Here is a 144,179-nt window from a genome sequence, read left to right as displayed (position 1 = left end):
TGTGCTATGTTTAACTTCTGTGCTAGAACTTGTATCCCTAAAATAGTCTACAGGTGACATCAAGAGTCACCATTCCATCTATTAGGTTACATTCCAATATGCTTTTGGGTGAATAGGTTCTAGAATGGGGAGTCATGCAGGTGAAAATTAAACTAAACTATTAGGAATGAAGCTGGAGGTTGACCTGAGACACAGAGCATTCAGGATGGCTTTCTGCTCAGAAAGCAAGCTCTGAAAAAAAGAGATTTAGCAGTAAGCATCACTGCTTGAAGACTGACTGATGCTTCATCAGTGTGACAAAAAATGACTCCACAGATCCATTTTCACCAACACTGGTTTCTAAAAAACCAGTTACAGCAGGAAGATTTTTACACTCAAAGAATAGTGTATGGGAAGAGGAAAGCAGGTGGTGGGGAGAATACCTTCTTGTTCTCAATCACAGCTGATGTGTTTACTTAATTCATTTCTAAGAATCCTGTCCATGATTGCTTTTTACAGACCAATCCAGTACTTACAGGAGAGGAAAAAAACCTGTCTGTGGCACTGCTAAAGATGGCATATTTGAAATGTATACTATGCTGCTACCATTCGCCTTAGGGCACTTCAGAGACTGTTAGGGAGCAAGATGTCTGTGATATTAAGAGGACTGAGCTAACAGAGAAGGGCTCATTAACTCTTCCAAACAAGCCTTCAGAATTGTGAAGCACAAGCATTTTGGTTTAAAACTGACACATTGTTCTGAAGGCATACGTAGTCAGAGTACTTATCAGGAAAGGCGGCACCAAGCTTCTACAATGTCCACTAAATTTATGAACATGAAGTCAGAAAAACCTTCATTTAGAAAGTATCAAAGCAACCCTAACATCACATCAATGACAGAGCTCTTAAATTTTTTAAGCTAGCTTAGTTGTTTTGAGTTAAACATTTATTTTATTAATAGAAGAAAACACAGACCACCATGAACAGAAATGGGAGAGTCATGAAAAGTTGATATGAATGTGATGAGAGAAGGCACTAGCAAACCCTGAAAAAAGGGCCATGTTGACCTACACATGGTCCTCTTCCCCATAATATCGGATCGCCTGATGAAAACCAAAGATATTTAAAGAGAGAAACAGATATGCAGAGCTAAGAAGGTGACCACAGATCATTAGCTAACCACACCATCCAGATGTGTTCTTATGTAAGGAAAGAGTCAGTAGTTCTAGTCTGAACCAGACCTTGTGCAAATATGTGTTGTACTAACATTCTCCACTGGCCACTGAATTGCAATCCTAATCTGCTATTGGATTCCTGAACTTGAGCTGTCAAGTATGATGAGAAGTTCCATGGTTGATTTGTGATGTGGTCAAAGGATCACTTGAAGATAAATATGAGACCACCAAATTCAGTCCAATTTGAGTCATACATAGCATGAGCTTCATCGTTATCAACTGGAGTTCAGGGGATATTTGCACACAAACTACTACAAAAAAAAAATCTTGATGGGTAATCTGCTCACATGACAATCAAGACAGGCATTTGTCAGAGCTGTGTGGGAAAGTGCATAATGCTGGCCACATTATGATGGCTCTAATTCACCCAAAAATGAAGTTTCAAAGAGATTTGCATGTAATATCAAGCAATTACAGATACTTCCAGAGAGCAGTTTTATGTCAGTGATAACTTTTAAAAACTTGGTATAAATTAATAGATGTGCCTCAACCATATAAACTTCATGCCTAATTTGCAGGGGTGATGTATTCAATCACATTAAATGAACCAAAGCAATAATGTCATAATGCCAATGTAAATCGTGTTTTAAATAGAAAAGTTTTTAAACTTGTTCTTCCAGGGAAAAAATTGCATTACAGAATAGAATAGAAGCAAAGCTATATTATTGATCTAACAGTTACCAGGGGAAATCTAAAGCTGAATTATATTTGGCTTAGAATTCTAGTTAAAAAAAAAAATGAAAAAAAAAATATTTGCGAACCAGCCAGAAGCTAAGGACAACAGAAGCATACACAGAATTCTAAAGAGTCAGTCACATTCCCTGGCATCACATTGGATCATAACCTCACCCTAGTGGACAAACAATTAATTTTGACAGTGACTGGTGGTTAACATTTTTTCATCACAATCTAGTTTTCCCCACTAAAGACTTAATAGTGTTAGTGCCTAATACAGTTCTTGCTGAAAACAATTTTCTAAGCATTTCTTATTCACTGTAAAGCCTCCAAGTGACATGAGATGGTTTCTCGTCACCACTAGATTACTCATGATCTATCATTATACTGCCTGTTCTCACAGAAAACAAAACAAACAAACAAACAAAAAAGTCACTTAGAACACTCTGCTGCAGTTTTCCTCTTTGTACTATTTTTTCCCTTTCCCTTGCTAAAATCAATCAACTTATTTTTTTGGACAGGTTATAAAAATCCTTACTAAGGCTAATTTTATAATTCCTGATTTACAGATCTTTGGTATCAACAATGTCATGAAGTTTCTTGAAGAAGAAAAGAAAAAAAAAACCCACAAATGAATTCTTTGTTGTAGGAATGACTCCACTACTTCTCAGAGAGAAAAGCTAGAAGAATACAGTTAGGAACCTGCTCTTCTGTAGAAAATGCACTAATCACTAATAAAGTCATTTTAATTATCAAGAAAAAAATATAACTTTTGCTTCTAAATTTCTTACTGCACCTAAGAGAAAAACTACAGACTGTTTAAACCCCAATCCTGCAAATACTTACACCTATGCTCAACTTTATGCAAAGTGAATAATCCCACTGAACTAAGCTATGAGTTCAGTGAGACTATTCACTTACAGAAGTATCTGCAGGATCAGGGGCAGACTTCTCACTCTCCAACATTTAATCTTTAACATTGCCTTTTTTGGCAAAAAGGGAAATGACAATAGAAACTGAAAGAGATCAGGAACAGACTAAGAGTTGCACAGGTGTATTGACAATGCAAGTGGTGTCATTTCCAAAATGACTTGCTTACCTCCAACAATTTTTTAGTACTATGAATCCCCAAAGATATTTCATAATGTTCTGTAAGAGAATTTCACCAGCTATCAGCTCTTCCCTACTTAAATCAACATGGGTATGAGCAAGGTAGTATTATATGGGCAATTATAAACTAGAAAGACAAACTTAATCATTGGACAAAATTCTAATCTCACTTGCACCAGTGTAAATCCAGCATAATACCATTACAATCATCGGAATTACTCAAATTATACCCATATAAAACAGAACAGAATTTGGCCCTTTGTGTTAGGATTCAGAAGATAAATGAAGAGCTTAAAAATAATATTACATAAGCTTTTCTGTCACAGAAAGATATATCTTTAATTTACTAAATCAAGTTAACCATTAAGGTATGATAAAGTAGTAAAATTTTGTCAGACAGCACTCAAAAATTAGCTTTAAATTTTTATTTTCAGGAAAAACTATAAATAGCTGACATCACAGCACTGGTTGTGGGTTTTTTGTTTGTTTGTTTGTTTGTTTTAATTGCCTCTAGAAGATCTTGTTACTCACTGAACATAAAAATAAACATTTTTCTTTAACATTTACCCCAAATCACCCAAAGAGCAGTCAGCCTCTGGTTCAAAACAACATGAAGAATTTGTGTGACACTTATTTCATGCTGGATGTCTAAGTCACAAATCTCACCTCAGAATGTTATATTTTCTTAGCCTATGAAAAGCAATAGTTTATGCCAAAGTTCTTCACACATGGTTAGTCATACAAAATAAACTTAAAAACATGTCAGGGGTTTGTTACTTATTTGAAAAGGTGACTTTTTAGATGTTTTGTATTAGGAACACTGAATTTTGAAATTAACAGGTTTAAATTCAAAGACAGATAAATTCATATATGCAACACTACCTTACAGTTCTGATGTGCTGCTGCTAACTCACCAATGATTTTATACATACAGTTTGTGGATAGTGTCAGGTAATTTTCCTAGAATGAATTTTTGTATTTTACTCAGATTTGTATTATGTAACAATAAAAGCTGTCACATCAACCATGAACTCATTAACACCTCCATAGCACCCAATAACAGACAAACGTTTTTCCTCACATATGCAGTCAACAGTGCCCTGCTCCTGTTCAGTTACCAATGCTGCATTACAGTGCCATTACCACACCCTCTGTGCCAAGAAAAAAAAAGCAAAAAAAGAAGCCTCCTTTTGTCCTTGAGCTCAAGAAGCACTTGCACTAAACAACCTGTTAAAGCATCACCTGTCCCCCTCAATGCTCTCAATTGTCATATTTTCCCCAGAAACAGCAGTTTTTAATATTTTTGAGCAAATGAAACTGTCCTTGCTGCCACTTCTACAAAAAAGGAACAAGGAAATAACTGCTAGTATTTTATTTTAAATGTTGTAGGAGCATCACTTTACTCACAGTGAAGCCTACAGCATTGTGGAAAGGAAGCAAATCTGGCCTTATAATCACTGTAGATAAGCAGGGGGAGGGAGAGGAGAAAAAAAAAATACATTTGTGCTCTAAATCCCTATTGGAGTTTCCTCTCCTGCTCTCTTTAACTCCATGAGAAAGAGCCAAGCTGTGCAGGCACTAATTCTGTTAATGTTCTGATTAGCTTGGAGGGAGGAGGGGAGAGAAAGCCCTAGATTTTTTTGCTTACTAATATCCAATTGCAGGGTTTATAGCCTATTTTTAAAAAAGTGTGTGGAGGCGGGGGGGGCATGGCACTGTGTGTAGGATCAGAGACTCGGCTTCCCTTCCCCAAAACCTTTGGTCCATGCCATTGAGAAACCTGACCTGCCACTGACAACAGCACTGGCTATGCAATAGCACCAAACATGTGCCAAGTTTTTTTAGCCTTCTGCTCCCACTTGCTTCACACTGCGAGAACTATTGCACAGTGAGCCTTCATTTCTGCCCTGCGTGTGGGAATTCCCCCTCCTCCTGCTTTGGCTTTGAAGGAAGAGACGTGACAACAGAATGGAGAGCAGAGGACTTTCCCAGGGATGAAAATGGAGCTGCAGGCTCTGGTGCATTACACCGTAGCCCAGTGGGGTCCACACAGGTATGGCTGTCTGTTTCCCACATACACACCCGCACTATAGATCACACTAGTCTTCCAGATGGGGATGCCAGCCCTGCGCCCCCAGCCCTGCGCCCCTCTTCGCTGGCAGAAGGCTGGGCGAGCCTGCATCCCTGCTTTACTGCTGCAGCGGAGTTTGGGGAGGGGGGGTGATGGTGGAAGGCGGGGAGGGGGGGTCGCTCTGCTCTCTAGGGAGGAGAACAGGCCACTCCCAGTGCACATGAAGCCGGAGGCTTTCGAAGGAGGGGGTTACATAGAAATGGGGGAGAAGCACGAAAATTAGGCCCCTTCTGCCCCATAAACCCCCCAGTCACTCACCTCCCGCTACAGCAGCGCCTGCTCCTTTGTCTGGCTTCCCCTCGCCTCCCCTCGGCACCTCCGTCTCCCGCCGGGTGCCCGCAGCGCTGGGGAGGATGGAGATGAGATCAGTGCGGGAGGCTGCTGAGCCCGGGCGATCACATGGAGCGGGCGGGGGCCGCGCCCACTCCCCTCCCCGGCTGCCCCGGCTCTCGGGCGGCGGCGGGCGCTGGGTGCTGGCGGCGAGGGATGCGGCACGAGCAGCGCCTGGCTAGAGGGATTTTCCGTCGCCCTGCCTGGGAGCCGGGGCGGAGAGGCGAAGATGGCGACCTCGGTGCTGCTGCGGGAAGGGAAAGATCCCCCCAGGCCGGCCCGCTCAGCTCCCGGCTGCTGCACCCGCTGCCGGCTCGGCGAGTAGGGGAGGGGACAAAGGAGGCCGGGCTGCCGCTGCCCGCCAGCCCCGTGCGCAGCCCCGCTCCTCCTCCGCACTTTCAAACAGCCGCCAGAGCCGCCCGGGTGCGCCCGGGAGACCGCAGGCAGCCGGCGGGGGGCGCCCCCTGGCGCCTGGTCTGCAGCGCCCGGCGGGGAGAGCTCCCCGGGCGCCCGCGGCCAGGGCGTCCCCGGCGGGAGGTCGCAGGCGCCCAGAAAGCGGAGCTGGGCTCACCAGCCAGTCCCACAGACCTGACGGCGCAGCCTTGTCCCCGGAGTCTGTTCTCCAGGCCCGGGTCCGCGGGGGATGACTGCACAGCCTCAGGCACCCTGCCACCCCCACCCAGCCTCTCTGGCAGCCTTGGCACAGCGGCCAGAGCACTGTAGGGATCAGTAACGGGGGCAGGTCCCCATCCTCAGGGATTAGCAGTCTTGGAACCCTGTTCTGATCCCATTGACTTCAGTGGGACAACTCAGGAGAGTAGGGGTATCAGGATTGGGCACTCTGTTATAGTCCTAAAGAGGAGCTCTGTGTAAGCTGGAAAGCTTCTCTCTGTCACCAACAGAAGTTGGTCTAGTAAGATATTACCTCACCCACCTTGTCTCTCTAATATCCTGGGACCAACACAGTTTACAGCTACACTGCAATCCTATATTCATTTATGTTCATCCTACATTTTCCTTTGAATTTCCACCTGTCTGAAAAACAACAGGACACTCCTGTGGTTTCCTGATATACAACCAGTCTTCTTTCTGTGAAAATGTTTTCATAAAAAATATTTAACAGGGCACCTGAAAATCAAGGAAATAGCTCTGAGTGCATCTTTTAGAGTATGTGAAATGCTATTTACTTTCTGCCACAGCCCTGGGGGTCTCCTGTTCCCTTCTCCTGTGAGAGGAAAATTTGACACATGGTGTTTGTTGCAGAATACTGGAGCTCCCATGAAACATAGTCTAAAAGGACTTAATTGTCATCCTGCATTTGTCAGTCCTGTTTCCTTCCTTGCTTTACAAGACCTTGATTCTGAGAGGTACTGCACAACCTCAACTCCCATTAAAGTCAATGGGAACTGAGAGCACTCGGTGCCTTTCAACAGATGATCAGAATCTCACAGGGTCAGGGCTGCAACAAAATTCCCAGATGCCCTGGATTCTTAAATTAGGTCCAGGTTCTGAGCACCTTTAACTGCTGACTGCCTCACAGGATGGGGCCCTTAATCAGCGATGGCAATAGCAGCCTGATCTTACAAGCGGGCTGACTGCCTCTTGTACATCCTCAGTTCCCATGGATTCAAAGGGATGTGAGCTGCTTAGCACTATGCATGGGGCACTCCCCTCCTTGTAGATTTGGCCCTATCTGAACAAGGAGAAAAGGCTGAGCTTTCACTCCACTGAGCTGAAAACTACAAGTATGGAGTAGAACATGAAACGTGACTGATGTACAGGGTTAGATCTTCCTCGTCAGTTGGCAAGGGTGGTGACAGCCTTCAGTGGAAACTGTCCATTAGTTTCCAGCTCTCCACATTAAGAAAAGCGGTAATCCTTCTTGTACCAGGTCACATATACCCAATTTTATGGATCATATATAGTTCATTTTATGAACAAAAATGGACAATGTCACAATACAAAAGAATTTTCAATACACTGCACTTGAACAGTATCATACAGCTGAATGGTGGGAGTCTTTTCTACAGTGGAAAGTTTCTTTACCTATACCACCTAGAACAGAAGGTTATAAAGCAGTCTAGGTAAGGGAGCATACAAAAGATATCCAAACATTTAAAAAATGGTCTTTATTTTGAATGCACATGAATAATTCCGAATTTTATACACAGTAGTAATACAGGTTTAAAGTTCTTCATATATCCTAAATCACTCTGAAAAGCAACTGTTAATGAAACACAATAGTCTATCCTAACAGTGTTTTCCACTGATTTTTCTTGTCTTTTTGCCTGTTTTTCTCTCTCTTGCTGTTGAACATTTTTCTGAGTTCTTTCTATTTACACTTTATTTGTATCTGCAATAAAAATATTAAAAATGTGTTGAATCCAGAACAACTGAGTCCCAGTCCAGTAGTCTAACCATAAGATCATTTTATTTCTTAGATTTTAAAATGGGATTTTAGAATTTTACCCCTCAAGATCTGTCTGAAGGAGGCAACAAAGTAATATTGAAGAAAAATATAGCAATAGAATAACTGTATGAACACCAGTTCATGCTGGAGATTAAATGGTTAAATGGAGATGTTGGGGTTTGGTAGATTTGCATAGAAAACTTTCTGAAGTGTCATCATCCTGTGCTGTCAAGTCCATAAGCCAAGACTGGCGACCTTCATATCATGATCTATAATTTCTATGTGCAAGATATACATGACGTCCAGCTGAGACAGTTGCACAGCTCCTACTGCCTAAATTTTCCATTTGGCCTACTTCCAGACCACAGGAGTTCCAAGCCAAGTCTTGGCTGTGGTTTGCACAGGATGCAAATTTGTGGTATGTCTACACTACAGAGACTATACCAGCATAGCTATGTTGGCACACAGTGTACTGACAGAATGTTTTTAATGTCAGTGTAGGAACACCGAATGGAGTTAGCTATGTCAACAGAAGCATTCTTCCATCAAAATAGCTGCATCTACACCAGGCGTTATATCAGCATAGCTATGGTAGTCAGGGGAGTGGTTTTTTTAGACCAGACCTTGATGACTCCAGTAAAGACCTGTCCACATTACAGTTATCACTGTATTTTTAACCAATTTGTGACACTTTCTTTGCAACCTGTTACAACAAATACAGTTGGAGTTGTGTCCACACCAACAGCTTCCTTCACAACACAACAATTCATGAGTCAACTGTGTTTATGCATCCCCATCACTTACATGTTTTTTGTTTGTTTGTTTGTTTTGGATCACTCTACGAATTTTTGGGCAGCTATCCCATCCTGCTTCAGCAAGGGTTAGCGTATCACAAAAGAGTCACAGACGCACAGGGGCACAGTTAGGGGGCCCATCTACACTGCAAAAGAGTGTGCCAAATGGTGTCATAAGACAATCATGTGCCAGCCTGTGCTCCTGGCAAGGACAGTACATATTTAACTGCCATGGTTACTGCTAGAGCATTAATCATGTTGTGTGTGAGACCAAACTGTATTTGGAGCCAGCCATGCTGCTAACTGGATACAAACTTGGTTAAAAGTTGCAGTGTAGACAGAACCTAATTGGATAACTGTAATCTGACCACCATTTGGGAGACACAGCAAATATACTCTGTTTTATTACCATGCTAGTTCTTAATAGTGTTCAACCATCTTTCCTTTACTTCCCCTCCAACCATTTCTCTAATCCCCTCTTCAATAAAAATTGGACATTTTCCTACTAAGAATTCCATCCCAATGACAAACAATCCTTAACCAAATGCTGATTATTTTCCACTCACTGGTTACTCTCTTTCCATTTTTATGTTAAGCAATAACCGCACCTTTCAAGAGTTTCATTCTTTTTCCATTCTGTTGCCTACAGGGTCTAACTTGAAGATCTGAAAAAAGCCACGTTGAGCCCAATCCATGTTCACATAATCCAGGCTTCTGTGATAAATAATATTCCTCCTTCCTGTGTGCCAAATGCTTACTGGCAGGCATGTCAAATAGGTCAATATTAGTGTTTTGGGTGTCGCCTAAAGAGTCTCATCTTCATACACTGTGACACCCAGGGAGCAAAAATCCTCCATTTGCTGAGTTTGGTTGTATAAGTGTTGATTTTTAAAAGGGAAAAAATGTTTTTTAAATCTGTTTTTCCCTGACTTATTGATTAAGTTAGGTTACAGGACTATGCTATGTGTATTGTGGAGTCCAGACATTGGAATCAACCATTCAAAAAAAGAGTCTACAACGACCATCCCATTTAATTTCTGATTAATAATATTGTGTTATTTAAAACAATGCAAAACTAAATCCTAATTTAACCATATTGCCACTAGTTCTCCATCACACCTGCTGCACTGCCTTTGTCTATTAACTTTCCATAGAAATTAAAGAACTATGTGGACATACCTGATCTATTCATCAGTAAGCTAGGTTCATTCCACCTGCAATGTTTGGTAGCAGCCAAGCAGTAGCAAGTTATAAAAAAAATAAAAAGAAAAGAAAAAGTTGCATAGGGGACAGTGGGCCAGGAAAGATCAAAATATCGAGAGAAAAAATATGCAGTATAGGATGCAACAGCAATAAACACACCACGGTAAAGAAGATATTCCATAACAGTACATTTTTATGAGCTAGTAGTTCCTTAGAATCTCTGTTGTCCCAAGGGAGAATAGATTTTAGTGCCCATATGAAGTCCCGTACTGCCCATAAGATTTTGCTCGTGGAAGTATACCAACTGCCCCTTCTATCTTGGGCCTGGTCTACACTACAATTTTAGGTCGAATTTAGCAGTGTTACCTCGATTTAACCCTGCACCTGTCCACACGACAAAGCCCTTTTTTCCAACTTAAAGGGCTCTTAAAATCGATTTCTTTACTTCACCTCCGACGAGGGGATTAGCGCTGAAATTGGCCTTGCTGGGTCAAATTTGGGGTAGTGTGGACGCAATTCGACGGTATTGGCCTCCGGGAGCTATCCCAGAGTGCTCCATTGTGACCGCTCTGGACAGCACTCTCAACTCAGATGCACTGGCCAGGTAGACAGGAAAAGTCCCGCGAACTTTTGAATTTCCTTTCCTGTTTGGCCAGCATGGCGAGCTGATCAGCACAGGTGACTATGCAGAGCTCATCAGCAGAGGTGACCATGGAGTCCCAGAATCACAAAAGAGCTCCAGCATGGACCGAATGGGAGGTAAGGGATCTGATCGCTGTATGGGGAGATGAATCCGTGCTAGCTGAACTTAGGGTGACCAGATGTCCCGATTTTATAGGGACAGTCCCGATTTTTGGGTCTTTTCCTTATATAGGCTCCTATTACCCCCTACCCCATGTCCCGATTTTTCACACTTGCTGTCTGGTCACCCTAGCTGAACTCCGTTCCAGTAACGAAATGCCAAAACATTTGAAAAAATCTCCAAGGGCATGAAGGACAGAGGCTATAACAGGGACTCGCAGCAGTGTAGCGTCAAAATTAAGGAGCTCAGGCAAGCCTACCAAAAAAACAGAGAGGCAAACGGCCGCTCCAGGTCACAGCCCCAAACATGCCACTTCTATGATGAGCTGCATGCCATTCTAGGGGATGCAGCAACCACTACCCCAACCCTGTGCTTTGACTCCGTCAATGGAGTAGAACGCAACACGGAAGCGGGTTTTGGGGACGAGGAAGATGAGGAGGAGGAGGTTAAAGATAGCTCACAGCAAGGAAGCGGAGAAACCAGTTTCCCCAACAGCCAGGATCTGTTTCTCACCCTGGATCTGGAGTCAGTATCCCCCGAACCCACCCAAGGCAGGCTCCTGGACTCTGAAGGCGGAGAAGGGACCTCTGGTGAGTGTACCTTTGTAAATATTATACATGGTTTAAAAGCAAGTGTGTTTAATGATTAATTTGCCCTGGCATTCGCAGCCAGTACAGCTACTGGAAAAGTCTGTTAACGTGTCTGGGGATGGAGCAGAAATCTTCCAGGGACATCTTTATAAAGCTCTCCTGGATGTACTCCCAAAGCCTTTGCAAAAGGTTTCTGGGGAGGGCAGCCTTATTCCATCCTCCATAGTAGGGTTAGTTGGGTTTGTGCTCCATGTTAACCCGGAAACCGCAGCCCCTCCTTTTAAATTGCCAACCCATTTTAAATGGCCAACCCAACGGCCACTTGGTATGGGAAATGAGGGCGCTGCTGTTTGAAACTATTCCCACATGTTATGAAGGTTAAAGAAGCCAAAAGACTGTGGCTTACTATGGCTGCCTGCAAGCCGAATTCTGTTGCCCAGCCCTGCGTGAGTGATCTCTCACACCAAACCGGCAGGCCCTCAATAAGAGGCATAATGCGATCTTGTAACGAAAGCACATGTGCTATGTAATGTTAACAGCAAGGTTTACCGTGAAAGAGTATAAACATTGTACTATAAAATGTGTCTTTTTAACTACCACTCTCCCTTTTTTCCCCCTCCACCAGCTGCATATGTTTCTCCTTCCCAGAGGCTAGCGAAGATTAGAAGGCGAAAAAAACGCACTCGGGATGAAATGTTCTCTGGGTTCATGCTGTCCTCCCACACTGACAGAGCACAGCAGAATGCGTGGAGGCAGACAAGTCAGAGTGCAGGAAAGCACAATATGAACGCGAGGAGAGGTGGCGGGCTAAAGAGAGTAAGTGGCGGGCTGAAGATGACAGGTGGCATCAGCTTGCTGACAGAAGGCAGGAGTCAATGCTCAGGCTGCTGGAGGATCAAACTCATATGCTCCAGTGTATGGTTGAGCTGCAGGAAAGGCAGCAGGAGCACAGACCGCCGCTACAGCCCCTGTGTAACCAACCGCCCTCCTCCCCAAGTTTCATAGCCTCCTCACCCAGATGCCCAAGAACGCGGTGGGGGGGCCTCTGGCCACCCAGCCACTCCACCTCAGAGGATTGCCCAAGCAACAGCAGGCTGGCATTCAATAAGTTTTAAAGTTTTTAAGTTTTAAAGTGCAGTGTGGCCACCCCACCCGGTGCTTCCCTCCTCCCCCACCCCTCCCGGGCTACCTTGGCATCCCCCTATTTGTGTGATGAATTAATAAAGAATGCATGAATGTGAAGCAACAATGACTTTATTGCCTCTGCAAGTGGTGATCGAAGGGGGGAGGGGAGAGTGGTTAGCTTACAGGGAAGTAGAGTGAACCAAGGTGGGGGGGGGGGGAGCTTCATCAAGGAGAAACAAACAGAAGTTTCACACCGTAGCCTGGCCAGTCATGAAACTGGTTTTCAAAGCTTCTCTGATGCGCACCACGCCCTCCTGTACTCTTCTAACCGCCCTGGTGTCTGGCTGCGCATAATCAGCGGCCAGGCGATTTGCCTCAACCTCCCACCCCACCATAAACGTCTCCCCCTTACTCTCACAGATATTGTGGAGCGCACAGCAAGCAGTAATAACAATGGGAATATTGGTTTCGCTGAGGTCTATCCGAGTCAGTAAACTGCGCCAGCGTGCTTTTAAATGTCCAAATGCACATTCTACCACCATTCTGCACTTGCTCAGCCTATAGTTGAACAGCTCTTGACTACTGTCCAGGCTGCCTGTGTATGGCTTCATGAGCCATGGCATTAAGGGGTAGGCTGGGTCCCCAAGGATAACTATAGGCATTTGAACATCCCCAACGGTTATTTTCTGGTCTGGGAAGAAAGTCCCTTCCTGCAGCTTTTGAAACAGACCAGAGTTCCTGAAGATGTGAGCGTCATGTACCTTTCCCGGCCATCCCACGTTGATGTTGGTGAAACGTCCCTTGTGATCCACCAGTGCTTGCAGCACCATTGAAATGTACCCCTTTCGGTTTATGTACTGGCTGCCTTGGTGCTCTGGTGCCAAGATAGGGATATGGGTTCCATCTATCGCCCCACCACAGTTAGGGAATCCCATTGCAGCAAAGCCATTCATTATGGCCTGCACATTTCCCAGAGTCACTACCCTTGATATCAGCAGCTCTTTGATTGCGTTGGCTACTTGGATCACAGCAGCCCCCACAGTAGATTTGCCCACTCCAAATTGATGCCCAACTGACCGGTAGCTGTCTGGCGTTGCAAGCTTCCACAGGGCTATCGCCACTCGCTTCTCAACTGTGAGGGCTGCTCTCATCTTGGTATTCTGGTGCTTCAGGGCAGGGGAAAGCAAGTCACAAAGTTCCATGAAAGTGCCCTTATGCATGCGAAAGTTTCACAGCCACTGGGAATCGTCCCAGACCTGCAACACTATGCGGTCCCACCAGTCTCTGCTTGTTTCCCGGGCCCAGAATTGGTGTTCCTGCCCCATTAACACCATGATGTGCACATTGCTGGGGCCCGTACTTTGTGAGAAGTCTATGTCCATGTCCTCATCACTCTTGTCACCGCGCTGCCGTTGCCTCCTCACCTGGTTTTGCTTTTGCAGGTTCTGGTTCTGCATATAGTGCAGGATAATGCACGTGGTGTTTACAGTGCTCATAATTGCCATGGTGATCTGAGCAGGCTCCATGTTCCCAGTGCTATGGCATCTGTGCTGAAAAAAGGCACGAAACGATTGTCTGCCGTTGCTCTGACGGAGGGAGGGGCGACTGACGACATGGCTTACAGGGAATTAAAATCAACAAAGGGGGTGGCTTTGCATCAAGGAGAAACACAAACAACTGTCACACAGCATGGCCCCCTCAAGGATTGTACTCAAAACCCTGGGTTTAGCAGGCCGTTGATTTCACGGAGGGAGGGCGGGAGGGAGGGAGCGGGGAACAAATGAATACAAATGAATAGAAAACAAATCTGGTCTATTTCTTGTTTTGATCCACTCCATCTATCTTATACATCTTAGCTGGCAGCAGATGGTGCAGTACAACTGCTAGCCGTCGTCATCTCCTGGCTGCTTGACAGAAGACGGTGCAGTACGACTGCTAGCCATCGTCATCTCCTGGCTGCTCACCAGAAGACGGTGCAGTACAACTGCCAGCAGGACTGAGTCTCCAGGAGATGAAACATAAAAAGGGAATGACCTGGCTGAGTCACTCCCATGTCTGCCCAGGCGCCCCTGACCGACCTCACTGAGGTCGGCTAAAAGAGCACCCAGGAGTATGACAACAATGGCTACCAGTCGTAATGCACCGTCTGCTGCCAAAAGGCAATGAGCTGCTGCGGTGTAGCAATGCAGTCTCACGTCTGCCAGCACCCAGGAGACGTACGGTGACGGTGAGCTGAGTGGGCTCCATGCTTGCCATGGTATGGTGTCTGCACACGTAACCGAGGAAAAAAGGCATGAAACGATTGGCTGCCATTGCTTTCACGGAGGGAGGGAGGGCTTGACGACATGTACCCAGAACCACCAGCAACACTGTTTTTGTCCCATTAGGCATTGGGATCTCAACCCAGAATTCCAATGGGCGGTGGAGACTGCGGGAACTGTGGGATAGCTACCCACAGTGCAACGCTCCGGAAGTCGATGCTAGCCTCGGTACTGTGGACACAGTCCGCCGACTTAATGCATTTAGAGCATTTTGTTTGGGGACACACATAATCGACTGTATAAAAATGATTTCTAAAAAACCGACTTCTATAAATTCGACCTAATTTCATAGTGTAGACATACCCTCTTGGTGTCCAGTATGGATGTTTGGTTCAAGTAACTTTTAAAGACTGCTTAGTCTAATACCCTTCCAAACCACTAGATTTCCACTTTACATTTCTCTAAGTGGGAACACTAACTATGACTGTGTGGTTTTAGGAATATGGTCTCTACCATGGGATGCTCTGAAGAATTTTTAGTGGCTAAGAGACAGAGCATCTTTTATTGTCAAGTAGCCACGTTAACTTCTTCCTTCATTGAAATAACATGGCTTGGAAAAGAAGAGTGTTTGGATTGCCTCCATGCCCACCCATGAAATAAGCTCCAACAGTGGCTGGCTTCACAGAATTTCAGAGGAGGATGCCGTGAATGAGGTAATGATAGGGGCATGGCCATTGGCTCTGTGAACTGAACAGATTCCAAATCTTACTTATATATGAATTATAGTAGCAACCAGAGCTGTGTGTAGCAGTGCCTAGTGCCCTACCTTCAGAGAGAGGGGAGGATTCCATCCTCCTCCAACAATCACGTAGTTCCCCATGCATAGCTCATTTACTTGGGCCTTGTGTGGAGGACATGAATTCCTCCTGCACAGCAGCACAATGATTCTGAATTTTTCAGTGGGCACCCAACTGGGACCTATGTTCTGCAGCTGGAAGTCTGGGTTTGGGAGGTCTGCGTGATCCCTTCCTCATACACAAAGGAGTGACATGTAATGACATGATCACTTGTACACAAGAGTATCAGAGGGGTAGCTGTGTTAGTCTGGATCTGTAAAAAGCGACAAAGAGTCCTGTGGCACCTTATAGACTAACAGACGTATTGGAGCATAAGCTTTCGTGGGTGAATACCCACTTCGTCATATGCATGTCTATAAGGTGCCACAGGACTCTTTGTCGCTTTGTACACAAGAGGTTAACTTAGTTTCCCTTTCCTTTGCCCTTGGAAGAGGATAATGTCTGTGGGAAGGCAGGACTCCATAACCAAGCTCTGCATTAGTCCCAGGCTGGGGTAGTTTGTATTTGTTATTCTTTTTTTTTTTTTTTTGCTTATGTTACTTTGTTTGGTTTGGTGTTTGTAGATTAGTCCTCATTGCCGCTTTCTTCAATATTTGTAAACTGAGCTTCATATTGAGGGATGCCACTCATTCTAGACCCCCTTACTCATGTTCCACACAAATCTGGTGTCCCCTCACTTGTACTGTTGAAAGTTATTTACATCAGAAGTAACGAATCAGGAAACAGATTATAGAAAGAATTTATTGCACTAATGTGTGATTCCACATCACGTTAAATCCAGAATTAATTTTATTTTGCATCTCTTGTTTTAGATCCTGGTCACATATTGTCTCCTACATTTGGGCCTTGGCAGGGTTGAAAAGCATGATTGCTGTGTTTTGTTTCTACTCAGTCATCCCTCCAACTTGCAAAAGATTTTAAAACTGTTTCCAGTCTTATATTTGGAAAACTAATATTAATTTAAATAGACATACTCATATGGATGTAACAGATAATAATAAAGCAAGACTATTCAAAATTAAATTGCAAGATATTGGTATAATCTCAGGTTTGCAGTTATTAATCAATCAATCAAGATGAGGTCATTCACTTTATTTAATGTCAGCCGCAATAGTCAATTAAATTAAAGCCCTCTTCTTAAATGTTGAAGCTTCTATTTCTTATTTTAAGAAGGTGGGGGAGAGACAAATCTGGAATTAAGTAGCCTTATTTTGCAACAATTGGTCTGCTTTATTTAAAAACAGAGCAAAAAACGGATTCATCTGATATTTACCTTTAAAAAACTGGTAATAAAGTATAGCACCAACATATTAACATTTTGATTGATTGTAGTTACACTGAAAAATAAATTATCTCATCGGAGTAATAAGCTGTCATTGAATCTGCTGACAGGTAGATTAGGACTGCATCAAAATAAAAGGATGAGGCATATTATGACATGTCTTTAATACAGATTCACTGGAGGTTTCCTTTGAACAAACAGTAAGAATTATTTTTCACTCCTATATGTTCACTGAGGCAAAGCAGTAGAGTGGGGGCATAACACTAAAAAACACCATGGGATACATTTATTTCCAGTGTAACTCTATTAAGTGAGTAGCAACAGGGCTTAATATTAGGGTCCTGTTTTTGAAAAATTTGGCCTACAAGCCAACAATTATAGCCTCCCCCCCCCATGTTAGGCGTTGATAAGCTATTAGCCGTGCTACAGTATACTTACCATTTAAATAGACAAGATGGAAAGAGTGGGAGAAAGGAACTGGAATATCCTTTCCATGATGAACATAGCTAATTGTTCTAACCTTTATTGTTCATGGACAGTAATATTCATAGAAATGGATGGCATTTATCGATACATCCTATTAAAGGAAATAGCATTTTTTGTAGGCAGTGGCCACTAAATTACAGTACTTTCTCCGTGAGGTCCCTATTCAACACTCCTTATTCACTCTGGCAAAACTTCACTGAAGTCAACAGGAATTTTGCCCAAGTAAGGAATACCCAGTAAGACTCCCATTCATTTGTGATTATTCTTCCCTACATCCACCTAACTAGGGTGACCAGATGTCCCGATTTTATAGGGACAGTCCCAATTTTTGGGTCTTTTTCTTATATAGACTCCTATTACCCCCCCACCCCCTGTCCCAATTTTTCACACTTGCTGTCTGGTCACTCTACACCTAACATTTCTCTGCTTACACACATTCAGAAAGTTGACTTTGTTCTTTTTGTTTTTATTCTTCAGTTCATCTTATTTTATCCTCTTTTTCATTTGGAGTTTGCATGCTCTCCTCTTTCTTTTGAGTAGGGCTGCCGTATTAACTAGCTAACTTGCAAGCCAGGCTGACAGCTACAGTCTCATTTTAGCTGAGCTAGCTCAATTTAGCTGAGTTTTAACTAGGGGGCAACTCTGTAACTGGTAACCTGCATAAATCGCTTCAGCTGTTGTTTCTTCAAGCCATTTGAACTCTTTCTTTTGTCCACAAGGGACATAAAAAATAAACCAACCAACCCTGTTTCTACTGGTGCCTTCAGGACTGCTCCATTGTTGGCTTGTGAAAAGTACAACAGTACATCTTATCCAGTGTCCCTTTCTCATAAGGAGAAGTCAATCAGCTGCAAGACATGTCCCTGGACCCAGAAAGGTGCCACTATCAGATGCTGAACCCAGATTTCTAGGGTGAGGTTAATGGGAGCTTTGTCACTGACATCAATGGGGCCAGGATTTCACCCATTATATTTGTTGATCCTGTGTCTACAAGCTGCCTCATTGAATGATTGGCCTATTTTCTTTACTTTCCATTAGAAAGGATTTTATATTAGATTTCATAATGTAAATTGCAATGTACCCTTTCCTCCTATCTGCACTGCTTAATATACCTCATTTAACTGGCTATTTAATTTCTGAAATTGCAAACAAAATCTAGGTTAGTTGATGTATAGAAGTGTATTGAAAGTCTGCTTGCAGCAATAGTCTGGCTTTGGTACAAGCATCCCTTCTATTATGTTGCCTTCTTCATTTATCTGACTGCTAGTTGCTTTAACACATTTGGTTACTCAGATATTGTTGGTATTTTTGATTCCCAGCCAAAACTGCTAGTCTAATTTTGAACAACTTTCAATCCCTAGCCACCCAAGATTGACACTGTTTGTTCTCAACAGAAAATTCGTATACAGACTAGAAAACTCACATGCTGTGTGAACACTCACTGTATAATCCAATGGTTATGCTCTTTGAGCTTGCAGTTTGAGTTTCATATAATAATAAAACTAATTGTTGAGGTCTTTTTCTTGTCCATAGGACTGGGCAGAAGAGATGTGGCTTATATCAGCACAGGTAAAAACACCAGTGCTCTGTCTACACCAGTGCTCTAACTGCTGCTAGAGTTGCACTGGTGCTAGAGAAATAGTGGGGGAATTTTAGAAAATCCTCAGTGTAGATAAGTCCAAAGACTGCCCTGCATCAGTGATTGCCTCTAAAATTACACTCAAATGCCATCAAATCCATAACAAATGAGAACTTGCTTAACAAAGCTTTTAACCACCAGCCTCGTGGGATTGGTCTTGGAGGAAATTCTGTTCTCAATGGTCTGCTGCATTGCAATGTTAAACAAGTGTTTGTCACAATTAACTTAATCAAAACAAAAAAGCATAAACCAGGACCTGATGCAGATACAAGTGAATGGCCTAAATGTAAATGCTTGCTAGCACCAAGAGGTTATTCTCTGGCTTTAAGGGGGACCAAGACCAAAACATTTGTGGACAAATTCACAGTGAGCCCTCAACATCAACAGCCAGCAGATCCACTGGAGGATTAGACTATTCCTACACTAGATGATCACATCTAGATTTCAAATCACATGGACATCATCCATAATACTGACCGATTACAATGTTTGCTTGTATTTGAAATAAAGAATAATAGTGTCTATTCAGACTCCCAGTGTCAGAGTAGGGCAGGGGTCGGCAACCTGCGGCACGCGTGCCAAAGGCGGCACGAGAGCAGATTTTTACTGGCACGCTGCTGCCAGCTGGGGTCCCGGCCGCCCGCCCCGCTCAACCCGCTGCCGGCCTGGGGTTCTGTCCGCCGGCCCTGCTCAACCCGCTGCCGGTCTGGGGTTCCAGCCACTGGCCCCTTGCCAGCCAGGGTCCCGGCCATCGGCCCCGCTCAGACTACTGCCAGCCTGGGATACCAGCCGCCGGCCCTGCTCACCTCGCTGCTGGTCTGGGGTTCCAGCCGCCCGGCTCCCTGCCAGCCGGGGTCCGGGCCTCAAGCCCTGCTCAGCCCTCCTGCCGGCCTGGGGTACCGGCAGCCAGCCCAGGGCTCTGCTCCTGGGCTGGTCCCAGCGCTCTGCAGCCCTTATAAAAATTATACTACAATTAGCTTAATATCTTGAAAACTTAAAAACTTTGTATATTACAGTAATCGTTAAAACATGTTATAATGTTATAAATACATTATAACATGTTATAATAACATGTTGTAATGTTAATAAATACATAGGTTTGATTAAACAAAGTAGTTGTACTTATATGCCTGTACTTAATTTGTGTTTTCGATGATTTACCTTCTAAAAAAATCTCACATGTCTCGCACCCCCATAAAGGGCATCTCACACCCCCAGGGGGTGCGTGCACCCCAGGTTAAGAACTACTGCACTAAACTGATAAGATCTGCATTTTAATTTAATTTTAAATGAAGCTTCTTAAACATTTTAAAAACCTTGTTTACTTTACATACAACAATAGTTTAGTTATATAATATAGACTTATAGAGAGAGACCTTCTAAAAACGTTCAAATGTATTACCAGCACACGAAACTTTAAATTAGAGTGAATAAATGAAGACTCAGCACACCACTTCTGAAAGGTTGCCGACCCCTGGAGTAGGGTATGGCAGTTACATTTTAATTCCTTCCAAAAGGAGGACAAAACTAAACATATAAGATGACACCGGAGTCAAACACACTAAAAGCAGAAGAACAAAAATGAGAGAGCCTCAGTAAAAGAGTCCAAAAGAAAGCAAATGGAATACTGAGAAATGCCTTTAGACAATTACAAAAGCAACAATATTCCATTTTTATTTATTTGTGACAATGAGACCATAGCCTGGGAAATGGAACAACTCCGAATCCCATACTTGAAGTCTTAGCTGCCAATAGACAAGAGGCCAGAATTTCCTCCTTACCTTTAATTGCCTCAATAACACATTATGGCAGTAAGCTCCATGGGCTAATTACATTATAAATCTAATTGTCTATTTTAAATCTGTTGCCTCTGAATTTTGAGTGACCTCTTTTTGTTGTATTATGGGACAAGATTGAAAAAGGAGCATCAGATTGGCCTCTTCCTTTCCAGTTCCTATTTGATATTTAGGCCTGGTCTACACTACAGAGTTAGGTCAAAGGAAGCCGCCTAAAGTTGACCTGGTAATGTATATGTCTACACTACCGGGTTCTTTATGTCGACCTAAGTCGCCTCTGATGTCGACTTCTGTAATCCACCTCTGCGAGAGGCGTAGCTCTTAGTTAAATTTTCATGGGCTGACTGCGAGGTAGTGCATACGCAGCATTGTGTAATTTGACTTAATTGGCTTCCAGGTCATGTCCCACAATGCTCATCTGTGACCGCTCTGGAGATCATTCTCAACTCCGCTGCATTGCAGCCAGGTACACAGGAAACAGCCCCTCCCCTGCTAAAGCCCTGGGAACTTTTGATTTCCCATTTCCTGTTTGATCAGCATTGGGAGTGTGCCAGCTTGAGCACAGCTGATCATGGAGACTACATGCCCCAAACGCGCTCCAGCTTGGTCTGTACAGGAGGTGATGGAACTCATAGCTGTGTGGGGAGCATAGGTGCTTACTCCATGGGTGCTCCGGGGCTGGAGCACCCACGGAAAAAAATTGGTGGGTGCTGAGCACCCACCGGCAGCTTCCCCTGGCCCGACCCCGCCCACCTGCTCCAACTCACCTCCATCTCCGCCGTGAGCACACCACCACGTCCTGCTTCTCCTCCCTCCCAGCCCTTGCACTGCAACACAGCTGATTTGTGGGACAGGGAGGGAGGGGGGAGGAGGGGGAATGCCACGCGCTGGCGGAAGAGGCGGGGCCGGGGGCGGGGATTTGGGGAAGGGATCCAATAGGGGTAGAGAGGGGGCGGAGTTAGGGCGGGGACTTTGGGGATGGGGTTGGAATGGGGGCGGGCCAGGGGAGGGGATGGGGTGGAGTCGGGGTGGGGCCAGGGGCGGGGAAAGGGGAGGGGGGTGCTGGAGAAAGTTGGCGCTGCTGGTGGGGAGAAGAGTCTGTGCAGGCAGAGCTCCGATTCAGCAGAAGAAACACTGACATCTATGCAAAGATCGCTCATGTAATGAGGGAGAAGGGCTACACGAGGGACACGAAGCAGTGCCGTGTGAAAATAAAAGAACTTCGCCAAGTGTACCAGAAGAACATAAGGCAAGAACAAAGAAGGCAAGGTGGCAAGGGAGGCAAACAGTAGTTCTGGTGCTGAACCCCATGCCAGTTTTACAACAAGCTGCATGTGATTCTCGGGGGTGACCCTACCAGCACCCCCACAAGCAACGTGGACAGCTCACAGGTGTGTGAGTGTAGGGACAACAAGGAGGATGATATGGTGAATGAGGAAGAGGAGGAGGAAGAGAATGGGAGACAGGCGAGCGGTGGATCCATTCTCCCCAAGAGCCAGGAAATATTTTTAACCCTGGAGTCCTGTGTGTCGCAGGACATCACGGTGGCTGACCATGATGCCGGGGAAGGCACCTCTGGTGAGTATACAGTTACTATGAAAATCCAGTTAAACTTTAGCAGGCACACACATTCAGTGGTATTGCATGTTTACTGTGAAGAAAAAGCGAGGTACTGTGGTTCTCTGCTTACAAGAGGCCGCTCCAGCTACACAGAGGGTTGGCCCCAGAAAAGACTCTTTATGTGGACTGGGATAGCCCGGGAAACCTCCATGGATATCTCTAGGAAACTTTCATGGAGATACTCTGCAATCCTTTGCAGAAGGTTTCTGGGCAGGCCAATCTTATTTCTTCCACCATGGTAGGACACTTTCCCACGCAACTCCTGAATTAATTCTGCTGGCATCATTGCGGTACACAGCATAGCAGCATAAGGACCGGGTCTATACCCAGACGCTTGTAGCATCTACTTCCTTTCCACCTCAGTTACCCTCAGGAGACTGATATCACATCGGGTCACATAGGGGAAATGGGGGAAGTTCTCACTAAAAATGCCCTTACACAGAAAAAAAGGGCATGTAGACCCACCCCAACCACCCACATTCTGGATCGCCAAATCACACAGCCACTAACGTGCCTTTACTGTGCTCGGCATGGGTCGGCAAGTAGTTTAAAGTGGCTGATAGGAGACTGGGGCCCCACATGAGAGATTCCACAATTTGGAAGTGAAAACTCCCTCCTTCCCCCGTTTGTAAACAGTTTCCCATGGTACTATGGGGAAGGGCCATTGTTCAACTAGCTACCTGTGCTCCTGACATGAGCCTGCTATAAACTTCATTAAAAGTGCAGTCACCATGACCTGGGGGGGTCTACTCACCATTGAAAAGTATCCCTTTTAGTTTATGTACTCTTTGGCAAGGTGGTCTGGTGCCAAGCTGGGGATATGCGTGCCATCTATCGTCCCACCGCAATTAGGGAACCCCATCGTGGCAAAACCATCCACTATGTCCCGCACATTTCCCAGACTCACTACCCTTTGTAGCAGAAGTCGATTAATGGCCCTGCACACTTGGAGCACAGCAGGTCCCACAGTTGATTTACCTACTCCAAATTGACTCCCCACTGACCGGTAACTGTCTAGCATTGCAAGCTTCCAAATAGCAATCGCCACTCACTTCTCCACTATCAGAGCAGATCTCATTTTTGTGTTGCTGAACTGTAGGGCAGGGGAAAGCTCTGCACAGTTCCTGGAAGGTGGCCTTCCGCATTCGAAAGTTCTGCAGCCACTGCTCGTCATCCCATACCTGCAAAACGATGTGGTCCCACCAGTCACTTCTTGTTTCACGGGACCAGAAACGGTGCTCAACAGAGTGCAGCTGCTCTGTGACTGCCAGAAGCAAGTGTGAATTGTTTTTTTCAATGGCTTGCAGCAGGCTGATTGCAGGACATCACTATGTTCCACGCGGTGGACTCTTCGGCTCTGGAAATACTGCAGGAGAAGGCACAAGGTGTTTGAGATGCTCACAGCAAGAGTGCACAATTGAGCAGGCTCCATGCTTCTGGGGTTATGGCGTACACACAGTGGTTTTAAGGTGCGAAAACCACTGAGTTGTTTGCTGTTGATGTGAGGAAGGGAGCACAGTGCATCATGGGATGCTGACGCAATGTTCTCATTCTCCCCTGCAACAATGTTTTGGTCCCATGAGGCATTGCACAAACTTCCCAAAACACACTGCAGCAAGTTGCACTTTGGGGAAGCTACCCACGATGCACTGCTTTGTGCATTGATGCAGGCACTGCTAGTTAGGACGCACTCCATCGAAACAATGAGCATGGTGTGGCCACGCTTAATTAATTCGGGGGCTCGAGGTTGAATTAGATAAAGTCAACCTAATTTTGTAGTGTAGACAAGCCCTGAGTCTTAACTTTTCTCCTTTCCAAACTAACCAGTGCTAGGAAGTTAAAGCTCTCCTTACATTTACAAATCATTGCGTAAATAACAACATTGCTACTTGACCTAACACATCATCATCTAGGTACCATTAATTAATTAAATGCAATTATGTTATTAAACAAAATGTAGGTCCCTTAAAACAACGGGCCTCTACTAAAACCCTTCACAATACCTGCTGCAGGAATGGTTTAACAGTCCATTCAAAGTATGATTTAGCAGGTAAATTTCATGCTGAAGCTTGTCAAACTTGGCCTGCTGAGGACTGCTGGAAGGAGAGATTTCCAAAGGCATTAAACCTCCACTGAGAATATCTTGCTGCTGGGCCTGGAGAGTTCTACCCAAGAACTAACAGCAAGAGCAACGAGATGGATTGTAACTCTTGTAATAGGACACAGTCTGAAAGAGTCCCATTACTTCCAGGAACCAGGGGTGTGCACAGGAATTGAAATTTGTCTATGGGGCACGTTGTGGAGGGTCATGTTCTGTGCCTTGCTGCAGGCCCAGGGCTGGAGGAGCTCTGTGACCCCGCCGACGCCCTGGGGGCTGAAGGAGCTGTCAGCTTCCGCTGTGGACTTGGGGGCTGGAGGAGCTCTGTGACTCTGCCATGGCCCCAGGGGCCAAAGGAGCTCACTCTCCCTGCTGTAGCCCCAGCGCTGGAGGAGTTCTGTGTCCCCGCTGATTATTGGGGGGCCTGGGCCCCTGATTTGCCCCCCTTTGTGCCCGCCCCTGCCAGGAATTATGATATATCAGATATCTGGGACCCAGACTATGTAGGGCTTTATAGATTATAATCAGCACCTTGAACTGCACTTGGAACAAAAAGCTCCTCAGTTCACTACTTTTTATTGTCCTTCTTTGAACTTTTCCTATTTCTGTCATGTCTTTTCTTTTACATGAGGTAGCTAAAATTGAACTTAGCCTAGAAGGACATCCCTAGAATGTGGAGAAGTGGCTTGCCCAGGCAGTCAGTAAAATCAGGAATGTTTCAAAACATTGCACTTTTACCCAACCTCTACCTACAGACTGCAATATGAATGTTTAAAGAGAATGTTTTTAAAGGAGGGTAATAAAACATCCACACTGGCTCATACAAAACAAGTTCTGTGAGAAATCACAGGAATGTGAGCTTGATTTTTCCCATAAATAGAGGCATTTAGCTTCTGCTGATTGGATAACCCAAATATTGGAATTTCTAGTAGAGTTCAGTGGAGCTGGGAATAATTGCAGAAAAAGGCATGCACAGCATGGTAGAAGTGGTCAGACACTAACTTAAAAACAGTCTGAGCTTTAAATGGACATTAAATGTCATTTCGGCTCCAAATTATGTGCCAGTCTAGGAGCTGTTCCAGGGATGGAGCTCCCTTGAAGTCAATGGCAGTTCTGCATGCAGAGCAGCTCCAGGACTGAATCCTAGTCTTACTACCATTTATTAGAAAGCAGTATATTACAATAGGTCCTTTATCATCCCAGAGTATATTTTGATTGTTTATTTCAGAACTAGCAACAAATATAAACCAAGCACATTAAGCATAAGTCTGACACATAAACAAAACTATATATACGCACTAGCAGACAGATATTAACAAAGGTTCAAGACTGATACTAGGTAATGCATTTTGTTTCTTTTCTAAAATTCTAAAAAGAACCCTGATTCCATAATCCCTCCTCGATGAATCTTGTTTTCTTGACTTAAAAATTCCCAAGGTCACAGAATGCTTACAGTGTGTATAAATCAAAGAATTATAGCAACTGAATGGAGAATTGCAGTGTGGACCAACAGTGCAAAAAAAGTCCAGCTCATGTTATATTTGAGGAGATATTCTAGGAAATGTAAAGGGGCTTGTATGCAAACATTCAGTAGCTGAGCTTTAATTTGTAGTGATCCACAAATAGGACTCTATATTGTGACTATAAGGATATATAATTTTGAAAAAAGTCAGTATGTACTTTAGTGCTCTGTGTCCATCAAGTGATTTTTCCATTTTGGTTTCAATATTTTTTGTCTTGTTGGCCCAAATACACTTGTGGAAGCAAGTTATGCATCACTTGTTTCATTGGGATCAGAATCAGGTTACTTATGTAACACAACCATGGCCATCGAGGACGTCATGGTTGTTAGAGTGCTGGTGCACCAAGTAGCAACAGCAGGGAGTAGTACACACACAAGCCAATATATGACATCTTCTTGTATTATTAGGTAGAAGGGAAGGATTTGAAATGCATGGGATTTGGATCAGACTGTGAGGGATTGCGATGGCATTCTGCTCTACAGATGTCCGGCTCTTAAGGTTATTTTTACATGCCCCTATTTTTTTTATTATCTGGCTGTATTCTGTACTTCTACCTTTAGGTCCTATCACAGAGTGGCTGGTCCTTTTAAGGGGAAATGGCGCCTCAGCCCACCTGTGAAAAGATCAGCTCACCTCCCCTAAGGTGCCTAAGAATGAGCGCATATGATTAACTCAGGTAGGCCTGGGGAGGTAACAAAGGAATGAACAGATGCTTGGGAGAGTCCCTAGGGAAGAGAACTCAAGGGGGAACTGAATGCTGTCTGGGATTCTCTGCTCAGTGTCCCCCTCTGGCTCCCTTGTTTTGGCCCTGTAACCTCCACTCTCATCCCTGTTTTTCTCATTTTTGGCCTCCAAACTCAGTTGTGGCCTGGGTTTGGGGGTTCCTCACTCCTTGGTTGAAGGGATGGGCCTAGGCCTGCCCATCTCTGTACCGACAATGGGTCGAGTGGGAGTTGCCTGGAAGGAAGGATAGTGTTTTTATGGTATTAGGCTGGTACTCTTGTGATCTGAGTTCAACTCTGAGATCTGCCATAAACTTCCTTCTTGACCTTAGGCAAATCAAAGGGAACCTGGTAACACTCCAACTAGGAAGCCCAGATAGGACAGAAGACTAGGAAGCTATAGCTGGTTTGAGGAAGCATCTGCAGGTGAATGCCCTAAGGGAACTGAACTCAGCTTTGAGAAAGAGAGCTGGGGCCTTCTGACTCAAGGGGAGAGAGACCCTGAACTGGGATTGGGGTCTAAAAGGCCAAACTCCTGACTCAAGGAGAGACACAGAACCCAGCTCTGGAAAGGAGGGCTGCGGACTCCTAATTCAAGGAGAAAAACACAGAACTGGGCTTGGGGCCCAGAGGGCCACTGTGTAAGAACTAAATAAACTGGACCCCAGGAGGGGAGTGTTTTAATTACTGTTGGACTGTGACAGTAAATTACTGAGGAGCCCTGTGAGAAGGGAAACTGAGGCTGGGTGGTGCTTGGGAAGCTGCTGCTCTGTTACAGGCCCTGCTTACATGGCATTTCAAACTTTTAGCCACCACTGTGCTTAAACCAGGCTGTTCCTAAAAAAGATACTACACAATTTAGATGTCCAGTGCAGTCAGTTTATAAACTGTTTTAATCCACTAATCCCCTAGCCTTTGTCTACATGTAGGGGTATTTTTTGGTTAAAAAATGCCCATGTTACTAATACTAGTGTAGGTTCATATAACAAATGGAAACACTAACATAGATAAGTCTCCTTCAGCTACTGGAATTCTTAATGCTGTGTTGTCTAGACCTACTCTGGGTGGCTATTGGAGCTTTGTCTTCATTTGGGCTTCCACCAGGAGAGTTACACTGCTGTAAAGAATGGTGTGAAATTTTTGACAAAAAAAAAATCTCATTGTAGATACTGCCCAAATCTATAGCTTGATTTGGTAAAATGATTTATATCATGCTTAGGCCTCATTTACATTGCCCAGATAAACTGTCAGCAACTGGACATATGTCCACAGGGCTTTAACCAAACTGTGTTATAATCCACTATGGCTAATGCTGAGATTTTGACTTGATCTTTCAGGTTTCCTCACTAATCCATTGTACATCTGAAATGAACCTAGAATCTTTCTAGAAAGAGAAGCTCCCTAAACATCTACTCTCCTGCAGTGCAGGTTGTATTTATGACAACACATTCTAACAAAAACACAATGATACATCCCATGTGCCTGTTTCTGTGCCCACTGAAATCAGTTAAAAAACTCCCAATGACTTCAATGGTAGCAGGATCAAGCCCCAAGAGCTCTGTTAGCTTCAGAAGATATATAATGGGAGATTATAGATCTGCGAATAAGGAACGTTCAAAGCATCAGTAAAAAGACATGGGGCTTAAGGTCTCTTTATTATACCCAGACAATTGATGGTTGGACAGGTCAGTCAAATATTCTTCTGTTCTCCTATACAAATTACTTCTACTTCCTTCAAATGAGAGATTTTTTTTAAAAAAACAGCAACAACCAAAGCCCTAAAAGTTGTAAGAAACCCCCAAAAACCCCAGACAAACAACCTCTCTGAATCAGACAGTTGTGTTGTAGAATAAAACAATCAAGCTTTTAAATATTTCTGAACCAAGAAGTGCCTCTGCTTTGTTTCAGATATAATATTTCTCTATCAGCATCAATCACGGTTTGCATTTCTTCATGTATTATTGATGGGGTCACTGTGTGCTGCATCCTAATGTTGGAAAAATCCCAACCAATGCAAATTTGTTGCAGGTTTTATGCTAACTGTTAAGTATTTTCCTGGGTCAGAGGCTGGCTAGCCCAGCTGTACTGTTGTTAAAAATTCACCCATCTAATAAAAAACGACTCCACTCCTGAATACACAACTTTTTACAAGTACAAAGAATGGAATCTACAGTAGCAGTACATAGACTTCTATATGTTCTGGTAGATATAATAAGTATACATTGTTCTCCTGGGGTATTCAGAGATTTTTTTTAATAAAGTTTATATTAAACTTGAGTGCTGCTTTGTTATGGGGATAAATTGATATTTGGGTGTAATGCTATTGTAGCCAATTAACTTAACAAGAAATGCATTTGGCCAATGGTTTTGTATACTCAGTACAACAAAATTTCAATTTTTTCATGTTCTCTGAACTTATGAGAAGACAGAGGAATAAATGTACATGAAATGCATCTTGACTCTAATCAGCAATAACTTTCCTTTTCCATTGCTTAGCACATGTACAGTGATGTCCATTTTCAGAGTGATGAGGTATTGAGGGGTATTGAGAACACGATCTTACAAGCCCCTGAGCATCTTTAACTCCATTGACCTGAACAGGAGTTGATTATATTCAGCTCCTGTGAAAATCAGGAGCAAGACCAGGTATAAAATGAAAGAGAAAGTTTACTGGACTCTCAGGTTTATTATTTAATATTTGCATTGTGCTAACACCAACACTGCCCCACCCCAAAGGATCAGAGCCAGTGGTGAGCTGGAGCCGGTTCACGCGAACCGGTTGTTAAATTTAGAAGCCGGTTTAGAACCGGTTGTTAAAGGAGTGGGCAATTGGGAGAGGGAGGTTTTTCTGTTGTTACACCGGCCCACGGGCCACATCCAGCCCGCCTGAGCTCCTGGCTGAGGAGGCTCCCACGGCCCCTCCCCCGCCTTCCCCCCTCTCGCAGAGCCTCAGAGTGCCGTGCCGCCGGTCTCGGGAGGGGGTGGTCAGGGGACAAGGAGCGGGGGAGGTTGATGAATTGCAGGTTCTGAGGGGGGCAGTCGGGGGCAGGACGTGGGTGGAGGTCGGATGGGGGGGCAGGCTGTTTTGGGAAGCACAGCCTTCCCTACCCAGCCCCCGATACAATTTTGCAACCCCAATGTGCAGGGCCGGCTTTAGGAAGTGCAGGGCCCGATTCGAACAGTTTCGACGGGGCCCCGGCAGGGATGACTAAAAAAAAACACGTAAAAAAACGTGTGGGGCTTGTACTCACCGGGCGGCGCTCCGAGTCTTCAGCGGCACTTCGGTGGCGGGTCCTTCACTCGCTCCGGGTCTTCGGCGGCACTGAAGGACCCGCCGCCGAAGTGCAGTCGAAGACCCGGAGCGAATGAAGGACACGCCGCCAAAGTGCCGCCGAAGACCCGGTAGGGAACTGGTTGTTAAGATTTTGGCAGCTCATCACTGATTCAGAGCCAATTGTGCTGTGTTTGACCTAAACAAAACACTCTACACACCTTCATCCAGAGTCCCTGCCCTCAGGAACTTACAGTCAAATTTGAACCCAAGATGCAACAAGCAAGTGTAAGAAACAATACTGAGGGAGGATGAAGGTTCAGTGATGAGATCACAAAGGTCCATCAATTATCTGTGTGTACTTCCTGATGGTTCCTGTCCCATCCAACCCCCCCCATTCCCTGTCCCCTGATGGCCCCCACGGGACCCCTGCCCCATCCATTCCTCCCTGTCCCCTGACCACCCCCCGACACCCCATCCAACCCCTCCTCTCATTCCTGACTGCGCCCCCGGGACCCCTGCCCCATCCAACCACCCCTTCTTCCTGACCGCCCCCAGAACTTCTGTCCCTGACTGCCCCTCGCTGCCCTATCCAACCCCCCCTTTCCTTCCTGACTGCTCCCCCTGGGACCCCTGCCCCCATTCAACCCCCCTGTTCCCCGCCCTCTGACCACCCTGACCCCTATCCACACCCCTGACCCCTGATCACCACCCCGAACTCCCCTGCCCTCTATCCAACCCCCTCCCCCACTCCCTGCCCCCTTACCGTGCTGCCTGGAGCACCGGTGGTTGGTGGCGCTACGGCCACGCCGCCCAGAGCACCAGGACAGGCAGCCGCGCCACCCAGTTGAAGCCAGCCACACCACCGCGCAGCACAGAGCACTGGGTCACGCCACGGCTCTGCAGCTGTGCTGCCCAGCAAGAGCTTGCAATCCCGCCACCCAAAGCATTGTGCCGGCGGCACAGTGAGCTCAGGTGCGGGGGAGGGGAGACAGCAGGAGAGGGGCTGGGGGCTAGCCTCCCGGGCCAGGAGCTCAGGGGCAAGGCAGGAGGGTCCCGCGGACCGGATGTGGCCTGTAGTTTGCCCACCTCTGGGCTAGATGTCCTAAATATGTACCCGTCTGAGACATTACACATGTACTCAGGGCAGCTAGCCCCCTCTATTTTAGCATGCTAGCTCTATCATAGCTAGCGCAGGTATGTCTCTGAGCTGGAAGTGTTAAATTCCAGCTCCAACTGTAGACATACCAACTGTAGACTTCAAGGCTATTCAGCTAATCAGTTGCAGAAGCAGGATTAGAAGTCAGGATTCTTAAGTTCCAGCCTCTTGCTCAGTCCATTTGATCATACTATCTCCCACATATAACATTTATTCATTTTATGTTTCACTCTTGAAAAAGGTAACTGATCTCTTGCTTGTTTCATAAGATGTAAAGTACATTTAGAGCATTTGTTTACCCCTTTAAAAGATTTGGATAAACCTGTTGTGACAGGCTATACCTATAAAATATAAAAGACCTAAAATGTATAAAAAGTCCTAAAAATCATTTCAATATGAGTAATTCTTAAAAAGAACCATTGTCTTTACTGACATGCAACAGAAACATGTAAAATGAATAGCCAGGCATGGAAGGAGGGTTTCCCATTTCCAGATTGTTTGAAACTATGCAATTAAATAGCTTTTCATTCTCCAGATTTACTCAGTCACGTATTGTTTTATTACTGTACATGTGTTCATAGGCCCAATGATGGACATATTATAATCAGTGTACATAAGCCACCACATCTGGCCTAATCCTGTGAGGTGCTGAGACCCCTGAGCTCCTACTGAAGTCAATGGTAGGAGAGCACATCACAGGATTGACCCTATTAGGCATACCAGTCAGAGCAGACTTTAAAATAACAGCATACAAATATCAAATAAATTATCATAAAATAACTCAGAAAATTGTCTATAACTTGCAAGATTCATTTAAAACATTCCCTTTTGTTTCTCTTTTATGCCCTTTATTATTTCAGTGGTTCTGCTGCAAATCATTTTGTATACTTGAGTTACTGCCAATGCAGCTATCGAGAGAGAAACAACTGAAGTAACTTTAGAGAGACTGCAGTTTTTATAAAAACAACGAGGAGTCCGGTGGCACCTTAAAGACTAACAGATTTATTTGGGCATAAGCTTTCGTGGGTAAAAAACCCACTTCTTCAGATGCATGGAGTGAAAATTACAGATACAGGCATAAATATACTGGCACATGAAGAGAAGGGAGTTACAAGTGGAGAACCAGTGTTGACAAGGCCAATTCAGTCAGGGTGGATGTGGTCCACTCCCAATAATTGATGAGCAAGTGTCAATACCAAGAGAGGGAAAATTGCTTTTGTAGTGAGCCAGCCACTCCCAGTCCCTATTCAAGTCAAAATTAATGGTGTTAAGTTTGCAAATGAATTGTAGTGCTACAGTTTCTCTTTGAAGTCTTTTTTTGAAGTTTTTTTGTTGAAGGATGGCTACTTTTAAATCTGTTATTGAATGTCCAGGGAGATTGAAGTGTTCTCCTATTGGCTTTTGCATGTTACCATTCCTGATGTCTGATTTGTGTCCATTTATTCTTTTACATAGAGACTGTCCAGTTTGGCCAATGTACATGGCAGAGGGACATTGCTGGCACATGATGGCATATATCACATTAGTAGATGTGCAGGTGAATGAGCCCCTGATGGTGTGGCTGATGTGGTTGGGTCCTATAATGGTGTTGCTAGAGTAGATATGGCGACAGAGTAGGCAACATGGTTTGTTACAGGGATTGGTTCCTGGGTTAGTGTTGGTGTGGTGTGGTGTGTAGTTGCTGGTGAGTATTTGCTTCAGGTTGGGAGGCTGTCTGTAAGTGAGGGCTAGCCTTCTTCCCAAGGTCTGTGAGAGTGAGGAATCTGGAGAGGTTTTAGCTGGGGGCTGTACATGATGACCAGTGGTGTTCTGTTATTTTCCTTGTTGGGCCTGTTCTGTAGTAGGTGACTTCTGGGTACCTGTCTTGCTCTGTCAATCTGTTTTCTCACTTCCCCAGGTGAATATTGTAGTTTTAAGAATGCTTGATAAAGATCTTGTAGGTGTTTGTTTCTGTATGAGGGATTGGAGCAAATTCGGTTGTATCTTAGGGCTTGGCTGTAGACAATGTATCATGTGATGTGTCCTGGATGGAAGCTGGAGGCAGGTAGGTAAGTATAGAGGTCAGTAGGTTTCTGGTATAGGGTGGTGTTTATGTGACCATCACTTATTTACACTGTAGTGTCCAGGAAGTGGATCTCTTGTGTGGACTGGTCCAGGCTGAGGTTGATGGTGGGGTGGCAATTGTTGAAATCCAAGTGGAATTCTTCAAGGGCCTCCTTCTCATGGGTTCATATGATGAAGATGTCATCAATGTAGCGCAAGTAGAGGAGGGGTGCTAATGGATGAGAGCTGAGGAAGCATTGTTCTAATTCAGCCATAAAAATGTTGGCATACTGTGGGGCCATGTGGGTACCCATAGAAGTGCCACTGACTTGAAGGTATAAGTCGTCCCCAAATCTGAAATGGTCGTGGGTGAGGACAAAGTCACAAAGCTCAGCCACCAGGTGTGCCGGGGCCTCATCAGGGATACTGTTCCTGACAGCTTGTAGTCCAGCCTTGTGTGGAATATTGATGTAAAGAGCTTCTACATCCATGGTGGCCAGGATGGTGTTTTCAGGAAGATCAACAATGCATTGTAGTTTCCTCAGGAAGTCGGTGGTGTCTCGAAGATAGCTAGGAGTGCTGGTAGCATAGGGTCTGAGGAGAGAGTCCAAATAGCCAGATAATCCTGCTGTAAGAGTGCCAATGCCTGAGATGATGGGGTGTCCAGGATTTCCAGGTTTATGGATCTTGGGTAGCAGATAGAATTCCCCTGGTCAGGGCTCTAGGGGTGTGTCTGTGTAGATTTGTTCCCGTGCTATAGCAGAGAGTTTCTTGAGCAGATGGTGCAGTTTCTTTTGGTACTCCTCAGTGGGATCGGAGGATAGTGGCTTGTAGAATGTGGTGTTGGAGAGTTGCCTGGCAGCCTCCTGTTCATAATCCGACCTGTTCATGATGACTACAGCACATCCTTTGTCAGCCCCTTTAATTATAATGTCAGAGTTGTTTCTGAGGCTTTGGACGGCATTGCGTTCTGTACGGCTGAGATTATGGGACAAGTGATGCTGTTTGTACACAATTTCAGCCTGTGCACGTCTGCGGAAGCACTCTATGTAGAAGTCCAATCTGCCATTTTGACCGTCAGGAGGAATCCACGCAGAATTCTTCTTCTTGTAGTGTTGGTAGAAGGGTTCCTGTAGGTCAGTGCTCTGTTCAGTGGTGTGTTGAAAATATTCCTTGAGTCGGAGATGGTGAAAGTAGGCTTCTAGATTACCGCAGAACTGTATCATGTGCGTGGGGGTGGTGGGGCAGAAAGAGAGTCCCCGAGATAGGACAGATTCTTCTCCCGAGATAAGTGTGTGGTTGGATAAATTAACAATATTGTTGGGCGAGTTAAGGGTACCACTGTTGTAGTCCCCTGTGGCATGTAGGAGTTTTTCCTCTGTAGAGAAGTAAAGTGTGCGTTGTAAATGGCTTGTCTGTTTTTGTCTCATTTTTGTAAAGTCCAGCCATGTGGAAGTTTGTGTGGAAGGTTGGTTTTGTATGAGAGTCTCCAGTTTTGAGAGCTCATTCTTGAGCTTCTCCTGTTTGCTGTACAGGATGCTGTACAGTGTTGACAAGGCCAATTCAGTCAGGGTGGATCCAGTCCACTCCCAATAATTGAGGAGGAAGTGTCAATACCAAGAGAGGGAAAATTGCTTTTGTAGTGAGCCAGCCACTCCCAGTCCCTATGAGAAACTGCAGAGCTACAATTCAGTTGCAAATGTAACACCCTTAATTTGGGCTTGAATAGGGACTGGGAGAGGCTGGCTCATTTGTAAGGTAACTCCCTTCTCTTCATGTGTCAGTATAGTTATGCCTGTATCTGTAATTTTCACTCCATGCATCTGAAGAAGTGGGTTTTTTACCCACGAAAGCTTATGCCCAAATAAATCTGTTAGTCTTTAAGGTGCCACTGGACTCCTCATTGTTTTCGTGAATAAAGACTAACACAGCTACCCCTCTGATACTTTGCAGTCTCTATATGGCCACAAGCTGCTAATACTTCAAGGCAGTTAATTCCAAAATCTGACTTGCTTTCATTTCGTGCTTCTATTACCAAAGGAAAAATAAATACTGCAGAATATGATGTGTGACCTTACGATTTTTGCTTCTCAGCCTGGCAGCAGCTAGAAGTGCTATGGAAGAGGTTCTCCAGCATGGAGCACCCTTTGCTACATGCTGTCACTACCACCTCCTCACTGTCCTCCGCTCCCAGCCACCAACTGTGTAATGATTTTGCAACCACAAAGGGTTCTATTTCTCTCCAAACTGCAGTGCTACCTTTGCATGGAGTTAGGCTACCCGTAATATTGCAGGAGAGGTGGGAGAAAAGGAGACTGTGGGGGAGGGGGGATGGGAAAGGCAGCCAACAGTAAGTAAGGGAATCCTTCTTCAACACATTGCTCCAGCGAGGAAAGGGTCCCCTCTTGATTGGGCTGAACAGAATGAATGCCCACTCTTTGAACATGTAAAGGGAATGAAAACCACATTCTCTAACTGGCTTGAAACACAGCTAGTACTGGACCGACCAAATGCACTCCAAACATTTTCCATGAACCAGCCAATATTTTTCACCTACAGTAACCCTGTGTGACAACTCAATACATTGGTATATCAGGCTGCTTATCTAAGCTCTTTAGGACAGTGGCTCTTTCCATTTTGTCTTTTTTCATCTTCCCTTTTTCCTGAAAAACCACCGATTAAAATTAAGTTCTATAGAGACATCAATGCAACATGAATCCCACAAACACCCATGCACTTAACTATACACATGAGAGTAGCCCTATTGAGTATACGTGTAACTAGTCCCATTGAAAAGTTACTCATGTGCATACTGCATAAATGTTTGCAGCACCAGGTACTAAATTAAGTCCTGATCCAGAGAGGTGCCAAGCACATGAAAACATTATGTACTATGTTTCAGAGGCCACAATCAATATTGAAATAGAGGGGATTTCACCCCCTTTTCCTTTTATTTCAGAGTTTTAAAAGCAACTGACAAAAATTTGAAGAGGACCAAGGCAGAAGGAAAACAGAAATTAAAACAAAGCACCACAATAAAGGACACTTTTCTGCACTACTTTCTATGTTTCCTAGATCCAACTTAAAGTTTGCTGAAGGCCAGCATGAAACAGGCACTCGGGCCCAGAACATTAGGCCTGGTCTACACTAGGAGGTTATGTCGAATTTAGCAGCGTTAACTCGAATTAACCCTGCACCCGTCCACACAACGAAGCTATTTATTTCGACATAGAGGTCTCTTTAAATCGATTTCTGTACTCCTCCCTGACGAGGGGAGTAGCGCTAAATTCGACATGGCCATGTCGAATTAGGGTAGGTATGGATGTAATTCGACGGTAATAGCTCCGGGAGCTATCCCACAGTGCACCACTCTGTTGACGCTCTGGACAGCAGTCCGAGCTCGGATGCTCTGACCAGCCACACAGGAAAAGCCCCGGGAAAATTTGAATTTCTTTTCCTGTCTGGCCAGTTTGAAACTCATTTCCCGTTTGGACATCGTGGCGAGCTCAGCAGCACTGGCAACGATGGAGAGCTCTCCAGCAGAGGTGACCATGCCTAATAGGGTCAATGCAACATGAATCCCACAAACACCCATGCACTTAACTATACACATGAGAGTAGCCCTATTGAGTATACGTGTAACTAGTCCCATTGAAAAGTTACTCGTGTGCATACTGCATAAATGTTTGCAGCACCAGGTACTAAATTAAGTCCTGATCCAGAGAGGTGCCAAGCACATGAAAATCTAACCTTTGACTGCACTCTTTTTTGCTATCAGCCTCTTCTGATGCCTCTGGGTCTTTCCTGCTCCTTTTTACTATTTTTTTCATCCCTTTGTGCCCTGCAGTGCAACACACAGGACCCAATTTGTTAAGAAACAAATTGTCCACTTGGAATAAGCACAGGCTGCCTACAGCCATCATGTGCAAATAATCATCCCTTTGATTAGCTTTATTTTTCTTCATTGTGATTGAAATGTATAAACTGACTATTACCAGAACACAGAGCCCTTGGAAGAATTGTTTTCTTTTTTCTGGATGAGTTTTGCCACAGTCGGAGTGACCAAACCTTTAGGCCCCAACCCTGCAATGACTTACACACTTGCTTAACTTTATGTACTGTGAGCAGTTCTGTTGACTTCACTAGGACTACTCAGTGACCCTAAAGTTAAGCGTGTGCAAATGTCTGCAGGACTGGGGCCTTAGTGAGCATACCAAAACAAAAACAACCACCCCAACCATCCCGAAATTCTGATGTTGCCTTAAAATATTTTAACTTATCTGGGTGATAAAAGTAATATCTCAAATAGAGATGTGTACGTTTTCATTGTATTATAACTGAAAAGTTTGGGCTTCATTTTCCTCTCATTTCCACCAGTGTAAACTTGTATTAACTCAATCATCATCAAGAGAGTTTCACTGGGGATAGTGAGAGGAGAATCAAGCCCTCTGTGTATGTTTTAAGTCTTTAAAATATCTTGTTGCTAACCAGAAACTTTTATGTAAAAGCACATATTTTTCCCACCACATGTAATCTGAAATAGTTTAATGAAAGTCTAAGTTTAACAAAGCTATTTTTATTTTCAGGAAGTTATAGTTTACATGGTTTAAAAGCATGAATGCATGAAAGACAGCCTAGGGGTAACTAAACCCATATCTGGGAACGCAGTGGCTGGTGGGTCATGCCAATTGCTGACTTAGCAAAGTTGGCTTGGAGAAGTCAGAGCTAATCCTGTACATACTAAAACTTTCCAAATGTTTTGTTTCCCTTAGTGATATATACACTGCTGTATTTTCCTAATTATTTTGCTTTATTCTCATCAGTGGAATTACTAAATAAAATTTGCCATTGTAACAAAGGACAAATATGAATAATAAAAGTCCTTACAGGGGGACAGTATTACCTGATAGAGCAAGGATTTGAGAGTTAGGACTCCTGGGGTTTATTCCCAACTCTGCCATTGACTTGGTGTATGATTTTGGGCAAGCCACTAAACTTCTGTGTCTGTTTCCCCATCTGTTAAATGAGGATCATGGGTCTTCATAAAACATTACTGAGGAAGGGAAAAGATTTGAGATTCATGGAGGAAAAGTGCTATGTAAATGCCAGGTGTCAGTAATATGTAAGAACCAGGGGTAATAGAAAGGACTGCTGCTGCTTCATTTTATGGTTCTTGTGTTTACAGAAGGCCAGGCACAAGGCATTGCTCAGCTGCAGGTAATTTAGTCACTAAATGTCAGATATCACAGGTATGGGTGGCAGTAGAAAACCCTGAAATAGATGCTCATCACAAACTTTACCAGGGATTTAATCTGGATTTTTCTGCTCAATGTCATTTTAGTTTGTGTCACCACTTAGTCCTGTTCCTGTAGGTAGAGCTTGAAAGTGAGTTTAATGCAGGTCTAAGGAAGGTCACTGTGGAAGCTTTTTGGGGGTAGGGGAAAGCACAATAGAGTTATGGAAATTGGTGTGTGTTTTGGGGGGTAGGGAATAAAGCTGAGAAGAGAATGCAGGCACTTGTCACTCTCTGGGTTTTCCATACAACCTTCTGTCCTTCCAGACTCTCCACCTGCATCTCTCTTCTCCTGACCTTCCAGCCCCTATATCTATTTCTGTAGAAACAGAACCAGCCTTACTACACTAATGAGGAATTAAAGGTTCATCTACTTCTGTGGTTGATCAGCTTATTTTGCAATTGAGCTCAGTGGAGTCTTTTGTAGTCATCAGTAAAGCTGGCTGAAATTTTTCTAGTTTTAATTTTTTGACAATTGTTTATCAAAAATTCTAGTTTGGGTAAAAAGAAAATTGCCCAAAATGTAACTTTGTTTTTGTTAGCTCTGATAGAGCTGATGATTATTTCCCCCTTTCCCTCCCCCCGCCCCCAAGTTTTGAAATTTCCAAATACTTATACATGCATAAATTTATGCTATGGGAACATTATTCCCATTAAACCCAATGGGACTACTTGTGTGTGTACAGGAAAATGGGTGCAAAACAGGAAAAAATGAGGGGATGTTGCAAAACTGTAAGGGTTGTGTTCAGGGCTAGTGCAATTGGGAAATGAAAGACATTTTGAAAAGTTTAAAATGAAATGAATAGGCGGCTTATTTAAAATAACTCTCATTCCAATGTTACTTTTAACTCTATTTTTAGCATAGCTGAACCCATTCCGCTCCACGCTCAGCAATCTGGATAAGGACTGGTAAGCACTGGTTTTGCTGTGTGTTCACTTCTTTCATATTGATCTCATTAGTCAGTCGTTCTTCTGTGTATCTGTTAGGGGTAGGGAAGCTCCAATATTGCCACAGAGATTGTTTTGCAAGAGGCAGGCAGCTTGCATGATGGAGCTCTGCCAGAACTAAGATCTCAGGAAACCACCGTGCATGTCACCTTTGTCTCTTGCATGTACGTCACTTAGTTTTCTAGCCAAGGTTGTTCTGAATTTGGAAACATTTCAGCAAACAAGCTGGGATTTTTTTCTGTTTCTTGTGGGGGGGGGGGGGCATGCAAGGAAAGGAGAGGGGCATAGGTGCTGGAACTGGGGTGCTGCCGCCCCCTCTGGCTTGAAGTGGTTTCCATCATATACAGGTTTACAGTTTGGTTCAATGGGTCTCAGCACTTCCACTATACAAACTGTTCCAGCATGCCTGAGAGGGAGCATTGGTTATGGTCACACTAATAAGGAAAATATCAATCAGCCATAACCAGACACATTTTAACTTTATTTATTCAAATTCCATTTTATTAATATACCTAATTTTGGAAGCATCTCTCTTCAGATTTAGGTCTTGACAAGTTTATTTCACTCCTTTGCCCACACACTTCCTTGCATCAAGCCTGCCTTCCTGATAATATTGATTATGACTCATTTTACTTCTGACAGATCCTCAGACTACAGGTTTTATATGCTCATGAAAACCCCTTCTTTCCAAGACCTTTAAGCACATAGAACAGCTAAAAATATTCAGAATTTATTTTTTTTACAAACTTAGTTTTTAGGAGACTGGTTTATACTGTAACAGAGGCAAAAACAGGACCATCTTTGTTGGCTAAAACTCACCTCATTGTGTATGACCTGCACCACAGATGCCCCCATAGCAGGACATGCAGGCAGAAAGGTCAAGCAGGGGGACTTCTGCACCACAGAGGTAGGCTCCATGCTAGTTTCGAATAGGCTGGCACTGACTGTGGGGAATATTAGGATGGAATAGGATGGTCAGTGGATCCATGCTCATACTGATCTAGGGGCTAGGAAGTCCTTATAGGAGGAAAAGCGTTTTTATTTAAATTTTTGCTTATTTTACTTGAGCCCTTGAGATTTAGCTACCACTGTAGCTGCACCAATGCAGCTGCAAACTTCTAGGGTGCACCAGTGAGCAGATTATCTCAATTCCAAAGATTACCATTGACATCAGTGTTCTCTGGATGATCATGCTGCCAATGCCTGAGGCTCTGGCTAAGTGCAAGAATAAGAGGAGATTCAGTTAAATGAATAAGAACCTGACTATATTCACTCAAGATGGAGCAGAAATAAGTGTACATTACGTCTCCCTGCAGCAGTCTAGACCTCTGCATCCCAAAGTAGGGATTCATGCTGAATGAGGACAGGTGTTTTTGCCAGCTGCTCTGTTGTTCCACCAGAGGAGGAGGAGGAAGCAGCTCTACATTTCATTGAGGCTCTGCGGGAGCCTGGCCAGTAGAAGCTGCTGAATCAGCCTGTGCCCTGGTCACACCCTTTGCCCAGCCAGCACCACTCACTTCTATGCCTGCACTAGACACCAGTGGAATTTCTATTGATCTTGGGTTTGTAAGAACTTATTTTTGACACATTTGACCTGTTACTGTCTCTTTGGACTAAATCACAACTCCTGGTATTCACCTCGCAATTGGGGATGTGTGGTGTCCCCGGGGGCGTGCAGTGGGGGGCATGTTAGGGGTGTTGCCCTTCCAAACTGTATACATTGATTTTTTTCAGTAGTTTACAATTCAGATTTAAAAAAATCTTTTCTACATGTAACCCACACACCTCCTGGATGTGGTGTTCTGTCCCCTCTACTGGCACCGAGACCACTTGGAGATTAATGAGTCTGCTATACAGCCTTAGCTACGAACCATAGGGCTTTTCGCTCATGCAGTAGAGGCTCATGCATTTAGCTACAAAGGTCCCAGGTTTGATCCCTACTACTGGGGTCTGTCAGTGTTATATATGCATCCATGATTCCTAATGTGAGGTACAGCCCTGCAGCGTGACTGGGATCCTAACGGGTCCTGCAGGACCTGCTGCCATAATAGCAGGAGCAGGATAAAAATTAAAGAAACAAAGTGGGAGCAGGTATTGCTGGCAGGACGGGAGCAGGATTAAAAAAAATAGTCCTCCTGCACCACAAACAACATGAACGCCCAGGCCAGGAGAGCAGCAGCTGCTTGCTGGGGGCCCTGCCCCCCCCAAATATAGAAGTGAAACTATGCCTATGGGTGCTCCCTTATTCCCTTCACTCATTACCAGCCCTGTGATTATACAGGGGGGGGAGGAGTCATCTCTGCTCCCTCCCCCCCACCATAAGTGAGGGTACGTCTACACTTACCTCCGGGTCCGACGGCAGGCAATCGATGTTCTGGGATCGATTTATTGCGTCTTGTCTAGACGCGATAAATCGATCCCGGATCGATCCCGGAAGTGCTCGCCGTCGACGCCGGTACTCCAGCTCGGCGAGAGGAGTACGCGGCATCGACGGGGGAGCCTGCCTGCAGCGTCTGGACCCGCGGTAAGTTCGGACTAAGGTACTTCGAATTCAGCTACGTTATTAACATAGCTGAATTTGCGTACCTTAGTCCGAAGTGGGGGGGTAGTGTGGACCAGGCCTGAGTGGGAAGAACTTTGAAGCAGCTCTTATCCGCACCTTGTCCCCCCACCCCCACCCAAATGCACTGGCCAGAGAAGCTGAAGTAAAGGCTAGCACTGATTACCTCTGCCTTGGAACAAGAGACTGAAATGTGACACTCTGGACGGCAATTGAGTCGCTGATCTGCTTCTGGGGTAGTGCAGTTAGGCAATGCCTCTTAGGCCTGGTCCACACTACCCCGAGTCCACACCACCCTGGTCCACACTACCAAGACGCGATAAATCGATCCCAGAACATCGATTGCCTGCCGTCGGACCCGGAGGTAAGTGTAGACGTACCCTTAATCAGGGTTTATGGTAACTCCATGATCTAGCTAGCCCTTATGATCAGAATTTCTAGGCTCTGTCAGACAAGTCAAAAGAGACTCAAAGATAAAATATACGCTAAATATACCACATAATTTAGGCATATTATTCATAGTATCACTGCAAGTTTCAGGGTGTCTTATAATAGAACAATTTAAATGCAAACATGTCATAGTGGCTTTTTATTTTTAAGTTTTAGACAAACACAACATCAAACAACACATCCTCTGGCATGAAAGCATTTTTCTTTAATAAGCTCACAACACTGAAATTGTTCACATAATTGCTACCCTGTGCTGCCCTACTCTGGTGCAGTTAGAGTATTTTCTTTCTTTGTTGTAGTGTGTGTGTGTGTGAAGGATGATATTGCTACAATATTTTCTGTGTAAAATAAAGTATGTATTTTAAAGCACACATATGCTGCATGTGTATATGGTAATACACTGGGGTATTGCAGTCCCTGCAATGCATAAAATCGCACCAGCTTCAGTGAGTGATTTCGATTACAATTTCTGCTGTGGGTTACAGAAAGATTAAAGCAGTGTGCTGTCCCTCAATGCACATTCTTCACTACCCCCATTTGCCACTCCAAATATTAAGCCTAGAAATGCGACTGTTTCACTGTAATATACAGTGTAGAATGACTGATTGTGGAAGCCCTAGCTAATGTGACAAGATGAACATAGTTCCATAACCAAGAAAATACAAAAATGTGAGTTTTTTTTATTTATATGAGTGCCTCCAGAAAATGGAGGAGGCCACTGGCCCTATGGGATTATAAAAACGATCATACAGTAACATTCTTGGAATAAAGTGAAAAAATAGAGATAACAACAGGGCTTTTTATATGATGATAATGGGAGAGATGAGGAGGAAATCATATCTTAACCTTCCCCCCACTATCGTTATGCTGAGGGGTCAATCAGTTCCATAGCACCAGACCCATACCCAAAGGGACTCAGGCTCCCCCTAGGGGTGAAGAAGGTACTGGCAGGTACAGGAGAACAGATCTAATGTCCTTACCAACCCCATGGGAAAAAAGTAACACTGACAGAGGCCATAGGCGTTGTCTTGTGGAGCCCCCTCCTCACGGGGGAACTCCCTTAAAGGTGAAACCCAGGGGCAGCCCTTAAGTGAGGTACCCCTGCCAGTGTGGCTCCAAGCCAGCTGGGCTATCAGGGAGCAAGAGCAAGGCCACGGGGGCCAGAAGCCAGTGCAGAGGCACAGGGTCACCAAGCAGATGATTTTGTCCCTCTGGCAGATCTCCTGTGGAGATTTCAGGGCTAAGCCCCTGATTTTTCCATGTGGAAGGAAACCCCTCCTTCCAAGGAGACACTTTGAAGAAACTCCATGAAGAAAACTTGAGTTTTCCTTCCTCTAGCTCCCTTTGACATGTTTTCTTGTGGCCAGGCATGCGTAGGCACTGACCACTCATACCTACATCATTCTGGATGCCAACTGTCACGGCCTGACTTTGATTTTGGAGTCTATTCTGGTGAATTACAGCTATGTGCAGTGTTGTTCACCATATCACCTCTGGGTGAACACTGTTCAAAAAGCGATCATTCCAATCTGACTGGTCAGTCCTCATCCTAAAAGGAAACTGGCACAACGCTTTCAAAAGACGAGCCTGGGAGCTTAAATTAGTAACTTTGCTAGACAATAAAAACCATGGTCTTAATAAGCCATAAATCCAGTGTCTTTATTACAAATCTGTAGCCCACTAACCCCCCTTCTTGTCCTATGGCTATAGGGGTGTTAATGGGCCATTTCACTTTGAATATGTGCTAACTACTTATGCTAAATAATCTTGTATTTACTCATGACAAGCAAAACTTATGTCGCTCAGGGGGTGTGACTATTCCACACGGTGAGCAACATAAGTTACACTGACGTAAGTGTTCATGTGCACAGCACTGTATCGGTGGGAGAGCTTCTCCTGCTGACATAGCTTATGCCACTCGTGGAGGTGGGTTTTTTTATGCTGACTTGAGATCTCTCTCCCGTCAGCATAGAGCATCTTCACTACACGCGTTGCAGCGGTGCAGCTGTATCGGTACAGCTGCAGCATTGTATGTATAGACGTATCCTAATTAGCAGTGACACTCTTAGTACCTTTCCAAGACCTGAAGAAGAGCTCTGTTAGTTCAAAAGCTTGTTTCTTTCGCCCACCAAAGTTGGTCCAATAAAAGATATTACTTCACCCACCTAGGGTTGCCAATTTTGGTTGGACATATTCCTGGAGGTTTTATCATGACATAATCTTTAATTAAAGATTGATCTTTAATTCCTGGAGACTCCAAGGCAGTCCTGGAGGGACTTATCTACCTATGTCCAATGTAAGTTGTTGTTATACAGTACAACTCCTGAATTTCTAGTATGCTCTTCATCATGGTATCTGTGTACCATGGCGTGTGTGGTTGCAGTGTTGTTGGTGATGAGTTTTTTAATGCTGAACATGTTCCTAGCTCTAACAGCAAAACATAAAGGGTTTGGCTGTAACCCTACAGACAGCACAAGTAAGGGGCAATGTGTAGCTGTGTTACCTCAGGAGCAGGGCAGGAACCAGACTGGTACTCTCAGAGCCACAGTCTGGTTCCTGCCCTCCCCACTTTTGCTCTGGCAGAAGGAACCTGTGCCAGCCCTTGTGCTGGCAGAGATTACTTCCTTCTCTGTGCTATTTTGGATGTGTAGGCCAGCATATTAAGGGAGAGCAAGCAGTGCTTAATGTGTAATGAAAGAGGTGCCAGGACTCAAGTAATTAGGTGCTGGGGCTCAAGCAATTTTTTACTTTCATAAAACTGCAAGCCTAGAAGTGGTGGGGTTATGAACTGCCAAGCCTAGAGGTGCCAAGGCTCAGCCCTGGAAAACCCTGGCCCAAATTAAGCACTGAGAGCAAGGTTCCAGCCACCTCTCTTCAATCCCATCACTCACTTGAATGGATAGAAAATTGGCAGCCTTGTGATAGTTGATCTATCCCCGCTGCAGGGATTGGAGATACAGGCAGCCTGGGCAGGGACATATTGGCTTTCCTTACACCCCAGCCACAGGCATGGAGGAAGGCTCACAATGGAGCCCAAAGTGATAGCATAGCATAGCTCCTGTTTGGGCCTGGTACATTTTAAAAAGGTGTGTGCGCAAGAATTTTTCCTCCCCCGCCAAGAGAGGGGTAGTATTATGACTATGAGAATAATTTTGTGCTTCCAGCAAAACCAAAATGTTGTGAATATAAGAACTTCAAAGTAAGGTCGGAGTGATAAGAAGCAGATCACAATCAAGGATTAATTTCCTGTTTTCTATTCAACACAGGCCTATGTCACAAACAGTGAAATATATATGAACTAATGTGACCGGTGAGTTTTCATTCTGAATGCTTGCCCACAGCTAAAATCAGAGCATGAAGAAACAATAACACCACAAATCTCATTTGATTGGTATTTGTCTATTCTATTACATCTTCCTATATAACAATTTAAGGCTCAACTTTTTTTTCTAACCACATAAACTGCTTATCCAGGCCCTCATTATCTACCATCTTGGTTACTGAAATCTCCTCCGCACTGGCTTCCCTGATACTCCTGTTGCCTAAATTTAATCCATACTAATCCATCAATCTGATTGTGTCAATCCATACACTGGCTCCTCCTACTTCACTGTATTAAGTCCAAGCTTGCTTCAGGGCCGTGCATTTACTCTGCCGATGCATCCCACCTAGTCTCTTAGGTTGCCTGACCTCTCCCTCCACACTCTAGTGATGCTAGCCTCATCATCCTGTCAGTCTGTTTCTCCTACAGCCATCCCCACACTTTCTTCCACATCACCTTCAATGCATGGAATGCTCTTCCTGAGCTGCTTTGCAAGACCACTTCCTACTCTCCTTTCTGCCGTGACACCTGAAATAGCTATTTATCTGTTTATTAATAAACACACACACACACTCTGCCACCTCCTGAAGCCCCTAACTAAACAAAAGCCCCTCTTTACTCCATTACACTGTACATTAACTGAGTAACCATATAACAATGTTGTTGTACCACCTCAATTCTTCACTTTGTTGAGTCACATTCAAAATTAATTTATTAGCTTTTCAGGACAGGGATCATATCTTGTTTATACTGTTTGGCACCTCACACACCTAAATCATAATTTAAAGTGATGAATGTATGCAGCAGATCTTGGCTTTGCAAGTTTTGTACTGAACTGCTCTAAGTTCTAAATTAATCAGTTCTGTATATGTACACGAACAATGCCATATCACTGGATAATTACATTCAAAAGACTGAAATTAAGCCTTCTAAGCACAGAGTTTCTTTGCACCAACAGATTCAATCCATACAGCTGGAATTGTATAAAATCCTTCAATCATTTAGCCATGTAACTGGTTTTTCAACTGTGACATGCACCTATACTTAAAATAAACACACACGGATTGTTTTCGCTTCTGAAAAACACTGGCATTTGAAGTAGAACACTGACTCCTTTGACTATTTGGCATCAGTGCAAAACCCAGAAATGGGTGGTGGTGGTGGTGGTGGTGGTGGGGGGGGGGGGGTTTGAAAAGAAACAAAAACAAAAAGACACCCCCCCCCCAATCTATATATTGCAATGCTGCTGGTATTGAAATGAAATAGCATAGAACTCAAACATCTTCACTGAAGTGACCACACACACACTGTGTGTTGGCTTAAAAAAACAACCCCCCTAAATATCTATCTATGCAGTAATCACCATTTAAAAGCAACATTTGCCAACACATACTACACAACTAACATGAGTCTAGATCATGATGTTATGACCATAGTAAGATGCAGTATATTGTTGTACTGTCTCTGGAATAGCTTGGGACGGAAATTGACTTGAAATCACAATCTTTCTTCCAATTTGCCTGATGATCTGAGACAGGAGTAAACTGAAACAAATATATTTACCTGTCAGTGTATGCTCCCCACCATACCAATGTAGCTATGCAAACAGGTGTGTTGTGGATGGAATCAAGCCTTGCTATGGGGGAGAGGGGTGGACATAGCAGCTCGGTGGAACCTGCTACACGCTGCATTCAGGAAGTAAAAGTACAATGCACCAATTGAAGTCAGTGTCTTACATCACCTTACTCCCTTGGGATAGCCCCTAGTTATTTCCTTTTGCAACTATAGAGAAACACTGCACTGCATAATCAGCTAGTACTCTGTGATGATTGACTTTTTTAATGGCAACCACTGTACTAAGAAACATGGATAAAACTCTTGTTTTGTCTTTAAAACGTACTTGAGTGATCTGAAACCTGCACTAGTTCCTTGTTCACTGCTGATTCCATTTAGATGATCTGGAACTGATCTACAAAATCCTTAGCAGGACAGGCCTAGGCTACTTTAAGGTCCATCTTTCCATCTGTGCTCCTCTACAGCTGCTATGTTCAAGTAGCATAGCTGTTGAACAGAATCCCAGGGTGAAATCCTGATGCATTGCAGTCAGTGATTGATTTTGATTGGGCCAGGAGTTCACCGAGGAAGGGCAGATCCTCTGAGAAGTGGTCAAGAGATCTATCCTTACCATCTTCAGAGCCAGCTGCAAAATTCACTTATTCAATCAAGCAGGAAAAAATACATAATTATACTCCATATTAGAAGACATCAAATAAATTAAAGAGCAGATGGAGAATTGATTTTTCCTTTCAGGAAAGATATATTTTAATATGTAACAAATGTTTAGCAACTAAATACCACAGTATAACTAAGACACCTATGGTATCACATTGTTATTTAAGGACATGTACAAACACATAGATGGATGGATGTTTTATTACTCAAACTTCTTGTGCAAACAAATCTTCATAAATATTAATCTTCTCTCATGTTAATTTTGCATCTGCTAGATGAACTGTATATGCAAAAGTACAATACATTTTATATATTGTAAAGGTTATGACAAGCCAACAAAAGCCACAAAATTCAAAGGGGCGCATGACTTTGCTTTTGGAACATACACTGATGTACATAGAAAAAGTACAGGCTTAGCAGTGAGAGCCAGTGCATGCACCTTTATTTTGAATTTCCTTTATATTTTTGTTGATTTGCCTCCATAATACCACGTACTAACACAGGTTAGATGGTCTGAAGGAAACTCAAGGCTTTCTTGATGCTGTTCACTGCTGAACTTACTAATTGCATTGCGTAGGAGTTAATACTGCTGCCAGTCAATATATCCATTAATTTCTGAGTTAACTGTATCACGTATGCCTCTGTAAGAACTACACGGTAAGTCAGTAGAGATAAAATACAAGAAATGAATTATGAAGCTGCTTTCTTTAAAAAAATCAATTATTGTGAGGAAAACATAAATTTCCTCTAGGGTGATAATTTAAAATGGCTCCATAAATTAAATGAGTTCTTACAAATCCCAGCTATTGATTTCAGTATTCTAGCCTACTACTTACCCTGAGTATTACAGTGCAAGTACTGTTTGGCAAACTCAAACGACTATGGATCTGTAACTCAGGGCCACATGCTGCTTGCCTCACTCACACATGTGAGTTCAATGGGACTACTGTGCATAAGGCATGCAGCATTTGCCTGTAAGTCTTTCATTTCACTGGCAAAACATGCTCTAGTTACAAAACAAGCCCCCAATCCTGCAAGGATTTTACTAAAGTATATAGTCGTATTGATTTAAGTTACACATGAGCTTATGTGTTGGCTGGATCAGGACCCAAAACAGGAAGGGAAATTCACACATGAATTACAGACAAACAAAAATAAACCAACATAAAAGATTATGTGGGGCACAGCTGTAGATGCATGCATATTATAATGGTTTGGCTGGAATAAATTGCAAGTTAAATAAATGAAGACTTTTCAAAAAAATTTCCATGTATATTTCACAGCTAGAACTTTCATGAAGAGTCATAATGAGTTACTATAGTAGGTGAGATTTTCCTCCTTAAAATAATATCTTCTAACTGTTCTGCCAGAGAGGGGAAGAGGTGGTATGGGAGAGGACTATATCCGGGGGGTTACAAACATGTATTTCTATGCAGCTCTCCACTTCTTCCTCATTGTAAAATTCAGGGCAATGAAAGGGCAGGGAGCAGTTTTAGCCTTTCTGGTTTTAGTGATCACAGAAAATAAAATTATGATTTGCATGTTGCAAATAAAAAGAATGCACTCTATGCACAGTTAAGGCTGTTTTGCATAGAGCACACTACAATGTACTCTTCCTCCAGGTCTGTGGAAAAAGTGCCATACAGCATCAACCTTTTCTTCTCCTTTTTCAGATATGGAAATGAAGGACAGAGTTAGGGCTTCATTTTCAAAGAGAACTGCCTGAGATATAAGCCTAAATTGGCATTTGTCTGCCAAACAGGGCAGGCAATCGCTGGCTGAATTTCACATCATTAAGCAGCAGAAAGAGCAGTTCCAATCTGAATAATTATTTTAAAAGGATGTCATGCCCAGGGCGCAGGGCCCGATTCCGGGGAATCGGGGGAATCGGCCTAAAGCCGGCCCTCGACATAGCTCAAAACAATATTGCCTACTGCTCTTGTGTTGTAACATTATGTACTATGTTTCAGAGGCCACAATCAATATTGAAATAGAGGGGATTTCACCCCCTTTTCCTTTTATTTCAGAGTTTTAAAAGCAACTGACAAAAATTTGAAGAGGACCAAGGCAGAAGGAAAACAGAAATTAAAACAAAGCACCACAATAAAGGACACTTTTCTGCACTACTTTCTATGTTTCCTAGATCCAACTTAAAGTTTGCTGAAGGCCAGCATGAAACAGGCACTCGGACCCAGAACATTAGGCCTGGTCTACACTAGGAGGTTATGTCGAATTTAGCAGCGTTAACTCGAATTAACCCTGCACCCGTCCACACAACGAAGCTATTTATTTCGACATAGAGGTCTCTTTAAATCGATTTCTGTACTCCTCCCTGACGAGGGGAGTAGCGCTAAATTCGACATGGCCATGTCGAATTAGGGTAGGTATGGATGTAATTCGACGGTAATAGCTCCGGGAGCTATCCCACAGTGCACCACTCTGTTGACGCTCTGGACAGCAGTCTGAGCTCGGATGCTCTGACCAGCCACACAGGAAAAGCCCTGGGAAAATTTGAATTTCTTTTCCTGTCTGGCCAGTTTGAATCTCATTTCCCGTTTGGACATCGTGGCGAGCTCAGCAGCACTGGCAACGATGGAGAGCTCTCCAGCATAGGTGACCATGCAATCGCAGAATAGAAAGAGGGCCCCAGCATGGACTGATCGGGAAGTCTTGGATCTGATCGCTGTGTGGGGCGATGAGTCCGTGCTTTCGGAGCTGCGATCGAAAAAACGGAATGCGAAGATCTACGACAGGGGTCGGCAACGTTCGGCACGCGGCTCACCAGGGTAAGCACCCTGGCGGGCCGGGCCAGTTTTATTTACCTGCTGACGCGGCAGGTTCGGCCGATCGCGGCCCCCACTGTCCGCGGTTCGCCGTCCCGGGCCAATGGGGGCAGCGAGAAGCCGCGGCCAGCACATCACTCGCCCGCGCCACTTCTCGCCGCCCCCATTGGCCCGGGACGGCGAACCGCGGCCAGTGGGGGCCGCGATCGGCCGAACCTGCCGCGTCAGCAGGTAAATAAAACTGGCCCGGCCCGCCAGGGTGCTTACCCTGGTGAGCCGCGTGCCGAACATTGCCGACCCCTGATCTACGAGAAGATCTCCAAAGCCATGACGGAGAGAGGATACAGCCGGGATGCAACGCAGTGCTGCGTGAAAATCAAGGAGCTGAGACAAGGGTACCAGAAGACCAAAGAGTCAAACGGACGCTCCGGATCCCAGCCCCAGACATGCCATTTCTAGGAGGCACTGCATTCCATTCTAGGTGCGGCCGCCACCACTACCCCACCACTGTCCGTGGACTCTGACGATGGGGTATTGTCGACGGCCGCTTCCTCGGAGATGTTCGCGGACGGGGAAGATGAGGAAGGAGATGAGGAGGACGAGGCAGTCGACAGCGCTTTCAACGCTGATTTCCCCGAAAGCCAGGATCTCTTCATCACCCTCACGGAGATCCCCAACCCTCCCAAGGCGGTAACCCAGGCCGTGAATCAGGGGAAACATCAGTAGGTGAGTGTTTTAAACATTTATTGTGAACAGAATAGGAATGGTATCTTAACAATGGGTTTTTCATGATTAGTTTGCCCTAGGCGCTTTAGTTTCTAGTCCTTGCCAGTGCAGCTACTGGAAAAGTTTGTCAACATGTCCGGTTTTTCATGATTAGTTTGCCCTAGGCACTTTAGTTTTTAGTCCTTGCCAGTGCAGCTACTGGAAAATTCTGTCAATATGTCCGGGGATAGAGCAGAAATCCTCCTGGGACATCTCCACGAAGGTCTCCTGGAGGTATTGTGAAAGCCTTTGCATCAGGTTCCTGGGGAGAGCGGCCTTATTGCGTCCTCCATGGTAGGAAACTTTTCCGCGCCAGGCTAGCAGCAAGTACTCCGGGATCATTGCCTCGCAAAGCATGGCGGCATACGGCCCTGGTGCTTGCTAGCATTCACGTAGCATGCGGTCTTTCTCTGTCTCCAAAATCCTCATCAGAGTGATATCACTCATGGTGACCTGCTTTGAATTAGGGGAATGTTAGTAGTGGGACTGATTGCCTGTTCCTTTACATAACTGTAACCGGCCGTTTACAGCCACACGGTGGAGGCGTGACAGGGGCAGCATGCAGGGAACTTTCCCAGGGACAGCCGCGAGGGGGGTGGGACAGGGGCAGAGTTCATGCTGGCCGGATTGCCGGCAGCAGGAACTGGCCAACGCTAGGAGCATTGCTTGGAACGTGAAAGGAGGGCACTGCTATAAATTAAGCTTTAAGCAGCCAAAAGTCTATGGCTTACCATGTCCGCCTGCTAGCCGAATTCCGTTGTCCGGCCCCGCTTGTGTGATCTGTACAGCAAGACCCCAGGCACTCAATGGGAAGGCCGAAAATTCGACCTTGTACTGAGTGCGCATGTGATAGGTGCTGTGCATGGTCTTGTTCACAGAGAAAGACTATATTTATTGTTCGCAAAACTGTATCTTTCTGAGGAATTCACTCCCTTTTTCCCATCCCACAGCTGCGAGTGTCTCCCGAGCTACCCCAGCATCCCCCTCCCAGTGGCTGGCGCAGATCAGGCGACGAAAGAGAAGGGCATGGGACGAGATGTTCTCAGAACTTATGGGCTGCTCCTGAGCCGAGGCGGCACAGCAGACCCAGTGGAGGGAGAACTTGTCGCAATACCAGCGATCACACAGCGAATGGGAGGACAGGTGGCGGCAGGAAGACCAGCAGGCGACTCAAACGCTGCTTGGACTAATGAGGGAGCAAACGGACACACTCCGGCGCCTTGTAGATGTTCTGCAGGACCGGAGGCAGGAGGACAGAGCCCCGCTGCATTCTATCTCTAACCGCCCTCCCCCGCCACAAAGTCCCATCCCCCCCTCACCCAAAGTCCCAAGAAGGAGGGGCGGCAGGGGCCGTGAAAACAGTCACTCCACCCCTGCAGACTGCTCAAGTAACAGAAGGCTCTCATTCCCAAAGATTTGATAAGTCCTTTCCTTCACTCCAAAAGCACCTCACCCAAGCCCCCGTTAATTACTGTTTCCGTCATGTTCTTTTAGAGGGCAGTGTGTTTGAAGGGGGGGAAGGGGGTTGGTAATTGGAGAGGACAGTCACCTTTACCAGGGTACAGACACGGGGGCAGGTTCAGCAGAAGGTCACACACACATTGCAGTCACTAGGCACCCTGGTCAGTCTGGGAGGTGGTTTTCATGTTCTGTGTGGGGGGGCTATGTGAGTTTGTGGCGGGGGAGGGCGGTTACAGATCTTATGCAGCGGTCCTTAGCCTGGATGACAGAGCCACGCAGCAGGGGATCTGTAACGGCCCTCCCCCACCACAAAGTCACATAGCCCCCACACACAGAGTCCCGAAAAGGAGGGGTGGCAGGCTCTGTTGAAACAACCAGTCCACCACTGCGCACCGCTCTAGGAGCAGGAGCCTGTCATTCCTCGAGTTTAGAAGCGTCCTTTCCATCACTACACCCGCTCCCCACCACAGTCTGCGTCCCAGTTTCAACACTTTACCATGAAATCCTTAATAAAGAAAACGGTGTTAATGAACAAAGTTTCATTTATTTTATTTTTAAAGGTGTGTTGGAAGGAGGGGAGGGGGTTGGTAACTGGAGAGGATAGTCAACATTAACTGGGTAAAGAGACGGGGGCAGGTTCAGCTTCTCTTTAAACAAACTTAATAGTCACAGGTTACCCTGCTCACTGTGGAACCTAGCTTTCAAAGCTTCCCGGATGCACAGCGCGTCCCGCTGGGCTCTTCTGATCGCCCGGCTGTCTGGCTGGGCGTAATCAGCAGCCAGGCGAATTGCCTCAACCTCCCACCCCGCCATAAAGGTCTCCCCCTTGCTCTCACAGAGATTGTGGAGCACACAGCAAGCTGCAATAACAATGGGGATATTGGTTTCGCTGAGATCAGAGCGAGTCAGTAAGCTTCTCCATCTCCCCTTCAGACATCCAAAAGCACACTCCACCACCATTCTGCACTTGCTCAGCCGGTAGTTGAAGAGTTCTTTTTCAGTGTCCAGGGCGCCTGTATAGGGCTTCATGAGCCAGGGCATTAGCGGGTAGGCTGGGTCCCCGAGGATGACTATAGGCATCTCCACATCCCCAACAGTTATTTTGTGGTCCGGGAAGTAAATACCTTCCTGCAGCCGTCTAAACAGACCAGAGTTCCTGAAAATGCGAGCATCATGAACCTTGCCTGGCCATCCAACGTTGATGTTGGTAAAATGTCCCCTATGGTCCACCAGTGCTTGCAGCACCACTGAAAAGTAGCCCTTTCGGTTAATGTACTGGCTGGCCTGGTGGTCCGGTCCCAGGATAGGGATGTGAGTTCCATCTATAGCCCCACCGCAGTCTGGGAATCCCATCGCGGCGAAGCCATCTATGATCACCTGCACATTTCCCAGGGTCACTACCTTTGACAGCAGTAGCTCAACGATTGCGTTGGCTACTTGCATCACAGCAACCCCCACGGTAGATTTGCCCACTCCAAAGTGATTCGTGACTGACCGGTAGCTGTCTGGCGTTGCAAGCTTCCAGAGGGCTACGGCCACTCGCTTCTGGACACTCAGGGCTGCTCGCATCCGGGTGTCCTTGCGCTTCAGGGCAGGGGACAGCAACTCACAAAGTTCCAGGAAAGTTCCCTTATGCATCCGAAAGTTTCGCAGCCACTGTGATTCATCCCAGACCTGCAGCACTATGCGGTCCCACCAGTCCGTGCTTGTTTCCCAGGCCCAGAATCGCCGTTCCACAGCATCAACATGACCCATTGCCACCATGATGTCCACGGCGCGGGGTCCCGTGCTTTGTGAGAGGTCTGTGCCCCTCTCAGACTTAATGTCCTCACCGCGCTGCCGTAGCCTCCTCGCCCGATTTCTCAGCATCTGCCTCTGAAAAAGGTGGATGATAAGATGCGAGGTGTTGACAATGGCCATAACTGCAGCGATGATCGCAGCAGGCTCCATGCTCGCAGTGCTGTGGCGTCCACGCTGTCAATCATCAGAAAAGTGCGCGAACTGATTGCCCGCCGGCGCTTTCACGGAGGGAGGGCGGGAGTGACAGTTGAATGATGACAGTTACCCAAAACCACCCTCGACACATTTTTTGCCCCAGCAGGCATTGGGGGCTCGACCCAGAATTCCAATGGGCAGAGGGGACTCCGGGAACTGTGGGATAGCTGCCCACAGTGCACCGCTTCCAATGTCGACGCTTGCCCCGTTAGTGTGGACTCACAAAGTCGAATTACTCTCCTTAGTGTGGATAAACACGTTCGACTTTGTAATATCGGTTCCACAAATTCGCTTTAAGTAAAATCGAACTACTCTCGTAGTGTAGACATACCCTTAGAGACCCTCTAGAAGAAATCCAACTCTAACTGGGTGTGGGACTGAGCTACCACAACTTTGAGTTACATTGTAGATATACGTGCTCAGTGTAGGATGTACATTGTTATGAATACTTTCCATAAAAATATTTACATTGTAAAGTATTCAACTATCATTAAGAGGCAGGAGAAACTGAAATAGGACAATTTAATTGGGGACTAACACCACTATCCTAAGCCCAAGTAAAACCCCTGGGAGGAGGGAAGGGCACTTAAGAGACTTCACAAGGTTTGCATTGCAGAGTTGCCACTGCATGTCCAGAGGGGACAGCTACAGGAAGCATTGCTCCCTCGCCTAGGAAGAGTAGAGGTTGCTGCTGTGCTCCGCCCACATCTCCTGCACAGAGAAGACAAATTCTGATCTATATTCAAAAACATTTATAGGAGGATCTGTTCCCAGTTCTTTTCCACAGGTAGTTAGGAGTCATTCTGCAACGGGTCCCCCCCGCCCCACTTACACCCCTAATCCCAATAAATTTGGCTTGGAGTGAAAAAACCTTGGATTCCCCAGGAAGTATGCTACAGGGAGCAACTGATCCCCAATCCTATACCACTCAGACCTATAGAGCTCTGACTGCATAGCTCTGTGTAGAGGCTGCTGCAGGATCCAAACTTCTACAAGGTGCTTCTGCCCCTTTTAACTCTGATTTGCTTTGCTCTTTATCTGACCTGATTCACTTTCTAGAAACAAAGTCAAGTATGTTGAGTACATCTGTGTAGCATCTGCTTCCTTCTTGTTCTTAAATAAGCTCACTTCTTAAATAAGTTCACCTTCCGTGAGCCCAGTCCTTGTGAGTTATCCCATTTAACTCAGTCCACTTCATAGTGTGTAAAGTTAAGCACATGTGTAAGTCTTTGTAGGATCAGGGATTTACTGATTACAAGTGTAATAAACCTGGGCTGGGGTTCAAAAGGATATTGTGCTATTTTTTTCAGAGGGATCACATCCGCAGAATGTACATCAGAAGCTGAATCACACAGCACAGACCACAGCAGTTTGCCACTCTTCCACCTCCACTAGAATAGCATTGTAGCTTCAGAGTCTACCCAAGGATGTGCAGTGGTGCTCCCTTCATTATCATTTCTAATTATTTCTTTACCATTTTGAAACTGCAAACATTTCAAGTAGAGAAAAATTACAAATATATATGTAATATCATTAGTTGGTAATAAACAAACATATGAGACTAGGGCGTAAAAAAAAAAAAGACAAGGGAACGCACAGGGCATTAGTTTTATAATATAAGCATCCAATAAAGATCAGTTCAGATGCAGCATCTGGTTTTCAGAGAGTTCAATTTTTTAAATCCATTTTTCTACTTGGGTTGATTGAGACATCTGTCCAAGGTCATACAGTGAGTCAATGGTTCAAATATACAATAAACCAGAGCTGCGAATATACAGTAAATCAGAGTGTGTCTCAATACTTTGTTCTAACAACACAACCTCCTTTATTACATGTCAAGGAAGAAAGGATTGCAGAAAAATAAATTGCCACTGGAAAAAAACAGGAAAAAAATCCCATCTAAATCACTAGTAACATTTGGTCCATTTCAGAAAAATAAAAAAGATTTCTGGTGATTCATAAAAAGCCAAACTTTGTGAGAGCATTTTGACTCTGTGGTGAAAATTTTATCAGTAATAAATCTTCAGGAAAACCTCTTTGTTATTTTACCAATCACTTAGAGAACTAGTTTATGATGGGACTTTCCTAATAGCTAAAAAACAGAGGTGCAAGCAACCAACTGAAATCTTAAAATAAATAACATAACATATTTTTTTTAAAATGATACTGGTTGAAATGTGAAGTGAGGAATAAACTAAGCTTAGCCGAGTGGCTAAGCCATCCAAATATCCAATTGCCACCCTAAGCAAAGAAAGCTGGCATAAACTAACACTGCTCCATGAAATGGCTCAATATATCTATCAACATTCAGAGGGTGTAAACCCAAAGGATGAAAGGGAATATTAGGATGGTTCAAGAGGATCTAACTGGGACTGATAGGATGAATTTTAAACCAGGAATATATAGGCTGAATGTCAAGAAAAACACCTGGGGCCTGATTCACGTCCAACTGAAATGAATGGGAGCCTGCTCAGAGAGTTCTTTTAGACTGTGGAATATTCCCCTATCCCCCCGAAAAATGGAGGCAGCCACTTGCTTGCGATGTTTAAAGCTAGACCTCATAAAGCACCAGAAAATGGACTGCAGTGAATATTCCTTCACCAGCAGAAAGGAGGATTAGATAAAGCCTTTTACACTTCTAATTTCTTTGAGTCCATGAGACTAGTACTACAGCAAAAGAGAGAATAAGACTTTTCACACTCTTTTTGGAATGATTCTCTGCCCTCCTCCTAATTTTGTGGTGCATTTCCTGTTTATAGCTGAGAGCACACCTGAAAAATCTGTTCTTCCTAGGAAGACGGGAACCTTATTCAATTTTAGCTGATGTGCAGACCTTCAGGCTAATTGTGCTTGGGAAAGGCACATGCCTTGAGGAGCTGATGCTTTTAATGCCATTTGTTTCCCCAGGGCTTCTCTTTTGCAGACTACAGTTGCAGCAGTTTCACTCCAATAATAAGGGCAGATTATCTGAAGATTCTTTGGGACCTCCAGACTGAGAAACAAAAGGCAAGCAAATTTCCTCTGTTGAGGGAGTGACTATAACTGTTGCCACGTCCTCCGGTTGTTTTCCCCTGACAAGCCAACATCACCTCCTCAGTCTCAGCCTGTTAGCCCCGATCCAATCTCCAACCTCAGCCAATCCCTGGGAAAAGATCAACTACACTAGCCAGGTTGGATGCAACAGCATTTCAGAGGAGTATCACCTACATATTGAAGGCAGCAGATTAGAAATAGGGAAGGAAGATTGTTGCAGCCTGTATTGGAGAAGCAGACTCATGCTCCTGGAGGAGGTGCTGGGAGAAAATGTTGTGCCACCAGTTAGAAGGCAGAGGAAGAGAGCCAGCACAAACACAATAGAGAAGTAAGATGCACTTGTTCCTGTGGAAAAAACTGCCCTTAGTCATAATAACCTTGCATACAGAAGGTTTGCCTACCAGCTGAATGAGATTAGAACCTTGTGAGCCAGTAGGCCCTGTGTGACTGTCATCTTAGGTGAAAATACTGTTTATGTATTTGACTTCCTCTTCTTTCAGGAGACCTGTGTGCTGGAACCAATTCTGTATTTCCAGTTGTTGTCAGCCAACAGGTGGGTAGGCAGACACTCAGGTAGCCTGAGTTACTTAGCAATCACTCATCCAGCAAATGGACTCTGCATATTCTGCACTTTACAGTTCTGCAGGGATTGAAACCTGATTCTCTCACTTCCTGGGAGGGTGTCTAACCACTGGGCTATAGAGCCAATCTGACCCTCTTTGGACTATTTAATTATTTTATACACAGTGGAACATTTTCAACAGAAGAGACTGAGAAAGTCTGCCCCAAAATACTCCATAGCCCAGTGGTTAGGGCACTCATGGGAGATAGGAAACCTGGATTCAACTACCATCTCTTCCTCTCCCATTCTACATGAGAAAGGGCTGACCTGCCTTAGGTACCTAACTTCAGGAGAGGGCTCTTGGCTGAGAATCTCGCCTTCCATGCAACACCTAATTCCCTCCTTGGTAGCTAGCTTAGGCAACTCCTGGCTCAGCATGCTGGCTTTTGTGAATCCCCTTCTTAGGCACCTAACTCTCCCTATGCATCATATAGGGAGCCCAAAGGCTGTGGACTCCAATGGGCAGCAAGGTGCCAAAAAGTTAGGTGTTGCAATGATAAGTTTAAGTCCTTTTTGTGGATTTAGCCCTAAGTGACTAGCTCAAGGTCACAGAGAGTTCCTGGGGCAGAACAGGGAATTGAACCCAGTTCTCCAAAATTCTATGCTAATACCCTGACTATCCTTTCTCTTCTTAATGCTGAATATATTCAGTGCAACAGAATTGCGGCCAAATGCAGGCCATAGCCATAACTACCTGCTCTCTTCACTTTTATCTTTTGTATCTCCTTGCTCCACAGATACTCAGTACACCTTAAACTTTTAGCTACATTATAGATTGTAGCCCTTAGTTTAAGCAACTTTTATATTATTAATAGTTAAAATAGTGTTTAAAGAACCATTTGGAACACAGTAATTTTTTTTCTCTCTTTCACTAGTGAGATCTCTCCTTAATCTCTCTCCAGCTTGCTTTCTGTACTCTTCCTTCTGTGAATTTTGATGTCCTCATCCTCATTCATGTTCTCATGTGTTTTGCATTTTGTTTTCGTTTCATGGCTCTGTTTTCTTTGGTCAAAAGCCATTTCTGTTTTTCAGAGCACTGACATGACTGGTTCATATGCATTATTTGTTTGACAGGAGCCTCCCACAGGCTTATACTGTACTGATTTTGGTAAGAAACCACTTGTCTGTTTGCATTTCCAAGATCAAGATCTACATTCAGGGAATATTTCTTAAGGAGGAACCCACTTGCATAATCAAATAGTAGTGACCAAAATGCAGGTACATTCTTGCCCATACAGGGAAACTCCTTCAGGGACCACTTCCAGCTGGGTAAATATTCTCTCTTTTTCATCTCTGACTACTATGCTCTCATACAAGGTATCTTCCCTGATGTTTTAGTGTGACATTTTGGCCAAACTGCTGGAGGACGCCTAATGTACACACAGCCTTTGAAGTCACGTCAAATGGAAGTTACTGTCTAAAGGCCATATTGTGTAGTGACAGATAGGCATGTAGACAAAGCAAGTTCCTCCCTTCTTCTCCCTAATGCACCCTACTTCATAGACCATGGTTCAGCTAGCTGCCATACAGCTTGCATGGCTTTTGGCTTAAGACCCTTCACCAAGAATTGATTTCAGGCTGTATCTGTCTTTGTCAGTGATAATTTTGAGGCACAGGGCAACAGTCTTTCAGAATAGAAAATGTGTGACTAGATGGCTAAAGATCTACACACTCACAACAGAGCTGTTTTATCAGCAGGTGCGTTCCAAATAGAACAAAACTTATCTTAAATATATGCTGAGAATAGGAAGGAAATTGCGCAATGACCTTTTGATGATTGTCCCTTCTTAAGCCACAATCTGTAAAGAAGTACTACATGGGTCAGAGCCCGCTCTTCTCCACCAGTGCAATTCTGCTGCATGGAAAGCATGAAGGCAATGTCCTGAAGCCCAGGAAAGGAGGCCACACCCCAAGTTTCTCATAATCTAAATGGTGTCCTGTGGCAGGCAGATCAATATCCACCCTCCTCCACTGACCCCTCCCCTCAGAAGAGGTGGGGAGGGGGCATCAGCTATGGGACTATTAAGTCCGCAGTAGCAGTGCCACATAGCAGCTCTGCCATCACACTGCAGCCTATGAGGAAGGATTCTCTCTCTCCCGGATGTCTACAGAGCTCTCCATTGCACAGGCTGTTTACTTGGGCTGTGGCCTTAGTCCAGGATTGGACCCTCAGTGAAGTGAGAGACAAAGGAGAGGTATATACTTTATGAGAAAAAGGAATGCAGTGTTGAAAACTGGATACTGTTTTTACTTCTTTCTCAGCTACGCACTGGAACATGAACAGTGCTGACTAAACGGAAAATCTGCAGACAGAAGAAGCAACCCATTTAGACAAAACTATTTCTTCCCCCTTTTTTCCTAAAAACAAAAAACAAAACAAAAATCCAGGAAAACTCTGTGTATACGTATGTATGTGAATAGTCTTACATATGAAATCTGAAAAATTCAGGAGTTACAACGGTCTCCCCAGCACATTGTACACAGAGAATTTAGCATTAAAGCTGACACACCACACAGGGCTAAGTTTGACTGCTAGAGTAACCAGAACCGTGAATTTCCTGACCTTCATGTCTGCAAATACCAACCTTATCATTGCATTCATGTTGTACTTTGAGTTTAATTACATTTGTGACCAGTTATTTAACAGTAATGATCAAGGTATTTCACAGCAAACTGAACTGAAGGTTTTAGGATAAATTGTATTTTCTACTGCAAATATTTTGGAAAGTTTTATCTCAGACAGGGAAGTACTAGGACTCAGCTCTTCCTGTAATAGTTGGTCAGTCTTTATTTTTAGTTTTCAATTGTCAGTATTTTTTCCCCTTTTGTAAAGGAAGTGTAAGGAACTGCCAGTACTAGAAGCTGAATTGCCTTATTCACAGTTCCACTCTGATACACACAATTGCAGTGAAGGTTTGTAGCATTGAGCCCAGTCCAATGCTTTGAGGGCATAACAGATGATAAGGCTCAAGCCTATAACATGATTGAAGTCAATGGAGCTATGAAAATTTACACCGGCTGGCGATCACTGCCCCCTGGCACTCAGCACCTTGGAGGAGGTTCAGAGCATCTCACAGTTTCAGACCCGTAATGCTTCTCCTACGTGGACTGTCTGTGGTGTCACATTTTGGTGTGCAATAACCAGTCTTTGTAAATATAGTAGGCCAAATTCATCCCTCACGGAACTGTATTAAAATAAATGGAGTTATACAAAGGATTAACTTGGCCCAGCTAAATTAGAAAGGCCACTTTGAAGCCTGTTTCTGGTCCTCTAGTGAAACAAACTCCAATCTTACATATGATAAAAAAAACCCAAAACTAAACAATTCATTCACAGACTAAACCCTCCAAGTGGATGTTCCATGACAACAGGATGTAGTAAACACATAGGAACATTAAAAATAGCATTTAGTATCAATGAAGCATTGTTTCTAGAGGGGATGAAGGAACAGGGCTCATATGGGCCCAGTCCTTGTGCACTTCATTGATGTCACTGGGGACTCGGGATGTACAAGGAATATTGGTGTTATTTATATTACTGTACCATCTAGAGGCCCTAAGGTATGATCAAGGCCTTTCTGTGCTAGGTGTTGGAGAGACATATAATAAAAAACAACCCCTTTCCCCAACAGCTTACTAGCATGCAAGACTGGGGCCACCAATGTCTTCCAACTGCAGATTCCACAAATTGTCCAGCAGCGGTGCATGAAAAGTGCTTTCTTCTGTGAAGGTTTATGCAAAGTTAGGAAGGCACAGTGTGATGGAAGATCAGGAAATTGGGTCTTGAGTCAAAGCGCTGAAGCAGATGAGTAATTCCATGGGGACTCATGCTTTGCTGAATTGGTACCTCACAGATATAGGCAGAGACCAAGCAGAGCACCACCACAAGGACAGCAGGGAACAAATTCCACGGCTCCTCACCGGACAAAACACTTTATGCAGGTTTTAAAAAGCAGCCAGAATAAACGTGGCTCACCATGGTAGCCCTCGCAGACAAAACAGTAGAAAACCCTCCCCTTAAAATTCAGTTAGATGAAGGGGAGTGGGAAGAAGTGTGGTTTATAATAGAAAAATAATTACAGCCTAAGAATTTTTTCTGTTTAAATATGAATGCTTTTATTAACCCCCTAATACACATACAGCCAAGATCTCCTGAAGCAATGCTGGCAATGGATACAGCTGTGATGGCAGGTGTCAAAAAGTGAACTGCCTGGGTTTTATTAAGTGTACACACTGAGATGACATTCACGGTAGCAAGCATTTCACAAGCATGACTTGCACATCTGAAGAAGCTGATCATCAATAATCATCTCCAGTTAACAGCAGATTTCCATCTGTTTGGCTACCGCACACTCCTTTGATTTTTTTTTTTTTTAAATACATGGTCACAGCCTAAGCTGTAATTTTAAGAGATACCATCATATCTAAGCCTCTTTTAAATTATTAGTAATGTAGTCTTGAAGGACAACATGTAGATTTCATCTGATTAAAAAGTATGCAGATCCTATATATGTAAAAAAAACCAAAATAATGAATGCCACCAAGTCATATTGTTGCGATCAGATCAAATCTCAGTTTCTCTCAATAAAGGTAGAGCCTTCCTTCCATTACACCATTAACTGAAGGATGAATAATGCTCTGGACACAATGTTATATTCACCAACTCAATCTCTTCTGGAAGAATGCATCAAAACCTCCTTTCTTTTTAAAGAAAATATAGAGGGTAATGTGGGTGTGAAGACAGAGAGACCAGCAGTATTGAGCAGTAGCCTCACAGTAAGAGGATAGTTGCATGAGAGGGTTAGATGCTGGAACATGAGCTACCATCTAGTGGGGAAGGATATGCAGTCAATAGCACAGGGGAACCTTGAATAACAATCTGCAGAGAAATAAGTTTGGGAGAGTGTTTAAAGGGGGGAAAGTTCTGTTTGCATAAGCATCCAACAGTTTGGATACTATAACTCCCAGACAGGGCTGGATTTATTTCTGATTACAAATATTTGCACTGTAAAAAACAAAATAGTATTTTTCAATTCACCTAATACAAGTACTGTAGTGCAATCTCTTTCTCGTGAAAGTTGAACTTACAGATGTAGAATTATGTACAAAAAATAACTGCATTCAAAAATAAAACAACGTAAAAAACTCTAGAGCCTACAAGTCCACTCAGTCCTATTTCTTGTTCAGCCAATCACTCAGACAAACAAGTTTGTTTACATTGCAGGAGATAATGCTGCCTGCTTCTTATTCACAATGTCACCTGAAAGACATTGTGAGAACAGGCATTTGCATGGCACTGTTGTAGCCAGCATCACAAGATATTTACATGCCAGAAGCACTAAAGATTCATATGTACCCTTCATGCTTCAACCATCATTCCAGAGGACATGCATCCATGCTGATGATGGGTTCTGCTCGATAACAATCCAAAGCAGTGAGAACCAATGCATGTTCATTTTCATCCTCTGAGTCAGATGCAACCAGCAGAAGGTTGGATTTTCTTTTTGGGGGGTTCGGGTTCTCTAGTGTCCGCATTGGGGTGTTGCTTCTGAAAGCATGTTCCACACCTCATCCCTCTCAGATTTTGGAAGGCACTTCAGATTCTTAACCTTGGGTCGAGTGCTGTAGCTATCTTTAGAAATCTCACATTGGTACCTTCTTTCCGTTTTGTCAAATCTGCAGTGAAAGTGTTCTTAAGACGAACAACATGTGCTGAGTCATCATCTGAGACTATTATAACATGAAATATATGACAGAATGCAGGTAAAATACAGCTGGAGACATACAATTCTCCCCCCAGGAGTTCAGTCACAAATTTAATTAACGCATTATTTTTTAAAAATGAGTGTCATCACCATGGAAGCATGTCCTCTGGAATGGTGGCTGAACCATGAAGGAGCATACGAATGTTTAGCATATTTGGCACATAAATACCTTGCAATGCCGGCTATAAAAGTCCCATGCGAACACCTCTTCTCACTTTCTGGTGACATTGTAAACAAGAAGTGGGCAGCATTATCTCCCATAAATGTAAACAAACTTGTTTGTCTTAGTGATTGGCTGAACAAGAAGTAGGACTGAGTGGACTTGTAGGCTCTAAAGTTTTGCACTGTTTTGCTTTTGAGTGCAGTTATGTAACAAAACAAAAAAATCTACATTTGTAAGTTGCATTTTCATGCTAAGGAGATTGCACTACAGTATTTGTATGAGGTGAACTGAAAAATACTATTTCTTTTATCATTTTTACAGTGAAAATATTTGTAATAAAAATAATATAAAGTGAGCAGTATACACTTTGTAGTTTGAGTTGTAATTGATATCAATGTATTTGAAAATGTGGAAAAACATCCATAAATATTTAATAAATTTCAATTGGTATTCTATTGTTTAACAGTGCGATTAAAACTGTGATTATCACAATTAATTTTTTTAATTGTGATTAATTTTTTTGAGTTAATCGCATGAATTAACTGTGATTAATCAACAGCCCTAGTTTCAAGTATTCTGTATATGGATTCATTTTTCACTAACCTCCTAGAATGTTTTGGATGTTTGTAGAATCTCATGGAACCTTCCAGACTTTTTGAGAACTGCATTTTCCTTGAATCTCCTAGAATGTTGTCAGCTACGCGCTTGAGGTTATATAAGGGCAAGGCCTTGCCAGTCAGTCAGTGAGATATAAGAACAAAGTGAAGTGAAGTGAAGTGAAGTGAGAGCCCAGCTGCAATATTGTGAACCTTACTTTATTGTGTAATTGTGAAAGCGTACTTGTGTTTTAAGACTGGAAGAGTGTAAGTAGCTACTAATAAAGGACATAGATATCTCTGACGTCTTATTAAATATCGAACCCCTACCTTAATACTGTCACTTCTTTTGCCATGCTTAACATGTAACGTTTGATGGTTTTGTAAGACTGCAGAACATAGACTTTGCTGTCGGATTTGAAGATGCCATCACTGCTGCCAAAGAAATGGCAGAAATCTTAGGAGTTGAGCCTGTCTTCAAGGAAATTTGTATTCAGCGGAAGAAGAGACAGTTTGGTTATGAGGGCAGAGATGAGGTGATGGGAAGCTCGGAAGAAAAATTCAAGAGAGAATTTTTCTGTTTGCTCACTGACACTGCTCAAGTGTCCATTGAAGAAAGTTTCAGACAAATGAAGCACCACAAAAAGACCTGGAGGGGTTTGTATGACCTTAGTAAGCTGCCAGTGGACAGGAAAACACTCGAACAATTGTACGGACCTTCACTGGACGTTGACACATGGGGAATGTTTGGACATCAATGATAGAGGTTTTTATGTTGAATTGGACATCAGTCACATTTTTCCACACAGGAAGCACTCTCCACTCCAAGTTCTCCAATTCATTCATGATGCAGAGCTGACGGATGCTTTTCCTAACGTGTGGATAGCTTTGAGGATTCTGCTCATGCTGCCAGTCACAGTCACGAGTGGTAAGTGCAGCTTTTCGAAGTTCAGACTCATTAAACATGTCTTTGATCAACGATGGCTGACGAGAGTGACATCGCTTGTTATTTTATTGCTTGAAAATGCCATTGGCCAGTCTTTGGATCTCTCTGATGCTGGGCTTCGGTTCGCAAGGGCAAAGGTGAGAAAAGCGACCTTTAGAACTAAAGACTTAGGGTTAATAGTCTAAGGCTGTCACTTACTGTAACACTATTTAATACTGGCCCACCCAATGTTGGTGCACAGTTCAATTTCTTGATGTTAGTACATTTCAGTTATTCTTAAAATTAAAATTTTTTCTTAAAGTTAAAAAGTATTCTTAAAATTAAAAAGACTAACAGGGTTCAAAACCAAACAAACAAAACAAAAAAAACCTAGATAAATTCATGGAGGATATGTCCATCAATGGCTATTGGCCTGGATGGGCACGGATGGTGTCCCTAGCCTCTGTTTGCCAGAAGCTGGGAATGGGTAGGGGATGGATCACTTGATGATTCCCTGTTCTGTTCATTCCCTGTGAGAATTGGCATTGGCCACTGTCGGAAGACAGGATACTGGGTTAGATGGACCTTTGGTTTGACCGAGTATGGCCGTTTTTTCGTTCTATAAGTTAAGAGGAAACAATTTTTTTTTTATTTGCTTACATATGGCATGAATAAATACCGATTTACAGATCCTAGCATGACAGGGATAAATCATGCACCAAAGTTGTGAAATGGGCTACAAATGCAATAAAAAAATAAGGTATTAAAATGTTTAACAAATGCTGCGGGGGGGTGGGGGCACCAAAGATGCTCCTTGCCTGGGGCATCATTTGGTCTAGGGCCTGCTCTGCTCACAGACCTTTTGAGAGTCACCTGCCTACTCAAAACCAGTTCTGGGTTTCAATTCTCATTTAAGACTCAAGAGCAACCAGTAGGGTTTGGCAATGCTCTGCATTAACAGCACTGTATGTCAAGACTGATTTCTTTCCTCCTTGCATTTGAAACTTCACTGTGGGTCCACTGCCCAGGAATATATGGCGACAGCAAGGAGCATGTAATTTTAATGCAGTAGAACCATAAGGAGAATGCACTGATACAATTCTTCTTACAAACCTATGTCCATTAAACCAAGGGCAAAACTCAGAGGGGTTTCAGCGATATATATTATTCAGGGAAAAACAGCTCTAGAGTTTTATATATATTACAATATATAAGGAAACTAAGGTACACAGTGTGCTCATGGAATTCCATGCATGATGATGACCATGTCTGGAATATGATGCTGAATCTGCAGTTCCATGATATTTGATTATTGGTTAGGTTCTCCCTGCATTAGTCCCCTAAGATCAGCTAATCTGTCCCACTGAATTTTCCCCAACTGTTTCACAAGGATGAGGGAAAGTTATTCATCCACCCAAACCAAAGAACAAACAGAAGGTTTGGGCCACCATGAGGTGGTCCTGTACCTCCTCGTTAGTGCTGAGTTGCCTTCCAGCTCCACTGGAACCACATACCAGGTCTTCCTTTACCAGCAGCTGCCCCTGGCCTTTTCACTCCTGGAGTGAGAGTGCACTGCACAGAAGAGGACCACAGAAAATGTCATACATATTTAGGGTTTTCCAGATATTCTTCACAAGCATGGGGAAAAACAATGAATCTCCCCTCAGTCCTTCTGTCCTTTCAGCAGCCATAGATACTACACAGACAGCTATCTGCAGAGTCAAGGGAAATGGCCACTTTTGTGCACTGCAAGTAGGAGATCCATGCAGAGGGACCTCTTTAGGTGTGGATCTGAGGGACACAATCTGGAACCATCTTTACTCAACAGTGTGGGGACTCACTACATTAGAGGACCCATTAAGGTGTATGTTTCCTTTCAAGGGAGTGCACACTTCAATAATGATGACACATTGACAGCATACTGATCAGTTTAAGTATGGGTTGATTTCTATTCCATATATTGCATATCAAGGACTAAACAAACAGACATGTGCATAGTGGTAGAATACGCACAAGTTTAGAGTGATATCGTCTTACAAAAACTATTTTCACTTGCACTGTGTACAGTTCCTTAATATATATGGAAGACTGCCATCTACTGTTGATATCAGTAGGTTTTTTATATATACAAACATTGATGTATACTTTCAGCAGGGCCCGCTCCAAGTCAAAGTGAAGTCAATTGGCCCATAGCAGCTAGTTAAACAGCAAGAACTAGATGGCTCTTTTTAAAAAATGAAATAAGGTGATGTAGGTTGAATAAAAATTACTTTAAATAAGATAATGTCAGCAAATCAGGTTGCTTGACACTTGCTTATTAAATAATTTCAGATTGAATTTTCATTTATAAAAAAGTATAATAAAATAGATTGTTAATGTACAACTACTTTCTAATTTGAAGAATGACAGAATAAGGCAATTTTGTGAATTAGAGTGAACATTTTACATTTTATGTAGTTAGTTTTGCTACCACATTCATTTGAATAAACTGACTAGATCCCCCCATCATTTCTCTCTATCAAAATGTATCTATCAAATACTGGTGGGTTGCATCTCCCTCACTGACAATACTTATATCAGGTTATTCCAATTAATTATTTTTTGAAACTAAAATTATTGGCTCTGGCAATAAAATGCATACACAGCCATGTTATTACTGATCACCACTTTGAATGTGACCAGCCTCTATTTTTGACAGATGCCTCAGTAAATCAATCTATGGTCATAACATGCAAGTTCTTTTTGGTCTAAGAAACATAGCACAATTTGTTAGGCTGACTAAGTTTCCTTGCTCCAGTGTGATCCAAACAGTCAAACCCAATACAGTCTTGTGTCACCCTTGCACATTAAAAATATAAACACAGACTCATTGTCCTATCTATAAAGGCTGATAATTTATTTAGATGTTCCTTATAAAAACCCTCTCATAATCTACCAGTGCACTATTGTACAGATAATGACAATTTCAGAAAACAGGTCTGTGGTGCAATTTATAATTAAAAAGATAACTAGACATTATAGAATGTTTTTCACCATTATTTTGCAGCAGTTTGTCAATATATTTGAATTTATAAATAAATATTTTCAGGACTAAACACGCTACTTCTATTTGTAATTATTATTATTTATCTTTGCAAATCCTCCGAAAGACAATGAAACATTTTCTCTGGAGTCTTTTTTTCAGACTTGGCAATACCCAGTGCTGGCAGAGATAAAAGAGTACATCTAGGATATTTTTAGAAAACAATATAGGACTTTAGTTTCTATGGAAATGTAATCCTTCCCAATGAAGAGAAGAAACACGACATCAATCTTGCTTCTCTCAAACACACCTTCCCAGTTCAGAGTACAATCAGTGGATTGAGTTAATCTTTGTTTCCTGCCAAAAGGATTCAATATTTTCTAAGTTTAGTATGAACACAGAGATTTCAGCTACTTGTTTTCAGGGATTTTGTTCCAGGAAATTAATTTTGGTTTGAGAAAAAAGAAAATAAAAAAAGATGTACTTTATTCCTTGAAGGTTCAAAGCTTTCGTGGTGGAGTATCACAGTAAGGAACATTGTCTAGTAGCAGATCTTTCCTGGGTATAAGCACTGTAACAAACAAACAAACAAAATCAGTAAGAATAATATTTTATCATAATGATCTACAAAAATATACATGGCCTTTAATATTTTGACAAGCAATGAAACAGCTTACTACAGAGCATCTAGTTTTAAATTAAACCTACAAGAAGCACTATGGTAATTTCCTAAGCCAACAAAAATGTACTAACATTTTACTTCTGTTCCTCAGAAATCTCTTCCACCTCCTCCACCTATTTTGCTATTAAAAACATCCTTGAAAATATTTTAACTGTCTATCATTGCTACATTTTGCCATTTCTCATGTAAAGACATTTTAGCAAAACAGATAGCAAATTATAACGTTTCTGGCAATCCTGATTCCAATGTATTTAAATACAAATTTCAAAATGCATAAAACATACTTTAAAATATATAGACACCTCATTTAAAATCTGTAACATTTATTAATGCTGTACCTGTTCTTTTAAGAACAGCAGAAAAATCAAGTGTCAGATGACATTTATTGCAGGAGAAAAGAGCAGTGTGTTGGGTTTTTCTTGGCTGTGCACTGTGCTAACTGCCCTTGGCTCTAATAAAGTTTTGACCATCTGGCTCCTTGGATATCCACTTGGGAGTTCTGCACCTGAGGGCTGTCAGATTTGTACAACTGGCACCACCTACAAGCTGAGGCACCATGGCTACAAACACAATCCTGTACTTTGACTAGTCAGGCAAGTACTAAACAAAGGTACAGTAAACTTCTAAAACACTCCAAATTCCATTCCATGTGTGTAATCAGTCACGTCTCATCCAAAGTATGTTGTTTTTCCATATATTATAGAAAAATCAAGGAAATTGCTTCCCTTGAAGCTGCATTTCTTTTTCATTTTCTGGCTGTGGTACTAAAACAGTATTAAACACATTTTTAAATGGATTGAATAATATTTTGTTTGTGTTCTACCTATGAGGGAAACATTCATGTCCCAGTGTTCACATGTATTTTTTCCTCTACATTTTAGGGACAAGACTTTGTGCATGAAAGAGAAATACAAGTATAAATCAAACAGGATAGAGGAGAAAGAATGAACAAATAAAAACAACAAGGAGTCCGGTGGCACCTTAAAGACTAACAGATTTATTTGGGAATAAGCTTTCGTGGGTAAAAAACCCACTTGATCTGAAGAAGTGGGTTTTTCTGGATACAGACTAACACTGTTACCCCTCTCATACTTGGACAAATAAAAAAGGACTGATGGGGACAGAACCTCCTAACCTCTCATTGAAAAATAAAAGTTTGGCACACATCTCACCCATCACTATAGCAAACCCAAAGTGAAAACCATCAGGGTGCATTGCATATGTGGTAAATTAGGGTGAGAAAAGCTCTACTTATATCAGTTTGTTCTGCAAAATAAAAACAAGTTGACTAGTGCCAACTCTCTTGCACAACAGTGGATAATTTGACTTGACAGGCTGCACAGCAATGTCTCAAAAAATCTGTTTAGTGAGATTCTGAATAATGTGACTAACACAAGCTCTTAGCTGCAAATCTCTTTTCTTTATCATTTTTAAAACTTTTTTCAGACGTAACTGTCCAGTGCTGGCTGAAATTAAAAAAAAAAAAAAGAAGTACACCTAGGATATTTTTAGAAACCAATATAGGACGTTAGTTTCTATGGAAATGTATTCCTTCTCAATGAAGTGCATCTTAATATCTCTCTCTGCATGACAGCTAATATCCACAATATTCTGATCACAGTTTCATAAATTCTTTAATGGTATTCCAAGAACAACCAATTAGATCAGGAATGTAGTCAATGCTATAGTACTGTAGGTCCATCTAGTTCAGCATGCTGGATGACGGTGATCAGTACCAGACGCTTCCGAGAAAGATGCAACAAACCAACTACTGGATAGTTATGGAATACCCTGTTCACAGAGAAAGTCTCTTCTTAACCTCTGGCACTTAGTAATTGGCCTATTACCATGAAGCATAAGGGTTTGTGTATGCTTTCTAAAAAATGCTTTGCTTTTATCCCATCTAATGTCAGCATTAATTCTTTCATTATGCATCTGAACATCTACTTTTTTTTCCTTTGAACTCCAAGCTCTTGGCCTCAAAGATATTTTGTGTCAGTAAGTTCCACAAATTAATGATGTATTGCGTAAAACAGAGATGGATTTCTTTTTATCAGTTTAAATTACTGTCTTTCTAACATCATGGAATGTCTCCTTTTTCCTCTATAATGCGAACATGTAAATAGGAGTACCCTATTTACCTTTATTACTACTCATTACATTCTAAACTTCTATAATGACCCCTTTGATCCATCTCCTTTATAATAATTCCATTCTTTTACTTAGGATAACCTAGAAATAAAACAGCAGAAGAACAGAGAGCTAGGCATGCCCAATTTCTTTATTGTTCTTGCAAAAAGGGGATTTCAAACCATAGACTACAACTTCATATTTGGGTATAGGGATCCAAAGCCTTCTCGATCTGACATACAGTCCAAATCATACACATTATGCATAATTTTTACACTTTGTTTTTTAATACTCAGGCTAACTTCAGCTGGCCAGTTAGATAACTATAAAGAAAAAGTAAAAATTTTCATCAAGGTGGTGCTTAGAGGCCCCATCGTGCTACATGCTGTTAAACACAGAGTAAGGGCAAAGCTTGGTCTCATTCAGGACTGATAGAGAGGAAACACTAACAGGTTAGAAATTCCAAAAAGACATCCTTAATGTTTATGTACCATTAAGCCAGTGGTTCTCAAACTTTTGTACTGGTGACCCCTTTCACATAGCAAGCCTCTGAGTGCGACCCCCCCTTATAAATTAAAACTACTTTTTTATATATTTAATACCATTATAAATGCTGGAGGCAAAGTGGGGTTTGGGGTTGAGGCTGACTGCTCGTGACCCCCCCCATGTAATAACCTCACGACTCCCTGAGTCCTGGCCCCCAATTTGAGAACCCCTGCATTAGGCTTTAAGGAAGTTCACAGAAAGGACGACATCTTGCTTAAATGAGTGTGTCACTATTTATTACACAAAAGAAGAGACATAAAAATGATACAGGAAGCGCTGAGACTTTCCCTGTAACCTCAGTCAAATCTAGAACACACTTCTGACATACATGGATATGTGAAATTGATCCAAAATGCATGGGTTTGAGTTTGCTCTATTTTGAGTTTTATTGAAAATAGACAAAGAAAGTTAAATACATAAAAAGCACTCATATCAATTAAAGTTTCAGGATACAGAACTTCATGATGTTGATTATAATTTAGTTTTCCGACTTGGGAGACAAATGACTCCTAGAGCTTAAGGCCAGCCTCTACCACTCCCATTCCTTCTCCCTCTCATCCCTGTCCACTCCTCATTAACCCACACTCAGTCCTCATACATTATTTCCTTTTCTTCACTCTCTCACCTTAGCAGAGGGATGGGCCATCTGGGATAGAATTTAATTTCCCCAAAAGTAGGAGATGGAGAGGAGCTGCTTGAGACTATATCCACTTTCCCCACAGTAGTGGCAACACAAAGCAAGAGCAGGTGCCTACCACAGTGCCCATTTTCCTAGCAGATGCAGAAGGAGGGGGAAAATGGGCGATTGCACATATACTAAAACTGGAACGATACAGAGAAGATTAGCATGGCCCCTGCGCAAGGATGACATGCAAATTCGTGAAGCGATAATGGCAGCAGGAGTCCCAGCAAACTCAGGGCTGGCACCAGTTTCCCCGCAATAGGAGATGAAAGAAGGAAGAGGGTGAAGGATCTCCTGAAGTGTATCACAGACGGTGCTCTCTGTGATGCCTGAAAGCCATGAACATGCATGCTTAGAGGAAACACCAATCACATGTAGGACTATGGGAAACTTGAGGGCATGTACGAGACTTTTTTACTGGTTCACTTTTCGAGTTTGACAATTTCAGATGTGAATGAACCCAATACCGCAAAGATTTGACTGGCTTTAGGTCAAAACCAATCAAGCAAGCATCACAAATCTTCCACCAGACACCATAATTCGGCCTAGCCTCTCAAATCTAAATGAACCTGGCCCAAGTTTGGGGTAAATAATATACAACACTAAAACAAAAAGAAACACCCCCCCTCAGTTTCAGGTCACTGAAAGTTCAGCACAGTTCTAAATACCATTAAAAAAAAAAAAAAAAAAAAAAAAAAAGATGCTGTGCAGCTCTACTTACTCAGACTGTCAGAACCTGTGTGAAGTCCCTGTATAACAGATGTTCTGAGTAGAACTTCAACATCTGAACCTATTTTCATAAGCTGGTAAAGAAAAAACAGAGCAATTAAAACAGTGCAAAATTACTCTTGTAGACATTTTCCATGTTTGATAAGTATAAATCAAATATCATCAGTATTTTTATATCTTCTGAATAATAGGGCATCTTGTATTTACATAGTGCTTTTTATCCTGGAGGATCCCAAAGTGCTTTATGAACCTATATATAAGTCACTCTGGGGTACAGCCCCCTGGGATGAAACAAGTCTACTGTTTGATAACACACAGAGCAATAGAAAATACTGTATCCTCCTGCAGTTTCAATTAAATATTTAGGTAGGTAGATTACCAGAGTAATTATATTTTAATTTGTGTCCAATTATCCTGAACTCCAGGAGGAACATCTTGCAAGAATTGTCATCAAGCAGTCAGGTTCTTTACAGTTCAGGTCCGTTTTGGACTTCTCGCCCCTCTTTTCCTGCCCAATCTGAGAAGAGGAGTCAATGGTGCTGAGATGCCACAGGAAGGAGATCAAAAGCAGCAGGAGTGGCCGGGGGAAGGGGCAGTCCCCCTCTCCCTAGAGATCAGCAGCATTAGGAGTGTGTGATTACAACACTATAATCCCTTCCCTATTTGAGAGGAAGCATGACAGAGGTCTCCATGTGCATGCCCCTTGCCAAAAAGACAGAACTTGTTAAATGGCTAGTACTTATTTGTATGCAGTGCCTTCCTGCAATGTATACAGCTGCACAAGTGAGAAGCCTAGGGGGAACAGAGTTTCTTACATTGCAAAGTTTCTCAGGTAGTTATTCTTCACTTCTTGTCCTAAAAAACTGTTTAATGTCATGGGTTGGAAAACATGTGCTATATTCTACTCTGGCAGTGGATGAAGCAACAAATAAATAGGGTCAAGATTTTGAAAAATGGATGCCTTAAATTAGGCACCAAAGTCTATATACGGATACCTGAATAGGAGGCCTGATTTTCAGAAGTACTGAGGTGCTTGGGGCCAAACAGTTTTGACTGTTTCTGTAAAGCACTCTTTGGTCCAATTCTTCTGCATTAATGGCACTTCAGCATATAAATGCACAATAATTATTAAACATGACAGGTTGTGTTCCCCCCCCCCCCCCCCCCCATGGATATCATCATGGCCTTGCTGGAGACCAAGAATTTTATCCACTGATCTTTCACTCAATGAATATGCCAATTAACTAGCATCAAAAGAAGAGTCAATATTAGATATGTGCATTTTGTAAATCACCACTCCTAACAAATGCAGCTTTGAGAATTTTACCTGGCATCTTATCTGTACATCAATTAAAACAGTGTTATATCATTAAATTAAAAAATAGAACAGAAGACAGAACTTGATGCCTAGGATACACGCACAGCAATATTGCTGCTGTTGCTTGGCAACAAGCAGACACGCTAGAGAGAGTCCTGAATGAATGTTCAGAAGTGTTAACGTCAGTGATATGTGGGTGCTAGGATGCCAAGTACTGAACTGATTGTCTTAGTTTGTTTTTTCCTACAATATATGCTTAAACATATATGTGGTTTCTTCTAATGCCTCCCCTCATGGATTCAGGAGGAGTAGCATACATGTGTCTACAAGAGGATTTCTAAAGAGAATTCAATGAATTGGAAAATATGCTGAATTAGAAGAGTGACAACAATTCATTCACTTCTTCATCATGCATAGTAAAATAAAACCTCCAGTTCACATTGTTTCAATGTTAATAATTGCAGGCCCAAGTAAATTAATAATCTTACTGCTAATTAAAACAACTTTGCAAATGTGTTACATAACAGCTGGGAGAGTCTGAATTATATAGTGAGCTAAAAGAATTTTCTACACTGTAGTCCCTTAATTTACCAGAGAGATAAAGGCAGGTGAGGTAATTAATGTATCTGTATTAACAACTCAATCACAAGCACTTGATTATTTGGGAGGGAAGGAGTTTGTGATATGATATGAGTCAGAACTAGAAGGCCCTATTGCCAGCTCTGCCAATAACTGCCTACATCTAAACTAACGAGCTAGGGGGTGACTCCCAGCTTGCATACACATACTCATGCTACTTCGATGTGAACTAGTATGAGTACATGTACACGAGCTGGGAATCATACCTCTAGCTCATAGCATAGATGTAGCCTCACTGTGTGACATTGGGCAAGTCACTTAACCTCTGTGCCCCATTTCATCCATCTGTAGAGTGAGTATAAGAGAGTCATTCATAGATTTTAAGACCAGAGGGCCCATTATGATCATCTATTCTGATAACCAGTCTAATACTTAGCTTGATTGCATAAGGAGAAACAAGCAAAATATTTCCACTAAATGGACAACAATTTGGAAAAACAATTCTAATTTTGTTATTAACTTGAAAACAGGCAGAGCAAAAATGGCTTTGAATTGTAAACATGGAAAACTGTTTTTCATACAATTTTTAATGTGAAAACTGCCATTTGTAATTTTTACATAAACTGATGGTGACAGCAGGACACAAAATGTACACAAAGTTCCATGAAATTACATTTTGAAATTCACAAAGCTCTGGTTGCGAGGCTCAATTAGTGTTTGCAAAGTGCTCTGAGATCCTTTGATAAAAGATGCTGCTATGTGAATATAAAGTATTATTAGACTTAATAGTATAAAGTGGAGAACAGCATCACAATGAAAGTACCTCTGCTATTCTTTCAGAAGAGGTCTCATCTTGATGGTTTCTGAATTCTTCATTTATCTTTTGTCTTGCAGCTAAAGGGGGCAAGTAAAATAAAGTTGTTTAGGTTTTGTTGTTGTTTTTTTAATTCCCTCACTTATTATCAGTCCTTTGTCATTGGCTCAAAACCCACATTCCTTAGCAGCTAAAACCCATCTCAGGTAGACAAATTTGCCCCTTGTTTGTTGATGCTGCTCTACAGCCATGGTCCTTTTACTACCTATCCTCTTCATATTTCACTCAGACCAGAGCCTTGTACTTCAAGATCTCTGTGGAACTTGAGTGATAGCATGTTTTATTCCCACACCAAGCACACCAGAAATGTGTTGTAATATGATTTGTTTTAAAAAAAAAATGCTCAAAATACTACTATATATCACTCGTATTTGTATCTGCTCAGTTCAAATATGCATGTTTACTATCTGATGGAGTTGTGTTATTCACTTTAAGAACAACTGTACACAAAGATAAGCAACTCGGGTGTTTGGTAGCCTAGGACACCTGAGATTCACTGTTTTAGAAAATCAACAAGACTACAATTTTAGAACCGCATGGTTCTGTTCTACTGAAAATTTTTTCATAACATTACAGCTTAAAAAATTACTTACTGGCTTGATTCTAGCCAGAGATGTAATTTAATCTTTGGGAATATGTGGGTAATGGGCAGCATGGGGAAAGGAGAGATTTCCCCTCCTTATTCCTCTGAGATGGGTGAAGGGGAAAATCACAACAATTTGAGGCAAATACTCTAAGCATTATTTCCCTCCCTGCCTTGTTCCTCTGCTCCAGCACTTCTGCAGTCAGTTTTTCACTAAAGCCATTCCTGTTTCTGATCTTTTATAGAGTGTGTGCATGCATGTATGTTTGGTGGAAGAGAGGACAGAAGACTCTTAGAACTGGCAGGGAGAAAACTCTCTTCCCTTCCTAAAAGGCTGCTTTTTGCATTTTCCATAAACTGGTATTAATGGGCTCCCTCTTCCTCACACTAGCATTGCTGCTTCTGTTAACATAGCAACTTTAGAATCTCCTACTCAGTGTTGGCTAGTGCTCCAAGATCTGCTATTGTCTGCTTTCCTAACCAACCCTCATTGCAAAGAAAGGAAAACTGGAGGAAGGAGAGGAGAAGAGGGAAGCAGAGAGTAGGATCAAATTGGCTACCTCCCTGGAACAGCGGAATAGAGTTGATGCCAAAAGACCCTGCTCTGCACCCTACATTTACCTTTCCCTCACCACATGAACGGTTATTGAGGTGGGAAGGCAGGCTCTCAAGATCCTCTCTGACAGGTTTCAGAGTAGCAGCCGTGTTAGTCTGTATCCGCAAAAAGAACAGGAGTACTTGTGGCACCTTAGAGACTAACAAATTTATTTGAGCATAAGCTTTCGTGGGCTACAGCCCACTTCATTAGATGCATAGAATGGAACATATAGTAAATAAATGTACAAAAAAGGAGCCAAATTGGTCTTCCAAGCTTTATGAAGTTCTTTAACAGTTAACTAGTAATTTATTTTCAGAGTGTGAAACGTTTTGCATTTTGGCTCCCCAGTGGACTGCTATGCACTAAACAAATGTCTGTATCAGCAAGAACAACGAGGAGTCCTTGTGGCACCTTAGACACTAACAAGTTTATTTGGGCATAAGCTTTTGTGGGCTATAACCCACTTTATCAGATGCATGGAGTGAAAAATACAGTAGGCAGGTATAAATATCCATCTTTTCATGTGCTCTATATTTATACCTGCCTACTGTATTTTTCACTCCATGCAGCTGATGAAGTGGGTTATAGCCAACGAAAGCTTATGCCCAAATAAATTTGTTAGCTTCTAAGGTGCCACAAGGACTCCTCATTGTTCCATCTGTCTGCTCCCTGGACCAGCCGAGGCTACATGCAAACTCCACTCACAAAAGAAGAAAGAGTTCTTTGCCCTGTTTGACTGAACCCCTTTAGCTGCTTAAACAGCAGCAGGTTCCAAAAAGGGGCTCATCTAGTTCAAGTCCCCTCAGACAGAGGGATGATAGTTGCTGTAAGAGACCTTCATGACCGGGGCATGCAGAAGGGAGGAGGGTCCTTAGAGCTTTTGTAGAGATGCAGAGGATCCACTAGGAAGACAAAAATTCTTACCTTCTAGGGCTCTGGCATCATTTTTAAAAACCTGTTGCCGTGTTCTGTGCAATGCTCTGAAAAGCTTCAAAACCTGTTAACAAAATACAAGTCAACAATAAATGTGTTTTGTTTGTTAATAGGATTTCTTAAGTAAAATTAATATTTTTTCAGTTAAAAAGGTATTTTTTTTGCATTCTATTGTTTCCTCCATAGCAGCTGGAGTAGACCCATTCTGTCAGAAATGTTATCTCAATTCAGACTTTTTGCAGATAAAACAGAGATATAGAACACAGAAGACATAACAATTCTTGATATCTAAAATACAGTAGAACCTCAGGAGTTATGAACACCAGAGTTACAAACTGAGCGGTCAACCATACACCCCATTTGGAACCGGAAGTATGCAATCAGGCATCAGCAGAGACACATACACACACAAAAAAAGAAAAGGCAAATACAGTACAGTACTGTGTTAAATGTAAACTACTAAAAAAATAAAGGGAAAGTTAAAAAAAAGATTGACAAGGTAAGGAAACTGTTTCTGTGCTTGTTTCATTTAAATTAAGATGGTTAAAAGCAGCATTTTCCTTCTGCATAGTAAAGTATCAAAGCTGTATTAAGTCAATGTTTAGTTGTAAACTTTTGAAAGAACAACCATAACATTTTGTTCAGCATTACGAACAACCTCTATTTCTGAGGGTACGTAACTCTGAGGGTCTACTGTAACTGAAGACACAAAAGAAGTTCTGGTACTATTTCAAGTCACCATTTTGACCTCTATGGCCCTACTCCTGCAAAGAGACCAGCACAAAAACACTCATGCCTGCAAAGTAAAATTTACAGGATACGGACTTGCAACTGTACAGTAAAAGCCACCCAATTAAGTGAAAATCCTGGGTATCATCAGAGATTAGTTTTACTATTAAATATTAGACAATGTTTTCATCCCTCAGCTCATAGAGAGTCGAGAAGCTCTACCAAAAACCTGGACCAGCAGAGGCTACAGTTCTCATAGGATATAGTTCAATGGTTCTGAAATACTGACAGCATCAACTCATTTATAGGACAGTGTCACAAAACTGAATGAATAAGATGACCTCAAACAGCAGCTTGGAAAGCTTATGTCCAAACATTACATTTTCAATAGAACCACTTAGTGTAAACAGAAAGATTGTTGGTGTCACTAGGCATAGCTACCAGGTAACTCAGGGGAGTGAAAGGCCAAAGAGCCAATAAAGCTCTTTTGCTTTGGGCCTACCTAAACCACAGTGACTTTATTTTGTGAACTTTTATTTATTTTTATGCTAACTGCTTACATGTTAAAGCAGAAATGTAAGGGTCAGCTTTTCTTTAGCATACAGCTGCTGTTTTGCTCAGACTGCTGTAAACAGGCCTTGCAAGGCCAAAAAATAAGCAAACAAATGGAAATTTTTCTAATTGTAACTGCTCAAGAAGGGAGGGGTGGGAGGGGTAAAAAAAAGTAACAAAACAAAGGCTTACACAAAAACAGCTTAAAATATAAAAGGAAAAATTTTATTTGTATGTGCTGCACTAAATTTAAGACATGCTGGTCTCCTAGTGCCATTTCAAAGCTCTAAAATAAACTTGGCTTGCTTTCTCCCCTCGGTGTCTTTATTGGTGCCAAGCACACCGGGCAACGGACCCCTGTTTGCCATCTCAAGGCCCGGTTCTGGGCAGGCAACAAGATGATACAGCAAAACCCATCCAAACTGGAAGTTCCTCTCTAACAATAAGTACAAGATCAGTAGGTAATGACTTTGGTCAGGAGAAGCTACTCAAAAACACTGAATTACACGATGGAAATACGTATGCAAAAATGGTTTTAAAAATTATTAATTATTATTATTATTAAAGGTTATTATAAGCATGCCTATGCCTTTACTGAATTTTAGTAGATACTTATAAACATATGATGTTTATAGAATAGAATAATTCATATGCTTAGGGTTTTGGTTGAAATGTTCATGCTAATTAAGGAAATTTATAGGAAATCTCTGCTTTCTGTCAACCAAGGACAAGCACCAGAAGTGTCAGAGGAGGATACCTCCTTAGCCATAAAGTCATATTTATTACCTTCAAGTGTATTTACACAGACTCTGGAATGCATCTGTAGAGCATCTAGTTAGTTTTAACATTCCATATTTTCTTATATAAACATCTTTCAAATATACAGTATAAATGTGTTAGCTACTGATGTGTGCCTTGTATAGAATATTTGATAGGAGTCTTTTACTCCAAACTGTAAGAGTACTACAAATGACAGGTTATAAATCTAGGAGTCATTTGGTGAAAAGGGCAAGCAACCAACAAGGGGATTGTCAAAGAACAGGGGACTTCCAACCTGTAGAAGATACCAGTTTGGTATAGACATGATTTTTATCTCAAGAAAACAAACTTTGTATAATATTTATGTTTTAGAAAGAGACGTGGTTGTGTCAAAGAGTGGAAGGCTTTAGTCAGGATACTCCAAAGGGAGGTGGTGCTTAGGATGTATTATCAGAACTGTAAACTAAGTAATAAAAGTGGGCCTCTTCACCCCACCTCTTTGAAAGAAAAATAAAAAAAGCCCCTTAATTTTAAACACAAAGAATTCTAAAAATAATCTTATTTAAACTGATTTCTTTTATAAACGCTCTAAAATTCTTATTCTTTAAATGTTAAGGAGAACTTATATGATTGGGAAATGTTTTACAGAAATTATTGGTTACTTCTAACCAACAGAAAAGGTGAAAGCTTTTCTTGTCCTCAAATTCCTTGGATGAATAACTTCTTCTGAGATGCATCTTTGCAAGTATTATTATATCTAAATGCAAGCCTTCATTTAATAACTGCCTGATACCATTATGTGAATAGTGAGATGTCCCCTGAACAAATATATCATGGTCATACTATTAGCAATTACTAATATAAGAAACCTCTTGAGTGTAAAAATATTCATAATAATTAGGGAATGAATATTTATCTGACAATGCTTAAGCAACTCCTTACCAAACTCAGGAAGACAAGAAGAACCTCTCCAAGGATGGTGAGAAAGGACAATAATTTATTTGATGACCATTAAAATTAAGTCCTTAAGAATTATTTAAGCTTTTAAAAAACTATTCTAAGAGTTGAAAGACTTTCACATAGAAAATGAGAGTGTTCTGACTTATTTAAACAGAAATTTCAATGATAATTAAAACCTGATGGAAGTTAAGGCATTTCTCAAAAAATCGACTATATAAAAAGAATGAGTTAAAACACTAACCTAAAGATGTTCAAGAGTTTCCCATAAGAAAAGCAATAGAATCATTCATTTAAAGAATTAAAACCCTGCTGCATATGCATTAGCAGATTGCATATTCATGAGCTGAAGAAGCTACTGGGACCATTCCATGAAGGTGTTGAGCCAACAAGTGAACAACACCTCTACAAGCAAGCAAACAGCAACAACACAGCTCAAAACAAGGAAGTCACAACACATCAAGAAGAAGCAACTTTCCAGTGCAGCACTGCTTCTGCATAATGATGACATCACAGAGACTTTGACACTATTGGTGAGACAGAGTTTGCAAAAGCACTGCCAAAGGATTAGAATTACATTTTTCTTGAAGTGATTTTAAGGGGATATGGAAATACTGTTATAATTTAAGTAATAACAGTCTTTCCTGTTAAACACCAGGTTGCTTAGATAGACTATGTATTCCTGAAAAGGAGACATAAGTTAACCGTAATAAACAGAGAAATTGTGGGCTTTGAGTTTAAGATTCTTAATAATTAATTTGCCTGTGTTAAGACTGCTCCTTGAATGGCTTCTTTTAAGTTAAAAACCTTCTTCAGTTTCACAGGACTTAGTTAAGATCACTTACCTCTGTCCGATTAGGTAATCCATGATTTAAAAAACAAACAAACAAACAAACAAAAACCCTAACAAAACGAATTCACCAACCCTTAGACAAAGGAATTTCATTTCTATACACTGCACAGCATCTATACACTGTTTTATTTATCTATATTATTCCAATGATTTAGATAATGGCATAGAGAGTATACTTAAAGTTTATGGACGATAACACACTAGGAGGGGTTGTAAGTGCTTTGGAGGATCGGATTAAAATTCAAAATGATCTGGAGAAATGGTCTGAAGTAAATAGGATGAAATTCAATAAGGACAAATGCAAAGCACTCCACTTAGGAAGGAACAATCACAGTTGCACACATACAAAATGGGAAATGACTGCCTAGGAAGGAGTACTGTGGAACGGGATCTGGGGGTCAGAGTGGATCACAAGCTAAATATGAGTCAACCGTGTAACACTGTTGCAAAAAAAAGCAAACATCATTCTGGGATCTATTAGTAGGAGTATTGTAAGCAAGACATGGGAAGTAATTCTTCTGCGCTGATTAGGCCTCAACTGGAGTATTGTGTCCAATTCTGGGCACCACATTTCAGGAAAGATGTGGACAAATTGGAGAAAGTCCAGAGAAGAGCAACAAAAATGATTAAAGGTCTAGTAAACATGACCTATGAGGGAAGATTGAAAAAATTGGGTTTGTTTAGTCTGGAGAAGAGAAGACTGAGAGGGGACATGATAACAGTTTTCAAGTACATAAAAGGTTGTTACAAGGAGGAGGGAGAAAAATTATTCTTCTTAACCTCCGAGGATAGGACAAGAAGCAATGGGCTTAAATTGCAGCAAGGGCACTTTAGGTTGGACATTAGGAAAAACTTCCTGTCAGAGTGGCTAAGCACTGGAATAAATTGCCTAGGGAGGTTGTGGAATATCCATCATTGGGGATTTTTAAGATCAGGTTGGACAAACACCTATCGCGGATTGTCTAGATAATACTTAGTCTTGCCTTGAGTGCAGGGGACTGGACTAGATGATCTCTCGAGGTCCCTTCCAGTTCTATGGTTACTTTGGTTTTATTTTAGCTACTGATAAAAACTCTCCACTAAGAGATATACAGTAGAGATTGTGTCTGAAGTAACCATTATTTACTGCTTGATTTGTCTCTCTCTTTTTCCTTTCTTTAATAAGTCATAGTTAATAGTTATGATTACTTTGCTCATCTTTAATCATGGTGTCCCTTAAGGCCTGGCAAGAATACATCTGACTAAAATTGGAGGGAGGGGGAAAGTCACATATCTGAATTGGTATAAAATGAGACATTTAAAATTTGACTTGTGGTTTATTGTTTCTCTAGGCTATACATTTTTAGAAATTTTTGAGATAAAATTACGTAGCATTAGCACTGCTTTCTATCTTCAAAACAGAGTCTTATTAGAATCACATAGAATTTTGAGTCAGTGATATATAGGAGGTGAAACCAAAGGAACTGTTCCCCCAGTATTTCCATCAAACTGTCTCTTCTTTGGGTTAACATTTTCTCAAGCAAGTAATATGTCATCCCTTTATATATTTTTCTCTGATCTTATTTGTCATGTAGATTTCAACATTTAGTACCTCAATCTATAGCTTGGAGACCTTTGTGTCGACCCCCTTGGGGAATTCCACAAATAAATCACCACCTTGAATCAGACATAGTTACAGAGATGGAGGGAGATGTGGTATGGAACAGAAGGTTTGTTATTACTGTTTATTATTTACTGAGTGTTGATAATGTTCTTGATACTGCACAGATGACCTAAAGACCTTAGTTGTTGAAGTATTTGAAATACTGTATTTTCTAAAATGAAGGGTTCAAATCCCAGAAAAGTCAACTCAACCCTTCATTCTTCCAAGGTAGATAAACATCTACTTCTCTGCTCTTGTTTTTCTACTTCCTCCCAGCCCCTCTTCCATTCTGCCAAGAAATCCTCACTCACTGCCTCTTCATAATCCTCTGATTCCCACCTTTATGCCTTTTTAAATACTGTCCATTGCACCTGAACACTCACTTTGCACTACTGTACCTAGTGTCCTCTCTGTCTTAAAAATAATTCTCTTGAGGCCAGAAGTGCTAGCCCATGTCAGTAAAAATGTTACTCACGCATTAAATGTAAGCAAAAATCCCCTCAAACCCTACACTCTCCAAATTCACTGCCTGTCTGATTTACATTTATCTGTTTAGTCTGTAAATGCCACAGCAACGTAATCCTGAGTAAACTGAGCACCATGCAGTTTATGTGCATGTAGACTTTTCAGATGAAATGCTAAAAACTCAGGTCTTGTTTGTTCTATGATGTTGAAGTTTCCACAGCATATTCTGCACCCTAGTGTCTTTAGCATTCTGGTCTACAGTTGCATTTATCAATGTTGATAAATGCAAAGTAATGCACATTGGAAAACATAATTCCAACTATACATATAAAATGATGGGATCTAAATTAGTTATTACCACTCAAGAAAGATCTTGGAGTCATTGTGAACAGTTTTCTGAAAACATCCACTCAATGTGCAGCGGCAGTCAAAAAAGCTAACAGAATGTTGGGAATTATTAATAAATGGTTAGATAAGAAGACCGAAAATATCATATTGCCTGCATATAAATCCATGGTACACCCACATCTTGAATACTGAGCGCAGATGTGGTCGCTCCATCTCAAAGAAACATATATTGGAATTGGAAAAGGTTCAGAAAAGGACAACAAAAATTATTAGGGGTACAGAACGGCTGCCATATTAATCTGAGGAGAGATTAATAAAACTGGGACTTTTCAGCTTGGAAAAGACTCGACTAAGGGGGGATATGATAGAAGTCTATAAAATCAGGACTGGTGTGGAGAAAGCAAATGCAAAGGATGGGCTCCACCTAAACCAAAGTGGAACCAGACTGCTGGCACTTAACATTAAAAAGGTTGCAGAGCAGTTTTTAAACTAAGAGATGGGGGAAAGCCGAGTGCTGCAGTGGAGCATGTGGATCGGACAGAGACTTCTCTTACAGGAGAGTCTATTGATAGAGATTCTCTAGGTTTTAGTCAGGAGGAGAGGATGGAAGAGGATAAAATATGGGCCAGATCAGACGAGAAACATTCACATAAAAAAGAATATGACACATCAGAAAAGGGCAAACAAATAAACAGTGACAAGTTTTTAAAGTGCTTGTACACAAATTCTAGAAGTCTAAATAATAAGATGGGTGAACTAGAGTGTCTTGTGTTAAAGGAGGATATTGATATAAGAGGCATCACACCTGGTGGAGCGGGGACAATCAATGGGACACAATCATTCCGGGGTACAAAATATATCGGAAGGACAGAAGGCAGGTCGGGGGGGAAGGACTGGCACTATATGTGAAAGAAAACGTAGAATCAAATGAAGTAAAAATCTTAAATGAATCCATATGTTCCATAGAATCTCTATGAATAGTAATTCCATCCTTCAATAAAAATATAACATTAGGGATCTATTATCGACCACCTGACCAGGACAGTGATAGGACGATGAAATGCTAAGGGAGATTAGAGAGGCTAACAAAATAAAGAACTCAATAATAGTGGGGGATTTCAATTATCCCCATATTGACTGGGTACATGTCACCTCAGGACAAAATGCAGAGACAAAATTTCTCGATACTTTAAATGACTGCTTCTTGGAGCAGCTGGTACAGGAACCCACAAGGGGAGAGGCAATTCTCGATTTAGTCCTGAGTGGAGCACAGGATCTGATCCAAGAGGTAACTATAACAGGACCGCTTGGAAATAGTGACCATAATATAATAACATTTAACATTCCTGGGGTGGGAAGAACACCTCAACAGCCCAACACTGTGGCATTTAATTTCAGAAAGGGGAACTATGCAAAAAATGAGGAGGTTAGTTAAACAGAAATTAAAAGGTACAGTGACTAGAGTGAAATCCCTGCAAGCTGCATGAACACTTTTCAAAGACACCATAATAGAGGCCCAACTTAAATGTATACCCCAAATTAAAAAACACAGTAAAAGAACTAAAAAGGAGCCACCGTGGCTTAACAACCATGTAAAAGACGCAGTGAGAGATAAAAGGCATCTTTTAAAAAGTGGAAGTCAAATCCTGTTGAGGTAAATAGAAAGGAGCATAAACATTGCCAAATTAAGTGTAAAAATGTAATAAGAAAACCCAAAAAGGAGTCTGAAGAACAGCTAGCCAAAACCTCAAAAGGTAATAACAAAATGTTTTTTAAATACATCAGAAGCAGGAAGCCTGCTAAACAACCAGTGGGGCCCCTGGACGATCGAGATACAAAAGGAGCACTTAAAGACGATAAAGTCATTGCGGAGAAACTAAATTAAATCTTTGCTTCAGTCTTCAATGGCTGAGGATGTTAGGGAGATTCCCAAACCTGAACCGAACTCTGTAGGTGACAAATCTGAGGACTTGTCACAGATTGAAGTGTCACTAGAGGAGGTTTTGGAATTAATCGATAAACTTAACAGTAACAAGTCACCGGGACCAGATGGCATTCACCCAAGAGTTCTGAAAGAACTCAAATGTGAAATTGCGGAACTATTAACTATGGTTTGTAACCTGTCCTTTAAATCAGCTTCTGTACCCAATGACTGGAAGATAGCTAATGTAACGCCAATATTTAAAAAGGGCTCTAGAGGTGATCTTGGAAATTACAGACCGGTAAGTCTAACGTCAGTAGCGGGCAAATTATTTGAAACCATAGTAAAGAGCAAAATTGTCAGACATAAAGAAGAACATAAATTGTTGGGAAAAAGTCAACATGGTTTCTGTAACGGGAAATCATGTCTTACTAATCTATTAGAGTTCTTTGAAGGGGTCAACAAACATGTGGACAAGGGGGATCCAGTGGACATAGTGTACTTAGATTTCCAGAAAGCCTTTGACAAGGTCCCTCACCAAAGGCTCTTACGTAAATTAAGTTGTCATGGGATAAGAGGGAAAATCCTTTCATGGATTGAGAACTGGTTAAAAGACAGGGAACAAAGGGTAGGAATAAATGGTAAATTTTCAGAATGGAGAGGGGTAACTAGTGGTGTTCCCCAAGGGTCAGTCTTAGGACCAATCCTATTCAACTTATTCATAAATGATCTGGAGAAAGGGGTAAACAGTGAGGTGGCAAAGTTTGCAGATGATACTAAACTGATCAAGATAGTTAAGACCAAAGCAGACTGTGAAGAATTTCAAAAAGATCTCACAAAACTAAGTGATTGGGCAACAAAATGTCAAATGAAATTTAATGTGGATAAATGTAAAGTAATGCACATTGGAAAAAATAACCCCTACGACACATACACTATGATGGGGGCTAATTTAGCTACAACTAATCAGGAAAGAGATCTTGGAGTCATCGTGGATAGTTCTCTGAAGACGTCCACGCAGTGTGCAGCGGCAGTCAAAAAAAAGCAAATAGGATGTTAGGAATCATTAAAAAAAGGGATAGAGAATAAGATGGAGAATATCTTATTGCCCTTATATAAATCCATGGTACGCCCACATCTTGAATACTGCGTAGAGATGTGGTCTCCTCATCTCAAAAAAGATATACTGGCATTAGAAAAGGTTCAGAGAAAGGGCAACTAAAATGATTAGGGGTTTGGAACTGGTCCCATATGAGGAGAGATTAAAGAGGCTAGGACTTTTTGGCTTGGAAAGGAGGAGACTAAGGGGGGATATGATACAGGTATATAAAATCATGAATGGTGTGGAGAAAGTGAATTAGGAAAAGTTATTTACTTGTTCCCATAATATAAGAACTAGGGGCCACCAAATGAAATTAATGGGCAGCAGGTTTAAAACAAATAAAAGGAAGTTCTTCTTCACACAGCACACAGTCAACCTGTGGAATTCCTTGCTTGAGGAGGTTGTGAAGGCTAGGACTATAACAGGGTTTAAAAGAGAACTAGATAAATTCATGGAGGTTAAGTCCATTAATGGCTATTAGCCAGGGTCGGTAAGGAATGGTGTCCCTAGCCTCTGTTTGTCAGAGGGTGGAGATGGATGGCAGGAGAGAGATCACTTGATCATTACCTGTTAGGTTCACTCCCTCTAAGGTACCTAGCATTGGCCACCGGCGGTAGACAGGATACTGGGCTGGATGGACCTTTGGTCTGACCCAGTATGGCCACTCTTATGTTCTTAAATAAGGAAGTGTTATTTACTCCTTCTCATAACACAAGAACTAAGGGTCATCAAATGAAATTAAAAGGCAGCAGGTTTAAAACAAACAAAAGGAAGTATTTTTTCACACAACGCACAGTCAACCTGTGGAACTCTTTGCCAGAGAACATTGTGAAGGCCAAGACTATAATAGGGTTAAAAAAAAAAAAAACCTAGATAAATTCATGGACGATAGGTCCATCAATGGCTATTAGCCGGAAGCTGGGAATGGGTGACAGGGGATGGATCACTTGATGATTCCCTGTTCTGTTCATTCCCTATGGGGCACCTAGCACTGGCCACTGTTGGAAGACAGGATACAGGGCTAGATGGACCTTTGGTCTGTCCCAGTATGGCTGTTCTTATGTACAGTACAAAAGAAAGTAGTTTATTGATTTTCCTTCAATTGGCCTCAGCCTTGCACCTTCCTGACTTCTCTCTGTCATTTAATAAAATATGATGTCAAATAATTTAAAAACAACAAAAGGAAAATATATCCCTTCTTTAAATACATTCACAAGAAAAGGAACTATATTAATTCCAGCTCATCAAGGCAGGACCTATCTTTATATATTTTCTCTAGTTTTTCTGATGTCACTTTCATGGCTGACACATAACAGATTACAGAAAAGTCTGAGATGTGTGTCTTTACTTCCTTTTCCCTCACACCACGATTCTCTCTCCCATCCAAAAATATCCTGAATTTTAATTCACTTTAAATGAATTCTGAAAACAGTGGTGTTGTTTTTCATGTGTGTATGTGTGCACAGAGTTACTCAAAGATTTGGTCCCACCTGTCTATATTTCTTTTAGCTTATGTGATGCCATTTCACTGACTGACTGCTGAAGCCAAGGCTGCACCAAGAGTCAGGAGATGCGTGAGAGAGACCTGAGGGCCTCCGCCATCTCCCAACAGCCCAAGTCTCAGGGCTTGTCTTCACTACCTCACTAAATCGGCGCTGCTGCGATTGATACAGCGGCATCAATTTAGCGGGTCTGGTGAAGATGTGGTAAATCAATGGGAGAGCGCTCTCCCATCGACATAATTAATCCATCTCAACGAGTGGCAGAAGCTATGTCAACAGGAAAGCGTCACCCGCTGACATAGCACAGTATAGACAGTATAGAAAGAGGGAAGAGAGGGAAGAGCATCTTCGCCAGCAGGCTGGCTAACCTAGTGAGGAGGGCTTTAAACTAGGTTCACCGGGGGAAGGAGACCAAAGCCGTGAGGTAAGTGGGGAAATGGGATCCTGGGAGGAAGCACAAGCAGGAGAGCGCAAGAGGGGAGGACTCCTGTCTCATACTGAGAAAGAGGGACGATCGATGATTTATCTTAAGTGCCTATACACAAATGCAAGAAGCCTGGGAAACAAGCAGGGAGAACTGGAAGTCCTGGCACAGTCAGGGAACTATGATGCGATTGGAATAACAGAGACTTGGTGGGATAACTCACATGACTGGAGTACTGTCATGGATGGATATAAACTGTTCAGGAAGGACAGGCAGGGCAGAAAAGGTGGGGGAGTTGCGTTGTATGTAAGAGAGGAGTATGACTGCTCAGAGCTCCGGTATGAAACTGCAGAAAAACCTGAGAGTCTCTGGATAAAGTTGAGAAGTGTGAGCAACAAGGGTGATGTCGTGGTCGGAGTCTGCTATAGACCACCAGACCAGGGGGATGAGGTGGACGAGGCTTTCTTCTGGCAACTAGCAGAAGTTGCTAGATCGCAGGCCCTGGTTCTCATGGGAGACTTTAATCACCCTGATATCTGCTGGGAGAGCAATACAGCTGTGCACAGACAATCCAGGAAGTTTTTGGAAAGTGTAGGGGACAATTTCCTGGTGCAAGTGCTAAAGGAACCAACTAGGGGCAGAGCTTTTCTTGACCTGCTGCTCACAAACAGGGAAGAATTAGTAGGGGAAGCAAAAGTGGATGGGAACCTGGGAGGCAGTGACCATGAGATGGTCGAGTTCAGGATCCTGACACAAGGAAGAAAGGAGAGCAGCAGAATACGGACCCTGGACTTCAGAAAAGCAGACTTTGACTCCCTCAGGGAACAGATGGGCAGGATACCCTGGGAGAATAACATGAAGGGCAAAGGGGTCCAGGAGAGCTGGCTGTATTTTAAAGAATCCTTATTGCGGTTGCAGGAACAAACCATCCCGATGTGTAGAAAGAATAGTAAATATGGCAGGCGACCAGCTTGGCTAAACAGTGAAATCCTTGCTGATCTTAAACGCAAAAAAGAAGCTTACAAAAAGTGGAAGATTGGACAAATGACCAGGGAGGAGTATAAAAATATTGCTCAGGCATGAAGGAATGAAATCAGGAAGGCCAAATCACACTTGGGGTTGCAGCTAGCAAGAGATGTTAAGAGTAACAAGAAGGGTTTCTTCAGGTATGTTAGCAACAAGAAGAAAGTCAAGGAAAGTGTGGGCCCCTTACTGAATGAGGGAGGCAACCTAGTGACCGAGGATGTGGAAAAAGCTAATGTACTCAATGACTTTTTTGCCTCTGTCTTCACGAACAAGGTCAGCTCCCAGACTGCTGCACTGGGCAGCACAGTATGGGGAGAAGGTGACCAGCCCTCTGTGGAGAAAGAAGTGGTTCGGGACTATTTAGAAAAACTGGACGTGCACAAGTCCATGGGGCCGGATGCGCTGCATCCGAGGGTGCTAAAGGAGTTGGCGGATGAGATTGCAGAGCCATTAGCCATTATTTTTGAAAACTCATGGCGATCGGGGGAGGTCCCGGATGACTGGAAAAAGGCTAATGTAGTGCCCATCTTTAAAAAAGGGAAGAAGGAGGATCCGGGGAACTACAGGCCAGTCAGCCTCACCTCAGTCCCTGGAAAAATCATGGAGCAGGTCCTCAAGGAATCAATTATGAAACAGTTAGAGGAGAGGAAAGTGATCAGGAACAGTCAGCATGGATTCACCAAGGGGAAGTCGTGCCTGACCAACCTAATTGCCTTCTATGATGAGATAACTGGCTCTGTGGATGAGGGGAAAGCAGTCGATGTGTTATTCCTTGACTTCAGCAAAGCTTTTGATACGGTCTCCCACAGTATTCTTGCCGCCAAGTTAAAGAAGTATGGGCTGGATGAAAGGACTGTAAGGTGGATAGAAAGCTGGCTAGATCGTCGGGCTCAACGGATAGTGATCAATGGCTCCATGTCTAGTTGGCAGCCGGTTTCAAGCGGAGTGCCCCAAGGGTCGGTCCTGGGGCCGGTTTTGTTTAATATCTTTATTAATGATCTGGAGGATGGTGTGCACTGCACTCTCAGCAAGTTTGCAGATGACACTAAACTGGGAGGCGTGGTAGATACACTAGAGGGTAGGGATCGGATACAGAGGGACCTAGACAAATTAGAGGATTGGGCCAAAAAAAACCTGATGAGGTTCAACAAGGAATTGGTCCTGCTTTGAGCAGGGGGTTGGACTAGATGACCTCCTGAGGTTCTTTCCAACCCTGATATTCTATGATAAGTTATGTTGACTTAAGCTGCAGTGTAGACAAGGCCTCAGGCTTGTAGGCACAGGATAAGTAGCAACTACTCCAGCATGGGGAGTCGGTGATTTGAGGGCAGGCTTGAGCAATCAAGTTCAGAACCCGCCCTGCCCCAAGCTCCCCTATCCTCGCAGTGCGCTGGAGGCCGCAGGTACGTAGGGCGAGGGAAGATCACGGGCCTTGCCAATCCTTGTGGGGAGGGGCATAAAACGGCCCCAAACCCGCTTTTGGGCTCGCCGCAGCCAGACCCTGCCTACGCAGTCTGTCACGGACTGTGCTCATGCTCAGCAAGCGGGGCATCGCGCATGCGCGCTCACTCACCTCCGCCCGACTCCCCATCGCCACAGCAGCGTCCCCGCCACACGCAGCAGGCCAGCGGAACCACGCTCATGAGGAGCCAATCGGAAGGTCACATTCCAGCCCCGGTAGCGTCTCAGCACCTCCCCTAGGGAACGTTACTGGACGTGCCTGCGCCGAACTTTTCCCTGCGCTCCACTAGTGGCGGCGAGGCTACTTCCGGGTGCAGCGGGCATTTGTGCCCGATAGAGCCGTGTCCCTTGAACACTGGTTCCGGACAGGACGGTGCCCCCGGAGCCGAGCGGGGAAACTAGAGGGCGTAGCTAGGCTGCAATAAGGAGAAAGAAACGTGATTGGCTAATAAGTTTCCCCTGTTCCAGCCTATGGGTACCTAGGGTGCCTTAGTGCGTGGTGCTGCTGGGCTCTCTGTCCAGGCCTGTGCTGGGGGGGTTGCCCTGCCAACACGCGCAAGGCAGAGTCTGGGCCCCCGCAGCGCTGTGTCCGGGATGCCCTGTCTACCCAGCTCCACCCCCCCCCCCCCAAGCGGCAGCAGGAGGGGCCCAGCATGAAATTGCCAAAAAAAAAAAAAAAAAAAAAAAAAAAAACATGAGATTTAAACATCGTGGCTGTTGTTGGGTGTAGCCAGGCTGAGGCTGCCCTCTGAAAGTATGAGGGTTAGAAAGCTACATTTCTCCCCTAACAACATGCCTCCAGGAGTTTGGGTTTAAGAAAAGCACCATACATTGCAAAAAAAAAAAAAAAAAAAAACTAGGAGTCCTTGTGGTACCTTAGAGACTAACCAATTTATTCGGGCATAAACTTTCGTGAGCTAATGCATGCATCCGATAAGTGGGTTTTAGCCCACAAAAGCTCATGCCCAAATAAATTGGTTAGTCTCTAAGGTGCCACAAGGACTCCTAGTTGTTTTTGCTGATACAGACTAACACGGCTACCACTGAAACCTGTCGTCATACATTGCAATGTGGCTCTATGTGCTACTCCAGGCTCCTTGTGCATAAATTAAACTGCACCTTTAATGCACCAGGCCCACGCCAACTTGCCCTTAAACCAGCTGAAACACTTGTATGGATGTCAATGGGAGTTGGGTCAGACCTTGAAGTAAAATTAGTGAGTTGTATCAAGCATCTGAGAACTATACACTGTGCTGGGCTCTTTAAGTTTTGTATCCCATAACAGGGCTCCTGGGGGGGGGGGGGGGGGGATATTTTCAATGAGATTTTAAATTATGTTCTTAAAAGTTTTCAGAGTCATTAGAACCCTAGGGATCCTAAAACCACCACACTAAATGACATGAAAATGGTATATTTTGCTATTTTTTTTGGTGAAGAAACCATTCAGTTTTCAAACTCATAACTGGAAAGTCATCAGTTTCCAGCCAATTAACAGGTGCACAGCTGCTTTTTACTCCCTAGCCAGTATTTAACTCTGCTTATACTTAATTTCCATTTCCTAAGAAATTGTGGTCATCTAGATAATTAAGACTTATTTTGTCAGAACTGATTTGGGAGGAGTGCATCATTTCCTTTTGTTTATAAAAAACAACCAAAAAAAAAAAAAAAGAAAAGAAATCCAGAGCATACATCTTTTCTTTTCAGCATGAGAGAACATTCAGATGGGTACTGAGGAAGAACCTCAGAGTTGAAGCACCTGCCGTATTTTTGATCACTGAAAATTACAGACACAGAATTAAATTCTGCCTTGGAAAAATATTTACAGCTCCTCGGCTAACTTCAAGAGGAATTATACCCACTCATATCAGGAGTCAGGACTGTTTTGACTTCATAGATATCAAAGATTCCTTTTTGTCTGTTTACCAACATTTGCAACATATGCCAGTGGAAGTGATTCTTGGTTCTAAGAATTCTAGCGCTTTTTGTTAACAGGAAAATTTAATGCATTGACAACCTGCAAAAGGAGTTGAGCAATGAGGTGGCAAACTTTGCAGATGAGACAAAATTATTTAGGTTAGTCAAGGCCAGAAAAGACTCTGAGAAGCTTCAGAGGCACCTAACCAAGCTAGGTGAATAGGCAACATGATGTTGGTAAATCCTAAATGTAAAGTAATCAACATTGAAGGGGAAAAATTAAACTACTCATACAATTTGATTCTGGATTCTAAATTAATTGTGTCAACTCAGGAAAAGAACCTGAGTATCAGAAACCTCTGTAGAACTATGCCCAATGTGCAGTTGTAGAAAACAAAGCAAACAAAATATTAAGAATGGGAGAGAGAATAATACAGTATAGAAAATATTATAATGCCATTATATACATCAGTGGTTCACCCTCACTTGGAATAGAGTGTTCTGTTTTGGTAACCATCTAAAAAAGGACATTGCAGAATTAGAGGCGGTTCAGAGGTGGACGATGGCACTGATATGAGAAATGGAAAAATTCTTATGGAGAGAGATTGAACAGAGCACTATTATTTACCTGAGAAAGGAGATGAGTAAGAAGAGACATAATAAAAGCATACAAAATAATATTATGGAGAAGGTAGACTGGGAGCTTCTTTTCTTCATCTCACACTACAAGAACAAGGACACTGAAGCTGAAAAGTAACAAATTCAAAACTGATAAATTATAGTTTACATACTTATATAGCCCCCATTACTGTAGTAGCTGAGTACCTCACAATCTTTAATGTATTTATCCTCACAGCACCCCTATGAGGTAGGGATGCACAATTATTCCCATTTTACTGATAAGGAATTGAGAGATTAAGGCCCAGATCCTCAAAGGTATTTAGGTATCTAATTTCCATTGAGTTTAATGGGAGTTAGGTGCTTAAATACCTTTGAGGATCTGGGCCTAAATGACTTGCTGAAGGCCATGGAGGACGGTTAACATAGCAGGGAACTGAACCCTAGTTCACTCAAGTAGCAGGCTGGTAGCCTGATTACCTAACCATCCTTCACACAATATGTAATGTGACTGTGGAACTCTGACATAGGATGACATTTCTGCTAGGACTTCAATAAGACTGAAAGAGAGAGTGGACATTTATGTGGATAGCATGAGTTTCCAGAGTTATAATAATTAATGCTAAAAAGGTGTTTTGGAAGGGATATAAACAGGGCCGGCTCCAGGGTTTTGGCCGCCCCAAGCAGCCAAAAAAAAAAAAAAGCCGCGATCGCGATCTGCGGCGGCAATTCGGCGGAAGGTCCTTCGCTCCGAGCGGGAGTGAGGGACCGTCCGCCGAATTGCCGGACCTGCCGCCCCTCTCCGGAGTGGCCGCCCCAAGCACCTGCTTGCCAAGCTGGTGCCTGGAGCCGGCCCTGGATATAAAATGTCATGCTTCAGGGTTTTAGCCATGTCCAACTATTACACAAGGCTTTCATAGGGGCAGAATCTCAAGCATCTATCTCCCTTCTGTGGGATTTTTTGGACTGTCCTCTGAAGCAGCTTGTAGTAACCACTGTAGAGACAGAAGATTGGAATAGGTGGATCACAGATCTGATCCAGTATGCCTATGTTCCTACACTGTATATGCTTGTATCTAAGTACTCTTCAACATGTAATGGAAGTCTGAGCTTTCTTTTCTGTATGCTATAACCCTGACCTGATCACTTCTAGGGCAGGATCTTTTAGTCATCACACCAAATAGTTCTTTATTTCTTTGCTTGAGACTATCAACTATCACCCCATTCCTACAACTGTCTCTATATAGGTACCTCCTGTGCCCACTCAGAGCCCCACTGAAGTCAAGGTACTTTGTGCGAGCACAGGAGTTTGCCCATGCAGAGCCAGTTGCCAGACTGGGGCTTATAAAATCAGTTAATACCAATTGTCATGGGGCTGGTTTTTATTATGTGGACACCTCTCCACTAGAAAGAGAAGTGAGACTGACAGCTCATGGATCATCAAACAATCATAAAATGATAGCAATTATGGGGTGCTAGCAACTGCACTAGATACAGATCAGTGACTGAGAGGTAGAAAGCTCTGTCATTTCATTAATTATCTATTAAGCCATCAAGTGGCCCTATCATCACCTTTTTCTGAGAAAGGGAAAATGTTATTACTTTTCTTCTTCTCACATCAAAACACCTGAATCCAGTGATTGACTCCATGTGAGTCTAATTATAGGAAAGCATACAATGAACCTAAAGGTGTCTCTGTCACTCTGATTTTCATTCATGGATGCAATTTTTAATTTAGAAAATTAATTTCTCTAACAGAAATAGACAGTTATCTTTCTAAGATATGTCAAACTTTATGGTGTGTAAGCCATTAAGTGTTGTACTTGTAATGTGTTAGTTAAGAATCAGTTGTCATTTTCTTTATACACCTAATATTTTTAGTGGTTTATAGCTGAGTTAAAAAAATAGCCAGAGGCTGAATCTTTTGATAGGATTAATTGAGGATGGAATAGGAACTGTAATTCCTTAATCATCTTTGCAGCTTTAAGTTAGACTTTTTAAATAGATAATTATATTCCTTTGTTTAATTATAATTGCATACGATATATACGTAACAGTCTGTCAGCATTTCCATTATCATCTTCTCTTTTCAGGAGATTATTCCCTTTGTGGGAAATTTACTTTGAGTTAAAATTTGTTAAATAGGAGCAGATACATTATTTTAACAATTTATTACTAACATTGAAGGAATCATTTTTAATAATCATGAAAAAATTTTTGGAAAACTTCCTGAAATATGTTGAGTAAATTATTCAATGAACATAGCCCTATCCTGGAATACGATCCACTAAGAGGTGCAAGCATCTTTTTCATCAAATACAATTGCAGGTTCAAGGGCCACATTAGTGAATTATTCAACTATTCATAAAAACTGGGTGAATAACAGAAATATTTTTGACTATTTTTAAGCTATTGCAAAATTAAATAAGTAGTTTGATAAGAATTATTTAACCAGGTCTGTTTATTACATTTAAAAAAATGCTGCTGCACATTTAGATCAATGTTTTTAAATTATGTTGGTTTATCATCTTTTTTTGAGCTACTAATATCCAGTAAATAATAGAGGCTAAGGACTCCAATGAAATCAGTGGGACTACTTACAGAGCATACTGTTAAATACATGAATAAGTTTTGTAGGATCAGGGCCTTAAATAAGTATTTATGTAATATATGATCTATCATTTTGTATCTAATCAATTATGTCCATTTTTATGTTCTTTCCTTAAAGACGTTTTAATCCTATAAAATAAAAAAAGTAAGTTTAACAACATCTTTGTTAAAATAACATTCACTGTCTGACAAACATAGAAAAGCAAGGAAATTAAAAGCTGAGGCAGGAATTCTGTCCTTATCTTACCCCTTTACAACTAAGCAAAGCAGTACCCTTAGGACATATATGTACCAAAATACCTGCATACACTGGGGTGAGGTAAAGGACAGAATGTCAGCCCACGGTTCTTTGATTTGTTTGGTCAGACCTTTCTTTTTAGTGCCCCAGGACATATTACTAGACAGCCACTAAGGAAGGAGTATGACAAGTTCTGCTTTTTTACACCATCTTCAAATAACTGAAGTAACTCAAGATTTACAGTGGTCTGAGAACAGAATTCTGCCAACTATTCTCTCCATAGTTATGGTTAAATCACATATTTCCCTTACAAGAGTATATAATGATCCTATATATAAGAATTTTTATGGAAAGTGTTAGAAAAATCAAACCAGGGCTTTGCAAACTATGAAGGTTAAAAATTAGGTGGACTGTGTTTTTTTGTTTTAGCTTTTGGAATGTTTTCTAATATTTTTAAACTTTTCATCTCTAAAAGCAGCTTCACCTAGAAATTATGTTTGTTAATCTCAGTGAGGTGTGGTGCATTTGTCTAATTTTGTGGTTGGAAGATGGACCAATTTGCAGGACTAAAATGCTAAGATTTTTCTCAAAATCTCCTGTCAGTGCTAGCAATGATGGGAATGCTAATGTAGACCAGCTGCCAGTGCCATTTTGTCATCTAAGGCCTTGTCTATACTACACAGTTTTGTCGACAAAAGTCAGCTTTCGTCAACAAAACCGTGGAGGTGTACATACTGAAATGCTCTTCCTGCCGATGTAACTCCTCTGCTATGCCAACATAATAAAACCATCTTGACAAGTGGCATAGAGCTTTTTGTAATGTAGTTAGAGTGACGCAGCGTCAGTGTAGACACCTCACTTGGTTATATCGCCCTAATTGGCCTCCAGGAGGTGAATGCCCATCATGACTGCTCTGGTCAGTGGTTTGAACTCTGCTGCCCTGAAGGTACACGAGTATACATCTCCTCCCCCCACACACACATATAAAGGCCCGTGAATTTTTGAAATTTCTCTTCCTGTTTGCTCAGCATGCACAGTTGACACAGCATCTTCCCAGCTGACCATGCTGGCTTTCCGCAGCAGAGGTGCTCCTGCGTGGAGCACACCAGAGCTGTTTAATCTGCTGAGTCTATGGGGAGAGGAGGCTGTGCAGTCACAGCTTCGCACCAGCCATAGGAATTTTGATACCTACAGGCTGATTGCTAATGGCATGCAGGAGACGGGGCACAAAAAGGACACGCAACAGTGTCATAATAAAATCAAAGAGCTGAGGCAGGCATGCCAGAAGACAAGGGAGGCCAACCATTGCTCTGATACGGCGCCACAGAAATGAGGAGCAGCACGCCATCCTCAGCGGATGGCAGTGATCCCACTTCCACTGCCAAGAGTCCCGTGGATACTTCAGGGGGACTGGAGGCAGTGGCCAGCGGACTCAACGCTGATGAGGAAGTAGTGGATGAGGAGGTGGAGCTGGAGGACGATGTGGAGCACACGGCAAGGGTTGTCTGGTGTTTTGGCGAGTCAGGACCTCTTTTTTCCACTCTGGAGGAGTCTAGCTAGTCCCAGCACTCCAGCTCTGGCACACAGGATGCAGGAGAGGGGAGTTCCGGTAAGTGCTCATTTTGCTCAAGTGCTCATACTGCCTGGTGAGAGGAAACTAAGCTCTCATGTACTTTGTTATATGGTAGAGGAAGGATAAGGGACAGAAATTAACAACAGAGTGGAGCCTGTCCATCTACTCAATGGAGCCATGGCAGAAAAGTTTGTTAATGTACATGGGGATGTCTTGGGAATCCTCCATAGTGATCTCTAGGAAACATTCCGGTAGATATTCTGCAATCTTTTGCTAAAGGTTCCGTGGGAGAGCTGCCTGTTTCTCCCACTGCTGTGTCACCCAGCAATTATTTCTGGAGGGACCAGAGTGGCATATGGAGCTGGTCTGAAACCACACGCATATAGGAGATGCTCCCTTGCTTAGGATGCATGCTTAGGAGTGAGATATTGGATTCTATTACCCTAGCCAGTGGAAAAGGGTACCAGTATTCACAATAGGCTCCCTAGTGGGTTATTAACCCCCCTTCGCAAACCACCCATTGTCCCTTCCTGCCCTTTCCCTCTTGCCCACCACCTCCTTCCCTGTGAACGCACCATAATTAGGGCTCACGACGACCTGTGTATTAGCCAAGGGACAGTGAGAAAGAGGTATGTGTAACTTTTGTGATTCACAGCAGTAAGCGCACTCACAATACTGTCTCTATTCATTGTTTCTTTGCCTTCTGCAGATGTGCCCTTGAGAATGCACTCCTCCACAGCGGCTTAGTGCCTCTATTAGATAAGGTGGCGACCGAGGAAGAGTAAGGAGGATCTGTTTCGCGAGGTGCTGCAGTCAACAGATGCAGCACAGAGCGAAACAAGAGTGTGGAGGGAGACAATTAATGAAAGACTTAGGCTGGATAGACAGGAAAGTACACAGGCACAGTAGCAGATGATAAAGCTCCTCGAACACCAGAGATATTGAAGTCCCTCATTAGCCTGCATTTGCAGCAATCTGTGTCTGACTTCTCCTCCAGCCACTACAGAACTGCTGTCCATGCTCTTCTCAAATTCCCCCCAGCGCATTCCTTGCACATACCCGATCCTCACAGTACCCCGTGCACTCCACGCCTGGGGACTGGTTTCACAATGAAAGTTGGAGTTACAGCCAGCTGCGAGAGCCCTAACTGCGAGACTGTTCTTCTTTGTCATGTCCCCTGTTTGACCAAAAGTTTGTGTTTGATTCTGTTATTAAACTTGAGTCTTTGAAATAAAATAAATCTTAATTTGTGAAATACTTACATGCATACATCGCTCAGTCTTAACATTGAGACACATTGGCTATAGGTAGGACTATTTGCTCCTTACAATTAACACTCAAGAAGCAAGTAATTTATGGTGGCAACTAAATATTGCCTCGCCAAATGCACCACATACAGACACATGACTGGCAATCATTGTCAAAATGAACAGGAGTACTTGTGGCACCTTAGAAACTAACAAATTTATTTGATCATAAGCTTTCGTGGGCTACAGCCCACTTCTTCGGAGCTCAAAATGCTCTTTCAAAGCCTCTCTGATTCAAATAGCCTCCTGCTGTGGCCCTCTAATTGCCCTTGTATCTGGCTGCTCAAAATCAGCAGCCAGCTGATCAGCTTCAGCGGCCCACCCTGGGGAAAACTTTCCCCCTTTTGATTTGCAAATATTATGGAGAGTACAGCAGGCTGCAATGGCCAATGGAATATTTTCCTCATTGAGGCCTAACGGGCCAAAAAGACAGTGCCAGAGACATTTTAATTGGCCAAAGGCACATTCAACCATCATTCGGCACCTGCTGAGCCTGTTGCTGAAGCGCTCCTTGCTGCTATCTAGGTTTCTGGTGTAAGGCTTCATGAGCCCTGGGAGTAAGGGGTACGTGGGGTGTCCAAAGTCCCTATGGGTATTTTCACACCCCCCCCCCATTGGAATCTTCTGGAAAGAAGGTCCTAGCATGCAACTTTCTATACAGTTCAGTGTTCCAAAAAATGCGTGCACCTTCCCTGACCATCCTGCACTGATGCCAGTGAAACGGCTGTGGTGATCTAGCAGCGCCTGATAGACCATGGAGAAGTAGCCCTTTGAGTTGATGTACTCCAATGCAAGACGGTTGGGGGCCAAAATTGGGATATGTGTTCCATCTATTGTCCCTCTGCAGTTAGGGAATCCCATTGCCTCAAAACCATCAATTATTTCCTGCACATTACCGAGAGTCACAGTCCTTGGTAGCAGGACCTGCACACTTACATCACCGCAGCCCCCACAGTGGACTTTCAAACTCCAAACTGATTCACAGCTGACCAGTAGCAGTCTGGAGTTGCCAGCTTCCACACAGTGATCGCCACACACTCTTCTTCAATGAGGGCAGCTCTCATTCTGGTGTCCTTGTGCCGCAGTGCTGGGGCAAACTCCGCAGACAGTTCCAGGAAGGTGGCTTTGCACATCCGAAAGTTCTGCAGTCACTGCTCGTCATCCCATACATGCATCATGATGCAATCCCACCACTCAGTGTTTGTTTCCTGCTGAGCCCAATGCCGACGCTCCACCATGGCAAGCTATTCTGTGAATGCCAGCAGCAATCTTGAATTATTTGTTTCCATGGCAGACAGCAGGGCAGGCATAACCGATACACTCTCTGTTTCGCAGCTCATGTAATACTGCAGGACCAGCCGCGTTGTGTTCAGCATGCTCATCACCAGAATGGTCAGCAGCTCAGGATCTGTGTTGTCAGGCAGAGATGGCGGATGCACAGTTCACAAGGACTGTTGAAAAATGGAGCAAAATGAAGTAGGAAGTCCATGATGGGTTGGAAAGAACTGCATCATGGGACAGCGAGCACATCCCCATGATGCACCGTGATCCACTCCCAGAGCTCCCAGCAGCAGAGGGTGGCGAGTTGCACAGTGGGATAGCTACCCACGATGCAACGTTCTCTCTGCCGATGCAATGACTGTGGATGTGCTCAGTCGACACAAGGAGCATTGTGTGAATATATCCACCAATGCTATTAAAACAACTTACTGTCATTGACAAAACTTAAGTTGACTTAACTCTGTAGCATACATATGGCCTTACCCTGCTCAGAACAGGCAGAACTGCTGTGAGTCTGCTTAGCAAGAGGAAGTGTGCACAGAGGATGGACATATTTCGCAGTTATGGACATGCAGGAAAGTTTTGGGGGCAGTGCAAGGGCAGTTGGGTAGGCTCAGTTGCTCCATAGATATGCAGATAAACCATCCATTTACTTCTATTAAGCAGGAGCTCCAGAAACTACTAGATCTTCCCTCTACATTCCATAGAACAATCCGTGGCCAGGCCTCTCAGTTTGTGTGCTGATTCCTAGGGTGAGAGCTTTTGGGACAAACTATGTCTGCTTTACTCCTGTGAATAATCACTGAAGTCAATTACATCAGTGGGGGATCTGTATGAGCACAGGGATCCACTGCCATAGAGTCAGATTCAGGAGTGGGGCCTTTCCATATTCTACTTTTGCTCTCCTCCCATTGATACCAGTGGCAGTGGCACTGTAGATTGAAAAGCAGCACATAATCCATGGGCTACAATTAAATATGCCATTCCCTTGCCTTGTCACAGAATGAATGGGCCACTTCTGGTTAAAAAAATACACCAACAACCCCAAACCGAACAGGTACCACCGGAGTAACAAAGTATAGGAACTATTCACATTTGTTTGGCTAAAGCTTATTTTAAGACAACCTAGGACCTGACCCTGCAATGTGAATAACTACTCACGGGATCAGTCCCACCCCATCACAAATGGGAGTAAATGTCTGCAGGACCAGCCCCTACACTTGGGGGCCGATTTCACCGGACAATGTTTAATAGCAATGACAGAGCCCAGCAGCACGGCAAGAAACACCCCGCTGTCCCTTTAACTCCGTGCCCAGCAGGGCGGGGACAGGTTGATGGGCAGGCGAGAGCACCAATGCCGTGGGCTGAGGCCGGCGGAGCCCTCCCAGGGGGCAGATCACCACCACGCCAGTGCGCGGGCGGGCTCAGCACGCAGGGGGCCGAGCCGAGCCGAGCCGGCAGCGATGGCTGACGAGATCCGTAAGGCGCAGGCCGCCCGGCCCGGAGGCGAAACCATCTTCGGGAAGATCATCCGCAAGGAGATCCCGGCCAAAATCATCTTCGAGGACGAGCAGGTGGGGGCTGCGGGCGCCCGCGCTTGCATGGGCGGGAGGCGGCTGCTGCGTGGTGCCCTCCTCTGGCAGCAGCTCCCCGGGGGCGTGGTGGGGGCGCTCGGCATTGCACGCGGGGTGCTGGGCTGTGGCGCTCATCGGGCTGTCACGGACAGGCTGGGGGTCCATGTGTGTTCCTGTGGCGGGCTCGCTGCGGGAGGAGAGAAAACTCGGGCTAAACGCATGAACTGCACAATTGCTTCTGTGGCGTGTGTCAGAGCTCGCTGTTCTTCGGCCTCCCCACTGGGGCAGTGGGCTAAAAACTGCTGCGATCCCCCCAGCTCGTCGCGGCGGTGTTGCTACGCTAACAGCCGCACCTTTTATAATAATCATTTATGGGAAAAGGGAAGCCTGGTTTTGATCCCATCCCTCCAAGTTCCACGGCTTCCCTGTTGGTGCAGCGGTGCTGCCAAACCTTGGATCACAGACCGCTTATTTTTGGTTACCACAGCCCCCTCTCCAGAGCATAAATAGAGAAGTGTAGCGGGCCATCTGAAACAAAAACTCTCTGGACCTTAATGGATCCTAGCTGGCACAAGTAGTGCAACAAATACTTGCGTCTGTTCCCTGGATCTTGATCAGCCATTTTGCCCTCCCCCTAGTAGATTGCATTGCTTAACTATTAAAGAATAAATTTAGCAGCTCTTCCAGCAAAAAAAAAAAAAAAAAAACCCACAAAAAACCAAACAAAAAACCCCATAACAACCCAGCAGACCCTGCAAAACAACAGTTCATCCTGGCATGGTAGTACTGCCAACACGTGGATCCAACACTGGATTATTGGGCTTCAATTATCTAAATTCTACTGTCTAAACAGAGAACATGTTTAACCACTCTTGTATTTTAAAAATCAAGACATGGGTGTGTCTGTCTGCAGCAGCATTGCATGAACTCTGATCTGGCATCTGGATCATGCCATATTTTGGCCACAAATCCAGAATTTGTACCATTAAAATAGGCAGTCATCTTGCTATGAGAAAGTTACCAAAATCCTAATTTGGCACTGGTACCTGTTGGATCTGGCTAATATTTGATGGCATGCCTCCTGATTTTGACTCCTAAAGTTAGGAAAAGTTGCATATTTACTAGAGCAACATAATAATCCAGTTCTTATATCTAGCAGTTTGAATTTGACTGGATCCTCCTCGGGTTGACACTGAACATTGAAATCATTGCAAGCTGTGGTTGCTCTTTGCTTGTGAAAATCAGGTCCCGTATAAATGCAATGCAGAAGATGGGTTCTTATTGGAAAAATATACCATTTGTATGACTCTTATAGCTAATGACAGTTGAAGAGCCAATATCTTAATAGGTCAGGATAATATCACAGCTGTTGAGGGGAAATTTCATTCTAGAACACTAAATGGTTTTGAAGTAGCTGCTAAAGCAATTTCTGTGCTGCTGCTTTGCAACCAAGATGTGTATATAAGTGTATTTCTTTCTCTTTGTCTATGTGAAAGTTTCAAGAAACTTTGCCTCTAATCATGGTAAACTGTAGAGGATATATTGCTGGAGTCAGTATAGTAAAATGAGTCTGCTTTTCAATTTGCCAGGTGAGTTGACAATAAATAACCCAGTATGAGAAATAGGGAGAAATCCAGTTTCCAGTCTTAAAACACTTTGGGACGTTTAAGTAATTATGTGATTATTGTCTCTTACGCGATAAAAAGAGGAAACTTGTTATAACTCTTAAGGAATTAAAACTGCCCTTGTAGGATTAAAGGATGTTTCAGTGTAATCAGCTAATTCAGTAGTTTTCAACCTTTCTAGAGTACTGAACCCCTTTCAGGAGTCTGATTTATCTTTCGTACCCCAAATTTCACCTCACTTAATAACTACTTGCTTACAAAATCAGACATAAAAATACAAAAGTGTCACAGTGCACTATTACTGAAAAATATTTACTTTCTCATTTTTACCATATAATTATTTTCCAATTGATTAATTGTATCAATATCGTACTTACATTTCAGTGTGATACTTGAACCTGTTTTTCACTTACGAGCCTCGTCTGAAGCCACCTGAGTACAATGCAGTACAAACATACTCAGAAAGCTAGTCTGAGCTGCTGCAGCTGCACTGCTAGTTTTAGTGCACTAGCTCAAACAAAGCTAGCATATGGCTGTCTACCCATCCTGGGAAGCACGCTGCCAGCTACTAGGTAAAACATACCCTAAAGGCTTAAGAAAAAGCTTCTCTAGGTAGGGTTATTTTGTAAGTCCGCTGTGGAGTCTGTTCCTCTGAAGGATCTGTCATTTTCTGGTGACACATAGGATACTGGACTGATGCGGGATTGCAGTTCCAAAGACGTGGAAAATAAAGATGTCATCTATGTTTCAATGACACTATTTCCATTCATGTGATATCTGTTATAATAGTCTTTAAAAATGTGTAGAATAGTAGCAGATTGTAGTGATATATTTGCTCTTTGATATGAATGTACGTAACTAATTCTACTAGTTATTAGGTACAGCCGTGAAAAGAATAAATTGCAAAGTTCATTGCCTGAAAATTTGCTTTTTATTATTTAGAATGCTTTAGAAATAGTTGTAAGTAATTCCTGAAAATAAACCAACCAATGTTCTTGGTTCATACTAAAAACTGTTCTTTGTAGGCCTCTGTATGTGGGCATTTTGTGTTAATTTGAGTTAAGGTTTTCCTCTTATTGCTAACTACATTTTAAGGGATATCAAGTAACCAGCGCTAATTTTGGAAAGTTATTGAAGTTACCATCTCAAATTCAGTATGTACCAGTAGGGGTGTGGGTAGTAATGAGATGTTCAGATTTATATATGGGGCTTATTTTCATCTAAAAAGTTAGTGCTTCAGCTCTTAATCATTTCTTTCTCCAGTGCCTTGCGTTCCATGACATTTCACCCCAAGCTCCAACGCATTTCCTAGTGGTTCCTAAGAAGCCTATTGTCCAATTATCTGAAGCCGAAGATTCAGATGAATCTGTAAGTATTGTGAAGTTTATTACATTACTACATATAAATTCTATCTACATTGAATCTGCCATTATAACATATGAAAACTATTAGGTTTTTTAAGGCAGGAATCTTGTTTTATTTTCTGCCTGAAAGGTGCAATGCATGCCTGTGGTGCTTTAACGCCAAGTTTAAATGTTATTACAACATAGCTTTAAAACAAAAGCTCTGAAAGTTAAAATATTAAATGACCAAAACACACTCACAAGATGCAGCGGCATTCTTAATAATTCATTGGCTGCTCTGAGACCACCTGACATAGGACTATAAAATCTTCATGGCAGATGTACCCTGTAATCAGTTCTGCCACACTCTTTGTTGAATAAGTTATTACAATGTTGAGCTGGTGGAAGTTGGTACAAGTCTGCCTAAAAATAAAAAACAAAACTTTGGAATGGAGATATGTGCAACGAAAGGAGAAACAGTAGAGGAACATTATCAGCTTTGCATTGGCATCAGGTGTAACTTTCCATTCTGAATCTCTAGTCACTCAGCTAGAGAAATGTCTTCTCAATCTCCTGGTGGGCCATTATAATACCATAGAATCACAGAAGTGTAAGACTGGAAGGGACCTCAATAGATCATCTAGTCTGTCCCCTGCACTCAGGCAGAATTAAGCATTATCGGGATCATCCCAACAGGTGTTTGTCTAACCTGTTCTTTAAAACCTCCAATGATAGTGATTCCACAACCTCCCTAGATAACTTGTTCTAATGCTTGTGATAAAACAGCTTGATTGTTAATGCTTAAAGTGGTGTATTGGGGGAGGAGTGACTTTATTTTAAAATGAAAGAAATCCAAAGAAATGGAAGTCCAAATGTGAAATTTGTTCAGGTGAATCATGAAAGTGCTGTGTATTTAGTATTAGGAAGTTAACTGACACTTGATCAGAATGTTTTTTGTTCTTGACCCCTTTCGCACTATAAAGAGCTACAGGCAGAATCACCTTTTCTGGAACCATGGCTCAGCACTACATTTTGTAACTTACAGTGGTCATAGATTGTAGTCTCATTAGGGCAGTAACTTTTCATTTCTTCTTTTTAACTTTTGTAGTTGCTAGAATGCCAGCTCTTTGGTGCACGGACTCTTTCTCCTTTTTAGGAATTTGAACAGCATCTATTGTATCTTGGCTGCTATTGCAGTACAAATAACTAATAGTCAACGAAAAATATTATGTAGCTTTAGAAATGCATGTCTCCAGTGCAGAAATATTGCTTTTGTTTTGAAATATATTCTAATGTCCATCCTTCTGTTCTACACTAGATGATACTTGTTCTAGTATGGAAAATAAGGGTTTGTGGCATCTTGTATTGGAGTGAGTTGTTAGGGTTGGCAAGAGGTGCCTGAAATGATGAGAACTAGAAGGTCTCATCTGTCCTAAAAATCGGGCCCCAAGTCTTTGTGAACATATACTAGATAAGTCAACTTTTTTTTTTAATTGGATTTTTCTTCATTGCCTAAGGAATGAAAAGGGCCTAATCCTGAGAGGTGCTGGCTGCCTGTGACTTCCATTGGCTGGAACTTGCCTCCAACCCCCTCCCTCCTTTTTAAAAGCCATTTTATAAATAAGATTCTTGATCTTATATGCAATTTCATTTCACTATAGCTTTTAAAATTTACTTGGAGGATTTTTTTTACCAGTTGTTCCACATAACTGATAAACTGATTGTTCTTCAAATTGCTCACAATTATTTTTGTGGTTGATTTTTTTTCTCTCTCTCCCTTCCCTTTTAATCCTTTCAGCTTCTTGGGCATTTAATGATTGTTGGCAAGAAGTGTGCTGCTGAATTGGGCCTGACCAAGGGATACCGAATGGTCGTGAATGAAGGGCCAGACGGTGGGCAGTCTGTCTATCATGTACATCTCCATGTTCTTGGTGGACGTCAGTTGGGCTGGCCTCCTGGCTAAGCTGCAGCAAGAATCATCATTCTATGTGGAAATGATCCCTGCATAGATTTAATACATTGCCCAAGAATCCAACTACTGTTAACATGTTCAATCACCCTTTTCTGTAAAGGGCAATAAAAGTTTTCAACAATGCTCACACAATAAAGTTATAGCACATAACATCATCTCTGTGGGGTTTTTTTTCTTCCTGTTTTTGCTTACAAAACTGTTTCCATCAGTGTCTTTCCTGAAATGTGAATATGTAATAATGCTTACACTACATTCACTAACTTGCTTAACTGAATGTGGCGAACTGTGTGATAAGGGGGGATATGAAGAAAGATTTGTTTAGCACATCCAGTCTTTAATATCTCATCAAGAGCATACCTCTTCACAGTTTTCTGAACACTGTAGGAACAATACACACAGAGGCAGGGCAGGTTGGCACTAAAACTGAGAAATGTCTAAATGATGTATATGAGGTTAAAATACTATAGGTGTGACACGTTAGTTAGATTATAGGTGTGGCACACCTGTCTAACCTGGGTGATGAGGGTGTGTATGTGTGTGGTGTTTTTTTACTAATGGCCCCTGCTTTCTCTCCCTGCAAGCTTTTCTGGTGAAAAAGAACAAAGTAGAAAGGGAGAAAAATATGGAAATAAAACAAAGCAATAACTGCTGGGGCATAGGACTATAGGATGTAGGAAAGTGAGGGTATGTCCATTTTGGGGGAAGTGAGCGCTCTACCAGAATAATTTCAGGAACCATGGCAATACATTTCAGAAAAGAGAGAATTGAGTCCTGGTTCAAGTAATTCCCAGGAAATGGAACAGGATGGTAACATAATTATGCAGTGTTAAACAGGTATGCGGTCAGGGAAACGGTTGCATAGTTTACCAATAATCTTTCAATTATATTCCATTGAGTACAACTGATATATTCATGAAGTATTTTACAACAGCTTCAAAACCAGCTTTTGTTTCCTTTGGGTTTGTGGAGGCCCTTACCTATCCCAGTATGATATCAAACCAGACAAAGGGGTTATGCTGACATAAGTTGTAGTGCACAATTTATGGCGCTCAGAGGTTTGAATAAACCATGCCCCTGAGAGATGTAAGTTACACCAGCATAAGCGCCGGTTTGGACAGCGCTGTGTTGGTGGGAGAGCTTTTCCCGTTGACATAGCTACTGCTGCTGCTCGCAGGGGCTGGAGTAGTTAAGCCAATGGGACAGTTCTCTCCCGGCGGCTTAGAGCAGCTACATTAGAGTGCTTACAGTGGCACAACTGCATTAGTGCAGCTGTGCCACGGTAAGCTCTCTAGTGTAGCCGTAGCCTCAGTTAAAAACTGTGTGGCTCCTCTTTCTAATGATAAGGCCCCGAGACTTTTTGCTCACAATGAGAGATAGAGAAGGGAATATGTTGAGTACAGCATATGTGACTGTTTTTTCTAAATGCATGTTTTGTATGTATCAATATGTGCATCAAGTGTTGAAAACAACAAGGGCAAATGTTGTATGAACTCCTGCACATCTGAAATACCTCAACAATTACTCTTCTCCACTGTTTGCACGTATATAGTTAAAGGATGACCATTCTTGCAAAGTTTTGAATGTCTGCAGACTGGTGGTGTGCAGAGTACTTCCAGCGGTCTACAGAGAAGCCTGTGTTGTATCGGTGTACTAGATGTCAGTCTTGAAGCAGTTGCATTTTTTGCATTTGTAAGAGTGCAAGACTCTTACGGTTTCCAAAAGCTTGTTTAACCAGTGGATTTTTTTAAGCTTCTGTTCTTAGCACAGAGGTTGTCTAGGTTTTTTGATGAAATGTTTCTGTGATGAATATTGAGTTGTGATCAAATTAATGGCCAACAGGCTGCAGGTAAAGTGAGAGGATACACATACAAAATGAGGCAATATAACCATGCAAGTGTATCCATCCCATTAAGGAAAGCTTGTTTTCATCTTCTGTCTTAACTAAACTAATGCTAAATTACATTACTATTATTGGGCAGGTGTAAATTAGGAGGCTATGGCCCATGAGCAGAGCTCTTTACTTTTATATAAAGAATTGGTCAGCAGCATGAAATGGTTGAGAACCACTGCATAGACCTGTGATTTGGTAACAAAATGTCAAATGTTTTCAGTATAATCTTGGGAAAACAGCTTTGAATAACCAGGGCTTGAAAACAGCTACTATGCTTCACTAGCACCTCTGAAGCTACTGTAGTATTCTCCAGAACCTCAACTTTCATTTAGAAAAAAGCAAGTTTCTAACTGTTGTGGTTGTTGAGAAAACTTCAAAAATGATTAGAATGTAACCAGTACAGAGATAAGTCTTCAGAGAGCCTCGAGCTATAGTTCCAGCAGTAGGTGTGAGCTGCTCCATTCATGTCTGTGAAGCATTAACTCAGGTGCGCAGTACTGATCATTTAAATATAAGACAGAAAATAGTTAATGAGAGGAAGGGTCACATATCTACAGATAACTGTGAAATCTCATTTGATTCCAGAGGATGGAGGTGTTTGGGGTGAATGCCACTATTTGAAATCCCCCATCAAGAAGGAGTCTAGCAGAGCCCATGGGCATGTACAATTCCCACAGAGGGGATGGGGGAGTGGGGGCGCTACGGAGACAACTGGCATGCCTATTCATATTTAGTGTAGATATTCAGTCCACTGTGAGCGATTCACATGGATGGAACTTTTTACCTCTACTTGCATCTCCTTTACTTCCCAAATCTGACCCCGATGTGTTACATTTATCAACATTAACCCAATTTAAAAAATTTTCTACCATTATGTACATGGACATAATGCCAATGCTCAACTGTTTCTGAAAGGAGATATCCCAGGTATAAACTACTACAATCAAATTATAATTTGCCTCTTGGTGACTTTCACAATTTAATTAATAATACGTGCTGCTACTGGGACAATCATCTCATTTTGGGATTGAGTAGAAAGAAAAAGTGGCATTAAGTGATGTGGGGGCGTTTAGCTGAAGAGCATTGTCAAGTCGCTAATCAAATTTAAATTCTTCCTAAAGAGTCCTTTGTTTGTACTCTGCATCCTTATTGTAGTAATTGTAAAGGTAATCCTAGACTCCTCAAATGAAGAGTGACTTCACAATTAGTGCCCCCATTCTTGTTTTAAAATAACATCCTGAATGGTGTACCTGTATTCTTGAATAAGAATGATGTATGACAGAGACCCAGTGGGTGAGGTAATATTTATTGGTCTAACTTCTGTTGATAAGAGACACAAACTTTTTGCTTTTCCATTTTCAAATGTTTATTCACTGCTATTCTGGCAAAAGATCCATGAATAAAAAGGAAGAGAAGAAGCATTTTTTTCACAATAGACTTAAAACTGATGCATCCAGTTTGGTTGGTGATCTCCCTTTCTTAAAAGGAACGTTTATTTACTCTGAAACAGATTCTTGCTTCCTCATCCACCTTCCTGCCATTTCTCTCCCAAGGCCTGCTCCCCTTGTATGTTCCTTACTGATGATTTTGAGTCTGGGTTTAATATTGATTCTTGTACGAGCAGCTACTTTGGACACCCTCAGGTAGCATTAGGCAGGGTACCTGGCCAAGTAGGGGTTAAATTGGGAATGGAAAAATAAACAATGATACTCTTCCCACAAACCAAGCTCCACTCACTTTCAACATTCAAATGAGATGCCAATGGCAGCAGATTGTGCATATGATCATGCATGCTTCTGTGGGCGCAGCTCCCTGTTGATGGGGCTCATATGCCCTCCTAAGCGCTGCAGGGGTCTTTTGATTTAGTTCCCATTGGTAAGACCCAAGTGCCCTGCTGGGTTCATGGCATTTGGTTGCTCTCTGGGTTCTCCTCCTCCTCTCCTCTAGTCTGCTGCCTCCATGGACCAGATTAGTGGGAAAGTAAATCGTGGTACAACTCTGCCAGGCATCACCCAATTCATGGCATCAAAATGCAATTTCACACTCAGAAGATTCATATGATCATCTTTCTTAATTGCTTCAGTCATCAGAGAAATAGTTACAAATGTTGACATTTAGATAACCATCATTAGGCATCTGAATTACCATTGAGATGATGTGGAAGTTCACACTTCCCACAGCTATTATTGCAAACCTGAAAATTCCTGCTTAGAACTGGTTCATGTTTTCAGGGTTATCTATTTCTGAAACCAAGAAAAACACACATTTTCCTTAAATGCTTTAAATGAATTCAGTGCTTGTGTAAGAAGCTAGATTGTCAGCACTGGCAGAGTAAAGTTATCTTATCTGGAGAACATGTACTGCATGAACAGTAGAATTTTTGCTATATCACCCCCCCCCCCCCAGTGTGCCTCTAGAGCAGTGGTTCCCAAACTTTAACAGCCCGTGAACCCCTTTCACTAAATTGTGAAATCTCGTGAACCCCCTCCTAAAAATGAATATTTTCAGGGATTTAAGTTTAAATTTCCTCAGTGTGATGGATGCCCCAACTGCCCGCCCCGCTCTTCCTGGGGCTCGGGCTGGGGTTCGGGCTGCCGGCTCCCCCGCTGACAGGGGCAGGGCTCCGGCTGCCAGCCCCAACTGCCTGGCCCTGCTCTTCCTGGGGCTCAGGCTGCTAGCCCCATGCGGAGCGCTGGGGCTCGGGCTGCCAGCCCCATGCGGAGCGCTGGGGTTCAGGCTGCTGGCTCCCCCGCTGACGAGGGCAGGGCGCGGGCTGCCAGCCCCAACTGCCAGGCCCCGCTCTCCCTGGGGCTCGGGGTGTCTGCCCTGCAACTGGGTCCCACCTGCTGTCTCTAGTGCCCGGGGTCCTCTGTCTGCCATTAGTGAAATTTTTCTGGCGAACCCCCTGTAACGTTCTGCAAACCCCCAGGGGTTCACGAACCCCAGTTTGGGAACCACTGCTCTAGAGAAACTGCTTCTAGAGGTGAAAAGGGAATTCCTTTTTCTAGATTCATTCAGCCTTTGGCAAATTGATAGAGAGAGTGGACAACTGTCCACTAAGAAGTGCACTGGATCCACCAACCCATTTCACATAAATTGTCCACCAGAAGGTAACTGTGTTGAACTTATTTCAGTGCCACTTGTGGGGCTCCATACAGCCCTGTGCACACACCTGAATCCTACCTTGTGCAACTAATAGCTCTTTCTCATCAGTTTCTCTTTTTACCCCAAACTGAAGGTGGTTTCTCCTTATGTCTGGTCTTGTTTCAAGTTTTTGAGTTTGCATCCCTGCTGCTACCCTTTCTGTCAGTCTTTAGCTATTGGTGTTGTGGATGGGTGAACAGATGAAGAAAAGGTTTAGCACAACTGGGTGAATGAGTTGCAAGCATTTTATGAGGTGACTAGAGGCTATTGTGAGTATGGGAGAGGGAGGACAGTCACAAATGTGAGATGCACCTGGATACTCCTGGACACTTCTCTTTACATAGGGCACCACAAAACCCACTGTTATAACAACCTAAGGTAAAACTTTGTTACTAATAGCCAAGGCTGAATTTGAACTCTCACCTCAAGGTAAGAGATTCTACATTTCTTTGCTAAGGCCCAGTTCCACAAAAGTATTTATTTAGGCTCCTAACTTCTATTGATCTCAGTGGAAGTTTGGAACATGAATACTTTTATGGATGTGGCCCTTAATTCTTGAGCAATCCAGGCCTGCTGGACTACAGCTGACCAATGTACACAAGCAATTGTGAAAGAATTATAACTTGTTTGTACCAGCCTTCTTCACCTTGACTTTAGTTATCTTATATATTGTCTCCTTTTGTTTTTTTGTCTTTTTATTTTCTTGTGCTGAAAGTTGATTCTTTAAACAGACAATTTATCTTGAGTGCTGTGTTAACCTTTTATCTGAATATAATTGTTAGTTGTGGATTTAAATAGAGTTTTCATTTAGTCTGCTTCTTCTTTGGTTATCTGGGAAAAATAACAATGATAATTTCTTTTGGTTTTTGCCAGAAGGAGTGGGGCTATAATAAACTTGACAGAAGTGTAGCCCTGTTTTATTGTTGTTTCAGTTATGAGTTTCTGCTTTATTGTTAAGGTGTGATACTGTTGTGTGTTAGATATTTTCTTCAGGTCCAGTTGTGAATTAAGATACGTTGGGGGAAAATTCAGCACAGGGGTAACATGTGGCTCTACTGGCCATGTAATGTGGGGGTGGGTGTGCCTATTGTTTAAATCTGAGCTAACTCCCATCTGATCCATAGAAAGTAGTTGCCAAGGTCCATAACAATTCTCGTCCAACCTTTCTCAACATGAAATAGTTACCACAAACTGGGTCCTATTATTTGTATTCCAACAATACCCATAATGATCTAAGTGCTTTGTATATACACAGGAAGACTTATTTACTGCCTTAGGGAGTTTAGTTTAAGAAAGCAAACAACCCATGAAGGGCGGGGAAGAGCGTTACAGTCAAAATATGTGAAAGGTTTATATCTAGTGCGGGTTACTTTGTTTTCTGACATAAATACCCATTGACAATTAATCTCAAAAAATCCGTTCTTAGGTTGGCCAACTTCTCATAGTCATCATGGAAGAAGTGGGTCTTGAGGATAGATATGGAGGAGATAGCTTTGTGAATGCGGGTCTTTCATGTGTGATGGGGAACATAGAAGAATATGTGGAAGTTGTAGGGCAGGTGGCAGGTGAAGACAGACCAGAGGGAGCAATAGGATAAGAAAAACAAAACATAACAGATGCACAGGGAGAAACAGAGTGAGGACAGAAATCTTGTGATGGAAAAGGGAGAACAAGTGGATGGACTCAGAAGAGTGGATAGCAGGGGCAACATAACAGACAAGGGTGATGATCTCAGCAGCTAGAGGGTGGAAGATATGTGTGATGGGAAGGCCAGAGAGAAGTAGTTTACAGGCCTGGTCTACACTAGGAGTTTATGTCGAATTTAGCACCGTTACATCGAATTAACTCTGCACCCGTCCACACAACGAAGCTATTTAGTTCGACATAGAGGTCTCTTAAATTCGACTTCTGTACTCCTCTCCAACAAGGGGAGTAGCGCTAAATTCGACATGGCCATGTTGAATTAGGCTAGGTGTGGATGGAAATCGATGGTAATAGCTCCGGGAGCTATCCCACAGTGCACCACTCTGTTGACGCTCTGGACAGCAGTCCGAGCTCGGATGCTCTGACCAGCCACACAGGAAAAGCCCCGGGAAAATTTGAATTCCTTTTCCTGTCTGGCCAGTTTGAATCTCATTTCCTGTTTGGACATCGTGGCGAGCTCAGCAGCACTGGCAACGATGCAGAGCTCTCCAGCAGAGATGGCCATGCAATCTCAGAATAGAAAGAGGGCCCCAGCATGGACTGATTGGGAAGTCTTGGATCTGATCGCTGTGTGGGGTGATGAGTCCGTGCTTTCCGAGCTGCGATCGAAAAGACGGAATGCAAAGATCTACGAGAAGATCTTAAAAGCCATGGCAGAGAGAGGATACAGCCGGGATGCAACGCAGTGCTGCGTGAAAATCAAGAAGCTGAGACAAGGCTACCAGAAGACCAAAGAGGCAAACGGACGCTCCGGATCCCAGCCCCAGACATCCCGTTTCTACGAGGCACTGCATTCCATCCTAGGTGCGGCCGCCACCACTACCCCACCACTGACCGTGGACTCTGAGGATGGGATATTGTCGACGGCCGTTCCTCAGATGTTAGCGGACGGGGAAGATGAGGAAGGAGATGAGGAGGACGAGGCAGTCGACAGCGCTTACAACGCTGATTTCCCCGACAGCCAGGATCTCTTCATCACCCTTACAGAGATCCCCTACCAACCGTCCCCAGGCGTTAACCCGGACACAGAATCAGGGGAAGGATCAGTCAGTAAGTGTTTTAAACATGTAAACATTTATTTTGAACAGAACAGGAATATTAACAATATTAACAATGGGTTTTTCATGATTAGTTTGCCCTAGGCGCTTAATGTTTCAGTCCTTGGCAGTGCAACTACTGCAAAAAAATCTAACAATGTCCGGTTTAGCATGATTGGTTTGCCCTAGGCGCTCTACTGTTTAGTCCCTGCCAGTGCAGCTACAGTAAAATCCGGTCTATATGTCCGGGGATAGAGCAGAAATCCTCCTGGGACATCTCCACGAAGCTCTCCTGGAGGTAATTGGAAAGCCTTCGCATCAGGTTCCTGGGGAGAGCAGCCTTATTGGGTCCTCCGTGGTAGGAAACGTTTCCGCGCCAGGAGACAAGCAAGTACTCGGGGATCATTGCCTTGCAGAGCATGGCGGCATACGGCCCTGGTCTTTGCAGGCTTTCCCAAAGCATCCTTTCTTTCTCGGTCTCTGAAATCCTCATCAGAGTGATGTCGCTCATGGTGACCTGCTTTGAATTAGGTAGGGGAATGTTAGTATTGGGACTGCTTGCCTGTTCCTTTACAGAACTGTAACCAGCGGTTTACAGCCACGCGGTGGAGGCAGGAGAGGGGCAGCATACAGGGATCTTTCCCTGGGACAGCCGCGAGAGGGTGGGACAGGGGCAGAGTTCATGCTTGCCGGATTGCTGGCAGCAGGGACTGGCATTGCTTTGAACGTGAAAGGAGGCCAGTGCTATTATTAAAGTTTTAAGCAGCCACAAGTCTACGGCTTACCATGTCAGCCTGTTACCCAAATTCCGCTGTCCTGCCCCGCTTGTCTGATCTGCACTGCAAGACCCCAGGCACTGAATGCGAAGGCCGAAAATTCGACCTTGTCCTGAGTGCGCATGTGATAGGTGCTGTGCATGGTCTTGTTCACAGAGAAAGACTATGTTCTTTGTTCACAAAAAAAAATATCTTTCTGAGGAATTCACTCCCTTTTTCCCATCCCACAGCTGCGACTGTCTCCCGACCTACCCTGGCATCACACTCCCAGAGGCTAGCGCAGATTAGGCGTAGGAAGAAGAGGACACGGGAGGACATGTTCTCGGCACTTGTGGGCTGCTCCCGAGCCCAGGCAGCCCAGCAGACCCAGTGGAGGGAGAACTTGTCCCAAATCCACCGATCACACATGGAACGGGAGGAGAGGTGGCGGCAGGAAGACCAGCAGGCGACTCAAACGCTGCTTGGACTAATGAGGGAGCAAACGGACACGCTCCGGCGCCTTGTGGATGTTCTGCAGGACCGGAGGCAGGAGGACAGAGCCCCGCTGCAGTTTATCTCTAACCGCCCTCCCCCGCCACAAAGTCCCATACCCCCCTCACCCAAAGTCCCAAGAAGGAGGGGCGGCAGAGTCCGTGAAAACTCTCACTCCACCCCTGCAGACTGCTCAAGTACCAGAAGGCTCTCATTCCCCAAAATTTGATAAGTCCTTTCCTTCCCGCCTCACCCAAGCCCCCGTCCCAGTTTCATCCCCCAGTTTCATGTGTAGTTGCTAATAAAAAATATGTTTCTGTTAATTACTGTTTCCATCATGTTCTTTTAGAGGAGAGTCTGTTTGAAGGGGGGGAAGGGGGTTGGTAATTGGACAGGACAGTCACCTTTACCAGGGTACAGACGCGGGGGCAGGTTCAGCAGCAGGGCACACACACATTGCAGTCACTAGGCACCCTGGTCAGTCTGGGAGGTGGTTTTCATGTTCTGTGGGGGGGGGGGCTATGTGACTTTGTGGCGGGGGAGGGCGGTTAGAGATCTTATGCAGCGGTCCTTATTCTGGATCACAGAGCCACGCAGCAGGGGATCTGTAACCGTCCTCCCACTGCCACAAAGTCACATAGCCCCCACACACAGAGTCCCGAACAGGCGGGGTGGCAGGCTCCATTGAAACAACCAGTCCACCAGTGCGGAGCCTGTCATTCCTCGAGTTTAGAAGCATCCTTTGCATCACTACACTACTCCTGCTCCCCACCACAGTCTGCATCCCAGGTTCAACACTTTACCGCGAAAACAGTAATAAAGAAAACGGTGTTCATTAACAAATTTCAAGTGATTTTATTTTTAAACGTGTGTTGGAAGGGTGGGAACGGGGTGAATGGGGTATGTAACTGGAGAGGATAGTGAACATTCACTGGGTAAAGAAACGGGGGCAGGTTCAGCTTCTCTGTAAACAAACTTAATAGTCACAGGTTACCCTGCTCACTCAGGAACCTAGCTTTCAAAGCCTCCCGGATGCACAGCGCGTCCGCTGGGCTCTTCTAATCGCACGGCTGTCTGGCTGGGCGTAATCAGCAGCCAGGCTATTTGCCTCAACCTCCCACCCCGCCATAAAGGTCTCCCCCTTGCTCTCACACAGATTGTGGAGCACACAGCAAGCTGCAATAACAATGGGGATATTGGTTTCGCTGAGATCAGAGCGAGTCAGTAAGCTTCTCCATCTCCCCTTGAGATGTCCAAAAGCACACTCCACCACCATTCTGCACTTGCTCAGCCGGTAGTTGAAGAGTTCTTTTTCAGTGTCCAGGGCGCCTGTATAGGGCTTCATGAGCCAGGGCATTAGCGGGTAGGCTGGGTCCCCGAGGATCACTATAGGCATCTCCACATCCCCAAGAGTTATTTTGTGGTCCGGGAAGTAAATACCTTCCTGCAGCCGTCTAAACAGACCAGAGTTCCTGAAAACACGAGCGTCATGAACCTTGCCCGGCCATCCGACGTTGATGTTTGTAAAACGTCCCCTATGGTCCACCAGTGCTTGCAGCACCATTGAAAAGTAGCCCTTTCAGTTAATGTACTGGCTGGCCTGGTGGTCCGGTCCCAGGATAGGGATGTGAGTTCCATCTATAGCCCCACCGCAGTTTGGGAATCCCATCGCGGCGAAGCCATCTATGATGACCTCCACGTTTCCCAGGGTCACTACATTTGAGAGCAGTAGCTCAACGATTGCGTTGGCTACTTGCATCACAACAACCCCCACGGTAGATTTGCCCACGCCAAAGTGGTTCGCGACTGACCGGTAGCTGTCTGGCGTTGCAAGCTTCCAGAGGGCTATGGCCACTCGCTTCTGGACAGTCATGGCTGCTCGCATGCGGGTGTCCTTGCGCTTCAGGGCAGGGGACAGCAACTCACAAAGTTCCAGGAAAGTCCCCTTCCGCATGCGAAAGTTTCGCAGCCACTGTGATTCATCCCAGACCTGCAGCACTATGCGGTCCCACCAGTCCGTGCTTGTTTCCCGGGCCCAGAATCGCCGTTCCACAACATCAACATGACCCATTGCCACCATGATGTCCTCGGCGCGGGGTCCCGTGCTTTGTGACAGTTCTGTGCCACTCTCAGACTTCAGGTCCTCACCGCGCTGCCGTAGCCTCCTCGCCCGATTTCTCAGGATCTGCCTCTGGGAAAGGTGGATGATAAGGTGCGAGGTGTTGACAACGGCCATAACTGCAGCGATGGTCGCAGCGGGCTCCATGCTCGCAGTGCTGTGGCGTCCGCGCTGTCACTGACCAGAAAAGTGCGCGAACTGATTTCCCGCCGGCGCTTTCAGGGAGGGAGGGCGGGAGTGACGGTTGGATGATGACAGTTACCCAAAACCACCCTCGACACATTTTTTTCCCCAGAAGGCATTGGGGGCTCGACCCAGAATTCCAATGGGCAGCGGGGACTGCGGGAACTGTGGGATAGCTGCCCACAGTGCACCGCTTCCAATGTCGACGCTTGCCCCGTTAGTGTGGACTCACAAAGTCGAATTACTGTCCTTAGTGTGGATACACACGTTCGACTTTGTAATATCGATTCCACATATTCGATTTAAGTAAAATCGAACTACTCTCGTAGTGTAGACATACCCTAACCGGGGATGTGGTGAGGACCTGCATACTAGACTTTTAGTGATATGGGTAGAAAGGGGGGCAGGGAGGAAAAGAGCAGGAATAGGAATCTTTCACACACAAAAAACACACCAACACTTCTGAATGCACCAAATCCTAAAATCCTGTAAAACTGAACATAGACAAATTGGTTAATAATTAATAGAAATGTCCTGTTGTACATTAAAAGGCTTCCCCTCCAATATATCATTATTAAATTCATATGATTCACTGTGCTTCAGGTGACAATGAGTGGCTTACATTTAATCACTTCTGATAAAGGATTTACTGGACTGCATTTCATTCAGTAAATCCTACCACATAAATTACTGCTACATTCCATAATTTACTGAAACATCTTATCTCTTTGTTGAGGGACTTAATCAACGCCTTTCCTTCTCTCTCTTGATGTCATATGTTTTTAACAAACCTCTGGGTATTTGGGATCGCTTAGCAACTCACCAGCATTCCCCAGAATTTCTTTGCTTATTTGAGTTCATTCATGGTTGATAAAATGCAACTTTTTCTTTCATTGCATTGGTTTTCATATAAATGTTTAGTATTATTTAGGGAAATAAAAGAGGAGGTGTTCAAACTTTTAGCTTTTCAGGTGGATAACATGGGCCCAATGGGAATATCAGACCTATTAATGGCTTTCCTAACTAAGCAGTGGATGCCACTGTTCTTTTACAGCAGGGCTCTCCTTGTGCCAGTGTTTCCATTGAAGTGGGTGGGGCCACAGTACTCATTTTGTGGAACTGGCTCCTAATTTGTAATAGATCTAGTTAAAGGGATCCAACGCCATAATGAAAATGGGGTGAGCTGCCAAATGATAACATTAATACTAACACATTACCGAAAATGCAAAAAGAGCATTATCAAGCATCTTCAGGACTATCTTCATACATCTGTATTTACCTTTGCATGTAACATGTAGGCAGGAATAGTGTATTGAATTGCTTCTTTCTTACTATGCTAGCAAGGTGATTGCCTGATTCTTCCCCATTATTAAATTATAAATAAATGAGAGTATAACTGTGACGCTGGGCTAAAAAGAATTTAGCAACTTGCCGGATAATTGACCCTGATTGAATCTTTAGAGACATATCAGATAATTTTTGTGTTTACATATATATTGTTAGAGGTTAACTATGTAACCAAACAGTTCCTGTCTGTGCTGTATTCTGTTAATTCAGAGATCAAAAGAAGATCTTAACATTTAAATGTACTAATATCACTGTCTTAATTTTTCTTTGAAGTTTGTGGTAAATCACCTGTCAAATGGTGTGAGATAGGCAATTGCCTTATGTTAATCTATGTAGCTAATTACCAGTGATGCTTAGGAAATAGGTTACTACAAAAGCCTATGTTCACCCAAGGACTGGTGCTGTCAAAAGGCTGCAAAAATCTCTATAAAAACTCTTGGGAACTGATCCTTTCATCTCAGATCTGCTTAAACGTTATTCAGGGGAAGTTGAGTTGTAAGACAGATCTCCAGTCCCATCTGGAACGCCCTAATATTGAATATTTGGGCATTGGACAACAACCTGATGAACTGATTCTGAAAAGGACTCTTTGCAATTCTAAAGCTCACCATCTCTACTGTGAAACTGACCTAAGGACTCTGTTCCATGTCTGTATGTATAATGATCTTTTAACCAATACTCTCTTTTCTTTTTTAATACATTTTAGTTTAGGTAATAAGAATTGGCTGTAAGCATTTATTTGGGAAAGATCTGAAATATTCATTGACCTGGAAGGTAATGTGTCCGATCCTTTGGGATTGGTAAATGATGAACAAGATTTTTCAATAAGCAACATCATATTTGACTTGGCTGTCTGGGAGGAAGCCCAAGGCTGGGTTGCTTTAAGGGAACTGTGTTTTGGCTTCTTGGTAACCAGTAAGGTGTTGTAGAAGCTGTTTTGTTGCTGGCTTGGTAAATCTGAGTATCAGAATAACCATCAGTTTTGGAGATCGTCTGCCCATTCTTTGCAGTTTGCCCTGATTAAGCAACCTCAGTGTGGCCCCCCTGGGACCCAGGTTGCAATAACCATCTCTAGGACAGTTAAAAAGAGATGCACCATGATGCATTGACAAAATAGCCACTGATTCTTTCTCTATGGTGCTGCAATTAAAATGAAGGTAACTGTGGTCTGATTTGCAGTTCCACTTATACTTTAGATCTTGTATCACTAAGTTTGGGGACAGATTTTCACTTCACTTCCTTCCTCCTTCTTCTTCAATGCTTAGCCAGATAGTCGGCCATAGCGATCGTTCACCATTTGGTCCATTCCTGCGCAACTGCAAAGGCTTGACAGCCTGAGAGTCCAACATCGGAACAGACTTGATGAACCCATGTAATAGGGGTTCTTCTTCTGGGTCGCCTCCACCCTTTGGATGTTACAAGCTTCCTTCCTGGCTTATCTTTAAAGGTATAATCATTCCTGTGGTGAGTGGTGTCTTCAGTGTACAGAGAAAATACAGACTATAAGACTTGGCCAGCCCTCCGTTGATTACTATTTTCCTCCTAGACAGTGGCATCTTTGTGCTGCTTTTGCCACATTAGAAATGTTGTTGAGACTTTACCTGTTCAAAACTGCATGGATTTAAGAGGGTGAAATTAAATATCCTTGCCAAGTTGTCCCCCTTTGGAGTAAAAATCTGCACAGGCGAAAGGAAGCCCAAGGGGATTTCCCTCCATATGAGTTTGCTACCAGTTCTTCCCTGGGAAGTGGGGAGATTTCCACAATAGGCAAATAGCAAGAGGTTTCAGGCCCCCGGAACCCACAGCTCCCTGAGATTGTGTGTGGAAGCTCTGTACAGAGGTACCCTTTCCTACTCCCTGGCACCTCTGCTAGAGATTCCCTCTCCTTAGCTGCTACTCCTGGAATTCCCCTCAGCGGAAGGTTCTATAGTGCTGAGGGGGGATACGCCAAAGGGCCCTGATACTGTGAACCTCTAAACCCACAGAAAGCTCTCTGCAGATTGTAGAGAAGAGACTGATGCCAGGGGTGTCCTGCCTTCTTGGAGTTCCTCACAGGGAATTGTAGGGATATTAAAGAAGGTACTAACAGTGATTCCCCCAAGTGACAGTGACCCCCTCATAATTTGTCCCCCACACTTTAAAATCCAACAGTTTCACCAAGTACAAAAATCTCTTGGGTCTTCTGTTAAAACTTGTAAGCTACTGTCGGTAGAAACCACTGATTATAGCTATCCTGTGAAAGCTACTTTATTACTATGTAAAACTTACAAACAAGTTAATTGACTTTGTTCTTGAAGTAATTGATACAATGTAAACAAACACTATAAGCCGTTAAGTGACTTTCACTTCATTATAACAGCAACGGCTCCTAGGACAGACCCCCACCCTCTGTGATTAAAGGGCAGGGAGTCTCAAATGAATTAGCACACACCCCGAAAGTGGTGGAGACAGTAAATTAAAATATGGTTAAGATATGGAATGTATATTGATGAATGCTTGATCTACATGAATGGTTAGGGAGGTGCCAGCCTAGAAAGGGAGTATCCATCGGCCGAAGAATGTGTCAAGTGGATGACCAGACAACCCCCGGAGGGTAAACTGGGATCCACCCCATCACCTGGAAGGATGAGAAACACAAACTTTGGACAGTTTGGCGCCACCAGGCATGTGCCCAGGAATGTGTCCAGGAATGTGCCATCTGCTGATTGAGTCAGCAACAGCAGAATGAAACAGCTCCCATAGACTAACATAGGAATTAAATCCTATAAGAATGGACTCTCAAGACTGATGACTTTGAGTCTCTGGTTCTGCTGCCAGCCTCCAGGAGCATCAGGTGCACCTGACACGGACTCGGCTCCATCCTCATGACCAAGATACCTGGCCAGTAACTTGGCATGAGCAACTTCTAGGCTGGTAACTATAACACCTATACAGAACTTGAATGAATGATTGTGTGAATGAATATATATATATATATATATATATATATATATATATATATATATATGTGTGTGTGTGTATATAAGGAATAAGTAGTGATAGGAATAAGTAGTCAAACAACGTTGTTTACTTTTATCTTTTGCTTTATCATTATATTTACAATAAATGTGGCATCTTTGCCTTATCCCTCTTAATAAGATCCTGCTGGTTTTTATTCTATTGGTATAACAGAATGACCTGGGCCAAGATATCTTGTTTTTTAACCAAAAGAGTAGAAACTAGCTCAAAAGCAGATCGGTGTGAATATGCAGTGAGAGTTTTGTGCAGATTTCAGGAGTTCTTGAAGTCTACTGCGCTTAAATATGTTTTCCAAGGAGTCGGAGAAGTGCCACATTTAATTAGTGTACTCATTATTAGCCACAATTAGCTAGAGAAAAATGAATCATTCTGCTCTTGAAAGCCATTAGTCAGGCTCTATATGTGGAACACATTTTTTTAGACTGCCTTAATTACATCACCTCAATTCTGGCAGTAGATGCAGACAAACAAGAGTCAAGTCAGTTATGAATGAATAGGAGTGAATTTACTTTCTTCAAGGTACCTTGCTCTTGAAAACTCAACCACTTTCTGTTTGACCTACATTGCAGAAAGCCTGCCTGTTTAATTAACTGGGCTGCTAATGAATATTTCCATCTGAAAATGGAATCTTCTTTGAGTGCTTGCATATGTCACTTACACTGTAGGTGTGTGCACACATGCCTTGCCCAACATCAAGCTTCTCATGTTGAGAAGCGAGGGTATAAAGGGCGGAGTTGCCCTGCCCCTCCCTTCGTTCCTTCTCACTTTCCGTGGTTGCTGGTCAGAGCCTGAGTGTTTTTCGTGAATTATTTGCCTAATGGTACTCTTTTCATCCTGGACTCTTAAAAGTTTTGTTTTATTTCTCATCTTATTAAATTTGTTTTACTAGTTTATTTGGATTATTTTAGCTTTCTGGCTAAAGCTTTGCTTAGCAGAGCCTCTGGGCCCCACCCAGTATGGGGAAGGCCTATGCCAAGGTCTCCAGGGTTTAAGTCATGCATGAGCTGCAGAAAGCTTATGCTCATCAGTGACCCTCATTTGTGCTGTCTCAAGTGCATGGGTGAGGGTCACATTAGAGACAGGTGCTCCAGTTGCCATGGTTTTAAGGCCAGGGCAAAGAAACTGAGGGAGGAGCATGTCCAGTACATCCTCATGGAGGAAGCCTAGAAACCAGTGTTGAAACCCTGTCAGTCATAAAAGGGAAGCTGTTAAGCAGCCCCTTGTTGAAGTGCTCTCCCAGCATTACCAGCAGAGTGAGGAGATCCCTATCACTAGGTCTGTGTTCTTCAAGGTCCAGGTTCTTCAAGGACTGAACAGTCCTGACCTCAGACGCATACGAAAAAAGTTGGTATCTGGTTCCTCGAAGTCCAGAGCCCAGGACTCCTCAGAGGAGGTCAGTTTGGTACTGATGATAGAATGCATCCTTCAGCTCCCTGCTCCCTGGTACTGACTGGTGCGCTCTCAGGGACCACTGAGATCAGCTACCTCATTGGCTGTGACAGGCCAGTCCTTGATTCCTCCAGGTCAACAGCCTTTCTCTGTCCCAACCACTCTGGAGGCCTATGCTGTGGCCAGAGATTTACTGTGCCTCCTTCAAGCCCTCCCCTCTGATTCAAGCTGAGGAACCCTCTGTGACACTGCACCCCATATTCTTAATAGAGATATTATTATGATATGTTTATGGCATAATTATGATGTATTGTATGCAAGATAGGTGAGATGTGAGATATCATTGAAAAGGTTATGATTTAGTGAACATGAGTATCCTATTTGTATGCATTTTTGTATCTGAAGTTAGGAATATTGACTATGTATCTGTATTATAAATGTGTTTACACCTGGGGAACGAACACTAGGCAAAAGGCTCTCAGTCTAGATGGCTGGCTGGGAAGGGCCCATTCAGGTTAATGAGCCATTAGGAGAAAACAATAGGCCTTAGAAGAAGCTCATCTCCCACAGGGGAACCTTCCTGACAATGCTACAGACAGCTTCCGCGTTATGGCTGCTGTGACACTACAGGGACATGTGACCGGGTCACCTGGTGCTGGACTCCAACATATCAGTGTTTTTCCACTGACTGGCGTGGGAACCAAACTTTGAAACAAAGGGTTCCTGCCATATGCAAAAGCTATTTAAGGCAGGGGAGTGACATCATCATGGTTCTTCACTGACTCCCCACCCAAAGAGACTCCTGGAAACATCTGAGGAACAAAGACTGAACTGGAGGAAGTGCTGAACCCAGGCTAAAGGGATTTTTAGCTTGTGAATGGAACACCTGGGGGATTCCAAGCTGTAAGCTAGTGCAGCGTGCCCCTTAAGAATCTGCAGACTGCTTGTAGGGTGAGGATTTGCTATTCATATCTGATCTATGAAGTATATTTAGCATAGCTTGCGTGTTTTGTTTATTTACTAGGTAATCTGCTTTGATCTGTTTGCTATCACGTATAACCACTTAATCTATCCTTTTATAGTTAATAAAACTATTTTATGTTTTAATCCAAACCAGTGTGCATTTGACTAAGGTGTCTGGGGAAAATCTCAGCTTGGTTTCTACAAGTGTGCATGGTCCTCTTCACATTGAGGGAGAGGCAGACCAGGTGTTAAACCCATATACTGGCCAGATTTGACCAGGGCAGAATGGTACTGTTCTGGGGTCCTAGGCTGGTGGTTAGAGAGCCTGCATGTAACTGCAGCTGTGTGTGTCCCTACCTGCATGACTGCTGGTGGAAGTACAAGCTTGGAGGGCTTTGCAACTTGTAACAGCAGCACAGTGTTAGAGGGAGCCCGGGCTGGTGGGTCAGAGGGCTCAGTTGTACTTCAGTTCCAGGTGGCATCCCAGGGGAACCCATTACACCCTTGTCTGGCATCACTACAGCGGTCAAGACCATCAGCACTGGAGCACTCCAGTCACACACTCCCTCAGCCCTGGTACCAAGACAACCGGTGCAGGAGGTCCCTTTCTCTCCACCCATCCCTACTATGACTTTGGTAATGGATACAGCAGCTGTGGGATGGGGAATGCATCTGGGCAATCTTCAGGCTCAAGGTTTATGGGTCACACATGAGGCCAGGTTACACATCAATGTCTTTGAATTATGTATAGTTTTCGTTAGCACTTCCTCCCTCACATTCAAGAAGAGTCAGTTCAGGTGTTTATTGCCAACAGCAGCCTTTTACGCAAATGAACAGGGAGGATCCAGACTGGACAGCCTCTGCCAGGAGGCAGTCTAGCTGTGGAACGTGAACTTCTGTTTTTGGAACTCTGTCACTCTCAAATCTTCTCACTCAGGACGAATGTTTGCGGACCTGTCTGCAACTTGTCAGAATAGCAAGTATGCCCACTTTTGTTCCAGAGTTGGTCATAGACTGGGATCAATATCAGACAACTTCCCGTTTCCGTGGAATAAGAGCTCCTATATGCATACCCACCAATACCCCTGATTCCCAGGATCATTTGTCAAGCTCAAGCAAGAACATGGTAGGATGATTCTTGGCCCAGCCTGGCCAAGACAGACATGATATTCAGACCTCTACAGTCTATCCACTGTAGAACCCCTGCTGCAACCAGTATTTAGAGCCATGCTGACACAGAACCATGGCCAGGTATTACTCTATCTCATGGCTTTTCTTGTGGTTTTTCTTGTGGTTGAATGCAGAAGAGGCTCAGAGGCAGTCCACAATGTGTCCTTAACAGCAGGAAACCTTCCACAAGGGCTACTTACCTCAGTAAGTGGAAACATTTCTCCATCTGGTCTGTCTCCATAACTTCTCACTGATGCAGACCAAAATTCAAATGGTGCTGGACTATGTCTTGAACCTCAAGGAATCAGGTTTAGCAATTAGCTCCATCAGGATACATCTAGTGGCCATCTTGTCTTTTCAACCTCGCATAGATGGTAGGACTATTTTCACTCACCCTCTCACAAACAGATTCCTGAAGGGTCTAGATTGTTTCTGCCCATCAGAGAACCAACACCTTTCTAGGACCTGAACTTGGTTTGTCTGCACTTATGGACCCTCCCTTTCAGCTACTGTGCACCTGTCAGTGAAGGTTGCCTTCTTGGTAGTCATTATGTCTGCCAGGAGGGTATGTAAACAGAATGCATTGGCCACTGACCCACTATACACAGTTCTTCTTCAAGGACAAGATGCAGCTAGGATCATATCTCTGGTTCCTTTGGAAAGTGGTTTCTGACTCCCATTTGAACCATTTGCCAATGTTCTTCTCAAAACCACATTCACATAGGGATGAGTGGAGACTCCACACCCTAGAGGTTCGTTGAGTGTTAGTCTTTACTTGGATCAGACTAAGCCCTGTTGAGATTTGGCCCAACTTTTTGTTATGGATGCAGAATGCATGAGAGATCATCCAATCAATTCTCAAAGATTTTTGCAATGAATTATCATATTATATTTATAATTGTGTTACGCAACCAAAGGTATATCACCTCCCAACAAGTTTACAATGCATTTGGCCAGAGCTCACTTGGCCTCGGCAGCATTCGTAGCACGTGTCCCAGTTATAGATATCTGTAGGGCAGCAGTGTGATCCTCAAGCCATACTTTTGCCAGACATTACTCACTATTGCCTCAATCGAGAGAGGATGCAAATGTAGGCAAAGCAGTGTCACTTCTAATAAGACTTTGAGCCATACCACCTAGGGTAACAGCTTGAGAGCCACCTATATACTGTAATGGATATGTGCAAGCACTTGAAGATGAAAAAAACATATCAGTGACTGGGATGTGGGTGGCCATACCTAGTGGTTGGAACAGGAGTCAGACATCAAGAATCAGAGCTGGGTTACTTGGAGTGAGGCAGAATAAGGCTAGGAACAAGCGGGTGTAGGAGCTATCATAGCCATGAATGAATGCTTTGAGCAGCTACTGGACTACTACTCTTGCTGAGCTTAAAAGCCAGTCTGCTGACTCTTCCAATCAATCAGGCAGTGTAGCTAATCAGGCAGCCAACTACAGGCCAGCTGCATTCATTAGTTTGCCCAGAGCCTGGCTCTGGTGCAGGCCCTGATTCCTGACAAACTGTTACTTACCTTTGTAACTATTGTTCTTTGAGATGTGTTGCATATGTCCACTACACGACCCACTCCTGATTCCCCCAGTGCATCGGAGTCTACCATCAGATTCCGGTGCAAAGGAACCTGGGGTGGAACAACTCCGCCCTTCATACCCTCACTTTGCAGCACATGAAGCTCGGTGATGGGTGCTACCATCACTACAGGTACTGCTAGGGAAAAGTCTCCAGCACTGGTGCACAAGGCCTGTGCACACCTACAGCATGATGGATATAACAACAGTTATGAAAAGTAAGTAATGTTTTTTTGCTAGGAGGAGCTCTACACTGGGGAGACAGTGGGACATGGGTTTTGTCTTTCAGTTTTACTACACATGTTAAAAAGTAAAAGTTGAATAGACATTATTATTGGGTTATAGGGTGACCAGATGTCCCGATTTTATAGGGACAGTCCCGATTTTTGGGTCTGTTTCTTATATAGGCTCCTATTACCCCCCATCCCTGTCCTGATTTTTCACACTTTCTGTCTGGTCACCCTATTGGGTTAATACAAAAAGAACTGCTATTACTTGTGTTTTGTGATATCTAGACTGTTAAGAAAACCCTGCAGACTACATGCCACACATCCTTTTCTCCATAACTATATATTGCATTGGTTTTTTGAATTGTTCTTAAAAAAAAAAAAATCCTGATTATGCTGAATGCATGCCCTATAAGAGCCCAATTCAGCAATCAGAGCACTCACCAAACTGCCACTGTAGTTGGTGAGCATTCTGCAGGTGAAGCATTTGCAGGCTGGGCCCTGTTTTATTAGAGAAAGGAATCTGTGAAATTTCACATCTCCTCATGAGGAGATGTAGACTAAACATCCCTGAACTGCTGAAGGTGGGTAATCAACTACAGCTAATATTACTGTGTGACAGCAGAAGGCTACAGTCCAGTGTATTTGATACTCCAATTCCTGGAGAAAGGGTACATCACCTATAATACAATACACCATCCCCCTCCTCAAAGTCCAAGAATCTTGATTATATTTTTGAGCCATTATCTCCTAATTAGCAATCCTTTCTCTTGTAGCACAACTCTGTTTCTCTATACTTTAGGCAGCTAAGTCGATTATAATATGTTTTTATAGAACTTGCTTTCTATATGTAATATATAAAATTTACTTTTCACCATTTAACCTATATGATAGCTTTTGCACTTCATTCAGTTTGAACAATGAATATATACCTGTCAGGTTCACTTTCTGGAGTTGCTCCATAGAATTAAATAGAAAATTCTCTTCCTGTTAGGGAAGAATATAGGAGGGTTCAAAAATCTATCAAAAAGATGTTTTCCATGACAAGACTTTAATGTATAGAACTCTATTACATTTCTGCCATAATTAACCCCCTATTAAATTCTGTCAGATGTTCCCATAAGTAAGAGGAAGCTTGCTATTAGCAGCCTATTCTTTTTGGGTCTGGCTTCTATCCAGGAGGAAGTAGAAACCATGGAAAGCAATGGCATGATGACCCACCATGAAGGTTGTTAGTTGTATTATATATTAACACATATTAGTATGTTTAAATGATCATGAACTAGTAGGCAGATCACCAACAAATATACCCCTCAGCTTTCATAATGTAAATATTTATGGATCATTGTGTAGCAAAGTTAAATGGCTTCTTTTTTGCTCTGTCTTACAACATTTTCTCTATACACAGTGTAGTTGTAGCTGTGTCAGTTCCAGGATATTAGAAAGACAAGGTGGATGAGGTATTATCTTTTATAGGACCCACCTTGTCTCTCTCTAACATTTTCTTTGTGCCGTTCTAATTTCTGAGCAGCTTTTCCTAATGCATTTTCCCAGGTTTGCCACATGAGGGCAGAGCAAGACAGTAGTTAATGTGTATTTTTAATTCAGTGACACTGTTGGCTGTCCGTTGGTTTTCAAATTTTCATTGGAATGTCAACTTTAACAATTAAAGTAAAAAAAATAAAATAAAAAATTAGCATTGTTGCTTCTCTTAAAGAGTTTCTTCCCTGGAGCAGAAACACTCATTTGCAGAATATAGAATGTCAGTGTTCAGCATAGTTAGCGTGGCCAGGAGTCCCTGTTCATAGTGTTTTTAGCTTTTAATTTGCCTGACGCAATTTTCAGAGCTAGTGCCTGATGGATCAGAGAAACCTTGTGTTGTCCTTGGGGACCATGTATTGTTCTTGAGGGAACTGGCATGCACACTAGTCCGGTTATGTTAATTTAACTTGATATATGCCAGATGGCCCTTTTTGAGCAACGGTCAGCATAATGCTGTTAATAGTATATTTTATTCCAAGTGTTAAAAGTGACATGCATGAAAGCTTCTTTCCATATCTGACAAATTGCCATCACAGGCATATGAAACATACAAAGACACTCAGCACTTTGTGATTTCCTTTTGAAACCTTGTCATAGCCGTCTCATTATTCAGACTGCTGTTGGATTGTGGTATCGTACTGATAACTCTATAGGACTGTGTTCAGTATGTTAATAGGGAGAGAAATAGGTCATAAACATTCACTAAATAATAACCAGGATTGCACTGACAACCACTCTATTATTAAGCAGTTTTCTTCTTAACTGAAAGTGTCTGTCACCTTAGATTTCTTTGTGAAATACATACAGTTTAAGTACACTGGTACAAACCCACTATTGTTATCAGTGCAGCAGCCATTTAAAATTCTGTTTAAAATGTGGTTTGCTTTCGCAGTAAAATATTTAACACACCATTATTATTGGCTGAAATTGGTGTTTAAACCATGAAGCACATTTAATTGAAATATGAACATTCCAGTAATTTTGGAATAAGATACTGAATGCCCCAAATAGCCAGGTTGAGGGCATTCAGCGTAATATTAACTTTACATGTATTTGTTTTTTTAATTTAATTTTAATGCCCTGCCCCCAAAGCTCTGATTCACCAGCTCCTGCTCTGTGTGGTGCCTCAGAATTGCACACACAACAGAGCCCCACTAGAGTATGGGCCAGCCTATTATCAGGGCATGAGGGGGTGAACAAATCCCACACTTGACCGGGGCAAAAGCCACCTGCCTTGCAAAACCTTCTTGGAGATAAGGCCTGAGCTAGAGGGAATGAACAAGCAAGAAGCAGATTCCAGAGGGCTTCTGCCCAGAGAGCAGGTTCCTGTGTATGAGAGAGTGTGCAGATGGATGGATGGTGTGGCCTGAACAGCATTGGGTTCTAGAAGCCTGGGGAGAAGGTTTGAGCAGAAATTTATATTGTCCAAATCACTGGGGGGCTGCTACTCAGAGAAAGGATGGCAGAGTCTGGCCCTGTGTCTAGGCATCTAAATACTACTACAGGGTGCTGATTTGCAGAGGTGCTGAGCACCCAGAGTTCCCACCTCTCAGAACAGCTACAATATATAGGTGCCTATGTATGGATTTAGGTTTCCCACTACAGGTATACAGGTTTGAAAATCTTGGCCCTATGGTGATTTTTAATGTGAGAAAATATGCACTTGAAACCAGTATAGGTTTGCTTTGTATTTGTTCTGTTTGTAAAATAAAAGCACTTAACTCATTTTTTAAAATACCACTTTCCCCTAAATACTCTTTCAATCTCTACTGTCTTGAAGGACAAAAATGTTCATCAAATGGTAAGTGAGGAAAAAGATATTCAGATGTGGCAAATGGATGAATCTGAGGGAGGATATTTCACTTTGAGTCCTAATCTGCAGTGCAGGAAAAAAGTTAGATTTCCTTCTTGTATTTTCCAGTTTGTCTTTAAATATATCTGAAGATTGTTAATATGTTTGCAAACTGATTAAGTTCACATACTAAAGTACTGTCTTTCCTGCTTGCTCAGGAGTGGTACAGCTGGAATTTAGCCTGCAAATGGTATAAAACTCTGAAAAAGCTTTGGAGGTTGTGGTGGATAATCAGCTGAACATGAGCTCCCTATGTGATGCTGCGGCCAAAAGAGCTAATGTGATACTGAGTTGCATAAACAAGGGAATTTTGAGTAGGAGTAAAAAAGTTATTTTACCTCTGTATTTGGCACTATTGCAACTGCTGCTGGAATACTGTATCCAGGTCTGGTGCCTACAGTTCAAGAAGGATGTTGATAAATTGGAGATAGTTCAGAGAAGAGCCTCAAGAATGATTAAAGGATTAGACAACATGCCTTATAGTGATAGACTCAAAGAGCTCAGTCTATTTATCTTAACAAAGAAAAGGGTAAGGGGTAACTTGATTACATTCTGTAAGTATCTACATGGGGAACAAATATTTCAGAATGTGCTCTTCAGTGTACCAGAGAAAGCAGGGCCAGCCCACAACATTTTGGCACCTGAGGCGGGAAGCTCAAATGACGCCCCCATGCCTCCTCGCTTGGGCCAAAACTTTGAAAGGTCTCAATTCTGCCTTCTTCCTGTTCCACTCCTCTTATGGTACTGCTCTGCTACCTACCCCAATAAAGGAGAACTAACAACTTAAAAGGCCTTATTCAAAAATTATAAGTAACACTTAATTTTCAAACACCTGAACAGCAAATGTAACTTTTCTTGTCTGCATAGCAAACACTGGCATTTTTATCTGTTTGAATAATCAAAGTGGTGCTTTCCGTGCCTTCTTGGCTGCAAAGATTTGAACTGCTTCCTGAAGGTCCACAGTCTGGGCCAGCTCATGCTCTGTTGAGATGGTTGCAAGGTTGACCAGCCTCTCCTGTGTCATTGTGGAGCGTAGATGTGTTTTTATTAACTTCACCTTGGAGAAGCTGCGTTCTCCACTGGCAACTGTTAAAGGAAGTGTTAGAAGTATGCACAGAGCAACAAAAGCATTTGGAAAGAGGGTGGTCATCTTATTTGTGCACAAATATTCCAGAACAGCCTTTGGAGTTGATCCTGCTGAAATGTATCTTGAATGGGCTTTCAGTTTATCACCTAAATCTGGGGTCGGCAACCTTTCAGATGTGGTGTGCCGAGTCTTCATTTATTCACTCTAATTTAAGGTTTCGCGTGCCAGTAATACATTTTAACGTTTTTAGAAGGTCTCTTTCTATAAGTCTATAATATATAACTAAACTATTGTTGTATGTAAAGTAAATAAGGTTTTTAAAATGTTTAAGAAGCTTCATTTAAAATTAAATTAAAATGCAGAGCCCCCTGGACCGGTGGCCAGGACCCGGGCAGTGTGAGTGCCACTGAAAATCAGCTCGCGTGCCCACGCCTTTGGCACATGTGCCATAGGTTGCCTACCCCTGACCTAAATCACTCGCATCAATATTGCGCATGTCATCCTGTGTCAACACTGTCTCTAGTGCCCTGCATTGCTGGTCTTCTTCAGGTATAGTGAGGAGTTTTGGAATATCATACAACATCCCAAATATACTGCTGTGTTCCTTGAGCTGCATGAAATGTTCAACTGACTGTATTGCACAATCTAGCACCTGGTTAAAGAATTCAACTTTGAATTGTTGTTTGGGGTCTCTTATGGGATTATCCCGTGCCTCGTAATCAAAATGTCTTCTTCTTCGGTGACTCTTGTATTTTTGAATGGGTGGGAAAATAGCTTCAATGTGAAGTTCTGCCAACTTCTGTGTACTCTTCAGAACGTTTTGAAATCCCTCATCTGACCGGTAAGACTGTAGGTATGACTTTGCTTTGTCCAGTTGTTCCATTGCTCCAGATATATCAAGGTCAACACCTTGAAGTCTCTTGCTTACAACATTTATTTCAAACACAACACTAAGCCACACAGAAATTTGAAGTTATGTATGTTTCTGGTGATTCCATTTCCCTCTGCCACTGTTCTCCCACGAACAGTTCCTGTCATAGCATTATCCTCCATAATGGCAACTATGGCATCATCTATCTTCCCAATTTGGTGTTTGATAGGCTTTATTGCCTCCACTCGACTTTCCCATCGCGTGGCACTCAGTGGTTTCAGTGTCAGAGAGGATGTTCTCAGATGTTGCTTCAAAATTTGCCTTCGATGAGTTGATGCAGAGAAGAATACATAGATGCTTTGAATTACATTAAAAAATTCAGCAGTCTCACTAGAAGCTGATGCTGCATCACTGACTACCAAGTTCAATGAATAAGAACTGCATGAGACAAAAAAAAGCTTGAGGGTTTAACTCTCGGATCCGTGTCTGCACTCCTCTGTTCTTTCCTGTCATGTTGGCAACATTATCGTAGCCCTGACCTCTCATGTCAGCTATCACAATTCCCGTATCTTCCAGCTTTTTAAGAAGCATATTTGTCATACCAGCTCCTGTAGACTCATCAGTGTCAATAAATTCTAGAAAATACTCTCTGACAGTCACCATTGCAAGGACATTTTCACTAGGTTCTGTTGTTGTTACAAAACACACCATTAAAGTCATTTGTTCCGTATGGCTGATGTCAGGTGTGCAGTCCAGAATAACAGAGTAATATCTTGCTGACTTCAGATCTGCCACAATCTTCTGTTTGACTTTTGTTGCCAGTAACTGTATGATCTCATTTTGAATTGTTTTTCCAAGGTAGTGGTGTGTGTACATTTCTTGAGTGGTGACTCTTCTTAGATGCTCCTGGAGTACAGCATCAAACTCAGCCATCAGCTCCACAATTTTAAGGAAGTTTCCATTGTTTGGCACATACAGCTGATCTGAAGTGCCACGCAGTGCTAGGTTTTGGGTAGCAAGCATTCTCACAATGGCAATGAGCCTTTTCAGAACATTTTGCCAGTAAAGAGACTCTGATGCAATCTTCTCTTGATGCTGATCATCTAGGTTGGCCTTTAACCTTAGTCTCATCTCAAGCTCTTTCCACCTATGGAATGCTCTCTGGTGATTTGCTGCCTTCTCATGGCATGCCAGATTTTTCCAGTCCTTTGTTCCTGTAGAACCCAATGTGGCTGGAACATTAGACTGGAAGAGTTTGCAACAAAAACAGTATGCAGCATTCTGGGTTTTTGAGTACATAAGCCATGGCCTGTCCACTTTGTCACCATTGGGGATTTCACGCCAGTAATGTGTTGGATGGAAACTTCTATTTTCATTGTCTTTGGGGAACATGAAGTTTTTCACTTGCTGTGGCCCATGCAGTACAAGGAAGTCCCTCAGGCTACTGCTCAAGTGGGTCCACAGTCCTGGATCATCTAGACTTAAGGAACTAAACTCAGCAGCAACTGTTTCTTGCTCCTCCACCACACTCTTCTCTGATCTACACTTTTCTTCAGGAATGTGCATGGTTACATCCATTTGAGATGGAGATATGGATGCTGCAGTAGCTGCCAGGTCACCTGCACTCTGACTAACTGGAAGATCAGGCATCTCCTCACCACTCACATCTTCACTGGGGCAGGAAGGCTGACCGTGAACATGTGTGTCTATGTATCTCAGGAGAGCTCCTTCCTGCTTAGATAGAAAAGCTTCCTTTGCTTTCTTTCTTTTTCTGAATGTTGCCCCAGAGGGGCGTTTTCTTCTTTCACTCATGACTGCTGTTCTGTGCCAGTTATAGTGGCTCTCAATACTCAGTTGAAGGGGACAAATAAGCAAGCTGGTAGCAGGGCCTGAGTGAGGGAAGATATCAGCATCTTAAGGGCCTAATTGGCTCCTACTACTTCAGTTGACTGCCTGTTCTCCTCAATTGGGTTCAGGGAAGCAGCAGGAAACAGGAAGCTCCCTGAGAAGCTGGTGTTAATCAGTCCAGGCTCCTGGGGGTGCTAGAGAGGTACATAAGAGGCTCCTCCTCCTCTCTCTCCCTGCAGCTCCTGTTGCTTTCTGTTATTCCCTCTCACCCTTTTTCCTGCCTGCCTGTTATGTCTCTTGTGCCCTCCTTCCTCCAGCACAGCACTCCACCATCTCTGTGCATCTAGAGCAGAGAGAATACATATGCACCAGCAGCAGACACAATTTTCTACACTCTGGATCCTACTGGCGCCCGCCACCCCCACCACCACAGTTTGGCACCTGAGGCAGTTGCCTCAGTTCGCCTTATGGTAAGGCCAGCCCTGAGAGAAAGGTATAACAATATCCAATGGCTGGAAGTTGAAGCTAGACCCGGGAGAATACAGGATGGCACTAGGGGGACTATAAGGGAAAATAGAGACAGACAGGAGTTACGGCCGCAGGGAACAGGGGATAGATTTGTAGATTGCGCTGCCCCCAGGCAAAGGCAGGTTTATGTGATTGGGGACTCCTTACTGAGGAGGTTAGACAGGCCTGTGACCAGGGCGGACCCAGAAAACAGAAGGGTGTGCTGTCTGCCGGGCGCTAAGCTACGGGATGTGGACTTGCGGTTGAAAAGGATCCTAAAAGGTGCAGGTAAGAACCCCTTGATCGTCATTCACGTAGGAACGAATGACACGGCTAGGTTCTCGCTAGAGAGAATCAAGGGAGATTATGCCAGGCTGGGGAAGACGCTTAAGGAAGTCGAGGCTCAGATTATCTTCAGTGGGATTCTGCCTGTTCCTAGAGAAGGACAGCAAAGGGCAGACAGAATTGTAAGGATAAATAGCTGGCTAAGGGAGTGGTGCTATAAGGAGGGCTTTGGGATGTATGGCCACTGGGAGGCTTTCGGGGACAGACAGCTGTTCTCACGGGATGGACTTCACCTGAGTAGGGAAGGAAATAGACTTCTGGGAGGGAGGCTGGCTCATCTCATCAAAAGGGCTTTAAACTAGGAACTTGGGGGAGACGGTTGGGAGATGTCCAGTTAATCTCCACGCCAGATTCCAACACTGAAAAAGAGGGCAAAGAGATAAGCACAGATATAGGTAGGGGTAGGGAATTGGACATAAGAAGGAGGGGGCAGATGGACACTACGGGGTCCGTACCAAAGTGCATAACTAATGGGAGAAAGGATAGACAGCATACGGTAAGATGTTTATACACCAATGCGAGAAGCCTAGGTAACAAAATGGAGGAATTGGAGCTCCTGGTCCAAGAAATGAAACCTGACATCGTAGGAATAACCGAAACGTGGTGGAACTGTAGTCATGACTGGAGTACAGGTATGGAAGGGTATGTGCTGTTTAGGAATGACCGGAAAAAAGGTAAAGGTGGGGGTGTGGCATTGTATGTCAATAATGAGCTAAACTGTAAAGAAATAATAACTGATGGAATGGATAAGACGGAGTCTGTCTGGGCAATAATTACACTGGGTAAAAGAACTACTAGAGCCTCCCCTGAGATACTGCTTGGGGTGTGCTATAGACCGCCGGGATCTAGCCTGGATGCGGATAGAGAACTATTTAATGTTTTTAAGGAAGTAAAAACTAATAAGAGCTGTGTAATCATGGGGGACTTTAACTTCCCGGACATAGATTGGGGAACAAATGCTAGTAACAATAATAGGGCTCAGATGTTCCTAGACGTGCTAGCAGATGAATTCCTTCATCAAGTAGTAGCTGAACCGACGAGGGGGGATGCCATTTTAGATTTGGTGCTGGTGAGTAGTGAGGACCTCGTTGAGGAAATGGTTGTAGGGGACAACCTTGGCTCGAGTGACCATGAGCTAATTCGGTTTAAACTAAATGGAAGGATTAACAGAAATAAAACTGTGACTAAGGTTTACGATTTCAAAAAGGCCAACTTTAATAAATTAAGGCAACTACTTAGGGAAGTGGATTGGGCTAACATACTTAGAGAGCTAAAGGCAGATGAGGCCTGGGATTATTTCAAGCTGAAGTTGCACGAGCTGTCAGAGGCCTGTATCCCGAGAAAGGGGAAACGGTTAGTAGGCAGGAGAATTAGACCTAGCTGGATGAGCGGGCGTCTCAAAGGGGCCATTAAGAAAAAACAGAAAGCGTACAAAGAATGGAAGAGAGGAGAGATCGGCAAGGAAACCTACCTTATTGAGGTCAGAGCATGTAGGGATGCGGTGAGAAAGGCCAAAAGCCGTGTAGAATTGGACCTCGCGAGGGGAATTAAATCCAATAGTAAGAGGTTTTATAGCCATATAAATAGGAAGAAAACAAAGAAAGAGGAAGTGGGACCGCTGAAGCATGTAGATGGAGTGGAGATTAAGGATAATCTAGGCATGGCACAATATCTAAATGAATATTTTGCATCGGTGTTTAATAAGGCTAATGAAGGGCTTAGGAATAGAGGGAGCGGGACAGAGAGGAATAAAGGAGGGGCGATTGACATTACAGTATCAGAGGTGGAAGCCAAACTTGACCAGCTAAATGGGACTAAATCGGGCGGACCGGATGATCTTCATCCTAGAATATTGAAGGAGCTGGCGCGAGAAATTGCAAGCCCCTTGGCGATAATTTTTAATAAATCTGTAAACTCGGGGGTGGTACCAATGGACTGGAAAATAGCTAATGTGGTTCCTATTTTTAAGAAGGGGAAAAAAAGTGACCCGGGTAACTACAGGCCTGTTAGTTTAACTTCTGTAGTATGCAAGGTCTTGGAAAAAATTTTGAAGGAAAAAGTAGTTAAGGACCTTGAGGTGAATGGCAATTGGGACAAATTACAACATGGGTTTACGAAAGGCAGATCGTGCCAAACCAACTTGATCTCCTTCTTTGAGAAAGTAACAGACCTTCTAGATAAAGGAAATGCGGTGGATCTAATTTACCTCGATTTTAGTAAAGCGTTTGATACTGTGCCGCACGAGGAATTATTGGTTAAATTAGAAAAGATGGGGATCGATATGAAAACCCAGAGGTGGATAAAGAACTGGTTAAAGGGGAGACTGCAGCGGGTAGTACTGAAAGGTGAACTGTCGGGTTGGAGGGAGGTCACCAGTGGGGTTCCTCAAGGTTCGGTTTTGGGTCCGATTTTATTCAATCTATTCATTACTGACCTCGGAACCGAATGTAGGAGTGGGCTGATAAAGTTTGCGGATGACACAAAGTTGGGAGGTATTGCCAATTCGGAGAAAGATCGGGATATTCTGCAGGGAGACTTGGATGACCTTGTAAATTGGAGTAACAATAATAGGATGAGATTTAATAGTGAGAAGTGTAAGGTGATGCATTTAGGGATGACTAACAAGAATTTTAGTTATAAGTTAGGGACGCATAGGTTGGAAGTGACGGAGGAGGAGAAGGACCTCGGAGTCCTGGTTGATCGCAGGATGACTATGAGTCGGCAATGTGACGTGGCTGTGAAAAAAGCGAATGCGATTTTGGGATGCGTTAGGCGAGGTATTTCTAGTAGGGACAGGGAGGTGCTGCTTCCGTTATACAAGGCGCTGGTGAGACCTCAATTGGAGTACTGTGTGCAGTTCTGGTCTCCTATGTTTAAAAAGGATGAACTCAAACTGGAATGGGTACAGAGAAGGGCCACTAGGATGATCCGAGGAATGGAAAACCTTTCCTATGAAAGGAGACTTGAGGAGCTCGGTTTGTTTAGCCTAACCAAAAGAAGGCTGAGGGGGGATATGATTGCTCTCTTTAAATATATCAAAGGGATTAATACCAAGGAGGGAGAGGAATTATTTCAGCTCAGTAGTAATGTGGACACGAGAACGAATGGATATAAACTGGCCGTGGGGAAGTTTAGGCTTGAAATTAGACGAAGGTTTCTAACCGTCAGAGGGGTGAAATTTTGGAACAGCCTTCCGAGGGAAACGGTGGGGGCGAAAGACCTCTCTGGCTTCAAGATTAGGCTTGATAAGTTTATGGAGGGAATGGTTTGATGGGATAACGTGATTTTAGTCAATTAGGCATTAACGTGCCATCGCGGGTAAAATGAGGGTCCGGCTGTAGAATCTTGCCTGTATGCTCGGGATTCTGCTGATCGCCATATTTGGGGTCGGGAAGGAATTTTCCTCCAGGGTAGATTGGCAGAGGCCCTGGAGGTTTTTCGCCTTCCTCCGCAGTATAGGGCAGGGGTCGCAGGCTGGAAGATTCTGTTGTGGGTGGGTCAGCTTTTGTGGCCTGCATCATGCGGGAGGTCAGACTAGATGACCATATTGGTCCCTTCTGACCTTAAAGTCTATGAGTCTATGAGTCTAGACAAACTCAGACTGGAAAGAAGGTGTAAATTTTTGAATCAGAGTAATAAACCATTGGAACAATGGACCAAGGGTCTTTGTGGAGTCCCCATCACTGACAATTTTAAAATCAAGATTGGGATGTTTTTCTAAATGATGTGCTCTCAGAATTTTTGGGGGGAATGTTCTATTGCTTGTGTTATGCAGGAGGTCAGACTAGATCCTTCTGGCCTTGGAATCTATGAAAACATTCATCGTTGTGATCCAAAGAGTGAAGTCTGGACTGGTTATATTTGGGGACAGGTCATGTTGTGAAAGTTGAGATTGCATTTTTCTTGTTTTCACATTTGTTCTATTTTATTAGCCCCTCTTTTTATTAGAAGATACTTCTAGCCCCTTGCTACAAAAAGAAACAAACACTATTCTGCCATCATTTTACATGTACAATTCCTATTATCTATAATAAGAAGTCTGGCTCTGGATCAATGGTAGCATATGTCCCAAAGGGTGGCCAGCTGCTTTCAGCTGGTCCAAACACTCACCTCCTCTCTTAATTTTGTGCGGAATCATGATTATTTTCAACAAATGCAAAAAGGGTTTTTTTCTACCCAAATTAGGAATTCCATGATCGCACTGTTGAATAGCAGATGTTAAACTTTTCCCATTCATGTCAGCCATGTCAAGATGTGCCAGTTTAACCTGCTAAACCTGGAGTTGACCAGAAAAGCCACCCATAAGCTGCAGCTGGTACACAATGCCAGTGCTCCATACCCTACATTGACTACATATTCAATACAAAAATGAATTTCCATGTCCTGATTTTCATGTAAAAAATTCTGATTAACCTGACTACTTTAGAAGCCACCTCTTTCTAGGCCACTGATCAGCAGGGACACTGAAGTTGACAGATCCCAAGTATACCTATTAGGAGGTAGCATCATTTATTGTTTCACGGTATACAATAAGGCTATGATTTAGCAAGGTAGTTAGGCACATGCATAATTTTAACCACAAGCTTAGGTATCTTGCTGAATTAGGGCCAAAATCATGTAAAGAGTGTCCAGATACTACAGTGATGGGGGCTCTACAACAATTTAAAATGACTTATTTATCTTGTTAATTCAGCCCTTTTTTTTTTTCTGTTCACAGATCAATAATAATCAGGCTTTGATCTGGAATAATCTGTTCATTATTCACAGTTATTTCTTTAATCATGTGTGAAAATACATTTTACTGAGTAATTGCTCATGAACTCTTTGCTAGGAGTGTTTTGAGATTGCTAGTCATGCTATATGATTGGCTACCTAAGTCACATAGTATTATTTCTGTTCTCTGATTGAATGACTTAACCTTTATCAGCTACTTCTGCTTCTACCTGAAAGAATTTCAGTTAATTATGAAATAAAATTAGTTTCTGCATAAACTAATTTTGTTCCTTGTTTAAATGAATCTCAACCACAAGTCACACATTTGCTTTCTATTAACATTAATGGGAGCAAAGTTTGATATATGAGTATTTGTGAAAAGCTAACAAAAGGTCTGAACATACTGGATTGAAACATGAGTCAGAAATAGCAAAAATATTTGCTAAGATGTTTCCCCCACTATTTTCTCTGCTCTTTTATGCAGGGCCTGATCTGTGATGCTTTTTGTGTGCTATGTAAACTTTTGAGGTTTTTTCAGAAATGAAACACCACTATAGGAAGTGAATGTACTTGGGTAATGTCTGTGACTCAGTGAGTAAGGAATTAATTTTGTGATGAGCTGTTTAATGAGCTGCAAATACAAAAGGTACAAAAATACAAAAGTCTCTTCTGCTTTAGATTGTCTAAATGCAACCTGGCAGTGCAGACAATCCACCAATTTATCTTTATATAATGCTGTGACCATTTTTTCCAGTGGATTAGGCATAAACAGTCTCTTTCAGCATCAGCCATGCATCACCTTCTTTTCACCTCTTTTTAGAACACACTACTTTTGAGAATTCAAAGGAAAATCACTTTCCATTTAATCCTGAATCTTGATCTCACATTGTACGAAGGTACTGATCCTGGAGAAAGGTGGTGCAGCCTTGATGTTCCAACTGCACAGGCAAGGAGGGGCATCCTGGTAGGATGTTCCCTGAATACTCCCGGAGAAAGCACAGGAACAGATCTGTACAGACACATGCCTAGAACCCCGACCAGGTGTATTCTATTTGCTTTCCAAGATCCATAAACCTGGAAATCCTGGACGCCCCATCATCTCAAGCATTGGCACCTTAACAGCAGGATTGTCTGGCTATGTGGACTCTCTCCTCAGGCCCTACGCTACCAGCACTCCCAGCTATCTTCGAGACACCACTGACTTCCTGAGGAAACTACAATCCATCGGTGATCTTCCAGAAAACACCATCCTGGCCACTATGGATGTAGAATCCCTCTACACCAACATTCCACACAAAGATGGACTACAAGCCATCAGGAATTGTATCCCCGATACCATCACAGCAAACCTGGTGACTGAACTTTGTGACTTTGTCCTCACCCACAACTATTTCACATTTGGGGACAATATATACCTTCAAGTCAGCGGCACTGCTATGGGTACCCGCATGGCCCCACAGTATGCCAACATCCTTATGGCTGACTTAGAACAACACTTCCTTAGCTTTCATCCCCTAACACCCCTACTCTACTTGCGCTACATTGATGATATCTTCATCATCTGGACCCATGGAAAAGAAGCCCTTGATGAATTCCACCATGATTTTAACAATTTCCATCCCACCATCAACTTCAGCCTAGACCAATCCACACAAGCGGTCCATTTCCTAGACACTACTGTGCTAATAAACGATGGTCACATAAACACCACCCTATACCGGAAACCCACTGACCACTATACTTACCTACATGCCTCCAGCTTCCATCCAGGACACACCACACGATCCATTGTCTACAGCCAAGCTCTAAGATACAACCGCATTTGCTCCAATCCCTCAGACAGAGACAAGCACCTACAAGATCTC

General features: G+C 43.1%; 2 protein-coding genes and 1 pseudogene across 2 annotated transcripts; 2 read left to right on the top strand and 1 right to left on the bottom strand.

Annotated features, from left to right (window-relative positions):
* Positions 1 to 68,000: 68,000 nt before the first annotated feature.
* LYRM7 (LYR motif containing 7) lies at positions 68,001 to 92,847 on the bottom strand. The gene is made up of 5 exons (XM_065406371.1): positions 92,584 to 92,847; positions 78,722 to 78,794; positions 76,566 to 76,636; positions 73,838 to 73,919; positions 68,001 to 69,647 (listed from the first exon to the last, which is right to left on the bottom strand). Exons 1-5 carry the CDS (start codon positions 92,599 to 92,601, stop codon positions 69,577 to 69,579), a joined length of 315 nt encoding a protein of 104 aa, XP_065262443.1. The 5' UTR covers positions 92,602 to 92,847; the 3' UTR covers positions 68,001 to 69,576.
* On the top strand, positions 73,234 to 73,333 carry LOC135880724 (U6 spliceosomal RNA; annotated as a pseudogene).
* A 10,575-nt stretch (positions 92,848 to 103,422) lies between the features above and the next one.
* HINT1 (histidine triad nucleotide binding protein 1) lies at positions 103,423 to 108,681 on the top strand. The gene is made up of 3 exons (XM_065406240.1): positions 103,423 to 103,586; positions 106,475 to 106,579; positions 108,353 to 108,681. Exons 1-3 carry the CDS (start codon positions 103,476 to 103,478, stop codon positions 108,515 to 108,517), a joined length of 381 nt encoding a protein of 126 aa, XP_065262312.1. The 5' UTR covers positions 103,423 to 103,475; the 3' UTR covers positions 108,518 to 108,681.
* The last annotated feature ends 35,498 nt before the right edge of the window (positions 108,682 to 144,179 follow it).

Source organism: Emys orbicularis, chromosome 6, assembly GCF_028017835.1.
Source record: "Emys orbicularis isolate rEmyOrb1 chromosome 6, rEmyOrb1.hap1, whole genome shotgun sequence".
Taxonomy (NCBI): domain Eukaryota; kingdom Metazoa; phylum Chordata; order Testudines; family Emydidae; genus Emys; species Emys orbicularis.
The sequence above is the reverse complement of the archived record's forward strand: the minus strand, read 5'-3'. Positions and strand labels throughout refer to the sequence as shown.

Coding starts and splice junctions, on each gene's coding strand:
- HINT1 (XM_065406240.1), top strand. CDS start 103,476: ATGGCTGACGAGATCCGTAAGGCGCAGGCCGCCCGGCCCGGAGGCGAA. Junction 103,587..106,474: donor TCATCTTCGAGGACGAGCAG/GTGGGGGCTGCG, acceptor TTCTTTCTCCAG/TGCCTTGCGTTCCATGACAT. Junction 106,580..108,352: donor CCGAAGATTCAGATGAATCT/GTAAGTATTGTG, acceptor TAATCCTTTCAG/CTTCTTGGGCATTTAATGAT.
- LYRM7 (XM_065406371.1), bottom strand. Junction 76,637..78,721: donor TGATGCCAGAGCCCTAGAAG/GTAAGAATTTTT, acceptor TGCCCCCTTTAG/CTGCAAGACAAAAGATAAAT. Junction 69,648..73,837: donor CACAGGTTCTGACAGTCTGA/GTAAGTAGAGCT, acceptor TGTTTGTTACAG/TGCTTATACCCAGGAAAGAT.